The sequence below is a fragment of the Sorex araneus genome, chromosome 6 (assembly GCF_027595985.1).
Source record: "Sorex araneus isolate mSorAra2 chromosome 6, mSorAra2.pri, whole genome shotgun sequence".
In the NCBI taxonomy this organism is placed as follows: Eukaryota; Metazoa; Chordata; class Mammalia; order Eulipotyphla; family Soricidae; genus Sorex; species Sorex araneus.
In genome coordinates this window covers 139,173,275-139,317,453 of record NC_073307.1, presented here as the reverse complement: position 1 = coordinate 139,317,453, position 144,179 = coordinate 139,173,275, and the positions used below count along the sequence as shown (strand labels likewise).

The window sequence follows — 144,179 nt, the reverse complement described above, 5'->3', positions numbered from 1 at the left end:
GTATACAAAAAAATAGATAGTAGAAGAATAATATCCATGGCCAGGGTAAACAGGGGTAAGGACTGTTCAATGGTTGCTACTAACCACGAGTGTGTGTGGGGGTGAGGGTAAGATAGAGATAGAGAAGAAGAAGATATAGGAGATAGGTAAGATATAGAAAAGACTAGTATGGCCATAATAGCTGGGAATGATCACGCTGGACAAGATCTGAGGGTTAAAAGTAGGTAAGGGATATTCTTGATTACTTTTCAGTAGCAATATTGCAAATCACAATGTCCAGAAGGAGAGAGAGAGAGAGAGAGAGAGAGAGAGAGAGAGAGAGAGAGAGAAAGAGAGAGAGAGAGAGAGAGAGAGAGAGAGAAGAAAAGTACCTGCCATAGGGGCTGGAGTGATAGCAATAGCACAGCTGGTAGGACGTTTGCCTTGCACACGGCCTACCCAGGTTCGATTCCCAGCATCCCATATGGTCCCCCAAGCACCGCTGGGAGTAGTTCCTGAGTGCATGAGCCAGGAGTAACTCTTGTGCATCGCTGGGTGTGACCCCCCCCCCCCAAAAAAAAAGAAAAGCACCTTCCATAGAGGCAGGCAGGGGTTGGGTGATGGGAATGATGGGAGATAACTTGGGGACACTTGTGCTGGGAAATATACACTTATGGAGGCATGGGTGTTGGAATACTGTCTGATTCCAATCATAAAATCCAATCATAAACAGTTTTGAATGGTCTCTCTAACAGTGATTCAATTAAAAAGTTTTTAAAAATCAAATTAAATTAATAAATAAAAAAGAACAAATGGATAAAAGGGACAACAAAAAAAGTAATGTGGACACAAGGCAATGGAGTTAGATCCAACTAGTCAACATTAAATATTTTTTATAACAAGCTACAAAATAGGCAAGAAACTATAATACCCATTCTTGATGACTCTGTGTTGCCCAAAAGTTAGAATTCCAGCACCATAATAATAAAGAAAAATTATCCTGAGAAACAATTACCACTTGGTGTCATCTACTATAAGAGTAACAGCTACAAACATCTGGCCTAGACCCAGTGTATTTATTCTCTCATCTACATGGAGATTATACCTAGTGGTGTGTGGGTGATACTAGAGTCACACGCAGAAATTGCAAAAGGATAGACCAGTGATGTTCATGTTTGATTTGCTGCTGAAGATGAATTTGGGAGTCTTGTTCCACTTGATTACAGAGACACTTCCTTCAAATGTTAGCATTTGATAGTCCTCGCCTTATTGGAATGTGAATGAAATTGATGTGTGCAATTTCTAGACTTAAATCTTCAAGGCATGAGTGTTATTCTCTCTCAGTTTACATCTCAAAGGTGTTAACTAAAACTGACCTTTGAAAGCACCAATCTTTCTATGTAAACCAGGATAAGCATTTAAGGAACGGAAAGAATGTAATGAATTAAGACCCTATGAAACCATGCAGGAGAAAACAAAACCCACTTCTTGAAGTGAACTTCTTACCCAGAACTAGAGAGATATAATTCTAGTTTTTTCAATAGTTTAAAACATGTAAACCTGACTTAATTTAGTAATATATTTACTTTACAGGCATGCTTGCAGGGAATGAATGACATAATGTCTATGACATTTGGTTAATACTTGCCATAGTAACACATAAATTAATAAATATGAAATCAAGAAAACAAAATTAAACATATGATTAATTGTATCATTAATAATATATTTTATACAGGCTGGAGTGATAGCACAACATGTAGGGCGTTTGCCTTGCATGCGGCAAACCCAGGTCGATTCCTCCACTCCTCTCTGAGAGCCCGGCAAGCTACTGAGAGTATCTCACCTGCACAGCAGAGCCTGGCAAGCTACCCGTGGCATATTCAATATGTCAAAAACAGTAACGAGTCTTACAATGGAGACATTACTGGTGCCCGCTAGAGCAAATCGATGAGCAATGGGACGACAGTGATACTATGTGTATATTTAGCAATTATATGTTTATATATTATTACATGTGAATTTTTATGTATATTTACATAACTATATAAAGCCAGCTAGTTTTTTGGAGTATTATCGGGTCTTGATAAGTGATGTTCTATATCAAGCTTTATATATATACATGTATATATATATATGTATTTGTAATGTATAATCATAACAGTGTTACTTATTTATCCATAGGTACTGTACATATACTAACAATCTACTTCTTCCAGAAAACTATATTAATTCTTTCAGTTGAATCTCTCACATCTCTCTTTCTCTCCGTCTTCATTTTTATTTTAGAACTTTGCTGTTGAATCACTATGACCTATACAAAGTTGTTTATAAATAAGTTTCAATCATACAATGTTTCAACACCCATCCCTTCACCAGTGCACATTTCCAAGCATCAATCTGTCTTTAAATTAATTACAAGTGAACAGATTTTAACGTTTTGTTTTTTGGCTTTTGGGCCACACCTGGTAATACTCAGTGGTTCTTCCTGGCTTGACACTCAGCAATTACTCTGGGTAGTGTTCGGAGTATCATATGGTACAAGGGATTGAATATGGGTTGGCAGCAATGGGTGGCAAGCATCTTACCTGCTGAACTATCTCTCCAGCCCCAACTGAGCAGATTTTAAATTTCCAGTAATTAATTTATAAAAATAACCCAGCTTTCTATCACTGTGAGAAAAGTTAGGACTTCCTTTTTTTTTTTTTTTGGCTTTTGTGTCACACCCATGATGCTCAGGGGTTACTCCTGGCTCTGTATCCAGGTATTAATCCTGGCAGTGCACAGGGGAGACCAGGGTTAGGATGAAACAAAGAAGTTGATGCTGAAAGAGACGGGGAATGAGATAAAATGAAATGTGAAAATTTCATCTAAAAATTGAAATATTTTCACAAATGGGGAAACCCTTACCATGTGTACTAAGTCAAAAAAGATTCAAGTTGTCTTCAGTTTTGTTCAAGATTTTCAGTTTAGGTTTGTACTTTGACATGCCTTTATGTTACAATTCTCTAGTTGGTATCATTTTCTATTTTCGCATTACTGTTCATAGATTTTAAACCTTTTACTGCCTAAGAATACCCAGTCCAATCTTCTCAGAAGAATGCCATCCTATGTAATGCACAATAATCCAGGGTTTATGCATCACAAACACTAATCCATCCAGGACTGCCAATGTTGGATCTATTCCATGATTCCATTTTGCAGAGGCATCAATGTACTTAAATATGAAAAAGTAAAAAGGACTTTGATAAACTACAGTGATTATGGAACCAATCCTTATGTGAGAAACAGAAAGAGTCAAATAATTTAAAAAAAAAAACAACACTTTTTAGTTCTTATTTGAAAGTCAATCAGTCTACTCAGACTTTATGTTGGAGCCTTAGCCTTATGGTAAATTATCACTTCTCTGTCTTTTCTAGTTAACTCATAGTTATATTTTCTGCCATAACACAAATAGCTAGAAATAATTACCAGTTTTTAAACATATTTCTACATCAAGTATACTACTTTAAATATTTTAATATTAATCTAGCTGATTCACACTTTAAAAATTATTAAAAGTATTTGTATCTATGCTAATGAAAAACAGAGTCATACTTTTTCAGGCTGAAATCTTGAATTCTGTATGATTTATATAGTTGGGGAAGCATTCCAGTTCTGACATCAAACATAAGCAGATGCATCAGCAATGAGATCCATGAAGAAAACATAGCAAAACTTTTAAATCTAGCCAGTCGGAAGAATTTGTCCTAAATAAAGAATTGTGACATAAATGATACTGTTAAGGTTTTAGACATTAAGTGAAAATTTCTAGATTATATATATATGTGTATATATATGTGTGTGCATACATATGTGCATATCTATATTTTTATGTGCCCTCATATAACTTACTTGTCCTTAGACATGGATGAGAATATCTAATCTCATAAACTAAAAGTAATCATTCAATGGGGTGTTTAAGGGTCAGAGAAATAGTACAAATGAAGGTAGTGGAAGTGCATGTGGTGTGGCTGACACTGGTTCAATCTCTGGCACCACATGTTGTTCCTCAAGCACCACCAGGAGTGATCCCAGAGGACAGAACCAGGAGTCGGCCACTGCACGTTACCCAACCCCAATCACCCTCTGCCAAAACGTCTTCACTTTTAAACTTCATGTAATATTAATCACCAATGGAATACCATGATATTTATTCATTCCATACGTTTCTAGAATCATACCAACATCCTTTCACATTTCTTTTCCTATTTTTGGATTTGGGGCCACACCCAGCAGAGCTCAGAGCTTACTCTTGACTCTGCTCAGAGATCATTTGTAATGCTGCTCAGGGGAGCCATCTGAGGTGACTGGAATCAAACCACACTCAACAATTTTAAAACTGTAGGAAGGTTTTTTTTCAATAGAGAGGGAAGCTCTCTATGGAAATATAATTTAACTATGTTGAACCAGAAATTTTTTATGTCTATGGACTTAAAAAATGTTAAGACATACAGATGGCCAAAAGATATATTTAAAAATGTTTTATACTACTTATCAATAGAAAAATACAAATCAAAAAAAGGTCATATCATCTCACAACACAGGTTTCAAAGAACAGAAACAACCAGTGCTAGCATATATTTGGGACAAAAGGAACACTCATTCACTGCTGGTGAGAATTTCGTCTGGTTCTGCCTTTTTGAAAAAACAATATGAACACTCCTCAAAAAACTAGGAATTGGGCTTCCATATGACACAGAAGCACCACTCCTTGGAATATACCCCACGGGTCCAAACACACAAAGCAGGAAAGATATCTGCATTACTATGTTTATCACTAGTCAGAATAGTCGAAATCTAGAAAAAAAAAACAAATGTCCAAGAAGAGATGACTGCATAAAGAAATTATAGTACATATGCCCTGTGCCATCCCGCAGGACCAGTAATTCAGGAATTGGAGGAGGCACTACCTGGAAAAGTCATGGGCGAGAGAGAAGGAGACCAAGCAAGGAGCTGTTGTCAAGGTCTCGTTTATTGAGGGCGAGTATACAGAATATATAGGCTGTGAGATGAGGCTTTGCATGCAAGGGGTCAGGGGTGGGTCACGCGGGGTATTTGTGTAAGGGGGATCAGCAGGCTGAATCATGATTCATTTGTAGTCTTTGTGGGTCTTGTTCCTGGTACAGCATGTCTGTTTCAGATGATCTGAAACAGTTTAACTGCTTCTTGTGACATACATTCCTTTACAATATCCTGGTGGGCACTCCCTGTCTGGGGAATGGGCCAAGTTCTCCTTTTCTCAGGTTCTCGGTCCCCCATAATGCCCCATGAAATATAATATGGCCAAAAGAAAAAATGAAGTCATAGAATTTGCTGCAATGTGAGTGGATATAGAAAGCATCATGGTAAGTGAAGTTAGTCAGAGGGAGAGAGACAGACATAGAATGATCACTTTTGTATGTGAGATATTAAAAAAACAACACAATGGGACATAACAAATGTCCAAAAGCAAAATAGAAACTGAGAGCTGGTCTTCAGTAGGAACCTTACCAGGAGGGGAAGGTGTAGGATGGGCAGTGAGGATGGGGGTGGGGAAGGCATGTGACACTGGGGGACAGTGGGGAAGGGAAGTATACACTTTGGTGGAGGATGTGGTGCTGGGTTGATTTATGAAACAAATCCTACCATTAACAATATCACAACCATAGTAGCTAAAATAATTTTTTTAAGTGGCTGAGCTATAGAACCTAACACTGCTGCAAACATCTCTGTTCCCTTATTTCTCCCCAAATTCTGCTCTCTGGTCCACAGATCATCTCATTTCTATTATATATTTTGGCGACACCCTGTGGTGCCCAGGGCTTCCAGCTGCAGTCAGGGCTGATTCCTGGTGATGCTCAGGGGACCACATATGGTTCTGAGGACTGGACCTGGGATGACTATGAGCAAGGCAAGCCCCTATTTGCTGTAGCATCTCTCCAGTTTTCTACTGACTTACCTTTAATTTACTACAAAATAGTTCTTTTTTGAAGGTTTCTATTTCTTTGTTTTCTATTCAATTATGGGACATAACAAATGTTCATTTACCCATGATGTATTCGATATGCCAAAAACAGTAGCAATAGGTCTCATTCCCCTGATCCTGAAAGAGCCTCCAATCATTGGGAAAGATGAGTAAGGAGAGGCTGCTAAAATCTCAGGGCTGGAAGGAATAGAGACGGTACTGGTGCCTGCTTGAGTAGACTGTAGACAACGTGATGACAATGATACAGTGACAGTGATCATTGCTGATCAGTCATCACACCCACAGCAGCCACTTTTGTGTCTGCTGACCAAGCACTAGGTCGATAATCATCAAGGCACCCAGTCAATGTCCAACCTCTGCTCCTCTGAACAAATTCCTCCCATAAACATTCTTTCCATACGAATTCCAAAGTTGCATCCCCATCTTAGAACGCCTCATTTCAATATGAGCTATTTATTTTGATGGGGTGTAAGTAGTATCTACCATTTAAGGAAGTGCTGTCAAATACTAAGATATCTCTCGGATTCATCTTCTAAGGATCATTCTTTGTATTGACCGCATCCAATTCTTAAAGAAAAATATCCTTTGTGTGCTGTCCTGTGTACTGATGGCAAGGGAGTAAGTCTGGAACCAATTGTACCAAACCATAGGTAGAATTTAAGTTTCTACGGCATTGTGTTTAAAAGCTGGGGCTGGAGCAATAGCACAGCGGGTAGGGCTTTTCCTTGCACGCAGCCAACCAAGGTCTGATTCCCAGTATCCCATATGGTCCCCTGAGCACTGCCAGGAGTAATTCCTGAGTGTGGAGCCAGAAGTAATCCCTGTGCATTGCTGGATCTGACCCCCTCCCCCCAAAAAAAACAGTGTTACTAAAAGAAAAGCACTATCAACAACCCCCCAAAAAAGATACTTATGAATATGCAATTTCTTAAATTATTCTGCATGCTTATGTTTAAAGTCCGTTCTTTTTTTGAAAAGTATAACATGGACAGAGAGCTAATGCAACAGAAAACTGGTGTTTTGTATATGCGCGTATTTACACTGATGTGTGAAATATAGAAAGAAAACTAAAGGATGAACTCAAAACCTTGGGTATGCATTTTAAAGAGAATAGCTGGAAAAACAGTGAATGGGGATTGTGAGCTTTAATCTACATACCTCTGTGGCACATTTCCACAGTAAAATGCCATAATACATTTTATATAAGGGCAAATTTGGATGTATGCTTAGGAACTCCTGTCTATTCCTTTTAATTGTGTGAAACACCTGCTATCATTTCAGAATTTAAAGCATTTTTGGTAAAAAAAAATAACGTATAAAATGGACTCCTTCAGAAAAAAAATGATTATTTTTCCTGGCACTGATTTGCTACCTTTTAGTTTTGACACCCATCTGTAGAGCAGCCTCTTCTACCCTTTGTCTGCATTTAAGTGCATGTATGGGAAATGCTCTTTTCTTACTATTACTGGAAATGCAATGGGAGGGACCCTCCCTTTCCTGCAAAACTGACATGCCAATTTTAAGGAGGATTTGAGAAGCAAACACTTGACACGATTTATTTATTTTCAAAGTGTGAAACTCAGCTTCTCCCCTAGCTCAGGTCTGAATATTTGAAAACTACTTTTTATGTCTTTCAAATTCATGACAAGCCTGTGGAATTTGAGTATGTTAGTAACATGTCAAACCGTATCAGTCCTCATCTCTGGCATTGAGTGAGACTTCCTTTTAGGATCAATCCCAAAAGAGGGATTTACTTAAAATTAGCACATGCAAATAAGAATTATTTTGCCCAAATTAACAAATTCATGGTGATTGGAACTGGAAATTACTTTGCTCAAACAATTCTCTTTCTGTCTTCAACTTTCCCGTCATCACCATGATTCTCTACCAAAATCAGTCTGATAACTAACTAAAATTTCCTCTAATTAAACTGTTGGGAGTATTACAACCATTGGTAAATATATCAAGCATGTATGTGTATTTCAATTTAATTAAAATTAATATATTTTCTATAAATATATTCTCAAAATTAATTTCCAGAATAAATATTCAGAATTTCTGAAATCTGGAGAGACTGCCTTAAATCCTGCCTCTCTCAGTCATTGGTTATGTAAAATTGGTAAAGATTTTTGACTTCTTTAATTTTTTTATTTTTCTTATTAATGGGGATCATAATACATTGTAGGATTACTTGAGATATAATTCAGGTTTTAAATTGAGAGCAAGGGATCAGAGGTTATATATGGGGTGAGACATGTGCTTTGCATGTGGTCAACCCAGTTCAATCCCTAGCACTGCATAAGGACCCCTGAGCACTGTCGGGAGTGATCCCTAACCAGAGCCTATGTAATCCTTAAGCACATCAGAATGTGACTCAAACAACAACAAAAATCTAGGATATGGAATGTAGTCTCTATACACTAATTTTAATCACTCTCATCTGTATGGACATTTTTCTATCACCTCTTGAATGCCTAAATTGTTTTATCTTGTAAAGCAGCAATGTAAACCAGCAATAATTCTCTATGTATTGGTTTCATTTTTCTTCAAGGATTTTATCTTTTCTGAGAGTGCTTAATGAATAATAACTGCTCATCTTTGACACATAAATAATGCCTATAATGCCTAAATAATGAGCCCTAAATTTAAAGAAGGAACTCAATAAATTTTTATTTGCAACCACTCAAATTGATATGGATTTGTCACACAACCGCTTACCAATGCTTTATATGCCACAGGACAGTCCATCAAGCACACATTCAATGAATGATAACTTTAACAAAAATATTTGCCATCTCATCATTTCCATTATATTTATAAGGTATCTGAAGCTTGATTATAACTCTCGCTCTCTAGCTCCCACAACTATTCCCCCTACAACTGATTCAATTCATACAGATGTTGAGGTTTTACATCTTTGTAAAGCAACCTTCATTAGTAGCAGGTATTTTCATCTCTAATATCATTTTTCATAATACCATAAACTTCATCTGCCTATACCCATCCCACTATACTCCAGCTATCCATAGTTCAAGCAGCAGGATAATGAATCCCATAAAAAGCTCATCCTCTTCTAAATTTTACAATTTCTTTTGACTTGATATTTATTTTAAAATAACTACAGTCACTCTCACTGTCACTGTCATCCCGTTGCTCATCAATTTGCTTGAGCAGGCACCAGTAACGTCTCCATTGTGAGACTTGTTACTGTTTTTTAGCATATTGAATACATCACAGGTAGCTTGCCATGCTCTGCCATGTGGGCGGGAAACTCTCAGTAGCTTGCTGGGCTCTCTGAGAGGGGCAGAGAAATCGAACCCGAGTTGGCCTCGTGTGAAACAAATGCCCTACCCACTGTGCTATTGGTCTTTCACAAAATTTGAATTGAATCAAATTGAATTGAATTGAATCAAAATTGAATGTAGAGAACATTTGATGCATGAGAATATGGTTTCTTCTGGTCCACATAACCTTCTTCTAAATATACTGCACAGAGGCTTCAAGTGAGAAAAACTTGTCCAGGGACACCTGAGAGCGATATAATGCAGACTGAGGCAAGTGTATGTTACAGTGATTAGGAAAACGAGAACCTCGAAGCTAAAAAGGAGTATAAGAAGGAAGAAAAGTCCTGAGATAAGTCCAGAAAAAACATCAGAGGGCAGATTACAAAGGGAGGAGGAGGTCTATCCAGCATTCAAATTTTACTCTGAATGAGTTACAAAGACACAGAAGAGGGTCCCTATTGAGTGAGCATTATCTATTTTGTACTTTAGGAAGATATTTCTGGCTGCTGTGTACAAAGCAAGCTGAAGCAATCTGACAGGACAGTACAAAAAGGATTAGAAGGCAGGAGAAATAACTTTTGGATCCTCCTTGTTTTACAGTTCTTCACACCCATCAAATTTCCTGTTCTATAGTATTAAAATAGTTTTGAATTCAGAAAAATGTTACATGCTCCCCACCCCCCCCTTTTTTACTGATTGGAATGTTTAGCCTATTCTTTAATTCTCCAAATGTTTCTTGCCTTAATAATAACTATGAAAACACTTGGATTTTTGATATATTTTATAATACAACATTATCTTTTAAATTTATTTGTGGGTTTCTCGGCCACATCTGCGAGTGTTTAGGAATTACTTATTTCTCTGTGCTCAGAAGTGATACCTGGGGGCACTCAGGGGACCAGGATTTGCCTCACTGTATGGCAAGTGCCTTACCCACCGCACTCTGGTTCTGCCTTTAATGATATAATTTTAAAGTGTAGTTTTACTTGAATTATAACAATTTTTTACATTCCATTGGAATATTATTTTTCATTTTAGAGATACAGTGTAATCAAAGGAATTGACAAGGCAACATTGACTATCAGCAATTCATCACGGCAGTATAAAGGCGAATATTTATTTAGCAGTTACTTGAAAACATGGTTCTGTAGGAAAACACTCTTTTGGGGCCAGGGTCATATAACAGAGGTTATGGCACTTGCCTTGCCCACAATACACTAACCACATTGGATCGAAGGAAGCACACAAGGTTCCGAAAACTGCCAGGATGCACAGTTGGGAGTAAGCCTTGAGCACCGGCAGGTATAAAGCAAAAACCAACAAGAAAAGAAAATAGAACAATATTCATTTTTTATTTATGTTGGCAAATTGACACTGTATTTATACCAGACTAACAGTCACTTTTGATGCTTCCAGTGAGCTAAATTTCCATCATATATATATACATATATATGTGTGTATACATATATATATGCTTTGTAAACCCTGCATAGCATTTAAACCATTTCATAAATTTTCTCAGCAGGGATGAACATCAGGAAATTCAAGCAATTTCTTGGTGAGGGAAAAAAAAGGAGGAGGAAGAGGAAGGGAGGCTAGGCAGTAGAAGGAAAAATAGGTGATGATATCCAGCCTTAGCTATCAGTTTTCTCTATTGTTATGAGTATAATTCTAACTGATCTTATCTTTAGCTTATAAATGATAAGGGGACACAATACAAGACTAGTTTTTATTCAAAATATTGAGTAGCCAGAACCTACAAACCTCACAGTATCACAAAAGGGTGATTCACTGAAAATTTGATGAAATCAAAAGAATTCCTCTGGGAAACTGATATAATTTAGATTGTTCAAATAATGTAGCCATCTTTTACCCTCTTAAGTCTTAAAACAACACACATACTCACACATAATTATCTAGGAATGGTTGGCTAAAACAATAGTAGAGAAGGTAGGTTCTTTTCTTGCAGGCAGCTAACCCAAATTTCATCCCCAGCACCCCATATAGTCCCCTGAGTCCACGACAGTGATCCCTGAGTGTAGAATCAGGAGTAAGCACGCCCTCAGCACATCTGGGTGTGGCAAAAAAATTAAAAATACGTAAATAAAGTCTTTAAATGACAAGTTAACCAAATGTATTTTATAATGAATCATTCACTGATTTTCTCAGAACCTAGAACTTGGTTTTGTCTTTCAATAGCATAATAAAAGTAAATCACTTATTTCATAGCATATGATCAATTTTTTCTGATCACTTGTATCACTTGTCATCCTGTTGCTCATTGATTTGCTCAAGCAGGTGCCAATAACGTCTCCATTTGTCCTTGACGAATACTAGTGTAGCCCAATGGTGTCTGCTCATTCCAGGAACACGAAGAGCCTCAAACTGTTCGTTCACGGTCTTTTTTTATAAATGATTTTAATTAATTAATTAATTTATTTATTTATTATTAGTGAATCACAGTGAGGGTACAGTTACAGATTTACATATTTTCATGCTTGTATTTCAGTCATATACTGCTCGAGTACCCATCCCTCCACCAGTGCCCATTCTCCACCACCAATAATCCCAGTATCCCTCCCACACCCCCAGCCCCTTCCCCCCACCCCACTCTGCCTCTGTGGCAGAGCATTCCCTTTTGCTCTCTCTCTCCTTTTGGGTGTTGTTCAGGGTCTTGACGAAGAGTCTGACCATCTCGTGGGTGGGTGACCAGGCACTCTTTTGATGTCCCGGGGAATCCAGTTGGTAACAGCTCTAGTCCAGCGGTTGTCTTCAAATCACATTACAATTTTTTTCTGATGCAGAACAAATAGTAAAAGTATGAAAATTAACTAAATTTTTATGAAAAATGTCCAGAAAGTAGAGTGCTATTCAAATTGCTTCAAACAGCTAAATTCAAATAGATGTATTTTAATGTCAATGGTATTGCTTTCTTCAATAGTTCTAAGCTCACCTTAATTGTTACACAAAAGATCATGTTATTTATATTTTAAAATCACTTAACCTCATCAGTTGATATTCATTGTGTCACCGCATTTTATAAATGAAATCCCAGTTGTCATAAGATAGAAATTCCCATTTAAGTTTATGATGTACATACTCTACTTTAGAAATACAAAATTTGGAAGTTACACAAACTATGTCAGTTACTATTACAATAAAGCAAACGACCTCCAAATAATAACATAGTTTTTAAAAGCCCATGGATTTTGCACCTCTATGGTGTATAGTATATTCCACTACTTATATTTGTTCTATAACTGAAGGCTCAACCAGAAAGATGTAAAAGCTGACAAGCTAAGAATACAGGAGTATTTTAATTTCTAAGTGTCTGATGATCTAACCTGGCTGTTGTTTGGGCCCTCAGTTGCAGCAAGAGGTGGCACTCTGAAGGTGATCCTCATGTCATGTGATTCAGTGCTCCAAAGGTAAGCTTCATAGCTAACTGGTCAAATTATATTGTACTTTTATGACCTAGTCTTAAAAATATGTTGTATTACTTCTGTCAAATCCAATTGATAAAAACTAACTACAAGCTTGCTCCAATTCAAGGGTTGGACAATTAAGGACAACTTCTTTTTTTTTTACAGTTACAGATTTATACATTTTTGTGCTCATGTTTCCCCCATACAGAGTTTGATAACCCATCCCTTCACCAGTGCCCATTCCCCACCACCAGTAAACCCAGGGTCCCTCCCATCCTCCCCAGTCCCGTCTCCCCCCACCCCAAATTGCCACTATGGCAGGGTATTCCCTTTAGTTCTATCTCTCTGATTAGGTGTTGTGGTTTGTAATAAAGGTGTTGAGCGGCCATTGTGTTCAGTCTCTAGTCTACATTCGGCACGCGTCACTCCTCCCCCGCATGACCTCCGACCACATTTTACTTGGTGCTCCCTTCTCTGAGTTGCCCAGAATGAGAGATCAGCCTCCAAGCCATGGAATCAACCTCCTAGTACTTATTTCTACTATTCTTGGAAGGACAACTTCTTAGTGACAATGTGATAAGGTTCTACAGGAGAGGAAAATATTCTATGACCTCAGTTGGGAAATAAAATTTGCTGAATCTACTTTAATATTCATGTGTCAACTGAAAAGCATTTTCTAAAGTTTTCATGCAAGTAACAGCAGTTTATGGCTGATTACTAAAATAGGGGAACAAAGAAGACATCACACTTAATTATATATATTTTGCTTGTTTTTGTTTGAGGGCCACACCCGGTGGTGCTCAGGCTCATTTCTCACTCTGCACTGAGGGATCATTCCCAGTGGGCTCAGGGGAACATATGTGGAACTGGGGGTTGAACCTGGGCTGGCCACATGCCATGCAAGCACCTTCCCCACTGTTCTATCACTCCAGCCCCCTGGCTCCCGAAGTTATAAAGAGATGTGGGAGAGGCATTACAAAAGATTTGATAAGTCTGTTTTACTGCCTTTAGGTCATAATCCACTTCTAAAATATAAAATGAGGGTCTGGAGCTATAGCACAGCAGGTAGGGCATTTGCCTTGCCCGACGACGACCAGGTTCAATTCCAAGCATCCCATATGGTCCCCTGAGCACCACCAAGGGCAATTCCTGAGTACAAAACCAGGAGTAACCCCTGTGCATTGTCAGGTGTAACCCCTCCCAAAAAATTAAAATATAAAATTAGGACATAGACATGAAAAAAATAATAATGAAAATAATTTTGTAATCCACTGACATGAATGGACGCCAGAATACACGAAGTTATTAGAGTAGATGGAACTCAGAGAGTAGACATACAAGTTCTTACAATATGAAATAAGAACTCCACACAATTCTTTGTTTCTCAGACTAGTGAAGATGGACACCTTAATTATACCACCTTCCTACCAATTCCTACTGAGTCGAAGTAATTTACTTTCTCATTTCGTTCACTTATCCCTGTCCTAATAATCATCAAGCCCTATGGAAATTATTTATGCAAATGCCATAAATATAATAACTCTGTCATTCCTGACATCATTTAGTACTTACAATAGTTACATTACAAAATAATAACTGAACAAGTGATTTTAGAAGAATATATTTTAAAATAATTTTCAACTTCTCTTTCAATTTTTGACAGTGCATGGACACAATTTCCAACATACAATTTTATGACATTATATACTTTATATTGGCTTTCTCCTCTTTTACAGCTTAAATAGAAAAATTTAAAGGAAGAAAATTCTGATGCATGCAGAGTAATTCCACAAATATTTTCAATCACTGTCACTGTTATCCCATTGCTCATTAATTTGCTCAAGTGGGCACCAGTAACATCTCCATTGTGAGACTTTGTTACTGTTTTTGGCATATCAAATATGCCACGGGGTGTGTGCCAGGCTCTGCCTTGTGGGCTAGATACTCTCGGTAGCTTTCTGGGCTCTCTCAGAGGGACAGAGGAATTGAACCTGGGTCGGTCATGTGCAAGGCAAACGCCCTACCCACTGTGCTATCGCTCATCAAGATAAATGATGTCACTTGTTAAGAGGTATAATTGTCTTCTAAGGTATGTCCTATAGTCTTAGCCTTGTCTTGAAAATGCACCATCTCTGTTATACCTTTCTTGTTATAGCTCTCATCTGTTAATATCAAGCTGGAGAGCTAGCACAGAAGGTAGGACACATAACTTGCAAGCAGTTGACCTGAATTCAACTCTCAGTTTGACATGTATGTATATATATATACATATATATAGTTTCTCCCCTTTGTCTCTGTGTCTCTCTGCTATACATACTATTCCAACACTCTTTTTACTGAAAGTAGAGCTGAGTGTGAGTCAATTTTATAGCAGGGATGTACATTAAGCAGGATTAAATGATATTGTAAAAAAAGTAGATTTTTATTAACTTTGAAATAAATGAAAGCTATAATTTATGGTCCTCTCAGAGATCCCGGCAAGCTGCCGAGAGTATCAAGCCCGCGAGGCAGAGCCTGGCAAGCTACCCCTACCTATTGGATATGCCAAAAACAGTAACAATAAGTCTCAATGAGAGACGTTACTAGTGCCCGCTCGAACAAATTGATGAGAAACGGAATGACAGTGATGACAGTGTGATGATAATTTATGGTATAAGTGCTGTATCTTGCTCTGTGATATAAGGCAGTTATTCATAATGTGTAGCAAAAAAACTTTAGACTCTATGATGATGCCAAAGTTCATTGGCTCTGTGAATGGAACCTGCATATTTGGATACTCTAGCGGGAACTTCAATAATGGTATCTGAAAGTAAAAGAGCAATTGGGTCTTTGATCTGAGCAAAACAAACTAAAATCTAGAGGTAGTAAGTACATTCAGATTTGAAGATATGTGGAATAAATTGACCTTATGAAATTCTTACAAGGTTAATAATAGCATTTAAGATAGATTTAGAAAACAGAATTCTTTATTCAGATGTTCCCCCAGATTCAGAAGAAAAAAAAAACTGTAATAAGCTTTTAGAGTATTACTATTTGAAGTAACCAAAACAGTCTCAATTTACTAAAAATATTTCTGATTCTTAGTAACACAATTTTGTATCGTTAGGTAATTAGTTCCTTTGGGAAGAGGTGGTTGTTAATAAGCAAGATTCAACATTAAGCTATTTATTTATGAATTATGTGAGAAACTATGGTATATTTTCATTGATAGTTGTTGAGACCATAGATAATGTACAGTTGGTAAAATGGAATAAGGGAAATACATAAACAAGTCTTTCTCATGAGAAAAAAGATTAATACTTTAGGTATAAAAGTACTTCAATTCAACTTTTACATGATTCTAGTAACGCTTAAGCTATACAGCACAAATATATTTTTGGACCTTTTATATATTGAAAGGGAAAATAGCAAACTTTTAAGTCATAAATTTTTCAGTGCTTTGCAATTAATAGAATCATGTAAGTAATTTTGTTTTGTTTTATATGGGGCCACACCCAGTGGTGCTCAGACTCACTCCTGGCTCTATACTCAGGAATCAGCTTGGCAAGAATTGAACCCTTGCCAAGAAAGAAAAGCCTTGTGCAAGTAAATCTCTTTACCCACGGTACTATCTCACTAGCCCAAATGTTTTAATGTAAACATTCTTGAATAACTCCCCAAGATTCTGATCTAAGTATTCTACCTACAATCTGAGTTTTTAAAGTACCTATTGAGTGACTTCTGGATATTCTTAAGGGGGATAGTCGCTATTCTACTTAATGTTCTACTCTTTGATTCCAATAATTTTTAGGGCTACACCATCATCTCTGATGTATGATTATCACATCTACATTTTTAGTTTTTTTGTTTCCCAGCAGATATTCACATTACCACTCCTAACCTCTAGTTGGAATTATCTACAAGGGTGGTTTGTTGAACCTACTTTACTGTACAACAACAAATGTATAAGGACACATTAAATAAGGTAGCAAAATAAGCTTAAAATCTGTGGTCAAAGTATATTTTAATATTGTTTTGACTTTCATTTCACATTAGTATTTTGTTTAGTTTCTGTTTGTAGCATTTTTTTTTTGCTTTTTGGGTCACACCCAGCGATGCTCAGGGGTTACTCCTGGCTTTGCACTCAGGAATTACTCCTGGGGGTGCTTGGGGGACCATATGGGATGCCGGGGATCAAACCCGGGTCGACCGCGTGCAAGACAAACACCCTACCCGCTGTGCTATCGCTCCGGCCCCCTGTTTATAGCATTTTTAAAGAACCATATTCATCCTAATTTTCAGTTATAAGCCATATAAATGTATTTTATAGTCCAAATATGAGTTTTTATATTTCCACTTAATTTTGTGTATTTATGAGCTGAGTTTTTTCTTTCTCCATATTTTCCAGAAAATTTTTATATTTTGATATTTGGTTTTGTAAACTCTAAAACTGATCACTTATTGACAAAATATCAGAGTTTTCCAACAAGGAATAGAATGTTGTTTTTTTTTTTACTTGTAAACAAATGGTTTATTTTACACATGCAGATCCAGTAAGATTAGCAATGGTGGTCATTAGGGAAATTGACCACTAAATTGTGAACAAAAATTCAATTTCAGTCTCACAATCTTATAAAATTTATACCAGCTATTATGCTATCTAAATGAATTTGAGAAAAAGTTGTATAAAAACATATTATGTAGAAAATCTTTGCCAATAAAATTCCGAGAACAGATGAGATCGGGCATGTTCGGGGTGGCATGGCTGTAGACGGAATTCTTTATAAAAATTCAATCATTTGAACTTCACTCAAAATGTCATGTCACCTTGTATATATTTACGACAATGATACATGAGTTCAGAAAATTTCCTGATGCTCCTACAAGCCAGCTATTATAAATTGTAACAAAAGAAAGCTACAAAAACTAAAGAGCCCTTTATCACTGTTTTTTCAACTAAACAACATCAATCTTCAAGGTCCATTAAACCTGCATTTTAACACACCAATAATACTTCCCTTTTATGGCACTTATGGTGTTCCAAATATAATTCTACAACTTCTTTTTACCCTATCTGTGGTATGTACTTCAGTATTTCAAGCTCTGATTCATACATATAGTGATGAAGATACTCAAACTACTGGGCCAGTGGTACTACAGTGGCAACTTGATGGCACTAATGTTAGAGAGAAGGAAAAGGTCAGCAGAGTGGAGAATTCTTACCATCTTGGCTGAAAAACTACAGAGAGATGAAGCCGATATTTCATTGTTCCTTCTCCCTTAGTAATGTCTCCATTATTGTCATAGTTGAATACTGGCTGTTGTTGCCATTTCTAGTATGGTACTAAGTTCTCAGAAATGTGTTTTAGAGACCTGAAAGACAGTATAGCAGGCATAACATGTGCCTTACACATGGCTAGACCTAGATTCAGTACCTACTGTCCATATGTTCCCCCAAATGCCACTAATAGTGAATTCTGACTGCAAGCCAGGAGCAAACCCCAACAATCCCTGATGTGGCCAAAATAATAACAACCAAAAAATATCTGTTCCTTTGGGAATATCTGTCAGTCCTAACCAAAGTATAAGGAGAAAAGACAAGTCAGTCATATAGAAACATGTAGATCAATTGCTTATTCTAATAATGTGATTTTTCTTTCCTAATGTCCTTAGATACAAATACACACACACATACTCCAAATGGTTTCCTACTATGAATTATATCTAGACATCGATACTTTCTTGCACTTTAATTTTTTATGTTCTGTTATATAGTACTTTAGAGACATACTAGATTGATTTGAATTATAATTTATGATCTTGAGAATGTAATTAATAATGAAAATAGATCATGGAATCATACGATTTAACAACTTAGATTATGTATTAATAGATTTAATTCTTAAAATATGTCCATGTACTAGATAGTAATAATAAAATATACTTTTGATATTTTATAGATAAGGAAATAAAAGCATGGACTAGTTAAGAAAGTTAATGTTATAAAACAAAGGGAGGATCTAAGAAATAAATGGAAATTTTCTTGTTCTTTGATCATCAATGGTATTTTATGATATCACTATTAAAAGTTTTCCCAATGGAACTCCTTTATTTGTCATTTCTGAGAAATGTAAAAGGCATAGGACTGAGGAATGAAAGTACAAATTGGAATCTTAACTTCACATTTCTAGATGAAAACAAGATTTCTGTCTCAATGTCCTTGAAAAGGGAGTAAAATCACATAACACACTTTTCTAGATTTCCTCTATCATTAACTTAAAAAGTAAAGAAGAGTGTGCCACAGGGCAGTACAGGAGGGAGAGGGTCTGCCTTGCACATAACCAACCTGAGTTTCTTCCTTGACACCACATCTGGTCCCCCAGCCCCCTCCAGGAACGATTCCTGAATGCAAAGCCAGGAGTAAGTACTGAACACAGGCCAGTGTGACCCCAAAACAAAACAATCAGGAAAACAAACACTAAGCCCAGTAATGGATAAAAATATTGTAAAAGACTGAGTTTAATACTTTTATTTGAAAAAATGACATTGTTTTCTTTTAAGAAACATGGTTTTTAAATCTTAATACAAAAAATATAAATTTTCTAAGAGAATAAATGTAGAACCATTAGATATCTAGGACAATACAATCTGAAGTTCACAAATACTTAACTTTGATTTTAATAAGGAAGCAATTACATTTATGAAATTGAGAATAACTGTTGTTTATTAATCTATAATACTTTATTGGCACAAAGGACAGTTATTTATACATATGATATCATGTGTATCATTTGTCATCCTATTGCTCATCGATTTGCTCAAATGGGTGCCAGTAACATCTCCATTCGTCCCTGTCATGTGCTAGTGTAGACTAATGGCGTCTGCCCAATCCAGGAACACGAAGAACCTCAAACCGTTCATTCAGGGTCTTGATGAAGAAGTCTAACCATCTCATAGGTGGGCGGCCAGGCATTCTATTGACATCCCGTGGAATCCAGTTGGTAATAGCTCTAGTCTAGCGGTCATATTTAAATCGCATTACATGTCCAGTCCATTTGATTTTCGATGCCTTGGCAAATGAGACAGTGTCTCTGATTTTTGAGTCTATGGAAGTTGGAACTCAAAATTCCTTCTTTCACTTGGTGAAAAGTGATATTTCAAGCGTAGCTCTTTTGATTCCTCTTTGGGATACCTGAGTAGAGTTCTTATCATGTTTTTGTAGGGTCCAGATCTCTGAGGCATATGTTAGTGAAAGAAGAATGGTGGAGTCGAAAAGATGTGGCAGATGCAGAGGTTCTTTATCCTCTTAACAACTTCTTTGATGCTCTTGAAGGCATCCCACACTGCCCTCTTCCTCCTGCACAGCTCAGGTGCCAGGTCGTTGTCATGTTGAGTTCTCGACCTAGGTACACATGACTGTTTTATTCGGAGATGTTCATTCCATTGAGAGCAAACGGAAGGTCAGGAACTAATCTGTTTCTCATGAACACTGTCTATGTGAGATTCAGCTGCAATCTGACCTTACCACACTCTCGGTCAAAGTCGGCCAGCATTTGTGCTGTTTGGCTGATGTTTGGTGTTTTTAGGACAATGTCATCAACGAAGCAGAGGTGGTATAGTTATTGACCATCTATCTTCACTCCCATTCCTTCCCATTCCAGTCGTCGCATGACGTTCTCAAGAGTGGCACTGAAGAGTTTCAGTGAAATGGTATCACGCTGTTGAACCCCTCTCTTTACATCGATGATAACTTCCTTGTAGAATGGTGAGATCCTGGTGGTGAATCCGTAACACAGGTCATGGAGGATACTGATGTACTGAGTTTGAATGCCCAATTTGGTTAGGGCTTTGATAACCGCTTCAGTCTCAACAGAATCAAAGGCCTTTAAATTGACGAACGATATACAGACCAGAAACTTGAACTCTTGTGAAACCTCAGTGAACTTAGACACCATGTGGACATGTTCAATCATACTGAACCCTTTTCAGAACCTGGCTTGCTTGCATGTTTGTACTTCATCTAGTATTCTGCAAATCCTATTTAGGATGACTTGAATGAATAACTTGTAGACAATGGACAACAGGCAGATCTGGCTATAGTTGCTGATGTCCTGGATGTCTCCCTTCTTGTACAATAGAATGGTCCTGCTGGTTTTTCACTGGGATGGAACCGTGCGTTCAGACAGGTAGTGTGAAGAGCCGAGCCTTGTATTGACGAGTACTGGCAGCAGATTCTTCAGGTGTTCGGGTCTGACCTTGTCTGGACTGGGTGTTGTACATTTCTTTGTTAATGAAATGGAGTGTCAGATTTCAGAAGGGAGAAGGCTGAGAATGACATATTCATCCTGCGGAATTTAGTACGTGGGCAGGTGGACATGGCTATTGAAGAGATCCAAGTAGAAATCATGGACAACCTTTTCTATTGCCCTTCTGGAAGATGTGATAGTTCATCAGGACTTCGGAGGGCAGTCATCTTGGCCTTATCATTGGCCAAGGACAGTCAGGCATTGTGAATACTTTTCCAGCCTTCTGCCGCATCAGCCAACATTGCTGTTCTTCTCTTTGAGGTCTTCATTTATTGCTTCTCTGCACAGCTTTGCCAGCTCAGAAGTTAGCTTGTGATTGTCTGAGGCTTGCGCCAAACCACATTAGTGAATTTCCTCAAGAGTTTCTGAAGACAGGTGCCTTTTTGTGGCTTTCTTTCTCTCAGCTTTCCTTGCACAATCATGGAGGTGCTGAACCAGTTGATCCTACTCTTTATACATGTCAACGACAGCATGTTCCCATATTGCTGGAATAGTACCAAGGAGCTCCCATTTGGTGGTCGTTCTGAGAGTTAGCTCCTTAAACTTTGGACCACTTTCTCACCGCTCCGTGAAGTAAAATTTTGCATGAAAGAGATGGTAGTCTGATTCCATTTGAAATTTTGGGACAGCAGTGACATTGGGCAGGCAAAATCGTTGATTGAATATGATGTGGTCAATTTTGTTGTGGAACTTTCCACCAGGAGACTCCCAGGTCCAATGTTTAGATTCGGCCTTCTGGAACTGCAAGTTACTATGGATGGTCTTGGTCAACATGATGAACTCAGACAGTTTCTCACCCAGTTCATTCCATTCTAGGCCATGGGACCTGATGCAGAGTTCTTCGGGCAATCTTCTCCGTCCTACCTTGGCATTAAAATCACAGACACTGACCTTGTAGAAGGTGTGGTCTTCTTTTTAGAACTTCTCCAGCTCCATGTAGAACTTCTCAAATTCTTCTTCATTGTAGTTGGATGTTGGTGCGTAGATGAGGAAGATAGAAACTGCTGGCAATTAGCCACATCTATTCAAATGTAAGCGTCCAATTCGGGTTGTTAGGCATTTGAACTGTTCCTCCAAACATATGACAGTAGATACATCAGTGATGTTGGCGTCCTCGTCAACAGAAATTTGTCCATGAGCATTGATTCATTTGAATACATATGATAAACTTCTTAAATCTGGAAAAGACTGCATCTGTCTACCTAATAGAAATGGTCCAGTCATATAATTACATATAATTATATAAATATAATTTAATATAACTTCATATAATTAAAAGGATGACAGAAAAAGCTGAGAACACATGGACATCTGATTAACGTCAACACTATTTTTCCAATGAGCCACCCACTTTAATCCAATCCAATCAGTTACTGGAAAAGCAATTTGCTTAGTCACTCTATTAGCTTATGTCAAGGATAGTACTAGATCAAAGGATCTATTACTTCAGCATGCACAAACTGTGTTATATCGTCTTAAAAAACACCACAGCATAAATAAAGGTCCCTAAACCTAAGTGTGTTTGGAACATTTTTTATGAATTGTAAAAATTATATCTGAGAATGTAATGTTAAGTAATCTGTGATTCCTATTCTTTCTCTCTCATCCCATACCCCATACTGTCATGTCTTTTCAGTTTTTCAGAGAATTCTTCCTAGACCCAAGTTTTAAATTATAACAACATTCCTCCTCCAACCATGGGTGTTGTCCGTCATTGTTATTTTATTTCTAGAATGTATCATCACCTAAGAATATTCACAATCGACTTACATATCTGAATTGTGGGTTCCATGGACAATTTAGAAGGCTATTCTGTGTCCTCACAGTAAATAATCTCCAGGAACAATTTTATTATCAAAGTTTTTCTCTGATTTGGACAGTATTCTATATAACACTTCTACCAAGTAGATAATAAGTATTGACTGAATCAGTAAATTTGTTCTGTCATTAATTAAATAAGAAATAACTTTATATTTATCTCAAATATGTTTGGTTATAGCATTTTTTAAAAATAAGTTTAAAAATAATATCATGGGGCTGGAGCAATAGTACAGCTGGTAGGGTGTTTTCCTTGCACATGGTCAACCCAGATTTGATTCCCAGCATCCATTATGGTCCCCTGAGGACTGCCAGGAGTAATTCCTGAGTGCAAAGCCAGGAGTAACCCCTGTGCAATGCTGTGTGTGAGCCAAAAATCAAAATCAAAATAATAATAATAATAATAATAATAATAATAATAATAATATCATGTGCACCAGGAACTTTTTTCTCAGATCTTCACAAGATTCTTGTTTCTTCCTATTTAATGACAAAATAGCATTTTTTTATTTTGGAAAGAAGATAAAGATAAGTCTCAATATTAACCTCATTCTTTAACTGTGAAACAACCCCAACTTGTGGGATGAAGTTTAAACTTGCTGAAGTATCCAACATTCTGGCAGCATTTTTGCAACTGCAGATACCTAGGACACTTTAATTTTTGTAAAGTCTCTATTCATTTCCCAATTATACCATCACAGGAATGTATTCTTGAGACATAGGCTTGTTAAGATACCACAGGAGCTGTTTTCTATGGTGATGTCTGAGCACCAGGTTTAAATGCTTTTCTCTTTTTATCTTTAAAAATTACTCCTTTTTGTCATAGTTGTGCCAGAATATTGACATTTGGTCTAGTCTGTCTAGAGTCCCATCCTTTTCATAGAATATGTGTAATTTCTAAAGTGGTGCAGAGCTAACCAGAGAGAATGACAGCTAAAGAAGATGGAAATAACTGAACTGACTAGGCAAATTGCCTGTTATATCTAGGACAATGATGATTGAACAGAATTTTTATGAAGCAAAAGGGTTTTCTGTATTATATTGTGACCTGGTCAGTGCATGTTTCTTTTCAAACCAAAACTTTACAGATGAAACAGCCATCTGTAAAACACAGTGGTGAATAAGAAAATATTCACCACATTGCATATGCAGAACACAAACTGATAAATAGGAAAGTCTAAGAATAATCTTTGAGAAGAGACTTAAGGACAGAGTTGGAGGGTTATGGCAGGATTAGTGAGGTACACAAGTGCTAAAATATTATATCAATACTACTGTATATCATGATATTTTATTTTTAAAAAAAGTGCTCTTTTACTGATAGATTATAGCAAAGGACATACTTAAAGTTTAGATGAATAACACCATTGTGTATTATACAAGTTGTATCACTATATCACTGTCATTCCGTTGTTCATTGATTTGCTCAAGCGGGCACCAGTAACATCGTCTCCATTGTAAGACTTGTTACTGTTTTGGGCATATCAAATATGCCACAGGTAGCTTTCCAGGCTCCGCCATGCAGGCAAGATACTCTCAGTTAGCTTGCCAGGATCTCCAAGAGGGGCGGAGAAATTGAACCTGGGTCCGTTAAGTGCAAGACAAACACTACCTGCTGGAAAAGAGCGATAGCACAGCGGGGTAGGGTGTTTGCCTTGCATGCGGTCAACCTGGGTTTGAGTCCCAGCATCCCATATGGTCCCCTGAGCACCGTCAGGAGTAATTCCTGAGTGCAGAGTCAGAAATAAACCCTGTGCATTGCCGGGTGTGATCCAAAAAGAAAAAATTATTGTACAAGCTACATTCATTTATAATCTATTCACTTTAAATGATTAAGTTCATGAACATTATTATTTTTAATTATGTAAATAATTTCTTTTTCAAATTTATATATTTATATTTGTAGGGAATTCTCAAAAGAATGCATTTACCCAGGGCCTTAAAAATATCCAAATTTTGGAGCTGGAGGAATAGCACTACAAGTAGGGTAGGCTTTGATCCCTGGCATCCCAGATGGTACCCTGAGCACACCAGGAGTAATTCCTGAGTGTAGAGCCAGGAGTAAACACTAAGTACTGCCAAGTGAGCACCCCTCCAAAAAAACAGAGAGAAGAAAAGAGAAAAAAAATAAATTTTCCATCTTACCCTCGTATTTATATCATAGAAAAATAATTTTATAGAAAATGAAATTGGTTTTATATTTTAGACTTTAACTTATAATTTGTAATATGTTTGACATTATAATAGCATCATGCCCATGTGTTGTTTCTTTAAATTTTAAATTACACATGTAATTATCTCTCTTTTTATAAACTTTCTCTGAGGCTAGGGAGATTGTAAAGTGGGAGAAAGCTTTCCCTGCACATGATTGCACATCAACTCTAGCACAATAGGATACCTTGAGTCCCACCAAAAATGATCCTTAAGTGCAGAACGAGACAGAAGATCTAAGAAAAGTCGGGTATGACCCTCAAATAAAGCAAAATAAAAGCATACAAATCATCTAGTCATATAGACAGAGTTATTACCATTTTATTGTTGTTTTTTCTTTATAAAAGTTATTGAGTAAAATCAAAGCAAGCTATAGAGATGAAGATGAATCTTAGTTAATGTTAGCACGTGTGAAAAAGAATATCTGGGACAGAACAGCTTAAGTTTTTTTACCAAAATAAATTTTCTCTCTTCCATCTCTGAAAAGTCTGAAAAATTGACTAATTCTTAGGAACTAAACATTTTAAATTATCACAGTTACATTAATCTCTTTCTAAGGGATAATGTAAGATTTAAAAAGTAAGGGTCAGTATGAGTTTCTAAGAGCCATCAACATAGGGTAGGTTATTAAAAGTTACACATGATAATACATATGAAACATTTTATACTACATTTACGACAAAACAAGCATTCAATAAATAGTCATTGGTGCTATCACACTTTATATCTGTATCTACCGAAGGTATAAGCCATTCATTTTGGATTCCTTACTTCTTAAAGTCTATAATGCTAGTTTTCAGACAGCAACAAATTATGCAAAGAATATCTTCTCCAACAAAGTTATAGTAACTGAGGACAGAAATGCTTGTTTTTCCTCTTTTCCACTCAAAGTTAGTGTTAAACAAAGTCTTTAATCCTGAACTACTGTAACTTTCAAAGAATCAGAAACATTACAATTGAGCACACTTGTATATTTCAAGAAAATATAAAAGTTTAGAAGTCAAAAATAAGAAGAATGATGGACGAGAAAATACAAGTACTTTCCTTAAGGACAGTCAATCAGGTTAGAGCCCCAGTGCTGTGTATGATCCATTAAGCTATGCTAGGAATGAATTGAGCACTTCCAGGTATGGCCCGGAAATCAAAAAGGAAAATAAATAAATAAATAAATAAATAAACAAACAAACAAATAAATAAATAAATAAATAAATAAAAGAGGGAAAGGAACCACAGAAGATGATCGCTTAAAGTTGAGATCTTAAGTTTAATTAATTTCAATGAAAAATTATAAGGTTCAGTCATAAAACTCTACAAGTAAAACATTCTTAATCCACAACAACTTTTTCAATTTTATTTAATAGAACCGAACACTGCTATTTTCATGAGGATGGAAACACTCCCCTGTGGTAAATGAGCAAACAAAGATGATCAAAGTCATTCAAGAATCTAGAATCGCCATATGGCATCAATAAATTTACTTTCATGTATATTTTACAATTTCTAAAGCTTTCTTAACATTTGACAATATGTATGCCCTACACACATCACCATGGGATATCAGTTATAACAGGGATGTGAATTACTTTCAGAAAAGAAGTGTTATAATTAAAAATATACAATTTATTAACAGGCTCATAGCTAGTGTATTCCAAAACGTCTAAGAGACTTTAGGGATGCAAACACAAATTCTATAATTATTAAGCCAGTTTCCTCTTGCCTCTCATTCATTCATTACATAGTAATCCTTTCCACATCATTTTGTGTGTTTGATGGTTTTTATAAATTATCTTTCAATTTTAGATTACAATTTAAGTAGAGATGCAATCACATAGAGATTTAATGAAAAGTGATTCTAATTTTCTCATACACAGATTGAGTATAATATAATGAGAGCACTGGATCCTTTATCATCTCAGAAGTCTGTACAAGTCTTCTCAAAAGCATCTGAGAAGAGTACAGATCCAACTAATATTTCTAGACATTTTCGCTGGTAGCTAGATCACTGAGGTACTTAAAAGCACAGATTCTGGAGCCAGATCAAAGGAATTTATAGAGCAATTCTATCATTGTCCAGTTGCAGTTTTCCCCATGCTTTAATGAGGTATGACTGACAAATAGAGGTATATAGTTATGATGTATATTCGGTGGGATAATGATCACAATCAAGCTAGTTAATATATCCATCACCTTTCTTTAATTTAGTATGTGGAAAGACATTGAATATTTCCTCATCAAAATTCTCTTCAGAAATCAGAAAAGAAATGTCAACTTTTAGGTCCAGTGATAAAGTATAGCAGATAGAGTTCTTGATCCCTTGCACTTCATATGGTTCTCTGAGCACTGACATGAGTGATCACTGAGTGCAGAGCCAGGGGTAAGCCCTGAGCACCACTGCTCTCTCTATGTGACTTAGAAAGATCTGAAATTGTATATTTTTCAACAACCTTTCAGAAGTGAAAATATTGGGACCATGGATCTAGAAAGACACCTTAGTGCTCAGAGTCATACACTGTGAAAAATAATGGAAAAGACAGTTTATTTCCATTCAGCAGTAGAGAACAAAGGTCAGGAAGTCCCTTTCATGGAATAATAGGCATGTTGTCCTCAAAATGTTAGGGGTAGTATATACTTATAATAGTAGCCCAGCTAGATTTTATCATCTTTATGAAGCAGTACCTGAACTTTTTCACCCCATAATCAACTCTTTAAATGAAAGTCCTATTGCAGTTATTCTATCATTGTGTATTCAAAAAATAAATTACGAAGTGGCATTGGTGAGTCTCTTTCTCTTGCCGCCTGCGTTCGGGTGGTCTCACGCCACTTCCCCCACCCTGGGGAGGCCAATGGCAATGGGTGGACAAAGGAAGGAATGAGGGCCAGGCTGGTTGGTATCAATTGCAGTTTATTCCAATCTCATCTCCATTCTCCTGATTCTCCTTCTGCTTCTTCCTCTTGATCCTGCTTCCCCGATTCCCTTCATCCTCCTCTTGGATCCTGCTCCTTCATACTTCTCTTTCCTGCTTCTACCTCTCCTTCTATTTCATTCTCCTTCTGGATCCCCCAGCCCACTCTTACAGCCTTAGTATTTCCCAAAGTAAGAGGGGTTGGGGTAATAATTACACGTAGGTGTGGTCATACAGGTTATACAATTAACTGAGGTAAAGTCCTTCACTCAGGGGAAGCTTCATCTAGGAGAGATTCTCATTCAGCAGGATGACCAAGTCAAGAGCCGAATACCTTGGGTGCGTTTCTCCTCTCCTTGTCCAACAAACATATAAACATTCATACTATTAATCATTTTGTATGGAAACAGTAAGAGATATATTAAGCTTATAGGACTGCTCTCCTGGGACCATCTTGCTATAGCTGTCAGGCCAGATTAGTCTTTCCTAACCTAGCAGGGTCCCAATCTCATCGTTACTTTTTGGATCATGACTGGAGTGATAGCACAGTGGGTAGGGCATTAGCCTTGCACATGGCCAACCCAGGTTCGATTCCTCCATTCCTCTTGGAGAGCCCAGCAAGTTAACAAGAGTATCCTGCCCGCACAGCAGAGCCTGGCAAGCAACCTATGGAGTATTTGATATGCCAAAAACACTAACAACAAGTTTTACAATGGAGAAATTACTGGTGCCTGCTCGAGCAAATCGATGAACAATGGGATGAGAATGCTACAGTGACATAATTTGTCCACGACCATGCCATTAAATTATAGTTAAGTATTGTGGCGCTTTGGCCTGGCCAATTTGGATGCCAGGGTAGCTCACAGCTTTCCCTGGGTCCATTCTGTCCCTCGTCGGGACCCTGCTTTGGAGGTGCTAAAAACTAAGAGCAACTGATACTTAAGTCGAGAAGGCAGATACTTTTACCTATATTTATGCATTGTTCTATTAATTCTCATCACTGCATTACTGTATCACTGTATCACTGTCATCCCATTGTTCATCCATTTACTTGAGCGAGCGCCAGTCATGTCTCCATGAGATTTTAGCAGCCTCTCCTTACTCATCTTTCCCAACGATTGGAGGCTCTTTCAGGGTCAGGGGAATGACACCTATTATTGTTACTGTTTTTGGAATATCAAATATGCCACAGGGAGCTTGCCAGGCTCTGCCGTGGCTCTGCCGTGTGGGCGGTATGCTCTCGGTAGCTTGCCGGGCTGTCCGACTATATACATATATATATATATATATATATATATATATCATCGATTTCTCGAGCGGGATCAGTAACCTCTCCATTCGTCCTTTCCCTGAGATCTTAGAAGTCTCTCTTGATTTGGCCCTCCTAATGATGTTGCACTGGAGGCTCTTTCAGGGTCAACGGAATGGGATCCAGCTTGTTACTGGATGTAGCATATGAATACACCATGGGAAGCTTGCAAGGCTGTCCCATGTGGGCAGGAAACTCCTCAGAAGCTTGCCAGTTTCTCCCAGAGGGAGAAGTAGGCTACAAGATATCGCTGAGCACTTCTGGGAGCTTGCTTTTAAGTCTCTGGATGTTGGCCATTGATGGGATTACACACACCTGGGTTCCTCTGCCGGTACCTTCATGCCTGAGGCCCGTCCAAACGTGTGGAGAGGGGCCTCAAGCATGGCTGTAGCTAGGTTCCCGTGGTCTTCGGCCACTGGGAGCTTTGCTTGGGGTGGGGAGGGAAGCTGGAGCCCATCCTCTTAGAGGGGCCCCGGGGAAGACAGCCAGGCATGCAAGCAAGAGACTATATATATATATCCCTCTATGATTTGTTGCCTACTGTCTGAACCCCATCAAGTGTGGTAAATAATATGAAAAATGGGTAGGGAGTGTCGGTCATGAGTGTGGCGGCAGTTGGGTAGTGTGGAGATCAGCTGCCGGTGCTGGGTCTCTTGGGGTGGGGAGGGCTCTCATCCATCCCCCTCTGGGGTGCCCGGAGTGAAAATAGTCCAGCGTGAAGTTCGGTGGCATGGTTATGAATGCCTCATTTTATGCTCTTTCCAGGAGAAGCAGCTGTGAGTTCTCTAGGGTGACCTATGTGATTATCTGGTGCCAGCAGGAGGTGGCTTATGGGTGTCTCCTGGGTCACCTGAGGCTGGGGAAAGCAGGCAGAGGATCTCTGCTACTGGGTCCTGTTGAGACCAGAGTCCCAGATGACAAAGTTCCGCATTACCTGAGTTCCGTGGGACTTGGCTGATGCGTGAGGCTCGGCTGGAGCACGTGGAAAGCGGCCTGAAGCTTGGCGGCGCTCAGGAAATTCTCATACCTGAGGTATTGCTTTGATTTTTCTGTATCTTGTATTTGGCTTTCATTACCATAGATATATCTGGACACAATTACCTTTTATGCAATAGTCTATGCTCTTTAAAGAACAGAAATACCTTTAAACCATTATATCCTTTGCTGTTCTTATGTCTAAAATACCTGAAATATTGAATGAAAGTGAATTCAATTAAACAACCATATGTATCTCACTAGCTCTTTAATCTTTTTATAAACTTTTTAGGAGAAGCTATATATTGTGTAGGTTTTTTAAAAAAAACCACAGACTCAGTATTTAAATATTCTTTTAGTGTTTAGACTGGAAGAAGAACTCAATTTTTCTGTTTCAGTTTTTTAATTTTAAATAGATATTAACAACGCTGTGAAGCTCAAATACCAAAATATAATTTAAAACTAAGGAATTTTATATTATTATTATCAACTTGAATCAACATTAGATTTACAATATTTACTTTTTTAAAGAATATTAGGAAGCGCTTAAGCATTCTAATCATGATCAGCAATTATTAGTTCTCTTTTTAATTTCTGTACATGGAAGAGAACTACTTCATTATTTCTGCTAGAACACATTGAAAGGAGAAAAAAATTTCCAATATGTGGGCAGCAACATGTTATTACCCAATAATGTTTTGGATTTCAAAGTAGTTTCTTCTCACAGCAACCAGTTAAGATAAGATACTTAAGCTACAGATTCCATTTCTGTTATGAGATTATGTATCATTTTTAAAAAATGTACCTTTCATCTTTGCAGTGTCAGCTTCCCTTGTTGATCCAAGAAAGGCCAAATGAGTAAAGGATTTATGGGCACTAACTTTGAAAATCTCTTGAAACAAGCTCTATAATTTGCTTACAGGTGCAGTGTGCCACCAATCGCTGGGCTGGTTTGAATTCTGTCAGTGTAGCATCTGTTGACACCAGACCCTCCTCCAGCTGCAATTACTATAGCTCTTTTTGAATTTGCCATCTGATCATTCCAATGGATTGGTTGTTCAAAGTTGCTAAAGTAATTATGATTGGAATCTCTCAGTCATGGACTAGTTGTCTCAAGAATAAATTTAAAAATAATTGAGTGAGGCTATTCCTTCACTAAAAACCTGAGAGATGCATTAAACATAAAATAAGTATACAATATATATTACATAACACATTTAATTTTAAAGACAGACATATATTTAAATAATGGGTATATTTGTGTTAATTTAAAACCTTATTTGCAATGTTTCTGCACTACATCATCTTCTTCCTATTAAATGAGACTATCATCTTAAATACTATAAAATTTCAATCTCAAACCATTATTATAAGGACATATTACTCATACTTGTTTAGGTTATTTTGTTCCTTTGTTCATATTACAATGTTTATTTGAAATCAACTTATCTGCTTTATGTGTAGGTTAAAAGAGCAGTTATTTAAGCAAAAGATTTAATTTTGGAGAGTTCAGTCCAGTCACTTGCTTATTACACAGCTACAATGTGCTCTCAAACATAGAACTAAATTCCCACAATGTGTCCAAATGTACTTGTATCAATCATAATGACACTAATTATTGCTAATGAGAATGTGATAGCAGCGTCAATATGTTGAACTTTAAATAAACTTGTCACGCTTCAAAATTATTTTCTCATAATGATCATGAGTACCAGATTTATTAATGAGTAGCTACATGGGCAGAACTGTCTCATTAGAGGACCTCCAGTCTCATGTCAAATAGCAGGGGTGCAAGGTTTTGAGCTCAAATGAAATCAATCCAAAATGCTTTTCTAACCATTACCAACGTAACTCTGAAGCTTGGTTCTATCTTCTGTAATAGAGAAGTAATAAAATCCCTCTTGTAATATTATTTTAAGAAATAGAATTGAACATATTTTCTCTAGCAGAGAGTGGTCAGCAGAGAGGGGAGGTCTGAAGAAATAAAAATTTTTCAGGCGCTGAGTGGAAGCTTAGAAAACAGCACAAGAGTGGACAAAATTGTTCCGAATTTCTAGGAAAATATTAATACTCTTGAAAGAATTAGGATTGGTAAGAAGATTTAGAAGTTGGGTTACTGGCTTCATTCATAATATAGTTCAAGTTTGGATAACATTTGTTTTGTTTTATTCTGTTTTGGTTTTGTTTTTGTTTTTGCTTTCTGGGCCAAACCCAGCAGTGCTCAGGAGTAATTCTTGGCTCTGCACTCAGGAATTACTCCTGGAGGTGTGTGGGGGACCATATGGAATGCCGAGGATTGAATAAGAGTCGGCCACGTGCAAGGCAAATGCTCTACCAACTGTACTACCACTACAGCCAAAATTTGGATAACATTTTTAAAGACTCTTTAAAAGGGAAGGACACTTGCAGCTGACCAAGTTTCAATAAATGGCATCTCAAATGGTTCTCCCTGAGCCCTGCCAGGAATGATTCTGAGCACCAAACCAGGAGTAAGCCTGAGCACTTCTAAGTGTGGCCCTGAATCAAATAAACAAAATTTTGTTTAAAGCATATTTCAGCATATAAACTTGAAGATACCTTGTTTTGGTATTATAATTAACTGCTTTTCAGAAATTTCAATCATGCCCATATTCAATTGATTCATTAACGATACTTATACATCATTGAATGCTTGTTATGTGCTAAATGTATTGCATTAATTAGCTATGCTCTCATGTAAATATTGTGATCATTATTCTTTATTAATATAGTCATCTAAAAATTAATTATAGGGTAGAAAAGATAGTACAAAAATGAAGGTCCCAACTTTATATGTGGCTGACCCCAATTCAGTCCTTGGCACTGACTAATATTCCCTTAGCACCACAATGAGTGAGCTCTGAGCACACAATTAGGAATAACCGTATTGCCAGGTATGTCCCAAAACCCAAGTTAAATTAAAAAATAAAAATAACTTTTAGAGGGTCAGATAAGTTTCATAATTAGAATAAATTTTAATTTACGAAAATTATAATAATAATATCCAAAATAAAGATCTAAATATAGAAAAAATAAAGAGGTTTCATTAGAGACACCTAATTATGAAATGGACCAGATGTAAGTACTGTTTTCTAATTTTATACTCTGTTTAGAGACGAGTTTGCAATAGATTAAAAACTGGTTCTAGAAAGACTGTTCCAGAAATAGTGAATTTAATTTGTTTGGTGTTTAGGGATGCATAAGGAATGGTGGAAGATGAAACTGTGAAAATAGGTGGCATTTATAAATGGTAGGACCTTATGCTCAAGGAATATGAACTTTTTGCACAATCAAAATCGAGAGCATAGTACTTCTGTCATAATCTTCCTTGCTTCTGTGCCCTTTCTATTTGTTCTCATAATCATGTACTTAATGACTTGTCTGATGGTTGTGTCTAATATGGATAAAAATAGGTTTTCGCCCAGTGTGAACAAGACAGTTATATCATAATTCTCAAGCTCATGCATAATTATCATATAATGACGCATAACTAACTGGTGCATAAATAATGACTCAATGGACTTAAATGAGTTAATTATAGGGAAATAGGAGAGATTGGAAGGCCAGACCTGTGATCAAGTCACTGTTCTGGAGGAGAGAAGGAAACTGTATCCTCAGCCATAGCAACAAGTCCAACAAGGAGAACATAGCCCTGACTAACTGAGCAAATCCAAACTCTTATACTATAACAATTATCCTCTTTTCATGTCTTAGTTGACATCAGTTATTAATCATGACCCTTAATTTTCCTCCTGGGAACTTGAAAAGACTTTAATTCATTTAAAATACAGAGAACAGGCAGCCAATATATGAAGTATTTGTAGGAAATCAAATGTTTATCTATTTACTATTTAAATTAATATATTTTTACTAGCATGACCACTAATCTGCCACCCTTTTTTGTCTTCAAATTCACCCAGAAACTATGGCATTTTAAGAATAAGAGTTAATATTTTTGATAGTAACTTAGTGGATGAAAAGAACAGGTAAAAAGACTTTTTTCAAAAGTAAATTTTGTATTTTATTTTTTAAAAATATATATAAATAACTTTCACAATTAAATAATAACTGTTAAGGCCTAGAAAGATAGTTGGGATCTACCCTTACATGTGACTGACCTGGGTTCAATCCCTAGGACCTCACATAGCCCCTTTTGCCCATTCAGTTATAATCCCTGAGTAATAGAGCCAGGAGTAATAATTATAATTAGTGTAATAACTATAATAACTCTAATTACCCAGTAGTTACAGGAGTAATTGCTGGGTATGGACCAAAGACCAAACAAAATATAATTAACTATTAAAAATAAAATAAATCATAACAAATTTTTAAAAATTAGAAACAAAAAATTCAGGCATTTAAACAGGATTCTGTCTTAGTGAAAGGTCTAGGTACATATGTCCCAATTTCTCCCAATCATATGTGCAATATATTCCATTGATGAGAGAGAGAGAGAGAGAGAGAGAGAGAGAGAGAGAGAGAGAGAGAGAGAGAGTGATAGAGAGAGGGTGGGGGAAGGAAATCTTGATTAATTGTTGAAAGCAAGCAAGAATACCCAGCAGGATACAATACTCAAACACCCTTCCCTTCACCCGTGCTCATATTCCATCACCAACCACCCCATTATACCTCCTGCCCCCTCCCGCCACTCCAGTCCTCGCCCTTGTAAGTGATAAGTTTCACTTCGTTTACGCTTTATCTTGGTTACAGTCCATGTTTCAACACATAACTCACTATTGTTGCTAGGGTTTCCCCCAAAAAAGAAAAGACAGTCCCACTGTCAAGGAAGCATTTGATGGCTCTCCATTGCTGAGAATGTAGAGATATTAAGTCCCGCTGTTTGTTACATACTTTTCTATTTTTTTTCCCCCCTCATCCCGCGCCACCGAGATCACGCCTGTTTAGTAATCACCACGCTGCCTGACAAAGGGAAAACAAACCAAAAAAGATGGTTATTTCCCGTCATCAGCCGGCGTGGGGCTCTGGCTTAGTTGATAGTCTGGTAGAATGTCTGCAAACAGTTTCTGGAACCAAAAGTAATATGCTGGTATCGGCCCCGGCTCGAGATTCCACCAGCGTCCCGCTCTTCCAAGTACATAATAATTTATTCCCTTGTATCCCATTCCCACTCCACCAGGTCCATGTCAGCTTAATGGACATTATACTATGGCTAACGCCACACCGCGTTTCTTCCCGAGAAAGAAGGATATTTCTTCTCAGCCAGCGTGGGGATATGGCTTAGTTCAGTCTATAGAGATGACTACCACTTTGGTAGCCTTCAATATTTCAGCAAAAGACTTACTATTCTTGTTAGGACTTCCCATCAAAGTCCGACCTGTTAAAAAGGAACCATTTCATATTGGTGATGATTAAATGACAATAGGTTGCGCGGCCATGGCAGCAGCCTCGCGGCTTTGAATTTCTGTATAAAGTCCAGGGAAAGTACAGCCAGAAATTACACGTCGCTACAAACTTTAACCCTATTATGGTCCCCCCAAAGTCCAACCCATTACAAAGGAACCATTTCATATTGCTGATGATTAGATGACATTAGGCTGCCTCAGCCGCGCAGTTTTGGGTTTATATAAAGTCCAGGGAAAATTCTGCCTAAAATTCTATCGCTACAATCTTTTACCCTTCAACAAAAAGCTCAGTACTATTGTTTGGAGTTTCTCCCCACCATAAGCCCTGCCAAAAAGGAACATTTACACGTTGCTGACAATCAAGAGATATTAGGTCACACGGCTGCGATAGCAGCCGCGCGGTTTTGGATTTCTATATGAAGTCCAGGGAAAATTCTTTTGGTAATTGCATCACTTGCTGGCAGCGCCTGGGCCAGAAGCTCCGAGCACACAGTTTGGAGGCATTTTGGGGGCGCCGCTCGTGTCCAAAGTGGTTCAGTTGCCTCCGGGGTCGATCTCGCGCGGGGCCGGAAAGGAGCGTCCCCACATAGCTCTGTGCTTCAATCCAGAGGTAATTAAGACCAGTGTTCAATCATTTGTTAAACCAGGAATCAGGTGAAATATGGAGACTTATTCTAAGAAACAAGAAAAGCTAAAGTTATGAAGCTGATCCCAAGGTGAAAACTAGACCTACAGTTGTATTACTTTGATTTTTCAAGCATATGTTGTGTTAGAAAAGAAAACAGTTTTAAAAGTCATAGTCAAATTCTGTTTCTGCCAATTATTTCTATAATAAGAAAATTGCTGTTTCTCCAAACTTCAAAGTTATCAACTCTCAAGTACTACTGGCTTATTAAATTAGTTGGAAAAATGTGAATAAAAGAGAGGTGGAGAGATAGTACAGTAAATGTGGGGTTGAGAGAAGCACAGAAGCAGAATAAGAGAAAAGGAAGAAGAAATATTTAAATTGCGGTAATTTTAGGTTTATTTATCTATTTTTTATTTTTATTGAATCACTGTGAGATAGTGACAAGCTTTCATGTTTGGGTCATGAAATCACACAACGATCAAACACCCATCTACAACAGTACACATTCCCTACCCCCGATATCCTGGGTATACCCCTCCTTTCCCACCCTCTCCCTGCCTCCATTGCAGACAATATTACACATATTCTCTCTCTACTTTTGGGCATAATGGCTTGCAACATAGAGACCAAATGGTCATCATGTTTGGTCCATTATCTATTTTCAGCACGCATCTCCCATCCCGACTGATGCTTTAAGCCATCATTTTCTTAGTGATCCCTTCTCTATTCCATCTGCCTTTTCCCCTCCGCTCGTGAAGCAGTCTTCCAGCTATGGGGCCTTCCTCCTGTCCCTTGTATCTATTGTCCTTGGGTGTCAGCTTCATGTGATGTTATTCTATAATCCACAAATGAATGCAGTCCTTCTATGTCTGTCCCTCTATTTCTGACTCATTTCACTTAGCACGATACTCTCCATGTCTATCCATTTATAGGCAAATTGCATGACTTCATCTTTCCTAACAGCTGCATAGTATTCCATTGTATAAATGTACCAAAGTTTCTTTAACCAGTCATCTGTTTTAGGGCTCTCGGGTTGTTTCCATTTTTTGGCTATTGTGAACAGTGCTGCAATGAATATATAGGTGCAGGTATCATTTCTGCTGTGCTTTCTTGCATCCTCGTGATATATTCCCAGAAGTGGTATTGTAGGATCATATGGAAGCTCGATTTCTAGTTTTTGAAGGACTGTCTATATTGTTTTCCAGAAACGCTGGACCAGTGAGCATTTCCACCAACAGTGAAAGAGCGTCCCTCTTTCCCCACATCCACACCAGCACTGGTTGCTTTTGTTCTTTTGAGTGTGTGCCAGTCTCTGTGGTGTGAAATGATATCTCATTGTTGTTTTGACTTGCATCTCCCTGATGACTAGTGATGTGGAGCATTTTTTCACATGCTTTTTGGCCATTTGTATCTCTTTATTGAGGAAAGTTTTGTTCATTTATTCTCCCCATTTTTTAATGGGGTTAGAGGTTTTTTTCTTATACAATTCTACTAGTGTCTTGTATATCCTGGATATTAATCCCTTATCAGATGGGTATTGGGTAAATATTCTTTCCCATTCTGTGGGCTCTTTCTGTATTTTGGTCACTGTTTTTTTTTTCTTGAAGTGCAGAAGCTTCTTAGTTTGATGTAGTCTCATTTGTTTATGTTTGCTTCCACTTGCATGGTTAAATGCTGTTTCATCCTTAAAGATGCTTTTAGCTTCAATGTCATGGAGAGTTCTGCCTACATTTTCCTGTATGTACCTTATAGATTCATGTCCGATATTGAGGTCTTTAATCCACTTTCATCTGACTTTTGTGCCTGGCATTAGACAGAGATCAGAGTTCATCATGCACACAAAACGAAAACTAACTCAAACAACTGGAAATTAAACAACTCACTATTTTACAATGAGTGGCTTAGAAAGGAAATCAAAGAGAAAATCAAAAGATTTCTGGAAATGAACAAAAATGAGGATATGAGTTACCAAAACTTATGGGACACAGCAAAAGCTGTGTTAAGAGGAAATTTTATAGCTTTACAAGCATTTCTCAGGGAGGAGGAGTGAGCCCACATAAGTAACCTAACCTAACAGCTTAAAAGCTTGGAGAATGACCAACAAAATGATCCCAATCTGAACAGTAGGAAGGAAAAAATAAAACTCAGAGCAGAAATGAACGAGTTGGAAACCCAAAATACAATCCGAAAGATCAGTGAAACCAAGAGCTGGTTCTTTGAGAAAATAAACAAGATCGATAAACCTCTAGCAAGACTCACAAATAAAGGGAGAGAGAGAACTCTAACAAACTGAATCCAAAATGAAAAGGGGGACATTACAACATAAACTATGGAAACTCAAAGGATCCTCAGAGATTACTCTGAGAATCTTTATGCCACAAAACATAAAAACCCCAAGGAAATGGATAAATTTCTAGACTCCTATAGCTTCCCAAGGCTGAATCAAGAAGACCTAGAATACCTGAACAGACCTAACACCATCAAGGGAATTGAAACAGTAATAAAAAGTCTTCCCAAGCACAAAAGTCCTGGCCAATATGAATTCACTAGTGAATCTTCCAAACCTGTAAAGAGGACCTACTCCCAATCCTCTTTAGGAAATTAAAGTATCAAAAACACTTTCAAATAGTTTCTATGTAGCAAATATCACCCTGATACCAAAAGCAGACAAAGATACCACAAAGAAAGAGAATTACAGACCGATATCCCTGATGAACACAGACGCAAAGATCCTCAACAAAATATTAGCAAATAGAAACCAATGACTCATCAAAAAGATCATACATCATGACCAAGTAGGATTCATCCCTGGGACACAAGGGTGGTTTAACATTCGCAAGTCAATCAACATAATTCATCACATCAATAGAAAAAATAATAAAAAACATATGATTATATCAATAGATTCAGAGAAAGCATTTGACAATATCCAGCACCTGTTTATGATTAAAACTCTCAGCAAAATGGGCATCCAAGGAACTTTCCTCAACATAGTCAAAGCCATCTACCACAAGCCCACAACAATGGGCTTCTCAATGGGGAAAAACTAAAAGCCTTCCCTCTAAGATCGGGCACAAGACAAGGTTGCCCACTTTTGCCACTCCTATTCAATATAGTATTGTAAGTCCTGGCCATAGCTGTTAGACAAGAAAAATATATCAATGGCATACAGATAAGAAAGGAAGAGGTCAAGTTATCACTATTTGCAGACAATATGATACTATACTTAGAAAACCCTAAAGACTCTACAGAAAAGCTCCTAGAAACAATAGATTGATATAATAAAGTGGCAGGCTACTAAATCAACACCCAAAAGTCCATGGCTTTCTTATATACAAATAATGAAAGAAAGAAAGAGACATTAAAAAAATCCCTTTCACAATTGTACCTCAGAAAATCAAGTACGTTGGTATCAACTTAACCAAAGAGGTGAAGGACTTATACAAGGAAAATTACAAAACACTATTTCAAGAAATAGAAGAGGACACTATGAAATGGAGACACATCCCCTGCTCTTGGATAAGGAGAATTAACATGATCAAAATAGCAATACTGTGCAAAGCACTATACAAATTTAATGAGTTCCTTATCGGGATGCCCATGTCATTTTTCAAAGGAATAGACAAAACACTCATGAAATTCATATGAACAATAAACCCCCCATGAATAGCTAAAGCAATCCTTGGGAAAAAGAAGATGGATGGCATCACCTTCCCCAACTTCAAACTCTGGTACAAAGCAGTAGTAATTAAAACACCATGGTATTGGGCTAAAAACAGACCTCAGACCAATGGAACAGAGTTGAATATCCTGTCACAGACCCCTAAATATATGGCCACTTAACCTTTGACAAAGGAGCAAGAAATGTGAAGTGGAACAAAGAGAGACTGCTCAACAAGTGGTGCTACTGGTTGCATAGCCTGGCACATAAATTAAACTCTCTAAGTGCTCAAATTCACCCTGGAATTTTCCAAACTCCATCTATAACTGTTCTCAGGAACTTGACTAGAATATGATGTGGAATGTTGGATGGCTTATTCATTACTGGGACATTGTTTGAAATGTAAACTGTGGATATTAGATTCAGATACCAGTTTAGGGATGCTGGTTTCATTCTGGGTAAGTTCTCAACCTAATCGCAAAAATAACAGCAATAAAAGTATAAAAGCAAATTCAATCTTTTATAACTTTTTCAGAAGAAAGGCAGTATGGCAACTTGGGTTGCATTACTTCCATGATAATAAAATGCCTCAAATGAAAACATAAGAAAAGGTCATGACCATCATTTGTCCATAAAGGGACTCGTCTTTCAGGCAACTCCCTGCACGAAGTTGCCTCCATTGATCATATGTACCAAGGTGAAGCCCACTGAGGTGTGTGGAAAGTGCAGTCAGAGAAAAGGCTCCTGTATGTAGCCCCACCTTCTGAAGCCCACAGGAAACTTAGGAAGGTTCAAATTAATGATTTTTTTCTTTACTTTCAAGACACTGGAGCACAGCAGGTTGGGCATTTTCCTTGCATGCGGCCAGCCTGGGTTCGATTCCTCTGTCTCTCTTGGAGAGCCCAGCAAGCTACTGAGAGTATCCCGCCCACACAACAGGGCTTGGCAAACTACCTGTGGCATATTCAATATGCCAAAAACATTAACAACAAGCCGCACAATAGAGACATTACTGGTGCCCGCCAGAGAAAATGGATGAACAGGACGACAGTGCTATGACAGTGCTATGACAGTGCTACCTTAAGACAGTGCAAAACAGGAATGTACTGTCTTAAGGTAGCACTGTCAGTAGAAACCAGTGTAGCACTGTAGCACTGTTTTCCCATTTTTCACTGATTTGCTCAAGTGAGCACCAGTAACGTCTCCATTGTGAGACCTGTTGTTACTGTTTTTGGCATATCTAATATGCCACAGGTAGCTTGCAAGGCTCTGACTTTTGGGCAGGATACTCTTAGTAGCTAGCTGGGCTTTCCAGGAGGGACGGAGGAATCCAGCCTGGTTCAGCTGCATGCAAGCCAAATGCCCTACCCACTGTGCATTGGCTCCAGTCCAGTAGAATCCATACTTCAAAGTTTGAATTTTTTTTCCTGACTAGTTATAGGAGGTCTGTTAAGATTTATCTAGTGATATATTGGTAGCAGGTACAGCTCCCATTCCGGCAGGCCATCACAAATGATACCTCTACACGTGTCTTTTAAAAAGACTTTATTCCATTTGAGCAACCATGTTTTACAATCCTGATCATAATAGGGTTTCATGCACACAACATACCCACATTACACCCCCTACCAATGTACACTTCCCTCTACCATTGTCTGAGTGTGACTTTCAGCCCCTCCCCTCAGCTGCAATCCAGCCTTGCCCTGAGAAAACTTTTGTAAACCACTTCCCAAAATTTACGTTGCCTTTGCCATTCCCTTACTATGTTCCTTTATCATCATCATCACCATCATCATCATCATCATCATCATCATCATTGTCACTGTCACTGTCATCTCGTTGCTCATTGATTTGTTCAAGCGGGCACCAGAAAAGTCTCTCATTGAGAGACTTATTGTTACTGTTTTTGGCATATCCAATACGCACGGGTAGCTTGCCAGGCTCTGCTGTGTGGGCTCGATACTCTCGGTAGCTTGCTGGGCTCTCCAAGAGGGGCGGAGGAATCGAACTCGGGTGGGTGAAAAGCGAATGCCCAACCGCTGTAATATCGCTCCAGACCATCATTATCATCGCTATCATTATTATCATCATTATTATTAGTTTTGTGGCCACATTCAGCAGTACTAAGGGCTTACTTTTGACTCTGCACTCAGGGATCACTCCTGGTGGGCTCAGGGGCCATACAGAGAGCCAGGGATTAAAGCCAGGTAAGAGGGTGCAAGGTAAGAGCCTGCCCTACCCGCTGTAGTATCACTCAAACCTGTTTCCTGCATTTATTTACCAATACAAATGAGAGAGGTCAATCTGTATCTTACCTCTTCACTCTACAGTGTCTCTGATCAACTTTTCTCAAGTCACAGAGAGAGAGAGGACTTGAGTACCTTGTTGCTATCTCATCCTCATTCAGCAACTCATCTTATTTTCAAACTTCAACCATTATTTTCATTAGGATGTTTTGTAAAGGGTTGGGAGACCATACAACCATTCTGCTTTTTCATTTTTTATCATAGTATTCAGCACTTATAATTTTACACAATTTAGTCAAACATTTACTGCAAAACATCCTTTCTGTTAAAATTTGTAGGCCAGTTATATGCTAATTTATGTTAGAACACATTTAATATAGGCTAGGATAATATGAAGCTTTGTAGGTTGGCTATACTAAGTGCATTTTCAACTTAAAATATTTTCAAATTAAATTGGGCTTATCAGGCTGTAACTCCATCATAAGTGGGAGAAATTTATTCTTTCTTGCAACTATTCTCAGAAGATTTAATCTTGGAGACTTTTGTTTAGGAGTGATATAAATTAGAGAAATCCTAGCTTCTCAGCACTGAAAAAGTAGACGCAGTATAAGAAATGGGCTTCTGTGTCATATCATATAAATTTATTTTTCTTATTTGCTCCCGAGAACTGCCAATAAAACGCTTCCTAGGTGCCATAGAGAAGAATATTTGTTAAATTCCTCAATCTTTTGAGCTAGGAAACATTGTAAAACTAGTTGAAAATCTATGAAGGATAATTTTAAATGCATGACTCACTCTCTATTGAGAATTAGATAGAAAAATTACACATATAGAAAAAATAGCAGATACATACATGTAACATATACAAAATTAAATATTACATATTATTAAATAATGAAAGTATATATTTTATTTAATGTAGTTTTCCAATCGTCATATAATTTAGAAAGTTAATTTAATTTTTATATTAATTTTAAAAGCCACAAAAGAAGGATGATTTTACCAGATAGTCTTTCCTTAATGTCAATAAGCCTCTGCACCAACAGAATAACTCTCCATTTTCTAAAATATATCATATAAAGGAATCTAGAAATAAGAAAATTTCATCTTTTAGATGGTCAGGAAACGGGAAAACAATGCTTTCTTTTGCACTGGAGTAATCACTAACATAAATCCTAAAGTGATGGTTTCTCTCCAGATAAAAGCTCAAACATTGATAATTATGGGTATTACACTGGATTATCCCTAAATCATTATACAATGAACATGAAGCTCCTTTGTAAGTGTCTAATATATATTTTTCTGGGGATAACATCAAGATAACATGGCTTATATTAGATTCTTAGACATGTGGTCTTGAGGGAAGATCAAATAAACAGTCTTTGAGTATGTGTCACCTGAGTTGCACCTTAAACCCAGAATTTATATAAAAATGAGAATAAACAGAATCACAGTGGAGTTTGATATAACAATACAGATCCTTAATTTCCAAAGTATAGTATCACTAATAATGGTGAAAAAAATAATTGTGCTTAGTTGTGAAGACATACTTCCTGGGAATCCTAAATTAGACAAAAACTTCTAAAAAGCTATTTCACATACGTATCTTTTTCGAAAATCAAGATTGTCAATTGTTTAAGACAGTACCTTAGGTTGTTCAAAATCATATGGCCATCAGAGCTATCAACACCCAACATTACGGGATTTACTTTTAAAAATTAGCCATGTACCTTCCTTTAAGTCGTGTAATTTCAAACTCATTCTTATTTTTATCAATATTAATTTTTATGCCAGGTGTTCTCTAATTATAAATAAGAAGATTTAACACACAAAAGGAGAAAGAAAGCAAAGGGGAATGTCCTGCCACAAAGGCGGGGTGGGGTGTGGGGAGGACGGGGTGGGGCTGAGGGGAGGGATTCTGATACCATTGGTCGTGGAAAATGGGCACTGATAGAGGGATGGGCACACAACCACTGTATAACTGAAATGCAAGCACTAAAGTTGTAAGTCTGTAACTGTACTTCATGGTGATTCACTAATAAAAGGTTTTTTTTAAAAATGATTTAACACACACAACACTAATGCACACACATTTCTGGAAACTGTCAAGATATTTCCTCTGTCGCTATTGTGTAAAAGCATGCAGTGAAATGTAAAAAACTAAAGAACGCCGAGGGGGGGCGAGTGCACTCGCGGGCTCTCCGGGCGGCTCTGTCTCACCACCCGCGTTCGGTGCTCTGGAACCGCAGTGTGTGGACTGGATCGGGACGGCCGGTGGTCAAGGACAGGCGAAGGAAGAACGAGGACCAAGCTGGTTGCTGATTAGTTACCGTTTATTCAATCTTCAAGCTTTCTCATCTCCCGCACTCCCAAGCTCCAGCCTCTCTCTGGATCTCCTGCTCAACTCTGCTTCTCTCTGGCTTCTCTCTCTCCTCCCACTTGTCTCTCCCGGTGGATCTGCCCGGTGGATCTGCCCGGTGGATCTGCCCCGTGGATCTGCCCCGTGGATCCGGCCCCCGGAGAGAAGATACAAAACCAAAACTGAAGCCCTCTTTGGGCTGAAAGCACTCGGATTTACATCCCAAAGACCAGGCTGGGCTGCAGCAAGAAATCTACATGTCAATTACAAACTAGACAGCACCTGAAATTTACATCCCAAAGACTAGGCTGGGCCAGAGCCTGGAATCTACAATGTCAAGTCAAGCTGGCTATCACCTTAGATCTGCAGGTCAAAGATCAGCTAGGTTTCTGTGACAAATGGTTTCTGACAAAACTCCAGAAGGCAGCTGGAGAAGGGGAAATATTCCAACAGTGAAATAGTGACAAATCTTGAATCTTCTGTTTTCTTGACATTTCTTGACTGGAATAAAAATAGCTAATCTAATAGTTCCATCATATGCTCAAGCATATGGGTATGGGAGTCCCACATGCTACAACAATCATAATATGCACTAAAACTTTTGGCTGCTAATACCCCTCCAATCCATCTATACTGAGTCTATTCATATTCAGTTTCCAGTCATGTTGAACATCTATAGTTCCAGACAAGTTTATGTCACAGCTCTTCCAGAGATGCTCTTTGTAACTGATTAAATCAACGGCTGAAGGAATACCAAGAATTGGATTTAGGGAGAGAGATATTCATTGTTCCTATAGGTTCTGATCTTTGCAGTGTAGCTAGTATTCAAACTTTTGCTTTGCCCCATCTTACATAACATTCTTATCAGCCCACACTATGAAACAGATCAAGAAAAAAGAATTCAGACAAGACTTTCAGCAAACAAACAAATTTCCAGATGTTTACACTCTTCCTGAAAATTTAAAGAGACTAAAAGAAGGCAAATATAGAGCCCGAGAAACTCAGTTATTAAAACCCGAGGTATTAGTTCTGGAAATAAAACACAAGAATATTTTCTAAATATTTGCAAAAATAGGGGGGATTTTATTTGTTTGGGGTTTTTTGAGGGTCTCTTTTTTGGGGAGCAGGACATCAGGCTACAGCTCAGTGTTTACTCCTGGCTCTTACTCAGGAACTATTCTAGGCAACCCAGGGATTGATAAGGGGTGCCAGGGATCAAACCCCAGTGATCTACATGCAGGACAAGTGCCTAAACCACTCTACTGTTTCTCTGGCTGTGGAAAATACAGTTAGATTGACCAGTGCCAAAAATCTAACTACATCATTAACTTAAGGTCAGGGCATACAAAGCATATTCAGCAAACTGATGAGACAACACACTACCAACATTATTCATTAAATAGTGTAAAAAAGTTACTAAAATAATTTCTGGTCTTACATTTAACTGGCTATGCAGAACCTACTCACTAATGACAGCAAAATCTAAATTAGTTCTAATAGTCATGGCAAAGATACGAACCAAAAGTAATAGATTCGATTTCAAAGAAAACTATTTAGTCTAGTCTGTCCTGCCTGTGAGAGAATGAAAAAGAGGAGCTCTGGTTTTAAAAAATTTAATTAACTAATGAAAGATAAAACCTATAAACCGGGGGAAAGTCCTACCTCTTAAATGGAATATAGCTATAAAAACCACCTATTTTGAAGAAATTAATGATTAACTCCATAAGAGTTTATTAACTAACTGATGCATGTAAATGTTTTAGAGCTCAATCACCATCAACTATATTATGTGGTGTTTAACATGAAATATAAAATGATATGACTAACAAGAGTGCCACAAACTGGTGTACTGAAACACTTCAGTTGATTTTAAAAAATGAAATATTCTTATTAACATAAGCCATTATTACTTTCTCAGACTTTTTTTGACAGAATATGTTCACTTTGTTTACCACAAAATTAACAAAATTTTTTTAGGGAAAATAGCTTTAAATTTATAAGGAAAGAAGATAATATTTAAATAGTGTTGAATTTAAATGAACTGGGAATTACAGGAATTAATACATTGTATATGATAGTGTCTGATATGGGTTAATGACTATGGAAAAAGAAATAAAGATCCAGATAGTGAAATGGGCCCCTTCTCTCCCTTCTCTAGGTGCTGGCAAACTGAGATTGAAGGGAGAATTCCTAAAGAAAACGGATCAGCAAAAACCAACATTTCAGTATTACATAGTAGTTGTACATTGGCTATTACATTTAGCTTTGGATAACAATAAAAAATAAAATCAAGTGCATCGATTTGTTCACCTGTATCAACTGTTATCCCGTTCTTCATCAATTTGCTGGAGCCAGCGCCAGTAACATCTCCATTCATCCTTGTCACATGGTAGTGTAGCCCAATGGCAACTGCTCGCTCCAGGAATACGAAGAGCCTCAAACCATTCAGAGTATTGACAAAGAGTTTCAACCATCTCGTAGGTGGGTGGCCAGGTGATCTTTTGACATCCCGTGGAATCCAGTCGGTAACAGCTCTAGTCCAGTAGTCATCTGCAAATTGGAATACGTGTCCGACTCATCTGATTTCCGATACCTTGGCAAACGAGGCAGCATCCCTGATCCTCCATTGTTGATGGAGGTTGGAACTCCAGATTCTTTCTTTCACTTGAGTGAAACGTGATACTCCAAGCATAGCTCTTTCCATTCCTCTTTGGGAGATCAGAATAGTGTTCTCATACTATCTTGTAGGGCCCAGGTCTCTGAGGTGTATTTTAGTGCAGGAAGAAAGGTGGAATCAAAAAGATGTGCCTGGAGCTGGAGTTTCTTCATCCTCTTAACCACTTCTTCAATGCTCTTGATGGTGTTCCATGCTGATCTCTTCCTTCTGCGCAGTTCTAGTGTCAAGTCATTCATCACGTTGAGTTCTCGACCTAAGTACACATAACTGCTGCAATCGTAGATGTTGAGAGCAAATGGAATGTCAAGAACTAGTCCATTTCTCATGAACATTGTCTTTGGGAGATTCAGCTGCAGTCCGACCTTTCCACACTCATAGTCGAAGTTGGCCAGCATTTGTGCCGCTTGGCTAATGTTTGGTGTTAACGGAATGATGTCATCAGTGAAGCAGAGGTGATGTAGTTACCGTCTATCTTCTCTCCCATTCCTTCCCATTCCAGTCATCGCATCACGTTCTCAGAGTGGCACTGAAGAGTTTCGGTGAAATGGTATACCCTGCCAAACCCTTCTCTTTATGTCGATGATCACTTCCTTGTAGAATGGGGAGATCCTGTTGGTGAATCTTTAATACAGCTCGCAGAGGAATCTGATGTACTGAGTTTGAACACCCTGTTTAGCTAGGGCTTCTGTGACCTTTGGTGACCACTTCAATCTCAACAGATTCAAAGGCCTTCTTTGAATAGATAAACATGAGAGAGAGCGGCATCTTTTTCACGAAACCTCAATGACCTTGGTTGCCATGTGGATATGGTTGATCATGCTGAATTCTTTTCAGAACTTGGCTTGCTTGCATGGTTGTCTAGTCAATGGTTCACCGCCTCATAGTGGCCGGTGGGGGGGGGGGGTGGCAATGGTGCCAACCGGTGAAGACTAAACCGTTAGGTGCTTCCCAGAGACTCAGGCAGGTGCGTATTTGTCAGCATGCAGATCGTTGCTACATGCCAGTCGACCAAAAACGTGCATTCCATAGACTGGGAGCACCTGTTAGGGAGATTAGGGGCCGCCCCCAAAGCCTCTAATAGCCCGTCCAGTTACCAAGGTTATCCTGGCAACCATCCCCCTCAATGGTTCACCACCTCATTGTGGTGAGGGGGTGGTACCAACCAGTGAAGAGCGAACCAACATGCCACCCATAAGGGAGAGCCTGGCAAGGTACCCTTGGTGTATTTGTTTTGCCAAAAACAGTAACAAAAATGGGCCTCATTTGCCTGAAACTGAAAGAGCCCCCTATATGGCAGCAATTAGAAGGGTGAGCAAGGAGAGTCTGCTAAATTATCGGGGCCGAACTAGGCTGCCAAAATGAAGAAGGACTACAATGACTGTCTGCATTTTTAACGCACGTATGCTGGCATTGGAGGCATCCATTGAGGACCTGATGATGCAAGCGCAGAAGATCAAGTGTACGACATCACTGGATTGACTGAGACGAGAAGGCATCAATCACATCATACCGTTTTTGGCACTGGACAAGAACTGTTTCTCGGAACATGCAATAATAGAGGTGTTGGTGGTATCGGTGTCCTCATGAACATGAACTAAGCCATAAGTATTGATTCATTCACATGCCTAACAACCCGGATCAGTCACTTAGGTTTGAATAGATGTGGCTCATTGCCAACAGTTTCTATCTTCATCATCTACACACCAACATCCAACTACAATGAAAAAGAAATTGAGAATTTCTACATGGAGCTGGAGAAGTTAAAGAAGACCACACCTTCTACAAGGTCATTGTCAGTGATTTTAACTCCAAAAAGGACCGAGAAGGATGCCTGAGAAACTCCACATCAGGACCTATGGCCTAGAATTGAACGAACAGGGTGAGAAACTGTCTGAGTTCATCATGTCAACCAAGACCATCTATGGTTACTCGCAGGTCCAGAAGGTCAAATCTAAACGTTAGACATGGGAGTCTCCTGGTGGAGAGTTCCACAACAAAGTGGACCATGTCATATTCAATCGATGGTTTTACCTGACTGATGTTGCTGTTATCCCCAAAATCCAAATGGGATCAAACCACCATCTCCTTAGTGCAAAATTCTACTTCACAGAGCTGTAAGAAAGTGCTGCAAAGTTTAAGAAGAGAACTCCCAGAACGACCACCAACTGGGAGCTCTTTGGCACTACTTTAGGTGCAATATGGGAAGATGCCGTCATTGACAACATCGACGAGGAATACAATCTACTAGTTCAGCACCTCCATGACTTGGCGAGTGATGCCAAGAATCAGAAAGTTACAAAAAGACACTTGTCTTCGGAAACTCTTGAAGTCATTTGCCAATGTGGTTTGGAGTGAGCCTCAGGCAATCACAAGCTAATTTCCAAGCTCACAAAGCTGTGCAGAGAAGCGATAAAGGAAGACCTCAAAGAGAGAAGAGCAGCAGTGTTGACTGATGCAGCAGAAGCCGGGAAAAGTATTTGCAATACCCGCCTGTCCTTCGTCAACTACAAGACCAAGATGACTGCCCTCCGACATCCTGATGGATCTATCACATCTTCCAGAAGAGCAATGGAAAAAATTATCCATAACTTCCTCTTGGATCTCTTTGATAGCCACATCCACCTGCCCACATACCAAATTCTGTAGGACTGACATGTCATTCCCAGCATTCTCCCTTCCAAAATCCAACACGCCATTTTATCAGTAAAGAAGTGTAAAGCACCCGGTCCAGTCAAGGCCAGATCCAAACACGTGAAGAATCTGCTGCTAGTACTCATCAATACACTGGCTCGGCTCTTCACACCTACCTGTCTGAATGCAAGGTTCTGTTCCAATGGAAAGCAGGAAGGACCGTTCTGCTATACATGAAGGGAGACATCCATGACATCAGCAACTATTGCCCAATTTGCCTGTTGTCTGCTATCTATAAATTATTCACTCGAGTCATCCTGAATAAGATTGGGCAGAACACTAGACAAAGTACAACCATGCAAGCAAGCTGGGTTCCATAAAAATAGGATCCGATTTATTAAGTCAATTGTTTTATTGGCTTAACTGAAGTATAGAAAGCAGATCATTTGAGGTTATTGGTGGTGAAGGCAACCTCAATATCTGTTCAGATCAGTAAAGAGGAAAGTCGACTGTGTGGTAAGTCTATTATCGAATTCTATTTTTTATAATTGTACTTTTAAGTCACAGACCCCAAAATAGCAACTTCCAAAATCAAGCTAAAATTTTCCAGAGAAATTTTGTGACTCTATTCATTATCCCATTGACCTTCCAACTCTTTATCTTCTCTGGATTCCTGGTTTCTCTGTTGTCACTCTGAGTTTGATCAGAGCTACCACTCTTATCTCTACATCAGGGCTTCTCAAACATTTTTGACCTGCAACTCTTTTGTGCCTGAGAAATGTAATATGTTGAGTATTGCCCCAAACACCTCAGATTTACTGCGTGCTTGATTTTGAGGGGTTTTTTTGCCATTATGTATTCAGAAATATTTTACTGCTGCCTAATATTTCAGAACCTCCACATTCAATTATGCACAGTTAAAGCAGTTAAGCTCCAGATTTTGATCTCATTAGGTACTCTTCTCTCATTAGTTTGAATTGTGCCTTTTGAGTGACCTCTGCTATGCCTCTCACTCAGGTTTTCCTTTATTCTCGAGTTCAACTCTCAGGGGTGACTAAACAATGTCATCCGTATGATAACACCTCCTGTGTCCCTATTCTTTGGACTAGAGCAAAACTGCTTCTATGGCAGGTCTATTATCAGTGAAAGAGCCTTTATTTTCAATATTGTCTTTATGTGGAAGGCAATTATTTAATGGCCTAATATAATATAAGCTTCATATAAAGATCTAAACTCAATCTGTTGAAGGCTACCCATAAATTTCAAAGGCAAGTCAAGACTCAATAAAATTCAGAGCTGTAGTATTCATATTTAGTAAAAAGCATAATGCTTTAATGTTAGTTTATTATATACAGGGTGTATAATCTCCCTTTGTCTAAAAGTAAGGATCAACCTATTGTATATAGCGTATTTTCTTTTCAGCATCCTTTTTTCTTTTTTTTAAAATTTTAAATCTATTTATTTTTAAATTAGTGAATCACCGTGAGGGTACAGTTACAGATTTATACATTTTCGTGCTCGTGTCTCCCTCATACAATGTTCGAGAACCCATCCCTTCACCAGTGCCCATTCTCCACCACCAATAAACCCAGCATCCCTCCCACCCCCCAATCCTATCTCCCCCCATCCTGCCTTTGTGGCAAGGTATTCCCTTTTGTACTCTCTCTCCAATTGGGTGTTGCGGTTTGCAATAGGGGTGTTGAGTGGCCATCGTGTAAAGTCTCTAGTCTACTGTCAGCATGCATCATCCTTCCCCCGCGTGGCCTCCAACCACATTTTACTTGGTGTTCCCTTCTCTATCTGAGCTGCCCTCTCCCCAGAATGTGAGGCCAGTTTCCAAGCCATGGAGTCAACTGTCTGGTTCTTATTTCTACTATTCTTGGGTGTTAGTCTCCTACTCTGTTATTTTATATTCCACAGATGAGTGCAATCTTTCTATGTCTGTCTCTCTCTTTCTGACTCATTTCACTTAGCATGATACTTTCCATGTTGATCCACTTATATCAGCATCCCTTTTTTCTTAGAGAATTATCTCTCTCTCCTTAATTAGGATGATTCCTAAATAAATGAAATATCCCAAGATAATTTACTGAATTTGTCCTTTATTTACCTGAAATTCTCTATTACAGAGTCCTGCTTGATAGTCTATTCTCTCTAATTCTGCTTTTGTCCCTTTCTTTTTATAGCAGAATACATATGATTATAATAGATTTTTTTATAATTTATTTAAACTGTGCTATATTATGTTTAACAGCATTATGAGTTCTTTGAACTTATACTTGCGTACTATATGTTCTCCTCTGTACACCAATGCATAGATTAATTTCTGGCAGTACAGATATTCAAATATCAGGCAATCCATTTCATCTAAATGACCTTTAAAATTTCTTTCCACTATAATTTATACACAAAACATTGTTTCATCACAAGTTTTTGGAATGTTGTTTTTAATAAAGTATCAATGGCTCCCCACTCTTAACAGAGCTAGAAATCTTTAACACTAATCATCGAAAAGGTTATTTCATTTGTTGCATTTAAACAACATTTGATTCAACCCTCATCTCCAACCTTGAATTTCGTATCCTCAGGGTGCTCTTTTTCATTCAGTTTTCAGTTATGCTCAGTCTTTGGGTTCCTGTTCATTCTGCCAATCACTTCATAGCAATGGTTTGGCAGACAAAGCAATTTCTATGCACAGCCAGGTGTTCGCTTTGGCACCTACAACACTGGAAGGAGTTGACTCAGATGTTTCCCACACCTGTAAATTGGCTGCACAATCTTTGCCAGCTCCCATGAACTTAATTATCATGCTCTATTTCAAAATTTCAATAATAGTCAAGAGAACTTGCATCGAAATGTAGACGCCTTTGCTTTATCCCACCCCTGCCACATGTCCCACCACAGAGTACTACAGTAAGCAAATCAGTATTTCTTTATCATCATTTTATTTTGATTTGTGTCTGCAAAAATGGAATGCAACTCAGTATGTCTGAAAAACCAATTAATCCAGTAATGAAATATTCTCTGTGTCCATCCAGTAGATTAAGATGCCCAACCTATATCCCCTGGCCAAGTTACTGGCTCATGAAAAACTTTGACATTTGACACTATTTTGAAAGCATATTACACCTAACACATCAAAAGCTAGACTTTTATAATAGAATATTATTTTAAATATAATTATATTATCTGTATAGGGAATATAAAGAGAATATAATTATATTAAAAAATATAGTCTCTTGCCCACACACCTGGCTGTCTTCCCCGGGGCCCCTCGAAGGGGATGGGCTTCAGCTTCCCTCCCCACCCCAAGCAGAGCTCCCGGCAGCCAAAGACCACCAGAACCTAGCTGCAGCCATGCTGGAGGCTCCTCTCTACACGTTCGGACAGGCCTCATGCATGAGGGTACCGGCAGAGGAACCCAGGTGTGTGTAATCCCATCAACAGCCAACATTCAGAGATTTAAAAGCAAGCTCCCAGAAGCAATATCTTTAGCCTACTTCTCCCTCTAGGAGAAACTGGCAATCTTGTGAGAGTTTCCTGCCCCCATGGGACAGCCTTGCAAGCTCCTCATGGTGTATTCATATGCAACATCCAGTAACAAGCTGGATCTCATTGCCCTGACCCTGAAGAGCCCCCGCACCCCCCCACCGTGCAACATCATTAGGAGGGCCAAGTCGAAATAGACTTCTAAGATCTCAGGGAAAGGACGAAATGAGATGTTACTGAGCCTGCCTGAGAAATTGGTGATTAACGGGATATTGTGATTGTGATTGTGATAATTATATTCAGAATCCTTTTGCCTAAATCTCAAATATCTACTTTGTTTCTTCAAGAAGAATGGTTTTCTACACTTTGGAGAGTTATTTATTTGCTTGATACCTATACTAGTTTCATTTTTATCATCTGCTTTACCAATCATTTGGAAAAATCCCTTATTTATTTAATACTTTAAACACTAGGATACTAGCATGAAAATAGACACCTAAGTCAGTAAAATAGAACTGAGTCCAGAAATAAATACATTATTTAGGCTTAAATTATTTTTGACAAAAGCATAAGACAACTTATAGAGAAAAGTTTTTCAAGAAATGATAATACTGAGCCAGATAATCACAAACAAATGAACTAAACTGGATATGTCCCTTTAATATATTCAAAAAATTGAAAACCAAATATTTAAATACTGTTTAACTTTTAACCTGAAGAAAAGTGTTTTGGGCAATAATGGACATTATAATCTTAAAAACAGCACATGCCATAAGTAATAAGGGGAAAATGTGATCAATAAATTAAAGGTTTAAATATTGTTTAAAATTTGTTTCAAAGTTATGATCAAGATAGTAAAGGAACTCCCCACAAAATTATAAAAGTAGTTGGGAACTATATATCTCACAAAAGTAGCACTGTAGCACTGTCATCCCATTGTTCATCGATTTGCTCGATTGTTTAAAATTCTATATCAAGAACACATGAGTATCTCAAACCTAAAATTAATAACAATTCAATAAAAATGGAAAAGTATTTAAAATTACACTTTCCAAAAGAATACAGAAAGAGTGAAGAGATACTCAACATTATTAGTCATGAGGAATACACAAGTAAAAACAATTATCAGATTAACTTATGTAAGATTTGGAAATACTTTAAGGAAATTGGAACCTTCAAATACTGTATATTCCTTAAATACTGTCTTCCGAAATTTAGTGAGTATACTGAGTACTATGCATACCGTATACTGAGTATACTCAGTATATTGAGCATATCTCAAACATTGTGAGGGAATTGGAACCTTCACATTCCCATCACATTACTGATTAGAATATGAAGTGGTACAGCCACCTTAGAGAACAGTTTAACCATCTCTCGTAACTTAAATATAGTTAACATTTGTCCCAGCATGTCATTCCTAGGTATAGACCTAAGACCTAAAAATACTTTGCAAAAAGAAACTTGTTGAACATTGAAAGAAGTGCTCATATTAACAATATTGTATTGATAATAATTTCCAAGTTACAAAAAACCCAATTGGCCTTCAATTGCGAATCTATAAACAAAATGTAAGTATCCATACAATAGAATACTATCTAGTCATCCATGGGAACAAAGCATTGCTATATGTTACAAGGATAAACCTTGAAAACATTACACTAAGGGCCAGGGCAAATAGCTCAACAGCGAAAGTGCTGCATTCCTGGTACTACTCACATGTGTTCAGTTGTACTGACCAGGCTGTTACAAAGTGAGACAGTTCCTGTTTGTTTCTCCACAGGTGTTCTGCTCACAGAGGCCCTTTCATGTTGCAAAGATTAAGTGCAATATCTCTGCATTTTTAATTAGACCAATGAGGCTCTTTTGCCCAGGACAATTCCTTCCTTCCTTCCCTCCTTCCTTCCTTCCCTCCTTCCTTCCTTCCTTCCTTCCTTCCTTCCTTCCTTCCTTCCTTCCTTCCTTCCTTCCTTCCTTCCTTCCTTCCTTCCTTCCTTCCTTCCTTCCTTCCTTCCTTCCTTCCTTCCTTCCTTCCTTCCTTCCTTCCTTCCTTCCTTCCTTCCCACCCTCTCCACTCAGGAATTAGTCCTGGTGGTGCTTGGGGGACCATATGGGATGCTGGCATCAAACCCAGGTTGGCCCTGTGCAAGGCTCCCTACCTGCTATACTATCGCTCTGCGCCACCCTGCGCCCGCTTCCCCCCATTGTTATTTTCCAGGCTTCTGTGAGCTCTGCTGAGACCTGGGGCTTCTCTAAATCCATTTGTTCTAAGGTATGACCTTGGGGAGCTGGAGCCATAGCACAGCGGTAGGGTGTTCGCCTTTCATGCAGCGGACCCATGTTCGATTCCTCCGCCCCTCTCGGTGAGCCCAGCAAGCTACTGATAGTATCGTGCCCACATGGCAGAGCCTGGCAAGTACCCGTGTGGTATTCAATATGCCAAAAACAGTAACGATGAGACGTTACTGGTGCCTGCTCGAGCAAATTGATGAGCAACGGGATGACAGTGACAGTGACAGTGATGACCTTGGGAAACTATAGGCTCCCTCAGTTTCAGAAAGAGCCCTGGAAACTGCAGGAATGTTTAGAATGTAAAATGGAGGCGGCTAAAATGCAACCACTCTTGTCAACTTTCAATGGGAAAGTGAGACTTCCTCTTTCCTAACCCTTAGTCCTTAGTTCCACAAAAAAATGTGTGAACACTGTGGCTGCAAGTGCAATTCCCCATATGTGAGTACCACAGCAACCTACCAGAAACACCAGAATATACAGTGTTAGAATGTGTATGTGCACCACAAAAGTAAAGAATATGAGCCCTGGTAAGCACAGGTACAAGCATCACGAATCAGAATGTGCCACTTTGGTGAGCCCTGCTGTTAAATGAATGAGCACCACAGTTAAGTATGTGTGTGCAACACCCATAATCACAACAACCAGTGCCAGGGATGAGAAAAGGAAAGCGAGGAAAAGGGAGATATTATGTTCCATGAAAGAAACCACACACAAGAGTGAACATATAGTCTGTTTCACTTAAACAAAATTACTGAATAGAAAAATCCATAGAGAGAAAGTAAATTAATGACAGTCAGGAGCATGCAAAAATAAAATGGGAGTAACGGCTAATGGGTATCATATTTCTTTGGCGGGAGATGAAATTATTCTGGAATTAGTATTGCTAATTGCATAGTATTGTTAATTGCATAGTTAAAAATAATCATGGAATCATATGCTAAAAAGGGGTAAATTACTGGGTATGCAAATTATATACCAATAATAAAAATACATCGTCTTGAATTAAATTATAATAGTGTATCTAAGTTGATTATTTGAAAAAAATTATATATGCTATTTAATTTTTATATTCTAGAAAAAGAAAATTACCAAGTTAAAGGGAGATGTTAGATAAGCAGTTGTGTGAACAGAATTATGATATGGGAGAGATTACATAGTGGAACAAGGAGGGAAGATAGAACTCAACTTTATTATATTTAGTGACAAAATTATAAATATAGATACAAATTTTGACAATCCAATAATATAGTGAGTGGAATACTGGGTATTAGATCAAAACTATGAACTAGCTTTTATGTTACAAAAAAGGTCAGTGACATGGACATATTAATTGGTGTCAGATCATGAGCAATTACAATTACTGATCCAAAACAAAAAGTTACAGTAGAAAATAAGAGTATAACTGGACCTTTTAAAGCCACCTAAAATTTATATCCTAGATAGAACTCAATATGAACTCTTTGCCTAACCCCAATATCTAACCCCTAATACCTAATGAATGACACATTTAATAAATAACTCTATGTATATAAAGCCTCCAAAAAACTTTTGTCACTGGGTTCATAGTTACTTTAAAAAAAAGAGAATCTGACAAAGTATACTTTCACGTAGAGAGATATATATCACTTTATATATGGCTTAAATAGCTGAAGAATCACTTGTTTAGAGTCAAGAATTATCTTAAAGCTTTCCATTGAAAGGAAAGGACAAAAAAAAGAAGAGTAACTTTTCAGTATCTGTGTAGGAACAAAAAGTTGTTACAAGAAATCAAAGAAATTACTTGTGACAATAATTACAATCTCAAATTTAAAGGTGCTGTCAAAGGAGAAATTTTACAGTGTTCAGTATATACTGTCCAGTTTCAAAAATCTTTTCTTCAACTGTGTTTTCTTTATAAATCTGTAATGAACTTTTGTTATTGTTCTTTTTCGCTGAGTGGTTTATCTCAACTTTTAGCATAACAAAATTCTTAATAATTCTGTTGGGTAGAATCAGTGATACACATAGAACATATAGAGTATTCTCCATATATCTTTCTCAGCTGCTATTTTGTTTTTTTTCTAATTTGTGATTAGTCTGACACCATAGAATAAAATCTAAGCTCTTGAAGGGAAGATATTTATAGCTATCTTTATGTATTAAATGCTCAATACTTAAATCAAAAACTGTCACATTGTTAATATTTAATAAACATTTATGATTTATGAGTTCAGGTATAATAACAAGAATAAATTACAGCCTCCCAATTATATATCACTCTGCCTGGTTTTGTCTGCCTAAGTACAAACCATATCTGGAGCCTTACAGAGATCCTTTATTTCCATATTAACAAACTGACCATTTGATTCCATTATGCCATTTTAAGCAATTTTTGTAAATCCAGAATGATTTAATTTTTATTAGTTATTAAAGAAAGATGAAATAAGTCAAGTGCAATTTCAAGAATAAATTTTATTCTGTTGTTTTCCCTGTTTGGAGGAAAAAATAACATGGAAAGAAGATGAAACAAGAATCAAAAGACATCCTCTCCAGGTAGTCCTCCAAACATTAAACATGTTTAATGCAAAAAGATAATGTAAATGATCAAACTCAAATATGTAAAGAGTCTGTGAATTTCAATGGAGGGCAATCTCTGTGTGCCATTGCCATGGATAATTGAAAGTTTGCCAGATTGTAAGGTATAAAGTTATTTCCTACATACCTTCGCAGTCAGTAAATATTTTGCAAGAGAAGCAATCATAGCAATTGTCTCATCTCAGAAGTGTGGAAGGTGGATATAAACTAACTCAATGATACCTTTCATCCCTCAGCACACTAATGTGATTGGTTCTTCAATCTTGTTCAAAAACTCTCAAATATATATGTTCAGTTGCCATACCTAACAATCTGTGTGTGCAAAGAGGGATGTTTCAAAAAATTACTTAATTACTTTGTTCAATCCTTATATATGGGATCTCTCATAAGTATTCCCTCTCATTTCCCCCAACATGGGTCTATTGAGGAAGCAACATTCAAACTACTATTCAACAAATGTCTGAAGACAAAAATAAAACAAAATGAAACTCTGTGATAACAAAGGAGAAGATCCTGGAGTAATTCTGTTTGCCCTGCAGATATAGAAATATTCTGGTGAAGAGGATTTTTCAAATGCTGAGCACTTCTTTGTTTCAACTACCCATCCTAAATTGATATTTTGTCACTCTCTCAGGGTCAGTTTAGACATTCTAAAGCACAGAACTTGAAGCAATCATACTAAGTATGGATTGCCAAGGTCTTTTATATTCCTAAATTTCAAGCTAAGAGGCATCTAATAGCTATTGTGAGTCAGTCTTCTAGGAAGATAGCTGCACAACCTCTTGAATACTCCTACATCCTCATGGGCACAGGTGGAGCAAAGACCTTGTTGGTAAAAGGTACAAGCAAATCACTTTAGCCCTGGGTAAAGAAGAATCCATTTGGTGTTCTCAATAGATCAACCAAGTTTCTTAATATGTTAGCTGTTAAGAGTATCACAAAGTATGCTGAAAGAATCCTGCTTAAGATAGGCAGCATTCCCCCACCTCCCCATTGAGAGGCTACCTCTTTACCCCTTTTTCCCACCTCTTAAAATAACCACCGGAATTTAAATAAGTGTATATATATACATATATACATATATATGTACTGAATGCCTATATATATGTATACACACATATGCACATATTTATATATAAATATATACTTAACATTTGTATATACACAATATATGAACTTATATATTTAGTATCACTGTCACTGTCACTGTAATCCTGTTGTTCATCGATTTGCTTGAGTGGGCACAAGTAATATCTCCCTTGTGAGACTTGTTGTTACTGTTTTTGGCATATCGAATACACCACAGATAGCTTTCCAGGCTCTGCTGTGAGGGTGAGATACTCTCGGTAGCTTGCCGGGCTCTCCCAGAGGGGCGGAGGAATTGAACCCGGATCAGGATCAGCCACGTGCCAAGCAAATGCCCTACCCGCTGTGCTCTCGCTCCAGCCCATACTCAGTATATATTTATATATACTGAAGTCATAAACTTATAAATTCAGTATATATAAATATAATTTATGAGTTTATAAATGCAGTGTATATAACTATATTATAGACATGATTTATAAATTACTGTATATGATTTGCACATTATATGTGATGTATATGAATTATATGTTATATAATATATAAATTATTATATATAATACTGAATGCAGGTGTCTGATTCAGAATAATAGAACTCAAAATTGTGAAAAACTATTAGAATTTAATTCAAAACAGCATTATCTTCAGCTATGGTGTGCATGTGTAAGTGTGTGTGTTTGATTTTGTTTTCCTTTTTGGTAACCTTTTTTCTCTGGGCAATTGACTGCATTTTTCAGAATATAGTTCAGTTATTTTCAAATTACTTTCAAATGTATTTCAGTTACTTTCAGTAACAGCCTGTTACGATTTTTTTTAAGAAAGGGGAAAAACTTCTGACTTTAAAGTTTAAATTATGATATGGACAAGGTTGGGCTAGTTATAACTACAGATTTACATGCCATTTCCTGAACTCTTTAAAGGCTTTACTCATAGTGGCCTCAGTCTGGGAATGTGGACCTGATAGTTTGGGACTAGGGCCTTCGAGTGCTTGGAGCCCACCAGGCCTAGTACCAGTGATGATCAGGAGGTTGTGTAGAATTGGGGTTTAAACTCAAGGCTCTCACCTGTTACCCATGTAATCTCTCACTTATGCTATCTTATCTTCCTTGCTATGAATTCCTAATATTTTTTTCACAAGCACACAAAGCAGGCTGGTTATTATTAAAACATTTTTCCTCACCCTCATCAAAATGTACAGAGGTCTTCCACTCCACAAGGTAATTAGAGGGAATACCTGTATGGCTGGATAAAGCACTAGGAACACTGCTTCCCCAAGCCTATCAGGCCTGGACCTCCTGCTCTTCCTCAGTGCCCTGAAAATTCCTTCACAGAACTTGGGAAAATAGCAATGGACTATTTACAAGAGTTTTGCTGACAAGGCTTCACATGTGTGTCATTATGCTAAGTGCTCTGTGATGTTATGTAATGTAACCTTTGCGGGAACTCTAAGCTCTGGCCATTCATTAAGTCAGTATTAGAGAAATGAAAAATTGCCTGATGAAGCTCTTTCTCAAGGTCATATACTTTACAATTGGCAGTAACCCATTGGCCAAAGGTTATTTGCAATCAAAGGGCAAGCTCTTAACCACTATGCAAATCTGACATTCTATTTGTTAAGATAAAGCTGATGTTTAGTTTCTGGTCTATATCGACAGTGCCCAGTGACTACTTTTGTGCCTGGGGTGGGACTTGGGGAGAACATACAATGCAGAAGATGAAATTTGGACCTCATACATGCAAACCATGCCTCTGTGTCTTTAAATAATCTCCTCAACTCTAAGACTAGGGTTTAAGACTTTTTTCTAAAAAGGCATTTTCCAATATTCTTTCAAAGTACTTAATTAAAGCGTGCAAGATAGCTTACATCCTGCTATGGATCCCCAAGCCTGGTAAAGAAGAGGAAAATGCAGCTATATATGACATCAGTGTTCAAAACTCTGAAAGAGAAAGCTTTGGTTTCCTCTTGCCATTGAGGAAGACAGAGCTTCCTCTCTGCAGGTGTTCCATCTCTCGGCCATCAACCTGATTCATATTCCATCCCCGAGGTTCTACCTCAATGTTCCCAGGGTTTCTCAAACACATAGAACTTTACCCTAGAATCTAAACTGACAGGGAAACTAGGAGAATGGGCAGTTATGCCTGGAGATTTGTTTCAGCTTGCCAGTGAAGAGGGAAGCCAGTTTTCTCTTGGCACCTTTCCCCCATCAACCTGACACATATTTCACCCCCAAAGTCCTGACCCAGAATTCCTAGAGCTTTCCAGGACTATTAAACACTTTTCTGCAGCCTAGACCAACAGGGGGACTGAGATAAGAGGAAAGAATGCCCAGGTATATTTATACCAGCTGGCATCCCTATGACTTTATGTCATCTTTTGTGAAACACTTGCCAACCGATAAAGAATGCAAGAAACCTTTGGAAGGGGCACGCACAAAACTCCCTTTTAACTTAGTCGTATATTAAGTTTCTCCTCACTTGGGGAGCTTAATTTTTTCTTTTTGATTCTACTGTCCACATTTTTCTACTATACAATAACTTGAGTCTTAGCATCTTTATTACTCATTATATTCATTCTTAAAAAATATTTTAAAAACCTGGGAATTATGAATGAAAGCAGAGACCTGTGATCACCATTTCTATATCACCTACATAAAGACTCTAGTCACCTAAAACAGAAGTGGACTGTGAAAAGCAGATTGGAGAGAGAAGAGGACCGAGCTATGTGTAGACATGTAGACTTTTACATAATTTTATTCTTCCTAGATTTATAAATTCTAACACTCTTGTGTTTTTAATCAAAGGAATAAAAAGTTTCAAATTAACCCAAATCTAGTCACTTAGAAGTAACAGTTGCCAACATTTGACGCACATCATGAAGTTATAAAACTTAAAACAGACAGCTATTTTGAAACACACACATACATTAAAAAATGATTTCTATGTGTCTGAACGTATAAGGTGGTTCACAATGCTTTAATTTTAAAGATGTTATAAGAATGGGTTTGTATTCTCATAATTTTAAGGATACAACATCTGTACTACTCCAATTAAAATGAACATACAGGGCCTGAGAGAGAGAACAGAGCTTAAGGCAGTTTACCTTGTCTGAAGCCGACCCTGGTTCAATCCTAAGCACCATATATGGTCCCCAAGCACCTCCAGGAGTACCTGGTAATAAACAATGAAATGTCACTTGAGCATAGCACAGGTCCTAGGCCCCATACACCAAAATATTAAAAGCTCAATTAAATTAACATGTAAATTAAATTAATATTTTAAATTAAAATAACTGTAAATTTAGTGTTGCTTAGCAATAAAATATTCACTAAAGTATCCCAGTACAAAATTTAACAAAAACTCGTAAAAAATACTGGAATTGGAAAAATATGTTTTTTAAATACACTTTGTAAGTCTATTTAAGCTTTACTGTATCAGTAGACTCTGCTATTGAAGATAAGAAAGCAGGGCTCAATTAGCATCTCAGATTCCAACCTTTGTAGTTAAACCACTGCCTCATGGCCAAGATTCACAGTGGGGTACCATGACCTCCTGAACACTGCTTGGGAGCATCTCCCCAACTCCCTCAAATGGCAGTAGAATAGATGAAAAATGAAACCACTCTATTTTTTTTTCTTTTTGAGTCACACCCAGCGATGCAAAGCGGTTACTTCTGGCTCTGCACTCAGGAATTACTCCTGGCAGTGCTCAGGGGACCATATGGATTGCTGGGAATCAAACCTAGGTCAGCCTTGTGCAAGAAAAATGCTCTACCCACTGTGCTATTGCTCCAGCCCCAAACCATTCTTTTTCTGCTAGTTATCGATCATTCTAGAAATTCTGCTCTTATACCTTCGAACTCCCACTCTTAATTTCTCCCAGCCAAGCAATATCTTTTATTATAAAGCATGTTGAATTCAAGTAGAGCTGGAAACATAAAACCTAAGTTTAGAGAAACAAGAGTTACATAAATGCCAAACTACTTTCAAATAAAAATGCCTATTTCATATTAATTCTTGTATTAATCATTTTAAGTGAGCCATGTGCAACCTGAAGTCTGTATCATTTCTTTGCTTCAGAGGTTGACCAAAAGATTATGGTCTGTTAGTTTTCTTCCTTTGATATGTGAATAAAAGTAGAACAGATGGCCTATTGAATCTCTTACATGTCTAATATTTGTATGGTATATTACACTACAGCTGCACATTTATTCATTGGTATTTTATCTTCTGATTGATGTTAATTTTAAGACTTTTGAAATGGTGGATTCTCTTAGGTGCTTTATAAATCACTATTATTACATAATCTGAGTATGATTTTAGTTTAAAATATATATGAATACACTTTTTGTGTTTTTTGCAAGCTGCATCCTGCAATTCTTAGGATCATTCCTGATGGTGCTTGTAGGACCACATGTGGTACTGGGCACCAAACTCACATCAGCAGCATGCAAAATAAGTATCCAACCCACTGTACCCTGTCTCCATCCACACAATAAAGTCTTAACTAAGAATAGGTTGCAGTTTGTGCATAAGTATCTGAAAGAAAAATTAATAGAAATAATAGTCTCAGCGACTTTTAACAAAGAATCCAAAATTAGAAGGAAATTTTACTTAACTGTGAATATAATATATCCTCAAATAATGGCCTACTAAAACTTTCCAACACTCAATGCTGATATTAGATGCAATAGATAAGGTTTTATGTCTCAGATCAACAGAAATTGTTGTGTGAGAATTGGCATGTCAGTTAACCTCTCAAAGGTTGAGTTTCACGACCACACCTAAGCACCGTTGATTAAAACACAGAACCTTTAGTTTAGCTACTATAAATGCATATTAAACTGAAGAGGCACTGTAGCATAATAAATACAAGAGTATATGATACTCTACCATATAATACCACACAACATTATACCATGCCATCTATACCATGCCATCCATACTATACCATCTCATCCAGCCCAAATCACACCAAATCACACCCAAATCACACTCTACTAAAAGAAGAGTGAGGAAAAAATAATATTAGGTTAACAATAATATGAGGACAACCACAGAAAGCCATAAAAATTTATAATTACATAAAAATGAGATACAGATAGAAATATTTTAAAACTCAAACACCTTATTTATAGCACTTCCTTAGATCTCTTTTAAATTTTCATGCAGGAAGCAATATCTTGGATTTGGTTCCTATTTCACAACTTTTATACGCTGGTTGAAAGAAGATGCTCAGAAATATTTGGCAAAATATTTGAGGCAAGCAGAATTCTTGCAATCATTTCATTTAAGCAACTTATGAAACAATTAGTGACACAGGTGAAGGCATTTAAATGCCTGTTAGTTTTTATCCTGACCCATTAAAATAAAGAGGCATTTTGTTGAAGTAAGATGATTATCTCTAAGATACTGTTCCTTCATCAAATTTCCCAATTTAACCTATTTCTGAGTTCTCACAGGGCTTGAGTAACGAGTAGGATAATTGAATTGCTTTAGCTAATGATATCCCCTGATCGTGGTGGGGGGTGTCAGGAAAGCACAGCAAACTTTTATGTAGCTGAAGGTGCAATCGGGCTTGGCAAGAACTTCATTTCTTGTGAGAGATGGAAGGAAGAAAAGCAAAATAAAGCTCAAAACAGCAAATAATTTTTGAACGTTTTTTAAAGATGAAAAAAATTCTCTTAAATGGAAATATTTCTCAGAATCTACTCCTCCACAGCATGTGGCAAAACCTTTCCCCTCTTGGTATTTAGAAAAAGTTTTGCAGCATATTGGAACAAACAATTGAAGGAGAAGGCATCTTTTAACTTGAAACATCTAAATTGATAACCTTTCCACTTCACAAAACTATGTGTCATGTAATCTGAAAAACTATTTTTTCTTTGATCCACAGATACAACTCCTAATCCAGTTCTTCATCAGTCAAAATAAATTTGTTGCAATTGTCAAAACAAAACAAAAACAAAAACAAAGAGTGACAGGAGTTATGGTAGAGTTGATTTATAGGACGGACAAATATATCTTCCCAGAATCTACCATAAATCCAAACAAATAATTCAAGAAGCCAAAAAAAAAACGAAGAAGAAGAGGGGCTGGAGTGATAACACAGTGGGTGGGGCGTTTTTCTTGCACGCAGCCGACTGGGGTTCGATTCCCAGCATCCCATATGGGCCCCTGAGCATGGCCAGGGGTAATTCCTGAGTGTAGAGCCAGGAGTGACCCCTGAACATCACTGGGTGTGAACCAAAAAAAGAGAAAAAAAAGAAAAGAAGAAGAAGAAGAAAGAAAGAAAACCACTGAAGTGTTGTAAAAAGTGGCAAAAGGCAGAAAACTATCTGGAAAAGTATGATTTAAAATTTGTTGGTCATTAGTAAGAAAAGTATAGAGCTATGATCAATATGCTGGTTACAGAGCTTATGATGACTATGAGATTATCTGTAACAAGCAAAATGGTTTTACTTTTTCTATAGCTCAACACCACTATCGGTGGATATGATTTCTCAGAGCTAGGTAAATAAGGGAGGTCAGCAAATCAAGCTTTATACTGTATGATTGAAGGACAAATATATTTAAGATTGAGACCCATATATCCATAAAGGTCCAGAACAAACCAATGGTTCATACACTCCTTCTCACCTTTGAGCTAAAAGTTTTGTGAAGAGATTTGAAATGGCACAATGGACGTCAGATATGGACCCAGAGCCTTAATTGCACTCCCCTCCCCACTACTCACAAACCTATTGGCAAAGACTGAAAGATCACTAGCTTTTTGAGTAAATCACCCCTATCATTTGCTAACTACTGATGTCTTCTCAGACACAGGCTCAATAACTAAAACAAGAAATAGATTTTCAAATATAAACAAAATCTACATAAAAGGAGCAAAGCTATGAATGGCCACGCACCAGGTGGAATGGATACTAAGCAAAGAATCAAACTCACTGAAAACAAATAGCAGCAACAATGCACTGCCCTGTAGCACTGTCGTCCCATTGTTCATTGATTTGCTTAAGAGGACACCAGTAATGTCTCCACTGTGATACTTGTTGTTACTGGTTTTGGCATATCGAATACGTCACAGGTAGCTTGCCAAGCTCTGCTGTGAGGGCAGGATACTCTCAGTAGCTTGCTGGGCTCTGCCAGAGAGATGACGAAATTGAACCCCGAGTCAGCCATGTACAAGGCAAACATCCTACCCGCTGTGCTATCGCTCCAGTATTCATTGTAGCAGTTAGTACAATTGCTGAGATATGGAATCAACCTAAAATGTCAACAATATATCAGTGGGCCATGAAGATGAGATATATATACACAACGGGATACTACGTAGCTATGTGGAATGATGAAATTATGCATGTCACTGCAATGTGGAAACACTTGGTTGGAAAATACGCTAATTGAGATGTAAGCATTAAAATGGGCAATCACAGGATGATCTCACTTACAGGCAGAATATAGAGTAACAGGATAGGCAAATGTAATGTTTAAAGGGAAATTACCTTGATCACCTTGACCCCAGAGTATAGGTAGGAGAAGAACAGAGAGATAAAGAAACAGAAGTATGAAGTAAGAGGAGGCAGATGGGAATCAATTGGAGTAGAGACATCGGGGATTCAAATACAACAGTGGTGTAATGGAGTGTTATGGCTATACATTGAAACAACCGAGAAAACACACTGAATTCATGAGATCCAAATTTCAAGAATCAATCTTAAAATTGTGCCTGTCAAGGTACAAGCCTGAGAAGAGATAGACGGACAGGAAGGAACCTGATGACAATAGTGATGGGGGTTTGACTGTGGGGGATGGGATTGGTGCTGCATTTATTTCATGCCTAAAATTCAACTATGGATGACTTTGTAATTCACTGTTTTAATGAAATAGAAAAAAGTTACAAATGAAAAGCTATAACCGACCATATCAACAGTGTCACTAAAGGTAAACTTTGAGCACAGTAAACTCAAGCATCCTGTTTTCTCCCGCAAAAAAGACTGCAACACATGGACCAAGAAGGATTATTTCTAATCCAGCCTGCTGAAGTTATAGCCTTCAAGCATAGCACTGTGCTGTAGCACTGTCATCCTGTTGTACATTGATTTGCTCAAGCGAGCACCAGTCGCATCTCCATTGTGAGACTTATTGTTACTGTTTTTGACATGTTGAATATGCAACGGTAGCTTGCCAGGCTCTGCCGTGCTGGTAGGATACTCTAGGTAGTTTGCCGGGCTCTCTGGGAGGGGGGAGGAATTGAACCCAGGTCGGCTGCATGCAAGGCAAATGCCCTACCCACTGTGCTATTGCTCCAGTCCAGACTTCAAACATAAAAATAGTAATGTATTATTTTATTTAATTTTCTAGAAAAAAGTAGACTTTTTATAGACCAACATAAAATTAGTGGTTTTCAAGATTTAGAAGTGGTTGATGGAATGGTCAAATTAGGAATAAAATGAGAGAAACCAATTTTACTTTTAAAAGATGGCAGAAACATTTGCTAAGCTGGCACATTTGCATTACTAATCTCTGACTGAAATAATTCATTGGTGATTTCCTGTCTTTTGCTAGAACGTGACACTGCAGATGCAGTTAAGTTAAATAAGTCAGAATAAGAAGGGCAAATCTTGGATGATCTCACTCATAAGTGGTAAAGAAAGTATGTGAATGGATAGTATCTACTGTTTACAATATGTTTAAACTTTCACTACAGAAATGAAATTACCAAACTGTGCCGGGTCAGGTTTGTGGCATGGAGCAAAGGGGTGGACTAGATGTAACATAAGGACAGTAGTAGAGGTATTTTGGTCATAGTAGAGGTACAGTAAATTTGCACATCAAAAGCAGAAATGTTTAAATTACTGTAACTATGTCATCTCAACTATAATAATATGATCGTGATGATGATGATAAGAAAAAAATGAAAAACACTTTGTTTTTGTTATGATGGAGAGTTGAGGGCAGGAAGATACATACTTTTTTAAAAAAATCCTGCTCTATTCTCTTGCTCTCTAAGTTCAAGTACTCTTTCCTGCTCAACTTATTACTCAGAGGTGAAATTGAGAATCCATTTTCAACAGTGAACAACAATGCTCCAAATCAAAAATAAGTGAACATTTGTTACAGTTATGTCTTGACACGTGAGATAATTTTCTATGTTATTCTCTTCTTACCAGTCCACTTTCTAAATATTATTTTTAAAAGGCAATGCAATATACAAAATACAAAGTAGCAGAGACAGGTAAGTGAGGCTTAATCATAAGGCTAACATTTCAGTGCAGGAACACTGGTTTAGCTGATATCTTTCACCCACAGATTCCTCCTTTAGAACGATGGGTAATATTTATATCCTTATTTCTCAGAGTTAAATTTCTTAAATGAAAGATCACATGCAAATGAATTTAGCATAATGTTACACTACAAAAGATGTCTGAAGTATAGACACTTATTCACCCTTCCTGCTGTAACCCCCCTAGTTAATGACAGTATCGCTGTCTCCTGCACCTCTGGTTATGGTTAAAGTCCTCTCTCTGGCTCATTTGCTTCTTCCTCCTCTATTTCTAAGATACAAAAAGATACTGTCACTCTCTTCTCTTGTAGATTTTATGCTTCAATAGTCTCCTGTGGATCCCTCTGTGATCAAGTCACTTGTTACTGCTCTGACTTCATTACTACAATTGAGTACTTGAATTAAACTCAGAGAATATATCACATCTAAAAGTATTTATCTGTGCTGTTTGTTCTTCTAATATATCCTTCCACCAGATTAAATCCCTATTTTCTTCTCTCAACCCAAATGATACCTTGCAATAAAACCACCGCTGTACCTTCCAACATCACAACTTGTCACTGCTTGCCTTTAGCTTACTTTAGTCCTTGTACTGAGTAATAACTATTACTTTCTTCTTATAATTTTATTTTTTTTCTAGAATAGAATCAGCAATAGAAAAATCCATTTGTATCTTTATTGTGCTGCTGTTTTCTTGGGATTTATAACAGTGACAGGGACATACTAATACTCAGTTAATGAATATCTATTTAATGAATACATTAATAATAAATAATAAATTCCCTAAATACATTTAAATATCATTCCAATTGAACAAGACCTTAGGTGGTCTGACTCAACAGAGGCTAATAAAAATAATATTTTCATGAATTTCCTAATCATAATCAAGGTATTCAATTAAAACTCTCATATCTCTTAATGGCCATTTAACCATAAAAACAAATTGAAAATAAAACTATTTGAGCTTTTGAAAGGTTTTCTATTTAAACTAGATAAAATATTTATAAATCATATAGATAATTCTATAAAAATTAAATGGGAAAAATTTCAATATTTTTCTCTATAAATTCATTATTGATTTACTATCATTCTATTTCTGTATCAGTATTGAACTTAATGCAATTTATCTCTCTAGAGAATCTGGAAATCTTAAGACCTCTCCATATAATACAATTCTCATAAGAACAGAATTTACCTCTGTGTACAATTAATCATAGCTTCCTTGAAATACTTTAGAAACCCAGACTTTCCACCTCATCATTATTTATGTTCCTCTTTATAAATTGCTTTACTCAGTTTAACTGTTTGTAATCTATACACTCTATTATGTTTCATGTTTGCTTTGTAAGGATAACAAAATTGTTCTATAAAATAGTAGAAACCATGAAAAAATTCAATTTTATAAAATGCTCTGAGATCTTAACTGCAATAAAATGACCAGAGACAAGCTCCCAGTTTGTCAAGATCAGAGTTGGTTGGATACAAGGTTTAAATCATTGTAACATCCAATTGACATTGGAAGCCATTTAGTAAATGCTGATAATTTAAATATACATAGTTCTATAAGTCTCAATATCTTTCTATACACATGACCACTCTCTCTACCCCTCCATATCCCCATTAATCTCACTTTGTTTCTCTGATTTTCTAAAATGCTTTAAGGAAGCACTTAAAGCCTTATTTATATGTGTATATATAGATATGCATACATACATATAACTAGCTTTATATTTATATATAAATAAATGCTTGCTCATTGATTTGTTCGAGTAGGTGCCAGTAACGTCTCCATTCGTCCCTGTCATGTGCTAGTGTAGCTCAACAGCATCTGTTCACTCCAGGAACACGAAGAGCACCAAACCTTTCATCAGGGTCTTGATGAAGAAGTCTGACCATCTCATAGATGGGTTTTTTAAAGTCCTGTGGAATCCAGTCAGTAATGGCTCTAGTCCAGTGGCCATCTCCAAATCTCATTACATGTCCAGCCTATCTGATTTTCGACACCTTGGCAAACGGCAAACGAGGCAGTGTCCCTGATTCTCAATCATCCTTAGAGGTTGGAATTCCAGATTCCTTCCCTCACTTGAGTGAAACTTGATACTCCAAGCACAACTCTTTTGATTCCTCTTTAGGAGACCCAAATAGCATTCTCATATTGTTTTCTTAGGCCCAGGTCTCTGAGCCATAAGTTAGTGCAGGAAGAATGGTGAAGTAGAAAAGATGTGCCCAGAGCTAGAGGTTCTTCATCCTCTTAACAACTTTTTTGATGCTCTTGAAGGCGTTCCATGCCACTCTCTTCCTCCTGCATAGCTCTGGTGTAAGGTCTTTCATAATGTTGAGTCCTCAACCTAGGTATACAGAACTGCTGCATTGAGAGATGTTCGTTCCATTGACAGCAAATGGAACATCAGGAACTAGTCCGTTCTCGTGAACATTGTCTTCGTGAGATTCAGCTGTAGTTTGATCTTTCTATAAAATTAAAAAAATAAAAAATAAATAAAACAATTTATATTAATAAAAGAGTGCAGACAGTCATTTCAGTCCTTAATTTTGGCACCCCAGTTCGGTAATGAGTTTTTAGCAGCCTATCCTTGCTCATCCTTCACAATGCTGCCATATTGTGGGCTCTTCCAGGGTTAGGGGAATGAGACCCATTTTCGTTACTTTAAAAAAAATTATTGAATCACAGTGAGATAGTTACTAGCTTTCATGTTTGGATTAAAATCACACATTGATCAAACACCCATCCCTCCACCAGTGCACTTTTCCCACCACCAATATCCCTGGTATACCCCTCCCCCCCATTCCCAGCCTCCCCCTGCCTCCATGGCAGACAATATTCCCCATACTCTCTCTCTACTGTTGGGCATTATGGCTTGCAACACAGATGCCGAGAAGTCATCATGTTTGGTCCATTATCTACTTTCGGCACACATCCCCCATCCCGACTGATTCCTTCAGCCATCATTTTCTTAGTGATCCCTTCTCTATTCCATCTGCCGTCTCCCCTCCGCTCAAGAAGAAGTCTTCCAGCTATGGCACAATCCTCCTGGCTCTTGTATCTACTGTCCTTGGGTGTCAGCCTCATGTTATGCTACCCTACACTCCACAAATGAGTGCAGTCCTTCTATATCTGTCCCTCTCTTTCTGACTCATTTCACTTAGCATGATACTTTCCATGTCTATCCATTTATAGGCAAATTTCATGACTTCATCTCTCCTAACAGCTGCATAGTACCAAAGTTTCTTTAACCAGTTATCTGTTTTAGGGCACTTAGGTTGTTTCCAGATTTTGACTATTGTGAACAGTGCTGCAATGAACATACAGGTACAGATGTCATTTCTACTGTGCTTTTTTTGCATCCTCGGGATATATTCCCAGAAGTGGTATTGTGGGGTCATATGGAAGCTCAATTTCTAGTTTTAGAAGGACTGTCTATATTGTTTTCCAGAAAGGTTGAACCAGACAACATTTCCGCCAACAGTGAAAGAGCGTCCCTTTTCCCCCATATCCACACCAGCACTGGTTACTTTTGTTCTTTTGAATGTGTGCCAGTCTCTGCAGTGTGAGATAATATCTCATTGTTGTTTTGATTTGTATCTACCTGATGACTAGTGATGTGGAGCATTTTTCCATGTGCCTTTTGGCCATTTTTATTACTTTTTTGAGGAAACTTCTGTTCATTTCTTCTTCCCATTTTTTGATGAGGTTAGAGATATTTTTCGTATACAATTCTACTAGTGTCTTGTATATCCTGGATATTAATCCCTTATCAGATGGGTATCGTGTAAATATTCTTTCCCATTCTGTGGGCTCTTTCTGTATTTTGGTCACTGTTTCTTTAGAAGTGCAGCAGCTTCTTAGTTTGATGTAGTCCCATTTGTTTATGTTTGCTTCCACTTGCATGGTAAGTGCTGTTTCATCCTTAAAGATGCTTTTAGCTTCAATGTCATGAAGATTTCTGCCTACATTATCCTGTATGTACCTTACAGATTCATGTCTAATATTGAGGTCTTTAATCCACTTTCATCTGACTTTTGTGCCTGTTATTAGGCAGAGGTCATAGTTCATTTTTTTGCAGGTAGGTATCCAGTTTTCCCAGCACCACTTGTTGAAGAGGCTTTCGTTATTCCATTTCACATTTCTCTAACTTCAAACTCTACTACAAAGCAGTAGTAATTAATACAGCATGGTATTTGGGCTAGAAACAGACCTTCAGACCAGTGGAATATAGTTGAATATCTTGTCAGTCGCAACTATATGGCCCCGAATATATGGCCACTTAATCTTTGACAAAGGAGCAAGACATTTGTTATTGTTTTTGGCATATTGAATATGCCACAGGTTGCTTGTCAGGCTCTGCCATGCAGGTGGCATGTTGTGACTATCTGCACACTGACAAACAGGCCCCATATCTTGTGCAAGGACATGCTGCTCATGTACAGAAATTATTGGCCAGATTGACACAGTAGACACAAGGAGTCCAGTCCTGCATCTGCCTGCATCTCTGGGCAGCACCTGTTGGTTCGCTCTTTGCTGGTTGGCACCATTGCCACCCCCTTGCCACGATGAGGCTGTGAGCCATTTAGAGAGATATACATATATATGTGTTTTTATTGTTCTTGTTAATTGACACCATGAATTACAAAGTCACAAATTTATTCATGATTGAATTTCTGGAATACAATTCCCAACACCAATCAGAAGTTGTATTCTTATTACTCTTTTGGGCACTTTAGTTTTATTTTTGAAAGATAATCTATTCCAGGTCTTACAAATATACTTAAAATGTCCATTTAAAATTAAGTCTATAATCCTCTTAATTTTAACATTCTTTATTCATAAGTTCCTTTGAAACTTTGAGAACATCTATATGGCAACTGGGTTTTTCATAAAACATCTTAGGATTTGACAACAGTTGTTTTCTTTCTCAGACAGATCTTGTGTAATCAGCAACTAAATTTATATCTGGAATGTTCAAGTATCCTATATTATCCAAGTTTTTCAGGAAATACATATGAATACTGAATCATCATCATCATCATCATCATCATCATCATCATCATCCCATTGATTGTCGAATTTCTTGAGCGGTCTCAATAACATCTCCGTTCGTCCTAGCCCTGAGATTTTAGAATCCTCTCTTTACTAGACCTTCCCAATGATGCTGCATTGGAGGCTCTTTCAAGGTCAGGGGAATGAGACCCAGCATTGTTACTGGTTTTGGCATATGAATACACCATGGGGAGTTTTTGAGGCTCTCTCATGTGGGCAGGAAAGTCTCGGTAGCTTGCCAGTTTTTCCTAGAGGGAGAAATAGGCTATAAGATGTCACACAACTGCAAAGCGGCTGCGTGACTCCAGGAGCTTGGTTTTAAATCTGTGGATGTTGGCCATTGGTGGGATTACACGGTGCCGGGGGCAGTCCCTGGGTGTGACCGTCTAGCTACTGGAAAATGGGAAATCTGGGCGGAAGAGGCCCAGTCCCGATTGGAGTTGGTTTGGAGGTCTCTGCCCCAGGTCCCACACACCTGGGTTCCTCTGCCAGTACCTTCATGCATGGGGCTCATCCGAACGTGCTCAAGAGGGGCCTTGAGCATGGCTGTGGCTAGGCTCTGGAGGTCTTTGTCCCTGGGAGGTCTGTCTGCTCGGGGCAGGGAGAGAAGCTAGAGCCCACCCCTCCGAGGGTCCCTGGGGAAGACATCCAGGAGCGCTGGCAAGAGACTCTCTCTGTCGCTCTCTTCTAATACTCTGAATACTGAATAGTATAATTAATTCTGATTCCCTTTAAAATTTATTTAATCACAACAAGTAGGTCAGATGGATTTATATTCACAGATGGTCCAATAGATATGTTTTAGTTTGGGGTTTTGTTCTAGTTTAGTTTCAGTTTGGGTTTTTTTTTTTCTTTTTTAAAATTCATTTCACTAGGCTTTTTGGTAACCCCCAGTGGTGGTGCTTGGAGCTTCTTTCTGTCTTTGCTCAAGGCTCATTCCTGGTGCTTTTTGAGGGACTGTACTGGGATGTCAGGGATCAAACCCTAGTCAGACAAGCACAAGGCAAGTACCTTACTTGCTATTCTATCTCTCTGGCCTGATAATTATTATCCTAAGCTTATTTAAATTACATTTTTTAAATAAAATAATGCTAGTCTGGATATTATTTCTCAACCAGGGGCTCTATGTTCCCTACTATGTGTCAGGATATTATAAAATGGCTACAAATGAAAATTAAGTAAATGGTGTGGCGGGTATCACAAAATGAAATTGACCAAAGATCAAAGGAAGAAAACAAGGTTAGAAATGAGCAAAACAAAGTCTGAAATGAACACTAATAACACCCCCAGGAAAACTACCAAAAATTGTTAATAAATGTATATAATAGCACTTTTTAAAACAGTTTTAAATACTCAACCCGTTTGTTAGTATAACAATATACTAACAACAATAGCCTTTTAAAAACAGGTTTTAAATACCACTCCATTTATTAATTCATAATACATTGGTAACATTTAAAAAAATTAGCATAATACAATGAAATACTTTTAAAAAAACCTTTTATTATTAAAGTTTGATATCAATGTGGAACTTAAAAGTTAGAGAACTTATAATAGGATCAATGTTTATAATCTTATTCGTTAAGTTATTTTCATACTATTGAGTACTTTGAGAACACATGTTCAATATGTTTATAATATATCAGGGACATGATGGGGTTTGAGAAAGCAAAAAATGCACACTTTACCTTTGTTTTTTACCTTTAGATGTGTCCTCAGTTTTACTCATTCTACATATCACCATGTCATTTTATGAATTACATTCAGATGATATGAAATTAAATCAAGCCACATGAATTCCAAATGATCAGTTTATGAATGCTAGCCATAGAAATTCTAGTTCTTTTTTTGCGTGTTTTTTTAAATTTTATTTAAATAACAGCTCCCAAATCTGAAATTCAAAGATAGCTCCATAGCTCCCTTTTATATAAATGACTTTCTACAAACATTTCAATAAAACCCTATCTCCAAATCATTCCTTTGATAAATTACTGAACAAAACACAATTTTCAATGATATCAAAATGAAGTTATACATTACATATGTAGGTTTAGCCAATAATACATTTAATTAAAATTAGACATACCCATCACATAGAGTATGTCATGGGTACTGAGGTTAGGAGTATCACAAAGATAATTTGTTTTTCTTTTTTTTATTTTTTCTTTCGGGTTTGGGGACACACACAACAATACTTAGGACTTAGACATGGATCTGGCTCAGGGATCACCCCATGGTGGCACTTGGAAAATCCTATCCGGTAGCAGAGCTCAAACTTAAGATTGGCTGAATGCAAAGCAAACACCTTAATCCTTGTACTATGTCTCTGGCCCCTATAGCAGTAATTTTTATTGTAAATAAAGAGAAAAAAACATGCTAGCAAGAAACAACCAAATAATCTATAAATAACCTATAAATAGATAACTGTATATTAAATTTAAGATTATTTAATTTTTTTCTGAAAACTTATTATATTTTCCAGATAAATTCTGTAATTTTGAATGCATGAATACTATAATCTGTCAAAAGTTATATTATTATATAAAAATTCTGCACAAAAAATCATATACAAAAGTTATTTCCTATTATTACAAAAGGGGAATAAACACCTACAAAAATTAAGCAAAAATATGATGTACTTTAAATGATCTATAGTAGTTCCTTTCAAAAATATTTAATCGTATCATGGCAGGATAATTTGTTCTATAGTCTTCATGTCTTTTATAACAATTTAAAAAGCATTGACTCTTATTACTCATACTACTACAAGTATGAACCCACCTCTATCCTTATATTTAGTATATTTTATAAATATGAATATATTTTTTAGCTTAGCTTTTACCCTCATTTTGCATTTGAGAGTAAGTATATTTTTGAAGTCTAACAGAATGTGCTATCAACCCATAAAGTCTTATATGATGTATAGAGAGATATGGCCTAATTTTTTTTAACTAAAACCACTCGTTTAAGTTTAATCTATGTTGCTAATTATGTATCTAATTTATAGCTTTTTGTTTATATAGGTTGTCTGTTATATGCATCATGTATATACATCTATTGTATATGTATAGATCAACATATAGATATATAAATATATACTTACTCATGTCTATATGTGTATCATACATATTCATAGTCATGAGCATAAGGAACATTGAAAAACTAACAATAAATTAAACAAAAGATACTTTAAGATTTACAAAGGTGAAAAATTCTTAGAGACTGAATTAAAATAGAGGTACTAGTCTAGTTTTCATATCAATTTGTTTTGATGAAAGACTTGAATTATTATCTGATTTTATGAATGGAAGGAAACCCAAAGATGCTTTTCATTCTTTAAGGCAAAAGCAAAGAAGCACTCATACTTTGAGTAGACTTTGCACACCCCAAGCAGAATCTAGCACTACCAAACTCTTCCCTCAAGAACAACTCTTAAATATTATATATTGATTATATAATTTCCACTTTCTCTACATGTCGATATTTCTTTAGGTTTGTGTGTTATTATGAATTAGTGCTTGATTTTTGGTTTGGGGAAAACTCAAAAAATTTTCATAGAAAATATCACTGATTAATTCTTGGCTTTAGACCAAGAATTTCAGCTTAAGGAAAGATTCATAGGAACACTCTGAGATCAATTACAAATTAAAATATTTGTAATTTGCAATAAAATCTTAAACTGCTATAAATTTAAAAATTTCAAAGAGATCAAAATTACTGTGTCCTACAATCTGCTTTTAGAGAGAACAAAAAAGTGACTCCTGTATTGACAGACCTTGCATATTAGGTAAAAAGGGAATTAGAATAAAACCATTTCATTAACCATAAGAATGGAGATCAAAGAGGTTCTCCCATGTTTTAGATTCTCAAATAGTTATAACTTTCACTCTTAGGCTTTTGAATTAGCTTGATTCTATTTTTGTAAGTAATAGAGATGGCTAGGTACATTTTTCTAACATCATGTGCTATATACTTTAAATAAATAATATATTTTATACCATATATTCTTATATCAATATAGTGTATGCAATGGGAAAAGAAAATACTAAAAATTGCAATCATAGTATATAAAGTTTTGCTAAATAATGTCAAGCTGAGAGGCTCTTTTACTGTAACCTGAAAACTACTTTGGAAAAATGAATCACAGAATACTTCTGAGGTGACACCAAAATAAAATACATTTTGTTTGCCACTCTTTCACAATATAAATTAGAAATAAAAGTTGGAAAGAATAGGGGTCAGAGCAATAGTACAGCAGGTAGGACACTTGCCTTGCATGCAGAGGTACAGGGTTGAATCATTGGCAGAACATATGGTTTCTCGAGCTTTACCGGGAGTAATTCCTGAGTGCAGAGCTAGGAACTACCCTGGGCAATGTTGTTTATGACTCCTCCCCAAAAGAAATAAACAAAAAAGCTGAAAAAATAATTAGAAATATATACTAATATACTGTAATAGACTAGAGATTAAATTAACTTCATAAAGAACTTAACTATTAGCATTTCTATTTCACAAATAAGAAAAATGAAGATTATTAGTGCCTTTACAATTTCATATAATGAAGGTTCTAAGATATATGTATATATTTAGATCCATTACTTATGTTTATATTTGGACTTCATCCAATAAGCTACATGTTAGCAGACTTTTTCTCTGAACTGCTATCTGTGAAAATTCAAAATTCTGTAACCCATTATGTCTCTATTGCAACTATTCAATTTTGTAATTATAAGAAAGAAAGGACCATAGACAAAAAATACATTTTTAAAAATGGTAGTAGTCTAATAATATGGTGTGTGTACATACAAACTTGAACACAATTTAAATTTCATTAAAATTTAGTGTCATAAAATATCATCTTGCCCTCTATTTGCAACATAAAATATACTTTGTTCACCGCTAATTTTGGTCCATGCTCTATAATTTTTAAACTCTCCACTAAACTCTGTTAAACTCAGTCAGTGATAAAAGAATGGACTTTGCATTTCAGTGGTGACATGCCTCAACAAAATTTTACCTTAAAAAATGTAGAGTAAAGTGACTTAGAACAAAAAAAGAGATACCCAAGAGATAGGACAAAATATAAAACCAGAGTTCAGGTAATCATCAATAATAATAAATATTTATTGGAGAGTTATTCTCATTAGGTATAAATTTCATTTTAAAAACTTGCTGAAGGTGACTTTGAAAATAGAACTATGTAATAGAAGGGGAGAGGCAACAAGGGACTATGGAATGTATATGAAATTATCAGAGCAAAGAGGAGAATCAAGATGAACAATCACAGGGGAAACTAAGGACAAAGTCTCATAAAAGAGAAAGAAGAAAATAACAAATCCAATATAATCTAAATATACTGTTTTAGCATTTATGTAGATTGATAACGATTTTTTGAAGACAATTCAGAAATGATAGCACAGAAGGTAGATTACAGCTTAAACCAGAGCAGAAATAGGTCTGACTTTTCACTAGAGATGTTTTTCTTAACAAAAGAGATATCAGATTTATCTAAAAATTTTTGCTTAATACATTTTTATTAAACAGAAGTGTTTCTAGGGAACCACTGCCAGAAATAAATTATTAAAAGAGAGACAGTGATGTATATAGGGAGCCCTCTGATGTCTTTGAAGATTTTACAAATGCTTAGATTGACTGTCATATTCTGGGAATTTTCCAATAATTTTTTCCTCCTCATTAGAATTTTAATCATATAATAGCATCCTTTACTTCTCTGTGACTTAATATATGTGGAAGACATACAATTTATAACTAGTGGTCTATCTATCACTCCTCCAACTTAAGATGACCTATTGAATCAAATTATGCCTCTTCGGTGATTAGGGAATCAAATAAGATTTAAAAAAATAGTTACTACTAAATCACGTGCTTTAGTCAATTTTAATATATAAATTGAATCAATTTAAATACATTAGCTCCAATATTTATGACATTTTGTTGGGAAAAATAAAACTTGCTTAGAAATTTCTTTTATGGTGAAAATATGGTTTTTCATTTAACTACCTTGGATAAGATAATTTACAACTAAATCCTTATCTTTATCCTTATCCTTATGATACTTATAACTACCTTGCAGGAAATAAAGTCATCTACAAACAAATATACTACAGTTATCTACAAATATATAGTATTTTTCTCACATCATAGAGGATTATTATTAGAAAAGAACAGTTTTGTGCCACATGATACCTATAACCATTTTGGAGAAAATAAAATCATTTGCAAACAAATATATTGGATTCAGAAGAAAGTAAGATGGGAGGGAAACAAAGTGACAACTTTATAAGGATGCCATAACTGACCTCAGCATTTAAGAGTGGGAGAGGCAGAGTGATGAGAAATTTTCCAATTATAGAGAAGAAATGCTTCTTCCCTCCAACTGTGTGTTGAGTGACAATAAGCAGAAGTATAGCCAACACCATGGCAAATGGAAATAAAAAAGCAATGATGCAGTCCTTGGAGTGAACTGTTCTCCAGGGAACAACCAGATTCTCTAAAAATGGAAAAAGTGATAATATCAAACTTTTAATAACACTGAGTAGCAGTTTGCACTAATATGCTATTACTATAGAATTTATTGTAAATAGTCAAGCACCTTAAGTGGTCATTTCCCCCAATAAGTCCTTTCTAAATTATTGCATCTAGTTTGGCACAGCAGCGGTCAGGGGAGTGAGGCCCATTTTTGTGACTGAGGCCCATTTTGTTACTGGCCGCCCACCTACGGAATGATCAGATGTCTTTGTCAAGACCCTGAAATGAATGGTTTGAGGCTCTTTGTGTTCCTGGAGTGAGCAGATGCCATTGGGCTACTCTAGCACGTGACAGGAACAAATGGAGATGTCACTGGCGCCTGCTCGAGCAAATCAATGAGCAACAGGATGACAAGTGATACAAGTGATACAAGTTTGGCACCGCAATAGTAGATTTTATTCTTTGGGATCTTGAGAAAATAAAAACATTTTTTTAAAAAAAGGGAAATTTGAAAATTAGCTCATGCAAGGTATATATAGGGTTGAGAAGATACCTCAACAAGCTGAGTGCCTGGAAAGGAGTAGCTCTAGGTGTGCACCCTTCTCAGAGAAGAGAAAAAATATTTAAAGGAACCAGAGAAATATTACAGGGAAAAGGGGCTTGCTCTGCAAGCATATATGGAAGCATATATGATCCCTAGCCAGCAGTGCCATCCCTGAGCACATTAGAGGAGAGGAATTGAGGCTAGAGAATGATGGGGAGAGTGGGGGAGGGAAGGATGAGGAGGGAAAAAGTGGGAGAGGACAGAAGGAGCGGGGAGAAGAGGACAAAATTTAGATGTCACTAAGTTCTTAAATTACTAAAGGGAACATTGATGTCTGGAAGATGAAACAGAAGTGTGACAATGAAGTACATTGCAAACCGAACTAAATGCTATTTCTTCTTAGCCAAAGACAATGGAAGCAAAGAACATGAGAAATGATCTTCAGTAGGAAAGCTGTCACTGGGGGTGGGGTGAGGGCTTGAGGGGATAGGACAGGGAGGGGGCTACAATTATTGTGCAGAGAGATGTTCATCAAGGAGAAAAAGTGGGTACCGGGTACCAAAATGTGGTAAAGTGTTATGCATGAAACTATCAGTAACAGTACTGTAAATAGTTATGTAAAACTCTTTTTAATTCTTTTTTTAAAAGCGCCTTTCATAGAGGCAGACTGGGTGATGGGAGGCAAGTGGGGAGGCAGAGGAGTGTTGGGGAGGGAAGGAGACACTGGTGAAGGGACTGTTGTACGCCTTTGAATATGCACCGTATGCCTGAAACCCAATCACAAATCACTTTGTAATTGTACAGTGACTAAATAAAATAAAATAAATTGATGTCTATTCTTTAATAATCTACTTATTTTCTTACCAAGATGAAAAAAAATAGTTCTAAAAAAACTCAGTATTTGTTAGATAATCACAATCACAATCACAATATCCCGTTCGTTAATCACCAATTTCTCGGGCGGGCTCAGTAACATCTCATTTCGTCCTTTCCCTGAGATCTTAGAAGTCTATTTCGACTTGGCACTCCTAACGATGTTGCACTGGGGGCTCTTCAGGGTCAGGGGAATGAGATTCAGCTTGTTACTGGATTTTGCATACGAATACACCATGGGAAGCTTGCAAGGCTGTCCCAGGGGGCAGGAAACTCTCAGAAGATTACCAGTTTCTCCCAGAGGGAGAAATAGACTAAAGATATCAGTAGGATAAAGCTTCTGAGAGCTTGCGTTAGATCATATATCGACTATTTTAGTTTGCGTTTATATTTTGACATCACTAATGTGTGTCAACAATATTGAGCTAATTTTATATAATGACTATCACAGGCAAATTCTGAGTGTTTATTCCTGTAAAACTCAGGTCTCTGATCAAGTTATATCCTCTGTCAAATTACTTTGTTATCCAAAACTGATTCTTTACCTCTGTAGAACTTCTATTCTCAGCAACACTCAGCAACAACCCTCATGTATGCAGATTTTAGCATATCAGAGCACATGTCAAAATATCATAGAAAGCCCACCTAAGACAAAGAACAGATTTCTCCAAATTGATGAGCTGATTAATTCAATGAAATCCTAACAAAATCGAAATCAATATTTAACAAAACTGACAATTCCAACTTTAGGAGACAAATGATGGAGAACATATATATATGTATATACATATAATCTATATTATCATATGATGCATTATATTATATGATCTAATTATATATTAGATTATGTCATATAATCTAATATATAATAATATGTAATAAATAGCATTGAACGATAGTACTATACCCCTATTGTTAGATTTGCTCAAGCGAACACCAGTAACATCTCCATTGTGAGAATTGTTGTTACTCTTTTTGGCATATTGAATATGCTCTAACCCTAACCCTAACCCTAACTCTAACCCTAACTCTAATGAATAAATCTAATATATATAATCTATCATGGTATCAGGGTCATCACGTTGTTCATCTATTTGCTCGAGATTTGCTCGAGCAGGCACCAGTAACGTCTCCATGGTGAAACTTGTTACTGCTTTTAGCATATACTCCATGGGCTGGAGCAATAGCGCAGTGGGTAGGGCATACTCCTTGCATATGGCCAACCTGAGTTCGATTCCTTCTACCCTCTGGAAGAGCCCAGCAAGCTACGGAGAGTATCTCGCCCATACGGCAGAGCCTGCAAGCTCCCTGTGGCATATTCAATATGCCAAAACAGTAACGAGTCTACAATGGAGACCTTACTAGTGCCTGTTCAAGCAAATTGATGAGCAACGCAGTGACAGTGACAGTGTGAATACTCCACGGGTAGTTTGCCAGGCTCTGCTATGTGGGCTGGATACTCTCCGTAGCTTGCCAGGCTCTCCGAGAGGGATGGAGGAATAGAACCTGGATCAGCCACGTGCAAGGCAAAGGCCCTACCCACTGTGGTATCGCTCCAGAGATATGATCTCTACATGTTAAAAATCTACATATCAATTTGTGTGTGTGTGTTTGTGTGTGTGTGTCCTGGGGAAGTGGCCGAGAGTCAATGCCCTTTCTGCACCCCATGCTCACTTGCGTATGACTGCAGGGTCCTGGCACACACAGGATATTATTATAGAATATGTTATATTACCTATTACATAATCTAACTATATACATATAATCTAACATATGTATATATATTAGATTTTCTGGGTGTGACCGCCTAGCTACTGGAAAATGGGGAATCTGGGTGGAAGAGGCCCAGTCACGATCTGAGCAGATTTGGAGATCTCAGCCCCAGGTCCCACACCCCTGGGTTTCTCTGTCGGTTCTACTATGTGTGTGAAGCTCGTCTGAACATGTGGAGAGGGGCCTTGAGCATGGCTGTGACTGGGTTCCGGAGGCCTTTGACTTTGGGAGCTCTGCTCGGGGCAGGGAGGGAAACTCAACCCACCCCCTCCAAGGGGCCCTAGTGAAGACAGCCAGGAATGGGTACAAGAGAATCTTAGCCTGCCATAGCCCCATAGCCGAAGACCTCCGGACCATGTCATGTAGCAAGGTCATGTAGCAAGGTCATGTACATGGTCATGTAGCAAGGAATTGGAACCCTTACCAAAAAAAAAAACAAAACTGACAACTGGCAACTGCCAGCCTGTTCTGTGAGATGTCATCGAAATTTATTATCCAAATGCAATCAATCATTTAGCTAACTGAAGTCCTAGCTGACAGCTCTAATACAACTTTGGCTGGCAAAATTATCCACCTAAGACACTCCCAGATTTCTGATCCACAGAAATCATATAAGACTTATTGTTTGAAATGTCTAAGTTTGGGGACATTTTTCTATAGCAATAACAAATGTAGCTATAAAGAGGATCCCTTAGTCTAAGGCAGTTCAATGCCTAAACTTACATGAACAAGGTTGTGTATCTTTGAAAGAAAACCAGTGTTTAGTGAAACTGTGCAAGTAGTAAAGAAACAATCCTAGAATCTGTACTGATTTCAATGCAGAGGTTACTGATATTTCCCAAGAAATCAAACGACAATAGCCAAAAGCATGGTATGAAATTAGGTAACAAGTTTGTGTTTTTGTTTTTTTTGTTTGTTTGTTTTTTGAGTCACACTCGTTGATGCACAGGGCTTAGTCCTGGCTCTGCACTCAGGAATTACTCCTGGTGGTGCACAGGGGACCATATGGGATGCTGGGAATCGAACTCAGGTTGGCCACGTGCAAGGCTAACGCTCTACCCGCTGTGCTATTGCTCCAGCCCCACAAGTTTGTGTTGACAGCTGTTTGATACTCAGAGAAAGTAACATTGGATCCCATACTACAGGGCTTTTAATACAATATCTATTTCTGCCATGTTGGTTGCAACTTTCATGTACCCATTGTGCCAGGGAGCACAGAGGAAAACAATGAAATAAACTAGCTAAAGCCAATGGGTCAGATAATTTTTGCTTACTTGTGAATTTAGTCCTACTCTGAGGGGTAATGCATCATTTCTACCATTTTACTTTGGGAGACATGTCTTCCTATGCTCCCAAACACTATTCTCCTAAAATATTGACTGATATGTTGCAACCCTTGAATATTCATAGACTTTATCTTCCTTCCTGAGGGCAACACTGAGTTTGTCACAATATCTTCTTGCCACTTTCTGTTTCTGATAGACTGACTACACGTAAATATGACAGACTAGTGGAATGTTTGTGGAAATATTAGGTAGACCAGATACTACTGGCCTAGACTTACTGTGTGGCCAGTGCATGGTCCATACTGCTGCACAATGCATGCAAATTTATAATAAAACACAGATCTTGTAAACACAAGACTTAATGTTAGATCAATATATTGCAAGCAAGTAGTGTGATTTCATGTTTATTTCTTTCACATAACTCTCGTTTATCTGTTCTTAATTAACTACTAGTGGCAGGGATTTGAAAATATCTATTAAGATGAATTTATTTCCCCCAACTCTGTATGTTTTCCCAACATATTTTGGACTCCTGTTACTAGTTTCAGATATATATTTTTGGAGCATCAGCTATTTAATGGTTTTGAACATTTCCTGTTTTTCTTAAACTGTATACTTAATGTTTATTATTTAAAATATAAACTGATATTAGTATCATCAAACACATTTTTTGCTGAGTGTTTTCTTCGTATGTATCCCCATCTTTCAACTTGTAATCAGCCTAGTCTTTATATTTAATGCACTAATTTGCTAATCCATAAAATGAATGAAATTTTTCAATCTATTGCTACCATTGTTTAGTCTATTTATATTTACTATTGTCATCAATGTCATTTTCTTAATTGCAGTGTGTTCTCTGGCAGTATTATCTGGCTTTTATATATTTTTCTTATTTCCTGCCTACCTTAGAGCAGATCAAATACACCTTTATAGTATATGTTGGAGATGTTTTAGCCATAGTATTCCTACATGCAATAATACGTGCCTTAACTTACTTAGTTCGCCTCAAGTCAATATTGTACAGCTTTAAATAAATGTTAAAAATAGTGAACTTTTATTTATCTACCATTCTTCATGCTATTGTTTTATATATTTTATTTCAGCTAATAAAATGTATATACCTTAATACAATTTTAAAGATTGTTTTGCTTTAAATAATTATGTTTAGAATAGTTAAAATAAAACTTTATTTACATTTACCCACATACTTATGATTTCCTGCATTCTTCATTCCTTCTGGAAGATCTGAATTTCGTCTGATGTCATTCCCTCTTAAATCTCAGAAAGTCTCATAAATCTCATTTCCTGAAAAGCAGATGTTCTGGTGACAGGTTTCAACTGTCAATTGTCAGAAATGTCTTTATTTTGCTTCTATATTTAGATGCATTTTCATTGCTTATGGAACTGATGCTTTGTAGATCTTTTCACCATTACATTCAATACTAGGATGGTTCACTGTCACCTGCAACCCTTATTTGCATGAAATAAAAAATCCTGTGTAATATTGTTCCTCTGTATCCATCTTTGCACTTTCTCTGCTAACTTTTAAGACTTCTCAAATTTTTGAAATTTTATTTTAACAGTGTTGTTCACAGTAACTTATTACATTCCGTATTCCAAAACCAATCCTACCACCATAACACCTTCCCACCACCATTATTTCAAATTTTCCCACCACCACCCAAGCCTGCCCCCAAAGCAGGTCCTAAATCCAAAGCAGGTCCCACATTTTTGTATGGCTTGTTATGAATAATGAATTACAAATGATTTAAAAGTTTCCTTAGAAGAAAATGTGTGAAGATTGTTGTATCTCTCCTGATAACCATTAAGCCCTTGTATAAGAGATTACTAATATGGTGTTAAATGTTGAGCCTTATGGATTGAGATCCAATCCCTTCTACCTTAACTTATTAAATGTGGTGTGCTAATCTTGGTATATCAGTGGAGCAGTGTATGATTCTAAACATTTAAATTAGGTGATACACCTGGAAATGACTTTACAATTCAGAGGCATCTCTGTATCTCGTAGCTCTCTTCCAGGATTTATTTGTGATTCTCTGAATCATGGCCGTTAATGGGCTTAGACGGTGCCAGAGGCAGTTTGTGGGCATGGTCGCCAAGCTCCAGGAAAGACAGGGAATTTGGGAGAGGTTGCCCATTCCCAACTCCCAGAGAGCCTGGAGATTTCAGTCACAAAAGGTGCATACCTGGGTCTTTCAGCAGATTCATTCTCATATGTGAGGGCCTTGTCCCAATACTGTGGAGATCATGAGCATGGTAGTGATTGGGTTCTGGATGTTTTCAGCTGTTGGTACTATTAGCGCTAGTGCTGGGCTAACCAGCCCCACTCCAGGGACCTGAAAATGAAGTTCGTTCAGCCTGGAATGGAGTCTGGAGCTTGTGGTTCTCTTCCAAGATTTATTTGTGAATCCACTCTTAAGGTTTTTTGGTTTTGATTTTCAGTAGTTCTAATGCTGTTTGACATTTTCTTGGCAAGAAATAATTTTCTTCTTGGGATTAGAAATCAATCAATTTGGGTATATGGAAATGTTTTACTAATATAGAAAAATTGAAGCAATTATATTTGCAAATGTTTCTGTTGGTCATTTGTTCTGATGCTTTTATCTACCTCCATCTTTGGTTGGTTATCTATACATGACATATGGGTGAGTCTACCCAGTATTTGTTGTCCTCTTGACATACTTCCTTTAACACAATCCATTCAGTCTCTCCAAAGAGATATTTCAAAGCAATATTTCATTTTATTTAGGGATTGAATATTCAGATATATAACATTTTTATGTATTCATTGCATTTTTATACATTCATTTGGCGTTGGGAACTTGGGTTTCTTCCACATCTTGATTTCAGCAAATAATGCTACAGTGAATATATATACACGTGTATCTATTCCAATTAGTGTTTTTGTGTTCTTTGACTAAGTATACCTAGGAGTGGAAATGATGAATCATGTAGTAAATTATTTTTTAATAATTTGATTTGTCTTCTTAATGCTTTTTGTGGTGATAAAGAATTTTTATTAAAAATAAAAAAGACTAATATACTTTAATTATTTAAATTTTTATTTTTATTGAGATATCATGGCTTACAGTAGCATTAATATTGTTGTTTATAATGGTGCTGTACCACTTATATAATCAGAGTATCAATATTTCTCCACAACTATGCCAATGATTCTTCCCTGTTTTTCTCCTTATTAGCCTCAGTTCTCAGTTCTGTTGGCAATAATTCAGAGTTGATTTCTATTAGATAATGATTGTTTCTTACTTTTATTCTTTGTATTCCACATAAGTAAGATCAGTCTGTATTTGTCAGGTTTTTTTTTTTTTTTCTCAGTTCACTTGCACTTGCATCACACCTTTTGGTTATACCCAAGTCAAGAAAGAATGTGAATTATCTTTCTGATGTATGAGTAGTAGTATTTTGTGAATAAGTACTAAGTTTCTTAATCTTTGAATATTCATATTAACTCAAGATCTTGCCAAATGTAAACAATGCTGCAATGAACAAAATGTTTTCAGGTATCCTTACAAGTTAGAGTTTTGTGTTCTTGGATATACGTCCAAGGAGTAAAATCACTAGGTCATAGAAAATTTCTATTTTTAATTTATAAGATGTCTCATTACCATTATCCACAGGAGATTAATTATACAATGTTCTTACAACAGTGTATGAGTTTTCATTTTTTCACTACATCTCCACATACACGATTTGATTTTGGATTTATATGTATGACACTTGCTGGTTTGAGGTCATATATTCAACAACATATTGATGTATACGTCCTTCATAATTACTGATGATAAACTCCTTATATGCCTAGTGGCCAATATTTTTTGAGGGGAGGGGATTATCAATTCAGCTTCTCTCCACATTTTTTGATGGAGGGTTTTGTTGTAGTTAAACCTTCTAAGTGCTTCATTATCACTTGGAAAGCAACCATTTGTCAAGAGCACATTGCAAAATTCTCCCATTCAGTAGTGTCTTTGATTTTAGCAATCATTTCCTCATAGTAAAGATACTTTTTAGTTTGATGTGGTCCCTTTGGTTTATCATTGCTTTTGTTTTCTTTGCCATGCTGTCCCATTAAAGAATCTTTAATGACAAAACTGGGAAGTTTTGCCTATGTTTTTCTCGGTATATTTTATGGATTACTTCACTATCACAATTACTGTCATCCCATTGCTCATCGATTTGCTCGAGTGGGCACCAGAAATGTCTCCATTGTGAGACTTGTTGTTACTGTTTTTGGCATATTGAATATGCCATTGGTAGCTTGCCAGGCTCTGTCATGCGGGCGAGATACTCTCGATACTTGCTGGGCTCTCTGAGAGAGACAGAGGAATCAAACCCTGGTTGGCTGAGTGCAAGGCAAATGCCCTACCTGCTGTGCTATCACTCCAGCCCAGATTTAATGTCTATGTCTTGATTTATTTTTAATTAACTTTTGTATATGGTATTAGACAAGAGTCTACCTTCATTTTTTATGACGCTAACAAGTTTTCCCAGCAACAACTGTTGAAGAAGCTTTACTTGTTCTGCTTAATGCACGTAGTACCATTGTTTCAAACAAACCTAAAGAGAAAAATAGCAAGTTGGAAGCCTGCTTCATGAGCGGAGGGGAGAAGGCAGATGGAATAGGGAAGGGATCACTAAGAAAATGATGGCTGGAGGAATCAGTCAGGATAGGAGATGCGTGCCGAAAGTAGATAATGGACCAAACATGATGACCTCTCAGTGTCTGTGTTGCAAGCTATAATGCCCAACAGTAGAGAGAGAGTATGGGGAATATTGTCTGCCATGGAGGCAGGGGAAGGGTAGGAAAGGGGGGGTATACCGAAGATATTGGTGGTGGGGAATGTGCACTGGTAGAGGGATGGGTGTTTAATGATTGTGTGATTGTAACCCAAACATGAAAGCTTATAACTATCTCACAGTGATTCAATAAAATAAAAAAAAATATTAGCAAGTTCATACTGTCTTCCATAAAAACGGGACCAATTACATTCTTACCATAAACATAAAAGGTTTCTTCACACTCTCCTGAAGCATGTATTATTACTTGTACTTTATAGGCTAAGTGAACTTAGTATGAGATGGTGTCTTACTGACATTGTGATTTGCATTTATCTTATAATAACTAACAATAAACATTTTCTTGCAAGTGTTGCCATGTGAACATTTTATTTGGTAAAGGGTCTGTTCCATTCTTTTCCAATTTTTGATGGGGAGTTTTTGTTATTACTGAGCTTTGTGAGGCCTTTATTGGGGATATTAGGTGCTACCCCTTTCTCTCTCAAATGTTTTTCTAATTTTCTTCAATTTAGTAGATTTCCATTTGTTTTAGCGAGTTTCTTCTGCTGTGCAGAGATTTTTGACTATGGTCTTTGTTGCTATCTCCTTTGCCTTTAGAATTACATTGCCAGACACATCACAGAAGCCAAATGAAAAGGAGTACTTTGTCTAGTGTTCAGTATATTTTCTTGATATAAGATCTAATATATAAATTTAATAATCCATTTCTATGTAAAGTTTTGAATTTATGTCACCTTTAAAAAGGCATTTTGACATTTTTTTTTGGTCAGATCACCAAATTGTTGGTGGGTCTTTTTGGTTTTCTTGAGATTAAGCCCTTTGCTAGAGTAGACCTGTTGCTATTTATAAGTTACTTTAAGTAATTCCTAACCATGCCAAGATGGTTTTTTCACAGGTTGTTTTTTTCCTAGAGTAAATTTTAAAGGTATACACAAGGTTCTTACCAAGTGCTTTATACTTGGTTGGGTGGGAATATCAATATCTCTCAGAATTGTATATGATACCTTACAAAATTTATATCAAATATAAGATTAATATACTATATTAATAGAAGACCAACTATTCCTGCTCTACACCAAAAGTTGTCTTGACAATAAAGTGACATAATAGATGTAAATACAGTTTTAACCAAATAAGGATGGCATAAAATGTCTTTAATAGTAATATGGGTGGGTAGGTGGGTCAATCTCATCCTCATAATCATGATCATCCTTATGTCTTATAAGGTAAAAGTTTATGTACTTTTTAATGATGGTGATAAGATCTTTCCTTGGAATATTTAACAGTGAATATTTAACAGTCTACAAAATTCATGACATTGAAAAGTTATGGCTACTACTAAAATTCAACCGCTTTTTACACTTTAAGAAATAGAACCTTGAAGAAAAGAGAAAACTAAAATATTAAATAATTCGATTTCCTTGAACAAATAGGAATCAGAGATAACTAATAGAGCAGAAGCCCATGCTTATATATTGCATTCATGTATGACAGCAGTAAGTAAGAGAAAAAGTTTTGGACATGTCAGAGAACAATTACTTTTTTAAATATATTGCCTTCCTATACAATATTCTTGGGAGGGTTGAGTTTCCCTCCCAGCCCTAAGCAGAGCCTCGGCAGCCGAAGACCTCCCGAATCCAGCCACAGGCATGCTCAAGGCCACCATCCACATGCTTGGACAAGCCTCTCATATGAAGGAACCAGCAGAGGAACCCAGGTGTGAAGGACTCGAGGCTGATATCACCAGGCCTGCTCAGATGAGGACTGGGCCTCTTCCACCCAGATCCCCCCTTTTTCCAGTAGCTAGGCAGTCACATGCACAAACTGCCCCTGGTGTCATGTAATCCCATCAAGGACCAACATCCAGAGACTATAAAACCAAGCTCTCGAAAGCACAAGGAGATCTCCCTTTCAGAGAACCTGGAAAGCTACCAAGAGTTTCCTGCCTGCATCGGGGAGAGCCTGGCAAAGTCCCTGTGGCATGTTCATATGCCATGAACAGTAACAATGATGGGTCTCATTCCCCTGACCCTGAAAGAGCCTCTAATGGCACCATTGGGAAGGGCGAGTATACAGAGGATGCTAAAATCTCAGGATTAGGACAAATGGAGACTCTATTGGACCTACTCAAGCAAATTGATGAACAGTGGAATGATAGTGATATAATGATACAATCTTCTATGCATAATTAGATTCTTGATATTATGTTTATATTATGTGAAGGCTCACAGCAACATATTCCAATGAAAATGGCAAACTTTGTACTATCCAAGGTGGGGAAGGGAACAAAAGTTGAAGTTATCAGCAAATTTAATCATTTTTTAAATAGAAAATAATGGTACTTACTCAGTTTCTTAATAGAAAACTTTTTAGAGGATTTACTTCAGACAGGATATAAGATACTCTAAATGTTGTGGCTTGTGCTTTTTTATAGTATCTCTTAGAGTCATGCTTATACAAAGAATTTTTAGCATAAGAGTATAACAATTTAAGCAGTACTCCATTAGAAACAAAAACTGAACACAACTGAATGCTTTATGGCAAACATTTGATGAATGTATCAAAAAGAATGTTTAGTGAAATGAGTAAATATCCTAAATTTGCAAGGATAAAATCAGTGAACACTTTTGGTTTTCTACAATTTATGTAATATGTTCTGTGATCTCCGTTTTTTCTCTTGGCTACTTTCACAGATAGATTGCTTTTCTACTAACTTCTGGGAATTAGAGTAAATCACTCTTAAGAGTTTAACAGTCTAAAACTATGTAAATCAAAGCTAAGATTTCATATGACTTAAACCACCACTCCCACAGATTCATAATCAATCAAATACTTGAAAATAAAAATTTTGACGTTGTCTCTCTACCTAAAAGACATTGTGAGGTAAGAAGGAGTGAAAAAGATTTGCAAAAGGAATGATCAAAGTATTTGTATTTAGTTAAGACTTGTTATAGTCTTCTAGTAACAGATTGTCAGGAGTTCAAAGTTGAACTTCATGGATGTACTTTGGAGGCTTTTATATACACAGGGGCCTTCAGCTAGCACCATTCTTACATATGTGAGGCACTGCAAGACTGTCCTTCAAATGACTAGCCACTTCTTTCATGTTAATGCAATCTTCAATCTACTAAGTCTATAGGACACACACACACCCGCGCGCGCACGCACAAACACACACATGCAGATATGCAAGCACACACCTTTTCTTGTCAAATCTGAAAAAATACACCATTTCTATTGTTGCTTTCTTTCCTTCTCTCTACCATCAGGTCAGTCAGCTAAGTTGAATTAATGTAGGCCTTTTTCAGGCAAGAATAGGCATTCAACTATTCCCCTTAAGAATTTACCTGCACTCGGGTCACTGTGTTTTTTGCAGTGCAGAAGCTTCTTGGTTTAATATAGTTCCATTTGTTTATTTCTGTTTCTACTTGATTGTTTAGTTCCGTGTCATCTTTGAAGATACCTTTGGCTTCAATACAGTGGAGGGTTTTTCCGACCTTGTCTTCAATGTACCTTATGATTGTGGTCTGATGTTGAGGTCTTTATCCATTTAGATCTGACTTTTGTGCATGGTGTCAGGTTGAGGTCTAAGCCCATTCTTTTTCATGTGGTTGACCAGTTATGCCAGCACCATTTGTTAAAGAGGCTTTCCTTGCTCCACTTCACATTTCTTGATCCCTTATCAAAGATTAGGTGTTCATACAATTGGGCTGGTGTGTAGGGATATCCCACCCTGTTCCATTGGTCTGCAGATCTGCCTTTGTTCAGTATCATGCTGTTTTAATTGTTACCGCTTTGTAGTTGAGTTTAAGGTTGGGGAGGGTGATGCCTCCCATCGTCTTTTTCCCAAGAATTGTTTTAGCTATTCCTGGCCATTTGTTGTTCCTATGAATTTCAGGATTGCTTGGTCTATTTCTTTGAAGAATTTCATGGGTATCCTTATGGGGATCACATTGAATCTGTATAGTGCTTTAGGGAGTATTGATATTTTGACAATCTTAAGTCTTCCTATCCATGAGCAGGGAATATGTTTCCATTTCCTCATGTCTTCTTTTACTTCATGGAGTAGGGTTTTATAGTTTTCTTTGTAGAGATCCTTAACCTCTTTAGTTAGGCTGATTCCAAGATACTTGATTTTCTGTGGCACAATTGTGGATGGCATTTTTTTATGTCATTTTTCTCTATCTCACTGTTTGCGTATAAGAAGGCCATGGATTTTTGGGTATTGATTTTATAGCCTGCGACTTTACTGTATAAATCTATTGTTTCTAGGACTTTCTTAATGTAGGTTTTAGTATTCTCTAGGCATAGAATCATGTCATCTGCGAATAGTAAGAGCTTGATTTCTTCCTTTCCTATCTACATGTCCTTAATGTATTTTTCCTGTCTATTTCCTTTTAATAGTAATTGCGATTGCAAGTACTTCCAGTACTATGTTGAACAGAAGTGGTGAGAGTGGACATCCTTGTCTTGTCCCTGATCTTAGAAGAAAGGCCCTTAGTTTTTCTCCATTGAGGATAATGCTTGCCAGGGGTTTGTGATAGATGGCTTTGACTATCTTGAGGAAAGTTCCTCCAAAACCCATTTTTGTGAGAGTTTTCATCATAAATGGATGTTGGATCTTGTCAAATGCTTTTTATGTGTCTATTGAAATGATCATATGTTTTTATTTTTACTTTTGTTGATGTTATGGATTATGTTGATTTATTTCCCTATGTTAAACCATCCTTGCATCCCAGGGATGAATCCGACTTGGTCATGATGTATAATCTTTTTGATGAGTTGTTGAATTCTTTTTGCTAGTATTTTGTTGAGGATCTTCACATCTGTTTCATCAGGGATATTGTCCTGAAGTTTTCCTTGTTAGCAGTGTACAGAATGGGAAAGGATATTCACCCAATACCCATCTGATAAGGGATTGATATCAAGGGTATATAAGGCACTGGTTGAACTATACAATAAGAAAACATCCAGCCCCATCAGAAAGTGGGGCAAAGAAATGAACAGAAAATTTCTCAAGGAAGAAATATGAATGGCCAAAAGGCACATGAAAAAATGCTCATCATCATTAATCATTAGGGATATACAGATCAAAAAAACTATGAGATATCACCTCACACCACAAAGACTGGCACACATCCAAAAGAACAGAAGCAACCACTGTTGGCGTGAATGTGGGGAGAACTACCCTGCTGGTGGGAATGCCGACTGGTTCAACCCTTCTGGAAAACAATATGGTTGCTCCTCAAAAAATTAGAAATTGAGCTACCATTTGACCCAGCAATACCACTTCTGGGAATATATCCCGAAGAGGCAAAAAGATATAGTCAAAATGACATCTGCATATGTATGTTCATCTCAGCACTATTTACGATAGCCAAAATCTGGAAAAAGCCCAAATGCCTGAGAACAGATGACTGGCTAAAGAAACTTTGGTACATCTACACAATGGAATACTATGCAGCTGTCGGAAATGACAAAGTCATGAACTTTGCATACAAGTGGATCAACATGGCCAGTATCATGCTAAGTGAAATGAGTCAGAGAGAGACAGACATAGAAGAATTGCACTCATCTGGGGAATATGAAACAACATAATGGAGGACTAACACCCAAGAATAGCAGAAATAAGTGCCAGATTTGCTCTGTGGCTTGGAGGCTGGCCTTCCATGCTGGGGGAAAGGGCAGCTCAGATAGAGAAGGGAACACCAAGCAAAAATGTGGTGGGAGGATACGCTCGGGATGGGAGAGGCATGCTCAGAGCAGACTACAGACCGAACACATTGGCCACCCAAGACCTCCAATGCTAACCACAACGCCCAAAGGGAGAGAGGGAACAGAGGGGAATGCCCTGCCAAAGAGGTGGGATGAGGAGGGGGATGGGGTGGATGGGGTGGGAGTGGCTGGGAGGGATGATGGGGTCATCAGCGGAGCACGGGCAGTGGAGGAGGGTTAGATACTCAAGCTGTATATGACTGAAACACAAGCATGAAAATATGTAAACCTGTATCTGTAGACCCATGGTGATTCATTAATAAAGGGGAAAGAAAAGAATTTACCTGCACTTAGCTCTAATGGAATCAGTTTTTGTAATTCCAACAACCTGCTTTTAGAGTGAGTTATTATGATTTTCTAATGTAGAAGGCCCTCCTTCTAGGTATCACTTTACTTGTATCACTTGTGGTCCCATTGCTCATCGATTTGCAGGTGCCAGTAATGTCTCCGTTCATCCCTGCCACGTGCTAGTGTAGTCCAATGGCATCTGCTTGCTCCAGGAACACGAAGAGCATCAAACCATTTGTTCAGGGTCTTAATGAAGAAGTCTGACCATCTAGTAGGTGAGCAGACAGGTGTTCTTTTGACATCCTGTGTAATCCAGCAGGTAACAGCTCTCTCTAGTCCAGCAGTCATCTCAAATATGCATTAAATGTCCGGCCCATCTGATTTTTGATACCTTAGCAAATGAGGCAGTGTCCCTGATTCTCGATTGTTGACAGAGGTTGGAACTCCGGATTCTTTCTCTCTCTTGAGTGAAACATGATATTCCAAACATAGCTTTTTCGATTCCTCTTTGGGATACATGAATAGCATTCTCATCCTGTTTTCGTAGGGCCCAGGTCTCTAAGGCATATGTTAGTGCAGGAAGAACAGTGGAGTCGAAAAGATGTGCCCAGAGCTGGATGTTCTTCATCCTCTTAACAACTTCTTTGACGTCCTTGAAGACATTCCAGGCCACTCTCTTCCTCCCGCACAGTTCTGTTGCCAAGTCATTCGTTATGTTGAGTTCTCAACCTAGGTACATATAACTGCTGCATTCGGAGATGTTCGTTCCATTGAGAACAAATGGAATATTAGGGACTAGTCTATTTCTCATGAACATAGTCTTCTGTACAATTGTCTTGTACAATTCTGTACAAACATTTTATTCTGAACAGCTGTAGTCTGACCTTTCCACAGTCAGGGCCAAAGTCAGCCAGCATCTGTGCCACTTGGCTAATGGTTGGTGTTATTAGGATGATGTCATCAGCAAAGCAGAGGTGGTGTAGTTGCAGACTGTCTATCTTCACTCCCATTCCTTCCCATTCCAGTTATCACATGATGTCCTCGAGGGTGGCACTGAAGATTTTCAGTGAAATGGTGTCACCCTGCCAAACCCATCGCTTAACGTCGATGATCACTTCCTTGTAGAATGCTGAGATACTGGTGGTGAATCCGTAATACAGCTCATGGAGGATCCTGATGTACTGAGTTTGAACACCCTATTTGGCTAGGGCTTCAGTGACCACTTCAGTCTCAACAGAATCAAAGGCCTTCTTTAAATCAATGAACATTAGACAGAGCGGCATCTTGAACTCTTGCGAATCCTCAATGAGCTTGGTCACTATGTGGATATGGTCTATTGTGCTGAATCCTTTTCAAAACCCAGCTTGCTCACATGGTTGTACTTTGTCTAGTGGTCTGCCAATCCTATTCAGGATGACTCAAGTGAACAACTTGTAGATGACAGAAAACAGGCAGATTGGGCAATACTTGCCAATGTCATGGATGTCTCCCTTCTTGTACAACAGAGTGTTCCTGCTGGTTTTCCATTGGGATGTAAACTTGCATTCAGATAGGTAGCATATGAAGAGCCAAGCCAGTGTACTGTTTTGAGTATATCACTTGGCTGGAGACAATAAAAAATCATTACTGTTTACTAAAATGAAAGGAAGTACACAAAGTTCTTTTTTTCAAGTATCCTTTTCAAGGAACCATCTTAGTAATGCTTCCATATAAGATGGATATTTTCTGTGATAAATTTGGCTATTCTTCAATTATCAAAAAGGGTGTTTTATATTCCAATTATGAAAAGATAGAAATACTCAAAATTTCATTCTAGTTTTGGGGACAATAGTCAAACTCCAGCTATAGAGCTCCCACCTACCATGATATGAGAATGCATGTAGAAATAACTATTTTTGCTTTTAGTTTGCTAGAAGTCTCTTTATCTGTTTGGATTTCTAAGATATATTGTATTCCTTTTAAGTACCATAATGTGAATTTGTAACTTTCTTTCTATTCTCTTTGAGATAGTCTTTCTCCACCCAAGTTTTAGAAAAACAGGGTTCAAACACTGTGTTCTGATTTTTTCTAGAAGGATGTATTTTTAAATCAAGAAAAGTGCATAGAACAGTCTAAAAATCATTTTTGTGTTAATATCAACATCTCTTTTATCAGCTGCGCCATACAATCTCCCACCCATATGTGCACATTTAACCCTCACTCAACTCTCAGCGTGATCTAATGTAAATAATCAATTGTGGGAATCAATTTGAACACACATTCATTCCCTAAGATATAAATTTAGGTAGATATATATACCTAAGATCTCAGTGACCTAAAAGGTCATGTGAAGCACATAAATGGGAAGCTTTTGTCATGCATAACTTAGTGCAGAAATAAACTATTTAGTATTTTAATGAAAGGGTTTATGTGGCACACATTTGACTAACATCTCTAAAATAATAGGTAATTGATAACATTAACAAACTGAAACAACACATAGGAAAACCTTTTGAGAAGACAACCACAATGTCACAAAATAAGGGTATATTCACATTGGTTTAATGTATTTTAAATGCTTGGCAGTGAAGAAATTACGTCTGCGAAACAGCTGCTATCCAAGCTCAGCCATCCCCAACAGGTTCTGCCTTTCTCCAAATGCACTAAATCTCTGGGTCAAGTATAGCAAAGAAGTTTAACCATGTGAATATTTAGTAGTGACTGAATACACACTTGTGTCTAGATGGTATTTTGCTCTTCCCGTCCCAGCTCACTCTGGATTTAGTCTAAAGACATGCTATGGTCAATGAGTGATGCTGTCACAGGTACTGCAATAAAGTGATGACATTTATGCTATGTATCTGTCATTCATGGGAGAGGATAAGCAGATGCATTGCCTGGTAATTTTTCTCATCATTATATTGTCCTACATCAATGTATCGAGAGATACTCTACAGCCTATCATTCCATTTCATGAATACATTTTGTATAACAGTCTGAAAGGAAAAGAAAATCGCTCATTTTGTGTCTTCATTCTAAAACATATGCAACACTCGGCAGCACACTATAGTAAGCAAACAGTGATTGGAATGGAAATAACCGAATTGTTGTCCCCCACCCATTCCTCATTTCTAATTCCTCTGCCTCAGTGTATAAAATGCAACACAATGTATTATTTATCAACAGCAGTGCAGCAATACCTTGCAAATGTCACTCAATGAGATTACCATACATATAGGGCTGTATATCAAAATACTTTTATGTGGTTTGCGATTATCCCACATTATGGAAATGTGACTAACAAGAGTTAAAGCAAATAAGAAAACTCATTCTAATGGTGGAAAAGGAGATGTTTTTACCATAACAAATATGTTAAAAAGCACCCAGGTGGGGAGAAAAGCGTCTTTTTAGCTGCCAGGGTAGAGCTGACCATAGCAATCTGAGTTGGCAGACAGATAAATCACAGTCATTCTCCACAAACCCACAGCAGCTCTTACTCTGACCTCAGCCAGCTCACTGGGACAGTTGCTTTCATAACAGCTGTATTCATAACAGAGATTCGGAGATCTCTGATACCGGAAAGGGGTTGGTACCTTTCCTCTTGCAGCTAGCGGGGTTTTACTTTGCTTTCATTTAAATATTTTCTAAATAGTTTCTAAAGCAGAGAAATAAAAGACAAAAACGTTTTTTAAGATCTCATAAAAATATTCATTGAAGGACCAAAGGGATAGTTCTAGGGTTAAGGTTTTTGTCTTGAATGTGGCTGATCCTGGTTGGATCCCTGGAACTGCAGATGGTATCACAAGCCCTGCCAGGAATAATCCTGAGCACAGAGCCAGGAGTAAGATCTGAGCACCACTGGGTGTGGCCCCCAAAACAAAAATAAAAATAAGAAACTGCTCTTAAAGTAACTAGAAATAATAATATTTAAGGGGCTGGAGCATTAGCAACGTGGGTAGGGTGTTTGCCTTGCACACGACAGACCCAGGTTCAATTCCCAGAATCCCATATGGTATCCTGAGCACCATCAGGAGTAATTCCTGAGTGCAGAGAGAGTAACTCATGAACTTCGCTGAGTGTGACCCAAAAGGCCAAATAAAAATTAAAGACTATTTGCTTGATCAATCTAAGGCCTTATCCTTTGCATTTTAAATTACTGCAAAAGAAGAAAAGCTACAGGTGAGCCAAACCTCTCTGTCTCCAGGTGAGATCACTGGAGCCTTCTCCAGGTGAGACAGGCTGAGTCCCTCCCCTGTTGGAGGACTCAGAACTCCCACTCCCACACCTGCGCCCCCCAACTCACGTTTAAACTGCCCTGTCCCACAACTGATCTCAGAGAGAGGAGGCCCCAGGGGCGCTAAACCCAGCAGACCCCAGATGCCTTGGTACTGAATCACCCTAATGATGCATCTGCGGAGCTAGCTGCCACATATTCCAAAGTTCACAGTACTGATCGTCCAGTAAGGACACAGAAGATTAGATGGAATTCTTGCAGAAGCCCCACTAAGCTCAATTAACAGAATACTGTAGCACAGGGTCAACTAGCACCTCACAACTCAGCAAATCCTGGGACAATGACGAATAAAACCATTATGAAAAAATATTGTAACAAGCACTATAAAGTAAATTACTTTGTGTCTGCTAAAGGGACAGATAGGGCAGGTGGGTGGGTAACCCAGACATTGGTGGAGGAAGGTCACACTGGTGGTGGAATTGGTGGTGGAATTCTGAACACCTGAATTTGTATTATGAATAACTTTTTAAAACACATTGTTTAAAAGTTTCAAATGAGAAAAAAAAGTTTGCCTTAGAATTTTGCCCCTTCTATATTTCTTAAATGGGATTGAGCAGTGCTCAACGCAAATAAATTTATAAGGAATACCCAGAAAAATAAATATAAGAAATATATCCAAACACAGGGAGGTAGCTAGTCATTTTCTATGATTCCCTGAGGAATAATAACCCTACAAACCCGACTTGCCATAGCCAAAATTTTACCTCAATATCCACTTTTTTTGTGCAAGACATTGCTCTTTGAAAGATGTTCCACTGTTTGTTGCTTTCCACTGAGAGGGGCTAAACTACACACACTGGAGAATTTTGATCAAAATCTTTATCCTTAGAAATCTTTCTGAGCTTTACTTTCCCATCCTGCATAGTGAATCACTATTTTCCATATTGCTAAATCATGTCTTTTGACTTGAATATGGCACCAGATATGTATACAATTCCATGTTGAATGGAGGTGAGAAATGCATCGGCATAGCAAAAATTGCTTGAAACTAACCTAGTACTTACTTTATATCAGCTACTCTTTCAAGTGCCTTCTATGGATAGAATTGTTTAATGTTCAAAACGAAAGATTACCTGCATTTCACAATAGTCAAAGCTAACCAAGTAAGGTTGTTAACCTACACAAGGCTGCAACAGTTGCTCAAGCTCTTATGTAAGTTGCTCAAGCTCTGTGTAAGGAACACAGCCAGGATTTGCATCCAGTAATTCTAGCTATAAATTCTCTCTAGTTAGCATCACATCATAGAGCACATATTGCACAGCAACTACTTTATCTAAGTTCACTGTATCACTGTCATCCCATTGCTCATCAGTTTGTTCGAGCGGGCACCAGTAACGTCTCCATTGTGAGACTTGTAACTGTTTTTGGCATATCAAATACGCCATGGGTAGCTTGCCAGGCTTTGCTGTGCGGGCGGGAGACTCTCGGTAGCTTGCCGGGCTCTCCCAGAGGGACGGAGGAATGAAACCCAGGACGGCTTTGTGCAAGGCAAACACTCTACTCACTGTGCTATCGCTACAGCCCTTATCTAAGTTATCTAAGTTAGCAAAAATAAAACTCTGTCCTTGAAGTTTTGTACAATTATATTTCATCTGCATTAGGTAAAGAATCTGAAGGCCAGCTTTTCTCTAAGTTCACAGTTACTTTACTGTGCATCAGAGTGAAAATTTAGACTAGAACCTGCTTAATCCCTGGTCACATGCTCTCTACTGATCAGATGTCAGTCTGTGTTGTTCATTCTATTTAAAGCTTTCTTCCAGGGGATGAATTATATACTATAAAGGAAAATATTGGAGCTGGAGAGATTGTACAGAGGGCCAGGTGTGCTTGCCTTCCAGAAGGCAGATCTGGGTTCTACCTCTGACATCCCGTATGGTCCCCTGAGTCCACCAGGAGTGAACCCAGAGGAGAGGCAGGGGAATAAGCCTCGAGCACTGCCCACAAAGTGGCCAGAGACATAACACATTCTTCAGAGCATTTTCCTTCCATGCAGCCAACTTTGGTTTGAGCCCCAGCACTTTATATGGTCCTCGAAGCACCTCCAGGAGTGATCTTTGAGCGAAGACTCAGTACTGAGCCCTGAGCATTGCAAGGTACAACAACCTCCAATTATATTTTTGATAAAAAGGAAAATGTTACCTACCAGTAAGTACTGTTACTTATTCAATAATTCTGGAGTGCTAAACAACTTGTTTTAAAGATCTCTTCTAAGGGTTAGAATCACAGTATTACAGTAGGTAGAGCACTTGCCTTGCTCGTGGTTAATCCCAACATTTGATCCCTAACACCCAATATGGTTCCCCAGGATTGCCAGGATTGATCCCTGAGCAGAGTAAGAAGAAGTGAGCACCACTGGGTGTGATCCTGAAACCAAAAATAAATATGTCTTTTATTTTTTTTTTTATTTTTTTTTATAGTTTATTTTTAATTAGTGAGTCAACGTGAGGGTACAGTTACAGATTTATACATTTTTGTGCTCATGTTTCTCCCTTACAGAGTTTGATAACCCATCCCTTCACCAGTGCCCATTCTCCACCACCAGTAAACCCAACATCCCACCCCCCCTTCCCAGTCCCGTCTCCCCCCACCCCACCCTGCCACTATGGCAGGGAATTCCCTTTTGTTCTCTCTCTCTGGTTAGGTGTTGTGGTTTGCAATAAAGGTGTTGAGTGGCCATTGCGTTCAGTCTCTAGTCTATATTTGGCCCGCATCATCTTTCCCCCACATGACCAACAACCACATTTTACTTGCTGTTCCCTTCTCTGAGTTGCCCAGAATGAGAGAACAGCCTCCAAGCCATGGTGACAACCTCCTGGTACTTATTTCTACTATTCTTGGGTGTTCGTCTTATAGTCTATTATTCTATATTCCACAGATGAGTGCAATCTTTCTATGTCTGTCTCTCTCTTTCTGACTCATTTCACTTAGCATGATACTTTCCATGTAGATCCACTTATATGCAAACGTCATGACCTCATTTTTTCTAACAGCTGCATAGTATTCCATTGTATATATGTACCAGAGTTTCTTCAACCAGTCATCTGTTCTAGGGCACTCGGGTTTTTTCCAGATTCTGGCTATTGTAAACAGTGCTGCGGTGAACATATAAGTGCATATGTCACTTCGACTATACTTTTTGGCTTTTCTGGGATATATTCCCAGCAGTGGTATTGCTGGGTCAAATGGGAGCTCAACCTCAAGTTTTTTGAGAGTCGTCCATACTGTTTTCCAAAAGGGCTGAACTAGCCGGCATTCCCACCAGCAGTGTAGAAGGGTCCCTTTCTCCCCACATCCTCTCCAACAGCGGTTGCTTTTGTTCTTTTGGATGTGTGCTAGCCTCTGTGGTGTGAGGTGGTATCTCATGGTTGTTTTGATCTGCATCTCTCTGACGATTAGTGATGTAGAGCACTTTTTCATGTGTCTTTTGGCCATTCGTATCTCTTCCTTGGTAAAGTTTCTGTTCATTTCTTCGCCCCATTTTTTGATGGGGTTGGATGTTTTCTTCTTGTAGAGTTCAACCAGTGCTTTATATACCCTTGATATCAACCCCTTATCTGATGGGTATTGTGTAAATATCCTTTCCCATTCTGTAGATAGTCTTTGTATTCTGGTCGCTGTTTCTTTTGCGGTGCAGAAGCTTTTTAGTTTAATGTCTTTTAAATTCACACACGTGCACATATACACACACACACACACACAAACCAGTATAAAGAAAGTGATTTTTAACAAAAGAAAATTAATTAAATTTTAGTTCTCACATTCCTCGCAGGAAAACAAATCATTGCAAAATCTTTTGAGGAACTACAGAGATGAGTTTGTTTTCATACTAGAGCTCCAAAATGCCTATGTATTCTTCTTAATGGGTTTTATTTTCATTATATTTTTAATTAGAAGCATATAAAATAGACTTCATTGTTTATAAGATTCCTATTTTACAATTCTTAAATACATTGACTTTTTTTCTCTCTTAGCCCTTGTCCACAGGATCATGCTCATTTATATATTTTGTTGGAGGACTATAGGGTTGGGAACCATACCTGGTGGCACATAAGTCTTACTCCTCTCTCTGCTCTCAGGAATCACCACTGGTTGGGCTTAGGAAACCATATGGGCTGCGTGCAAGACCAAGTCCCTAACCACTGCACAATCTCTCTGGCCCCTATTCACTTCACTTTTGTTAAAAGGGTGAGCAGTGATCTGATGGGTGAAGGGTCATTTCAACAAAACAACAAACAACTGTCCAACAAAACAAGACAGTTCAATGCTTGACCCAGAATTGTACAGCTGCTAGCAAAGATGGGAGTAACCAGGGTACTTAGAAATCACTCAGAAGTGTTTGAGGCTATGTAGTTCTGGGACTAAAACTCTGGGCCTCATACGCACAAGGCTTATACTTCATCTCATTGTGTGATCTCCCTGGCCCCATAAACTACATGTTTTAATTCATCATGTATCTGGTACAAACATTTTTCCCTGTGTAATAAGGCAATGGTGAAAATAGGACAACATGTCTCAAAAGTTATATGTTTGTATCTTATACAGAAGTTTGCTCTTTAAGTAAGTTACAGGTTCTCAATCCCAATTGCCTTACCACCAAGATGTGCATAAGAATATTTCCATTTCATGGCTGTTTTAGGCTTAAATGAAGTGCTTAATAGATAATGCTTTCTTCTTCTTCCTATCGCAGTACCTTAGTCAAGGTGATTTTTGCATCACAGTACAGAAACTCACTTCAAACTAATTTAAGCATAAAATGAAAGCTATTGAAAGTACATTCTGCAAACTAAGACAATCCAAGGAGAAGAAAATCAACGAAGGTACAAGATTGGCAGGGAGAACAACCAGCAAGTTTTCAGAAACCTAAGCAGATATTTTAAGTGATAATTTTCTACTGCTAAAAGACTTCTCTATCTGCCTTTATTCTGTCATTTTTCTTTAACCTGAGATAAGAGATCTGCTACTGGCTCAAATTGATAATTAATGCCCACTTAGAATTCACGCAATTAAGTCTAATTCTAAATTTTAGGGGAGAAAAATCTGATTTTTCTCCAGATGGCTTACTGGCCTGGCTCAGATCCAATTGTCATCTGTGAGGAAATATTTATCAGAAAGTATAGGAGGTAGTTGAGGAGCCTCTCAATGTAAAATGATAAATTTACAGCAGGATTTGTGATTTACATTTCCTTTTACAAATAGGTACTTATCATTTTTTAAAAGATTCTCTCTCTCTTTTTTTTAACCAGCACAGAACTATGTGCATAATTAATGTTTTTCCCCTAGTTCTGCCAAGCAGGACTAGAAGCCCATCAATATGTATTTATTACCTACTGGGTAATTCACACATTGTCATCTAATGCATAGAAAATATTCATGGTGCAAATATTACCATCCTAATATTTTTTGCATATGTATGTGATAACTTACAGAAATGCTAAGTGACTTATTCCACAGTCACACTATGAGCGATACAAAGAGAAACTCCCAAACATGGCCCCCAAACCCCAGGCACTTATCTACTACTTTCAACCATTGGCAATGATGTCATGCCAATGATGAACCCACAAAAGACTTTTAGGAAAGGTGAGGTTCATTTAAAAATACCTTTGACTTTCTTTAGCTCCGTGTTTAGTATAGTGGCTGTGAACAGAATCTGTCATACTATTGACTATATAACAATGGTCATTGGTTTGTTAGCACACTTAATACAAAGAGACTGGAATGCCCATTTTATATCTGAGGAAACTGTGCAGCAGAAAGTTTTGCTCACTTTCAATTAGCTAGAAAGTTCCAGAGCCAGGATTCTTACTTAAACAATTCAGTTCTTCAACACCAGGGATCTAAATTGTGATGCTAGAGTGCCAACCAAAAAACAAATACTAAGATTTCAATAACATTCACTGTTCTTCTAATTTGTTTTATGGTGATTCATACAATGCAACCAATTCTTTTAATGGACTTCCAGAAAGTAATCACAGGACTTGGTGCTGTAATAGCACTGTAGCACTGTAGTCCCACTGTTCATCGATTTGTTCGAGTGGACACCAGTAATGTCTCCATCGTGAGACTTGTTGTAACTGTTTTTGACATACTGAATAATACGCACAGTTAGCTTGTCAGGCTCTGTCATGCAGGCGGGATACTCTTGGTAGCTTGCCGGGCTCTCCAAGAAGGACGGAGGAATTGAACCTGGGTCAGCCGCATGCAAGGCAAACGCCCTACCTGCTGTTCTATCGCTCCAGTCCAGTGCTGGAATATGGACTTGTAATCCATAACTATCATTTGGAATGGCCATATTTGAGTCATCTTTGCAATATTTTTAAACATAGATGCCTAACCCTACTGAGTCTTGTGATCTTCCAAGGGTGGAAGCAAACCCCACATAATTCTAGTCAGCTTCTTTGTTTGTAAGAATCAATAATTTGGTTTGGGTCATTTTTCACTACTACCCACTGGCTACCAGCATGAGACTGAATTTTAGTGCCTCTGAATCATAATGCCCATGGGGTAGACTTGAAAATTTTAGCAACCTTCCCTCCATCCATTTTTTTTTTTTAAGCAATAGCAGAAACTTGCTTTCTAAAAAGTCAGAAATACTCCTTTCCCAGTGAGGGAGCTGGAGAGTCACAGACAGAAGCTCACGTGTTATCTCCATCCACTAAGATACCTAGAACTACTGCGTTCATCTTACCTATACATAATTCTCTACTTTGGAATCCATCAGACTAGATAAAACCGCTGCTGGAGCATAATAAATTATCAAGCCTTTGGATCATCCCTGAGCATGACAGTCTCTTCAGCGTTTATTCAGACGACTAACAATGAGAAAACTCAGACTTGAAGGTATTAAAGTCAGCCAGAGGATTGCAGTTTTAATTTGAGGTGATTTATAAATTGCTGCTGTTATTGACTCTGCTGTTGTGGGCAAATCCTGCTGATCTATATGGCAGCTGCCCTCTGTTGGTGGTGTGCCTGCATCCATTAGTGGATGTCTTGGTCACAAAACACAATATTGAAACAGATGTCATTTACCTAGACTGACACTGTAGATGGAATTCCCTGCTGCTTCCCTTTCGCACACCAGCAAGAAGAAGCGGTTTCCTTGCTACACTCAAAGTTGTATTGTTGTCGGCTAATAATCCAGAACACAAAAGCTGCCTTTAAAAAAAATCCACCAGGAAACATTTCTCAGTATGACAATAATAACATCCTTTGCATCACAAATTCTTGGGAAGCAGACAAAGAAACTTGATATAATAATGTGGAGCAGAGTATTTCAATACAAGTAGTTATACATCAGAAGTCCATAGCCTGTACGTATTTACCATTCTCACACAAATCATTCTGTGAAAGTTCTCTCATTATATTTGATACAAAATTATTTGGGGTGAGGATTGAAGGCCGGTTTGGGCCACACCTGGCAGTGTTCAGGGCTTACTCCTCTGTTGTGTGAATGTTCTTGTGGTCGAAGGCGCTGAGATAAGGAACTTGGAAGAAATGTGTCTCATGGAGGGCCAAGGCTCTCTCTGGGTCTTGGCAAAGGCAGAGAGCCCGTGGATCTCCTTTTATTGATCATAGTACCTCTAAAGGTGCCATACAGTGACGTCACTAAAGGCATCAAAAGATGTTACAGGAAGAATATTGAGGCAGCATTATTTTCTTGTATCTGCAGGCCAGTAATCGAGGCCTCTGGAAAGAAGATACAAAACCAAAACCCAAAACCAAAACCTTCCTTGGACTAAAAGCACTTGGATTTACATCCCAAAGACAAGGCTGGGCTGCCACAGGAAATCTACACGTCAATTACATACTAGGCAGCACTTGAAATCTACATCCCAAAGACTAGGCTGGGCCAGAGCTTGGAATCTACAAGTCAAAAATCAGGCCTGGCTAGCACCTGAGATCTGCATGTCAAAGACCAGCCAGGCTTTTGTGAGAAAAGGAAAAACTGCCTCTTTCAATATACTGAAGGCAGCTTGAAGGGGGGAAATGTTCCTGTCTGTAGTACAGTCTACTTGGGCTCGCCCTGAAAGCTTGGTCCATCCCCAACACTCCTCATGCTGGGCTCAGAGTTCACTCCTAGCGGTCTTGTGGGGACCATATGGGGTGCTAGGGATCAAAGCCAGGTTGCCATTTGTGAGTCAAGTTCCCAACCCACTGTAATTTCTCTCCAACCCTAGTATTATACTATTCTTAACTCATTTCCCCCTTAATTCAAAAATGCAGAAATCATCAGGTATGACAATCCTTTGTTAGCAACTTTTCAGGTCCATAATTTGTTTAATGGAAAAGAGTACATTATCATTGCATAGCATTGATTATAAAGTACAGCGCACATTTTAATATTATGTTAAAACTAAAAGGTGCTCACATCGCCTTTGAAAAAACGTTGCCCTCAGTTGAGAAGAAGCAATTTACAATTGTGTTCATTTTCCTAAGGGTAATACTTCCAAACAGAAATTAAATTTTATCTGCCTGGTCTCCGATTTGACATGCTGTGTATAAAGTATTCCATTATATTTTTTCTCTTTTAGGAAAAAAAAGGGAGTTTAAAACAGGATTGCTTATAACTAGTATTAGTAGTCAGCACTTGCTATGTGTCTGGTACTTTCTATGCTTGACCTCACTAAATACGCTAATGAGATAGTTAACTGTCATTATTCCCTGGAGCAGTAATTTGTACTACCCACTAAGTGTTTCTTGTTATCGCCTGCTGAGCAATGGGTATGTTTCCCCTCCCTAAATTCTCCCATTTCTCTTGACACTGGGTATATGGTCACATGAATCCTGAGTGACTCTAATGCACAGAGAACCCTGCTCACTGACTCACTGTATCACTGTATCACTGTCATCCCATTACACATCGATTTTCCTTGAGCGGGCACCAGTAACGTCTCCATTGTGAGACTTGTTGATACTGTTTTTGGCATATTGAATACGCCACAGGTAGCTTGCCAGGCTCTGCCATTGGGGCGAGATATTCTCGGGAGTTTGCCGGCTCTCAGAGAGGGGTGGAGGAATCAAATCCGGGTCGGCAACCAGCCAACCCACTGTGATATCACTACAGCCCTTGCTCACTGATTATATATGAGAAAGAAACAAAAGTTTGTGTGGAAGACACTGATAAATGGGGATGATATGTTACCAGCCTTGAACTAATGTCTCATATATTCCCCCCCATCCATACATTTACTAAACTGAGATCTTGGGGAGTTGGAGACACAAAATTTAGACTGCTTTCTCCACTCATTCCATGCTTCTGTTGTTGGTCTTCCACTGAATATAGTTGCTAACTATTCTCTTTCTATAATTTGCTTAAATCCCTGTTTACCTTTCGAATTTCAAGGCATAATTGCCTCAGTTCTCCTAAATACCTCTTTTACAATTTTCTCAATTGAGTCTTTTATATTGAGTGGCAATCATCACCCTAAAAGAGAGCTGGGAGTAGGATGGGCTGAAGTTTTAAAGAAAATCTATTCCATTACCCACCTACTGGCCAAATTTCCAGGCCTGCCTTCAGAAAACTCCTCTTCAATTGACTACCTGGCTTGAAAAGTTTGAAAAAGCTTGTGGTTCTGCAAATGGTCAGTTTTTATTACATATTAGGATTTTAATTTTAAGTAGTTAAATGATACTAAGGGATATTTTAATCAACAAAGCTGCACGACATTCACTGAGGATTAAAATGAAATCAAGCAAACTGACCCTAATGCTAGGAAGCTTTCAAACACACAACTGGGGCCAGGTTGATATTAAACAGGGAGAGTGTTTTCCTTGCATTTGGCCAACCAGGTTTGATCCCCAGCATTCCATATGGTCCCCTGAGCAGCTCCAGAAATAATTCATGGGTGCAGAGCCAGAAGTAAACCCTGAGCATCACCAGGTATAATCCAAAAATCCAAAATAAATAAAAAATAAAACAGACAAAAATTTAAAATAATAACATTTGAAAATTTTCTTGTCTCTTGGTACTAGAAAATTTACATAATAGCTGTCTTAGTTTCTTCAGATGCATTAAATGATTTGGCACATTTAAAAACCTTATAATTTTTTTCTGAAACAATTAAATTCATGATGAAAGTTATTTTCTATCACTACCTCCACCATGTGTGGCAGACAATCAGAAATGCCTAAAATGAATAGAGCAGACTGATTTCTGAATACTTACAGGGAAGGGAAAAAAAGCAAAGATTGTTTCAATGCAGTGTACTAATTCTTACAAGGGTACCACATAGAAAGGTATGTGAGCACAGATGAAGAATAACTTTCTTTTGGCAAGGAGGGTCAGAGAAGGTTAAATTTATACAGACATCTATAAGTTCAATGAAGTGTGATAGATAGGTACACAAAGAGATTTACAGAAAGAGAAACAGATAAATCATGAAGTTCTCCACCATGGTCTTAAAGGATTAAAAAAAAAAGAGTATAACAAGAAGCTTGGTACCTAACCAAAAGGAATCTGAGAACTGTGTGTGTGTATATGTGTGTGTGTGTGCGTGTGTTTGTATGATATTTATATTTAATTGTTTCTATTTTCTCTAGGGTCAGTAAAAGGAAAGCTTCTGGTCACCTTTGAGATACTACTTTTCTAGATACTGATGTACTGTATTAGATCTACTGTATTTCACATGAGAATTGCCTTTCCTGTTATTCTATCACATTCATAGACAATGACTCTGGTCCATTACTTTGTCATAATCTTAGGGTTGAGAACTCTTATCTCTAGTGGCATTCAGTTGCAGATAGAGATTTGGTGTCCCTGTTAATGCATATAAGGAAAAGACAATATCTAAAACCCCAACCCACCCAGAGACATGAAGGCCTCTGAAATATAGAACCCATCTGAGGAGTTCAGAAATCTTGTTAGATGCAAAATTCCAGGTCCAGAGCAACCCCAGTATCCCCTGGGAGGAACAGCTTCACTAGAGCAGCAAAAGCCATGCTGAATCAAAGAAGAGTATCAAAAGTTTCAAACTTTCCCTTTCGACTAAATAAAAATGAAGTTAGCAGAGAAAAGGCACATGTTTCCCCATACCAGAAAGTTCTTTGCCTGAGATGTGTACTCTGCAAACAGTTTTTTAATCCAAGGCCCCCACATCTCTGCCTGAGATGTTCGATTCTTTCATTTTACCTCATGGTACACAGTCTCCACCTTTGGGATCCACCTACTGCCCTTCTTGGGACATGTTCTTGGTTCCCTCTACTTTGAAGAAGCCTATGTTCTCTCCTGAGTCAATAACCCTCTTCTATTTCCTCTTATTTTCCAAATACACCTACCATACTTCTTTATTTGTCTCCTTCCTTGAATTCTTTCCTGTAGGAATTTCGAAAGATCATAGAAAAACGAAGAGGGGAGGCAGCAGTTAGGACTGATGTTTCTTTTCCTACCAAAGGCAATGGCTCACTCCAATCTGAGCCCATGACTTCCTGGGAAATCTCTCAGTGCTGGGGAGTAATTCTCACACTAGATGCATCAGTTGGGACTCAGGAGCAGTTTGATCCCTGCCTGTTTGACAACTGTTATAAGACACAAGTTCTGTGTGATGCAGGTTTTCACAGCTGCTTTTATCTGTCCTAAACCTCTGAGACACTTCCTGGGTTACCAAAGTGGGTAAAAAAGAGAAGAAGGAGACTCCCCACTCAAGGCTGTCATCTCCCAACTTCACATGTCACCTGCAACGATTCTATTTACTCTTCATGATTCTACAGACTCAAAGTTAACTTTAAGTGCTACTTTAATAGATTTTAGATCTCTCTGCAATAGCCTCTTAGCCCCCTTTCCTTTGTGACTTCAGACTGCTGTGTTTAATTTGTCGGAATTTAAAGCTCCTGACACTTACACTTGGCCCCAGGCCTTACTTCTCTGTATTCAATCCATATTCTTCGATACTTCGCAATTATAAAACATATTATTTCTCATCTCAAATTTATTTCACATTGGGGAACTAACCCCTCTTCCTCATAGAAAGAATATGATACAAAATGGGGAACAACCCCTCTTCTTCAAAAATAGAATATGACACAAAACAAAAATATAAAGCCATCTAATGCCAGGATTATATAACTAAACACCTAGCCAGCTGCTAATGATGATAATGTTCCTAACTATTCTGAGGATTTCTTATGTGATTGTCCTATGAGACATTTCTATCCCTAAATTTTATTTTCTTTATGACTGAAAGCACCGTAAAAGATTATGTTCTGTTTTCAGTGTTAGACTTTTAATAATAAAAATCACAGAAGTATTAACAAAGCAATCATGTAACATCATCAGGACTGAAGAGATAGTAAAGCTGGTAGGGCATATGCCTTGAACACAGCTAACCTAGGTTCCATCCTTGAAATTCCATATGGTCTCTTGAACACCACTAGGAGTAATCCCTGAGTGCAGAGCCAGGAGCAATCCCTGAACATCGCTGGTGTAACCCAAAAAGCCAAAATAAAAATAACGTAATACATCAAAAGATTTCAGGGATCCTTCCTTCACTGAGCACACTATAGAACAGTGTGCACGCTGAGGTGGAATATAATCCTCTGTAGATATGAACATACAATTTTATTAAGTAGAGTATGTGGAGGAGATAAAGATGAGATTGCTTTGAGAACAAGAGACTGACAAGTTAGTTAACATATTATTTCTGTAATTATAAGGGCAACTTTGCTCAATTTGGAGAAATTACATAGTAAAAAATAGTCACCTGTGCTCATTCCAGGGATTATACAACTAACTAATTATCCACTTTAATATCTCTTTTACACATTGATCTGAGTTAGATGCTGGGCTAATTTTTGGCGTCTATACCTTCAGCTTTTGACCAATGAATGGGATAAGTTGATTGCTACCACTGTATTACTGTATCGCTGTCATCTCATTGATCATTAATTTGCTCAAGCGGGCACCAGTAACATCTCAATTGGTCCTAGCCCTGAGATGTTAGCAGCCTCTCTTTACTTGTTCTTCCCAGCAGTGTTGCATTGGAGGCTCTTTCAGGGTAAGGGAAATGAGACCCATCATTGTTACTGTATTTGGCATATCAAATATGCCACAGAGAGCTTGCCAGACTCTGCCACGTGGGCTGGATGCTCTCAGTACCTTGCTAGGTTCTCTGAGAGGGAAAACTAGGCTATAAGATATCTACTTCTGGGAGCTTTGTTTTATAGTCTCTGGATCTTGGCCATTGATGGGATTACACAACACCTGGGGCAGTTTCTGGGTGTGGCTTCCATGCTACTGGAAAATAGGGGATCTGGGTGGAGGAGGCCCAGTCCCGATCAAGCGGGCTTGGAGATCTCGTCCCCGGGTCCAGCACACCTGGGTTCCTCTGCCATTTCCTTCATGCATGAGGCTCGTGTGGAGAGGGACCTGGAGCATGGCTAAGGCTAGGTTCCGGAGGTCTTCGGCTGCTGGGGCTCTGCTCAAGATGGAGAGGGAAAATCAACCCACTCTGCTCTAAGGAGCCCCAGTGAAGACAGCCAGGTGTGGGGGCCTGCTACCAAAAGAAAGAAGAATTAATTTTCAAAAACCTATAAACATATGTTACTCATTAAAAGAAAATTAAATTTCAAATACTCCTTTTAGGGGTCAGAACAATAATACAATAGGTAGGGTACTTGCCTTGCATGAGGCTGACCTGGTTAATCCTCAGCCCCCCATGTGGTCTCCCAAGTCCCACCAGGAGTGATCTTTGAGCTCAGAGCCTGGAGTAAGCCCAGAGAACTTCCAGGTATGACCAAACAAACAAACAAACAAAAATAAAACAAAATAAAATACTCTTTCTGTTGGGGGGTGAAGAGGGTTTCTTAAGCACTACTCAGGACATAACTGGCTATTCCTGATCATTCTCACACATCCAGAGCAAGAGTTCAATGTGAGGCAGAAGGGATGTGGTGCTGCTTAAGCTTTCTCTTGCTAGGATCCATCAAGGCTATCCTAGCATTGCCTGTAGCCAGATCTAGGTGAGGACCTTCAGAGATACATGTGGTTCTGCTGAGGGCTCTCCAGGGCTAAATATATACCCAGCATCACTGAGACCCATGAAGACTTAGGATTGGGCACATGTTTTGCAACCCAACACTAATACCCCTCTCTCCTATGCCCACGCCCTACATATTACTTCTCAAGGAAACACCGTGAAAAATGTTGCCTTATATGGCACCAGGGGCAATTTGTGGGAGTGACTGTCAAGCTACCAGAAGCACAGGGTGATGTGAGGAGGTCACTCATTACGACTCCCTGCAAGTCTGAAGATTTTGGCACAAGATCTGCATACCTGGATTTTTTAGCATATTCACTCATGGATGAGGCTCATCTAAGCCTATGGAAATTGGGAATGAACATGAAAGCAATTGAGTTCTGGAGGTTTTAGGCTGCTGGGGAGTCACCTGGCCCCTCCAGATTGTACCAGATAAAAGACTGTGGCATGGGATCTGAAAGTTGAAAGCAACCAATCATGGTAAAAAATTATCACTGTATCACTATCATGCTGTTGTTCATCAATTTACTCAAGCAGGTGCCAGTAACATCTCCATTCATCCCAGCCCTGAGATTTTTAATATCATCCCCTTACTCATCTTTCCCAACAATTGGGGGATTTTTCAGGGTCAGGGGAATGAGATCTGTTATTGGCATACCGAATATGCCATGGGTAGTTTGCCAGGATCTGCTGTGTAGGTGGGATACTCTCAGTAGCTTGCCAGGATCTCCGAGAAGCATATATATATATATATGCTTATATATATACATATAAAACAAGCTGGGTCTCATTCTCCTGACCCTGAAAGAGCCTCCAATGCAGCATCGTTGGGAAGGATGAGTAAAGAGAGGCTTCTAAAATATCAGGGCTAGGACAAATGGAAACGTTACTGAGACCACTCGAGAAATTTGATGATCAATGGGATGATGATGATGATGATGATGATATTTATATATATATTTATATATAAATATTCATACATTTCCCTTGATGATTTTATGGAAAATGGGTAAGGAGTGTCTTATGATGTGTTCATAAGAATATGTTCTCTCGTGCGTAAAGCTGTGGAGTGTGGAAAGTGGCCTAGAGTATGGTGGCGGTGGGGTAGTGGAGGTTGGCTGTCGGGGCTGGGTCTCTTGGGGTGGGGAGGGCTCTTACTCGCTCCCCTTTGGGGCCCCCTAAGTGGAGACAGCCTGGCGTGGAGTCTAGTAGCATGGTTATGGGAGCCTCATTTTATGCTCCTTTCCGGGAGGAGCAGCCGTGAGTTCTGGAGGGTGGTCTATGAGGAGATTATCTGGCATTGGCAGGAGGTGGCTTATGGGTGTGACCCCTGGGTCGCTGGAGATTAGGGGAAGGAGGCAGAGGATCTCTGCTCCCGGTTCAGTTGAGCTCAGAGTCCAAGATCACAAAGTTCCGCATTACCTGGGTTCAGTGGGACGTCACACATGCATGAAAAAATTATACACACACATACACATAAATAAAAGCACACAAGGCTCAGCTTCTACAACATGTTAGGAATCACTTATATAAGGGCTTGATGACTCCAGGGTGAAATACAACGATCCTCACACACTTTCCTCTAATTATATTTGGATCATTTTTAGCGAATTACTCATAATAATCAATACAAAGTAATTTTTTTAAAATTTATTTTTAATTAGTGAATCACCGTGAGGGTACAGTTACAGATTTATACACTTTTGTGCTTATGCTTCCCTCATACAAAGTTCGGGAACCCATCCCTTCACCAGTGCCCATTCTCCACCACCAGTAAACCCAGCATCCCTCCCACCCTCCCCAATCCCATCTCCCCCCCACCCCACCCTGCCACAGTGGCAGGGCATCCCCTTCTGTTCTCTCTCTCTAATTAGCTGTTGTGGTTTGCAATAAAGGTGTTGAGTGGCCACTGTGCTCAGTCTCCAGCCCTCATTCAGCCCAAAACTCCCTTTCCCCGCATGGCCTTCAACTACATTATAGTTGGTGATCCCTTCTCTGAGTTGCCCTTTCCCCAGAATGTGAGGTCAGTCTCCAAGCCATGGAGTCAACCTCCTGGTACTTATTTCTGCGATTCTTGGGTGTTAGTCTCCCACTCTGTTATTCTATATGCCATAGATGAGTGCAATCTTTCTATGTCTGTCTCTCTCTTTCTGACTCATTTCACTTAGCATGAAACTTTTCATGCCGATCCACTTGAATACAAAATTCATGACCTCCTTTTTTCTAACAGCTGCATAGTATTCCATTGTATAGATGTACCAAAGTTTCCTCAACCAGTCATCCGTTCTAGGGCATTCGGGTTTACAAAGTAAGTTATTTAGGCCCTGCTTTGGGTGCAGTCTTTGGAGTTCCGGGTGGAAAGATTCAAATTATGGTTGTGGGAAGGTGTAATGGTGGTGGGACTGGTGTTTGATTATTAAATGTAATAAATTATTGTGAACAACTTTATAAAATTTTTAAAAGAAAAAGAAAAAAATAATTTCCTTATCTTTAAGAAAGAATGTGTTTATGATTGTTTCTTATTAACTGAAGAAAATATTCTACAAGATACTTCCCACAGATGACCCATAAGTCTCAACTTTTCAACTGTGTGTCTGTCGCTTTCAAGCACCCATAGCTAAACAGTTCTAGTTTTCCATTTTTTGCCCTTCCAGTGTTTATCTTGACAATTTTGATGAGGTTTTTGCTGCAGAAATGTTTTTGCACTATTGTTTTTTACAGCTTTTATAACTCAAACCATCTGCACTCCCCCCACCCGCCCTCTTCCCATTGTGTAAAGCATTTTTTGAAATACAGTGTAGAAAAGAAATGCAATCTTGAACTGCTGTCCTGTGCTATACCATGCATTAATTTTCAAGCTGCTTTGCTCTGCAGGATTCATTTCTCCAAATAAAATGGCAAAGTGTTGATGCCTTGAGGGCCTGACTTTGCTTTTTTCTTAATCATAAGTAATTAGAGAAACTGCCACATGTTGTTTTGGAGGGTGTTTAAGTTCAGAAATGCTTTGAAAGGAGGATATATAAAGCTAGATTAAAGATATCCGAAGGCAAATTAGTATCTTCAAAAGCTCAAATGGGTTGATTTGTTACTTCAACCCACTCTACAACACCTGGCTCTACATAAAATTGAAGATTCAGCCTAAGAGAAAAATATGTAATGAGGCACCAAAAGGAAATCATGGTTCAGTGTCATTCTCTGCTGTCTAATTAACCTAGACAAGAAGAGGGCTATGTGTGGGTTGAGGTGTGCCCTTAAGACCTCACCTCTGCAAAAATGACTTCCTCCCACTTTAACAGGATACAAAGTGTGCCCCTTTAGGAATTATCCCTTGGGGTCTTGAAAACATTTTAATTATAAATATTTTATTCAGGTAATTTTCATTTAATTGTCCAAACATGTTTGCTAGCCGGGAGGGAGAGTGGACTATAAAAATAGGCTTAAATAGATCTTTTAAGTTGGAGAATCAAGAGCTGCAAGACAGAACAGAAGAACTGAAGGCAATCAATGAATCACAGAAACATTTATGATGGACTCCTAAGATCTCAGATAGGAATAGAAATTAAAGATGATCTAACTATAACCTGTAATGTGTTGTAATCCTTACCTATTCAATAGGTAGCTGCATTGATAAATAGTTATGTATTTTCATAATATAATTAGTCAAAACAATTAGGTGAGCGTAATTTTTTTTCCTACTTAGCAGTAACAATTATTAAACTCAACATTTCGAACAAGAGAAGCCTCTAAGTGAAATTCCCAGTGGAATAAATAATACTTCTCTGACATGCTCATTAAATTACCTGAACACTCCCAGGATTTGTTTTCACACTCCCAGGATTTGTTTTCACAGTCTCATTTAGGCACCTAGTTAAAGGGAGCAGATCCAAAGAATAAATAAAAAATAGGTGGACTTAGGGACATGTTACTTCCCAACAGGTATCTGAGAATGACAAATATTTTAGGTTATAGAAGTTTGACAAAAATGATAAAAGCAAAGAGATCATCCTGATATCCTCTCCAACTTGCCTTCATTCCCTGAAACAGACCACAAAATCTACATGCAAAATACTCCTGCCCAAACCAAGAAAAAAGGAAAAGGAATATTAAAAAAAAAAATCCTAACAAACAGGTCTTCCTAAGTTTTCCCCAGTTTATTTTAATCATTCATATTCTTAACTTGGCTATCGTCATAACTATCCATTCTTCGTCAAAATTGGCATAAACCATACTCAGACTTAACAATTCTTTCTGTCTTCATTTCCTTAGGATTGCATAAAACTTATAAAACATACATTTGCATGATTTCATGTTTTTAATGTTTTTGCATTTTTAATTTTCAGACCTAGCCAAGGAGCCTAATCACTGTGTCACTGTCATCCCATCTTTCGTCGATTTACTCAAGCGGGCACCAGTAATGTTTTTATCCCTCCCTGCCCTGAGATTTTGGCAGCCTCTTCTTACTCATCTTTCCCAATGATTGAAGGCTCTTTCAGGGTCAGGGAAATGAGGCCTGTTATTATTACTGTTCTTGGTATATCGAATACACCACAGGTAGCTTGCCAGGCTCTGTCCATTCCATGTAGGCGGGATACTCTTGGTAGCTTGCTTGGCTCTCCAATATATATATAGGTATAGGTATATATATGTATATATAGGTATATACCTATATATACATATATATATATATATTTGTTGCCTACTGTCTTTTTTTTTCTTAAAGAAATATTTTATTGAACCACCGTGAAAACAAAAAAAATACAAAGCTTTCAGGTTTAAGTCACAGTCAAATACTGATTAAACCACCATCCCTTCACCAGTGCACCCATTCCACCACCAAGAACCCCAATACACCCCCTCCCACCCCACCCCCCATGTAAGTAGCTAATGATATTCCCATTATTCCCTATATATTGAGTACATTTCATATTTCCATACAGAACTCACTATTATTGATTGGAAATCTTCCCCAACAATCAGGCCTGCTGAATAGGCATCATCTAATAATTTCTCTTCCTTGGTAAAAGTGAAGACTTTGAGTCCGCGCGGCCACGATAGCAGCCGCGCGGTTTTGGGTTTCTAATATTTTAGCTCAGTTCACAGTCAAAATGGATGGCTGCACGAATCCGCTCTGGTGCCAAAATGGGTTAGGAGACCTCAGGATCACAGTCAATAGGCGCGGAGGCTCTGCTTCTCGAGCCGCGGCTCTCGGTTCATCTCTGGGCAGAAGGCGCGCCGGGAACACCTCGCCTCCCAGGATCACCTACAGGCTACGTCACTAAAGAGAGTCCTACCTCCTGCTGGAGGGGTCTTAGAGGGTGGCTCTCACCGCGTGGCTGCTGCCGCTGCCGCCATTTTCGCTCAGAAAAATGGGGTGGAGAGGGAAAAAAATCCCTCCCCGGGCTGCACGAGGTTGTAGCTCAGTTCACAGTCAAAATGCATGGCTGCAAGAATCTGCTCTGGTGCCAAAATGGGTTAGGAGACCTCAGGATCACAGTCAGTAGGCGGGAGGCTCTGCTTCTCGAGCCGCGGCTCTCGGTTCATCTCTGGGCGGAAGGCGCGCCGGGAATGCCCCCCCTCCCAGGACCACCTACAGGCTATGTCACTAAAGAGAGTCCTACCTCCTGCTGGAGGGGTCTTAGAGGGTGGCTCTCACCGCGTGGCTGCTGCCGCTGCCGCCATTTTCGCTCAGAAAAATGGGGTGGAGAGGGAAAAAAATCCCTCCCCGGGCTGCACGAGGTTGTAGCTCAGTTCACAGTCAAAATGCATGGCTCAAGCATCCGCTCTGGTGCCAAAATGGGTTAGGAGACCTCAGGATCACAGTCAGTAGGCGTGGAGGCTCTGCTTCTCGTGCCGCGGCTCCCGGTTCATCTCTGGGCGGAAGGCCTGTTGCCTACTGTCTTAACTCCATCAAATATAGTGCAGTAATTATGGAAAATGGACAGGAAATGTCTTATATTGTGTCCAGAAAGTGGCCTGGAGCGTGGGACGGTTGGGTCGTGGAGGTCAGCTGCCAGGGCTTGGTCCCTTGAGGGGGGGAGGGTTCTCACCCGACCCCCTCTTGGGCGTCCTGAGTGAAAACTGCCTAGCGAGTAGTCCCAAGAAGCCTTCTGCCCAGTGCTCTGAATGTCAAAGTGAAGGAGCCTAATAAGGTATAGGGAAAAAACAACTTCACCAACAAGACAGAAGCAATAAATCAGGAAAATCACAGATCATCTCATTATTTTAATCTTTGCCATATAGCCATATCTATAGTTGTAATAAAAAGGACAATAGAAATTTCCATTTCATGTATATTATTTAGGTTAGGTGTAGATGAATAAAATTATATTCTCAGCTTATTTTTAAGAAAATTTAAGATTATAAGATTACAAGCTTAGTATATTTTGGAATTAAGCTTTCATATAATAGCACATTAGTACCATTTATTTATAAGCATTAAACTTATAAACCATCAAATGTTAATGTAAATTATTTTAAAGTCCAACTGTCACTTCAGCAATGAAATCCAAATGTTTAACTTTAAGACAATGAAATATCTATACCTTTCATGATTCTAAAAAGAAAAATAATAATACTCACATAATCTCTATTCCCCACAATGAAAACACCAAAGATAATAAATATAACAAAAGTTGAGAAGGTTTATTATTAGCAGGGGGAAACATACCCAGCTGTGCATTGGGCTACTATGTCTACTAAATGATCCTGAGTCAAGGAGATAAATGGTCATTCCTATAATGTTACTAGGACCTTGCATGTGTAATGTATGTATCCTTCCATTTGAACTATGTCCTAGGACCCCCTAACCTTACATAGCAACAACCAGTGATCTGCCAAACATCTTGCCTATGAACTCTTATTTCCTTAAAGCACTAAAAAATTTGGATAAAACAGCATATCTCCAAGGAAAACACATCATTAAGTTGTTAAGTCAAGCAGGAAAAAACATCTTGAAGCAGTTTTTAGTCACCAATCTATAGCTGAGGGTTGGGGAGGAAAAAAGTTCAGACAAGAAATATTGCATAACATTGCTTAACTCTTACATGGACTCCAGTCTTCATTTTCTTCATTTATAAAATGTAAGATATGGAGTCAATAAAGGGTCCAAAAGTCTTGTATCTGAATTGTGTTAGTTTCTGTACAGTAAACTAAAAGGTTAGTTATTGTATAAATGTGAGGTTAGAGCAATTGGAAGATGTTGCACTCACACTATATTCTTTCTCTTCAGAAGCATGGAATAGTCTCTCTCAAGCACAGCTCCCATCATCGGTATCTCTTTTAAAATGCATCACACTGTCTTGAAAACTAAGTGAAATAGGTCTTTGGTATTGCAGTTCCATAGGGGATAGATAGAAATAGTTTTCACAAAACTTCTACAGTTATTGTGTGAAAATCATCTAGATATAATAATGTAAGTATTCTTTTTATGTCTTTTGTGGGGATGGGGTTTGGGGGTCACACCCAGAAGTCCTCAGGGTTTACTTCTAGCTTTTTGTCCAGTGACTAACCTTAGAGGAATTTGGGGGACCATATGGAATGCCAGAGATGGAACCCATGCTGGCCGTGCACAAGACAAATATCCTACCTCCTGTACTAGTGCTCAGGTCCCTTCTTTTAACTTCTTAGGCCATGGATTTGATGGAAATGTTAATTTCATATGAGCCTATATTTTTACGTGATGGCACCTATAGTGTAATACCAGAATGTGGTGTTGTTAGAAATACTTCCTAGCATGACACCTGTTGGTGATAAGGTTTTGGGTAAAATTAGAAACAGGAAATTAAGTTTTGTTTTTAAAATTGATTTCTACAGTGTCATATCACATGTCACCCAGATTTAGCTCTGAGCACATTTTTTTACCCAGGATGGCAGATTCTATAATCCTTTGCTCTCAAATATTTTCTTTCTTTTTTTTAAATTTTACTGAATCACTGTGAGATAGTTACAAGCTTTCATGTTTGGATTATAATCTCACAATGATCAGACACCCATCCCTCCACCAGTGCATATTCCCCACAACCAATATCCTGGGTATACCATGGCAGACAATATTCCCCATACTCTCTCTCTACTTTTGGGCATTATGGCTTGCAACACAGACACTGAGAGGTCATCATCTTTATTCCATTATCTATTTCGGCATGCATCTCCCATCCCAACTGGTTCCTCCAGCCATCATTTTCTTAGTGATTCTTTGAATTTCTTGTTATGATTCTACAGAATCAGCTCACCATAAACATGGCTTAAGATACCAATATTCTGCCTTTTTTGGTGCTTTCCAGGCTGTAGTATTTATGTTGCTTTCCTTTCATTTCTCACAAAGTTATTTATGAAAAAAATATTCTTTATTTTCTGACTCTAACCTTCTTGGAATTAATGAACAGTAACTCCTGCATCTAGATAAGGGGACCAATATATATTTTTCAACAGTTGGTCACAATGATGGCACACATAATTCCCTACCTCTCGTGAAAAATACCCTCCTATGGGAGGTGAAAGACTTATACAGTGAAAAACTATAAATTACTGTTAAGAGAAATAGAATACACCAGGGCGTAGAAAGACATTCCCTATTTATGGATTGGAAGAATCAACATTGTTAAAATGACTATCCTACAGAAAGTACTATACAGATTTTATTCAGTGCCCATTAAAATAACTATAACTTTTTCAAATAGATGTAACAAGCACTGCACTGTAGCACTGTCGTCCCATTGTTCATCGATTTGCTCAAGAGGATACCAGTAAAGTCTTCATTGTGAGACTTGTTGTTACTGGTTTTGTCATATCAAATATGCCACAGGGAGCTTGCCAGGCTCTGCCATGTGGGCGGGATACTCTCGGTAGCTTGCCAGGCTCTCCAAGAGGGACAGAGAGATCAAACCCAGGTTGGCTGGGTGCAAGGCAAATGCCCTATCCACTGTGCTAATGCTCCAGTCCATTAAAATTCAGTGCCCAAAAAAATTCAATGCCAATTAAAATTCCTATTCCTATAACTTTTTCAAATAGATGTAACAAACTTTAATAAAATTTGTATGGAGCCCTAAAACTTTCCAAACAGCCTTTTAAAAAAGTGGGGGGAGGCATTGCACTTATAAACTTTTAAGCTGTAATAATCAAAACTGCATGGTACCAGAATAAGGATAGAATGCAGACCAAAAGAACACAACTGAGAGTCCTGAATTAAGTTCCCAGATGTATGGGAAGCTAATCTGTGAGAAAGGATATGTGAAATGGAGCAATGAAAATATCTTCAAGTAATGGTACTGGGGAAAATGGATAGCCACATTGAAATTGAAATTGGAAACCATACCTTACACTATTCATGAAAAAAAGAACTCAAAATGCATTAAAAATCTCAATCTTAGATCAGAATCAACAATATGCTCTGAAGAAAATGTCAGCATAACTCTTCATGAAAGTGACTACAAAGGTGATTTCAATGAGACCGCTAAAGAGGCAGAGACAACAAAGATAAACAAAAAAGGACTCCATCAATTTAAAAAGCCTTTGCATAGTGAAAGAAACTCAAGCTCTAATAAAATTAAATCCAAGTGAATCAGAGAAAATATTTGTATTTAATACATCAGTTAAAGGGTTGATACTCAAGATCTATAAAGCACAAAACTCAACAACAACAAAAGTTTATCTAAAAATGGAGTAAGGAGATAAACACTTTCCTAAAGAAGACACAAAACATGACAATGTGCTCATCATCATTCATAATTAAGGGAAGGCAAATCAAAACAACAATGAAATATCGACTCACACCTGTGAGAATGGCACATATCACAAATCCTGGAAACAGTGTTGTCAAAGCTGTAGTGAGAAAGGTACATTTCTGAAGTGTCTATGGAAAAGTCACCTTGTTCAGCCTCTATGGGAAGCAATATGGACATCTACCCAAAAATAGGAATGGAGCACCCACACTACCCAGTGATACTACAGACATCTACTCCCCAAACACCAAAACATTCATTTGAAAGGATATATGCGCATTTATGTTTATTGCCATACTTAGAACACTAGTCAAGATATGGAAACAATTCAAATGTCCAACTATGGATGAATTAATCTAAAAGTTCCTATGGCATATATGCACAATGGGATACAATGCAGGTTTTAGAAAAAGCAAAATCATGCAATTTGCAGCAGAATGAATAGAACTAGAAGATACCATACTGAGTAAAGTTAGAAAAAAAAGGGATAGATAAAATTGATCTCTCTCAGGGCTGGAGAGATAGTACATGGTTGGGGTGCTTGCTTTGCATACAGCCAACCAGGGTTCCATTCCTGGCACTCCATATGGTGTCCTAAACCCAGCCAAAAGTGATTCCTGAATGCAGAGACTAAAGTTAACCCTGAGCATTGTTGGGTGTAGCACAAAAACAAAAAACAAACAAAATATTGTTCATATGTGAGGCTTAAAGAAAATACAGCAAGGTATCAACAAAGGGACAAAGGCACTATAATCGTAGAACTGATCTACCATTTAGTTGAGGGATCAGAGTTCAGGTAGGTGAGGGTTGAAAGGCAGGGAAAGATCATGGGGTCCTGAGGGAGAGAGGTGGGCACACCAGTGATGGGTGTGATGTCAGAATTATGTGCATGGGACACCATTATTAAAAGTACTGTAAATCACAGAATATGATTCCTTTCAAATATCCTCCCTTGATTAAAAAAATAAATCCACTTAGCCAGTAGATATCCCAAACACAGCTATTTTCCCTCAACTTCAGTAGGAAAATTTATGAATTCCAGGCTTGATTTAGGAAAAATTCCTATGATCAAAACTTCAGATATCAACAGGAAATTATTTTGCAAATGTCCTCAAGCTTTTTGTCTGGGTCATTCATGTTAATGTTAATATGTTCTATACTCCATATATATTTTTTTATTCATCCATTCCATATTTATTTATTGGTATCAGTGAGGGTCAGACCCAGAAGTGCATTGGAGATCCACTACAAGAAAGGTGCTGCTTTAGGGTGGTGCAAGTTCATCCAGGCATCAAATCCAGGATCTCGAAAACATAAGGTATATGCACACCATTTGAGCCACGTTCCTAAATCGCATATACATTACATTTAATATCTAAAATTACACTGAAGTTGGCATTATTATACATGATTATAATTTCTCAAACAAACTTAGTAACTCTACATTGATTTTGCCTATTTGGATTGCAGACAAGAAGTATGTATCTGAATTTTACCGCCACATAAATACATTCCATATGTTTTTTATGATATCTTCACCATGCTCTAACCTCCAAAGGCAAATGAGAAGAATAAAAACATACATTTTTAGTTTTTATGCAACTGCTTATATCACTAAAATTGACCTGACTTTGGCTTTGGCAGGAGGGGGAAATGACATTACTTTTTACGTGTGGTGAATAATGTAAGTAACATGAACAGAATTAGAAATCGAGTGACTAATTAAACTATTGATTACTTCCACTGTTTAAACTAACATGACAGCTTAAACTACAGAAACCACAGTCAGATAATTAGGTAGAAAATGTGATCTATTCCAAAAGGAATACAAAATAAAAAGTGAATGCTAGGATTCACTGCAGTCACCTGAATAGGGAAGGTTAGTTAATTTGGTAAAATTCTCCTAGGACTTAGCCAAAGAACGAGGACACAAACAAGGCCAAGCATATTCATATTATGAGAATGCTCTCTTCCAAATTAATTCCTGAATTGGTAACAGTATATTTTATTAGAATAAATTATGGAGATGGGACAGTTCTATTAAAAACACTGCCAGAAAGTAGAGTCACCAAATCTAGGCCAGAGAGGAGATGATTAAAAAAAATTTAAAAAAAGCTGATTTCATGTCTCAGGAGCAATAATAAAGAATCTACTGAAGACTGAAGTAGCTGGAATGAAAAGTGAAATGGTCTTTGCTGTGGAATAGAGGTTAAAATGGGAAAGTGATTATGTTAGGAGAGATTTGAGTAGATCCTACTGACTGGGGTGTATGTCTGCCAAGTTAGAATTTTTCTCTATACACATGAAGAGGGCTGGAGTGATAGCACAGTGGTTAGGAGTTCACCTTTCACGTTACCGACCCAAGTTCGATTCCTCCGCCCCTCTCGGAGAGCCCAGCAACCTACCGAGAGTATCGAGCCTGTGCGGCAGAGCCTGGCAAGCTACCTGTGCATATTGGATATGCCAAAAACAGTAACAATAAGTCTCTCAATGAGAGACGTTACTGGTACCTGCTCAAACACATGAAGAGAAGATAACTCACTATTTTACACTCATTGTGCCCTAACAACAATGCTGGCCAGTTTCTGTTCCAATTTCCCCTGAGTTTATCACAGTATCAATTAGTTTATATCTTTAAAAACAACTATTTTTATTATTTTCTGCATTCCTCCAAGTCACCAAGTTACCTAACCTTTTTTTTTCATGCCTCTGGTGATTTCTCTGTTGGTAAATTCCCACTCCAAAGTTAAATGTCATATCAAAGAGTTTCTAAGTTCTCTTTGCCTTTTCTTAGTTCTATTAAATACATATCTGACCCATTTCAGTCATACATCTTGAAATTCAAATAAAATCTACTTCTTATATATCAACAAGCAGAGCATTGCTCCTTCCATTGACTGATCAAATTTATTCAGATATCTCTAGCTTCACTTGTATCATTTGTCATCCCGTTATTCATCGATTTGCTTGAGCAGGTTCTAGTAATGTCTCCATTCATCTGTGTTGCATGCTAGTGTAGCCCAATAGTGTCTGCTCACTCCAGGAACATGAAGAGCCTCAAACCGTTCATTCAGGGTTTTGATGAAGAAGCTTGATCATCTCGTTGGTGGATGACCGTTCGGTCTTTTGACATACCATGGAATCCAGTAGGTAATAGCTCTAGTCCAGCGGTCGTCTCTGAATCGCATTATGTGTCTGGCCCATCTGATTTTTGATGCCTTGGCAAACGAGACAACGTCCCTGATTCTTGACCGTTGATGGAGGTTGGAACTCCGGATTCCTTCTCTCACTTGGGTGGAATGTGATATTCCAAGCATAGCTCTTTCGATTCCTCTTTGGGATACCCGAATAGCATTCTTATCATGTTTTTGTAGGACCCAGTTCTCTGAGGCATATGTTAGAGCAGGGAGAATGGTGGAGTAGAAAAGATGTTCCTGGAGCCGGAGGTTCTTAGCCTCTTAATCACTTCTTCGACGCTCCTGAAGACACTGCTCTCTTCCTCATGCTCAGTACTGGCGCCAAGTCGTTCCTCATGTTGAGTTCTTGACCCAGGTACACATAGCTGCTGCATTCGGAGATGTTCGTCCTGTTGAGAACAAATGGAATGTCAGGGACTAGTTTGTTTTTCATAAACATTGTTTTGGTGAGATTCAGCTGCAGTTTGACCTTTCCACACTTGCCGTCAAAGTTGGCCAGCATTTATGCCGCTTGGCTAATGTTTGGTGTTATTAGAATGATGTCATCAGCAAAGCAGAGGTGGTGTAGTTGCCGACCGTCTATCTTCATCCCCATTCCTTCCCATTCCTATCTCTAGTTTAAATATATGAATTAAAGCACAACTGGACATTCTAATTTCTCATCCATTTTTTTACAATTTATCCTTACATTAATGCAATTTACGGCACAATATAGAAATGTAAAAAAACCCTCATTATTCAAAAATATGTACTTGAATGCATCTTAAATAAAACAACAGCTTCTAAAAGTCCCTTCCTGTTAAATTCACTTACGGAACACAAATTTCAACAGAAATATGCCAAACTACAGAAACATCATATGAAGATAGAATTTCACTAATACATGTAACAAATATTCATCAAGCATCCATGAAATGGCAGGTGACATTCTGCTATTGGTGTCTCTACAGTGCCCTAAATTAATGTTAAAGTACTAAAATTCTTCCATGACCCACAACTGAGATTAAAAAAGACTGAGGTTCATCGAAGTAGGTGACCTTGCCATAGCCTGATATAAAATTGCAAATAACTTTGACATTCTGAAAGCAACAACACAATGTTTTGATAATGCATTGAGGTGAAGAGTTTGCAGCTTTAATTTTTCATTTGATTATTTTCTCCCCAGTGTTATTTTCAAGAAAAGCTGAGCAATATAAGCATTTGATGCGGAGTTGCTGCCTTTGCTTACATACCTACAACAAGTTAGGTATCTACGGGAAAAATTATAGTCCCATTAGTAGTGGTTGCCACGATAGCAATGCCACTTAGTCTATCTTTATTATTCCAGCAATGCAGAGACAATTATTTACTAGATAATGAGGGTAAATTGAATCAAGCAACTACTAAGGCATTTATCATCCTAGATTGTGTTTTTTAGACACAACCTACTGTGAAAAGTGCTTTTTCAGGTAATTACTGACAATATGAGCCACAAAACTCTATGATACTGAATATGATGCACTGTTACTTAGTCAACACATTCTTCTGCCATCTAACATCATCTATAAAAATCACGCCTGCCACTTGGGATACAGCAAACAGGCAAATGTGTATGCACACCTGTTTTTTATTGCTGCACTTAGAGGGATAGTCAAGAAATGGAAACAACCCAATTGCCCAAGTATGGTTCAAGATGTTTTTAAATATAGGTATAATGGAATACTATGCAGCTTTAATAAAAAAAAACTCAATCTACAGAAACATGATAGAACTAGAGGACATCATGCTGAATGAAGGTAGTCAGAATTAAAGGGACAGATACAGGATGATCTCTCTCCTATGTGGGGCTTACTGATATACAGTGAGGTAGCAAAATAGATCCAAAGGCTACAGAATGGGGAAACTGATCTGCATATTTGACTTGGGGGGAGGATGAGGGGAGAGGAGGGTTGGGGAGGGTGTTGGCTAGACTGATGATGAGTGTGGCGTTGTCCATGAGAAACCATTATTAATATTATTGTAAATAATTTTGTCCACGGGAAACCATTATTAATATTATTGTAAATAAAAATATTAAAGAGACAAAAGCACGTAATTCTAACATACTCTGCCACCACACTTACTTCACTAATAGTGACATAAAGTGTATTTCCTTATATTGTATCAAATGGATATATAATACTTTAGATCCCTCTAACATATTACGACTTCCTTCTTCTACCCTGAGACATATCTTAAGAAAGATTTTTTTCTCATGGTTCTAAAAGGTCCTGAATCTTACAGGTTCTAGAACCAAAAGGAACTTGAATTTATTTCTTCATACATGATTCAAGTTGTCCTGTTTTATTTTTCTACACATTAATACAAATGTCTATCAAACAGTGTCTCACCACATACTGATTTATTATCTATCATGGAGCTAGAATGGTTTTATAAAAATTACAAATCTATATTTGCTATTTTCACTGCCTAACATCCATGAACTCTATGTGATTTAGACTGAATACCTCACCAGAATGTACACAACTGACAAATATTTAATTCTAGCCTACATTTCATGTCAAAAATACTTACAACTTCTTAAAATTACCACTCTATTTTTTGTCTTCAGATATTTTCAGATTCGCACTCTCTCTGGAATTCTAGCTCCTTTTTTGCACCTGCCTTAGGTTTACACAGCAGAGGTTTACACATCAAATCACATCTAAATTGTAAATCTATCTCTAGTTTTTTGTATCAGTTCTAACTTAGGCAAGTGTTACCATAGCAACAATGACCCCAAATCTCAAATCATAGATACTTATATCTAAAATATTATTTTGTGCTCACATTTGTGTCCATCACGGGAAGTGATGGGTGAACTATGAATCAGTTTCAGTGTCTAAGATCAACACTGATAAAACACCTTTTATATGGTTCATGCCAGTCTCAGAGAAGCAATAAGATAGAAAGTACAGTTCTTCAGGCTCTTCTGTGGAGTGAAACATATTATTTCTGCTCAAGATTCTCTGTACAAGCAAGTCCTATAGCCAAACAAAATAATATCAATGGCAAAGTAATAATTTTTAAATAGGTTTTGACAGGGAAGAAACTAGTAATAATAAAGAGCAAATATTTTATAAATGTATCTACCTATTAAATACTACTTTTTCCCTAATCATGTTTTATCATAGAATATCATATATGCCTTAATACAATGGCAATCATCTCACTATAGATATTTCTCCTTAAGCACTAGAAATATGTCTGCATGTATGTGCACAAATGTGCATATATGTGCATGTGAATATCATATCTGAATATCTGTTGTATACCTGAAAGAATACAGAGAAAAGATAAGAATCATCACTTTATAGAGTGCATGTTAACTTATTATTTCTTCAGTTGATCTAAAATTAAAAACCTGAGGCATAGAAATAAACGATTTATCAAAGTTTATAGATCTCAGTAAATTAAGGATTTAGAATTAAAATTTATCACATTCGAGACCATATAGACCCTCCAAGTGAGATGCAAAAAAAATATAATTTTGGGCCAAAGCAGAGGGAACTTGCCTTGCACATAGCCAACCTGGGCTCAATCGCCCTCATCCCAAACGGTCCCCTGAGCCCCGCCAGGTGTGAGACCTGAGCGCAGAGACAGGAGTAAACCCTGATCATAGCCAGGTGTCCTTCCCAACCCTGCAAAACAGTAAATTTTAGAAGCTCTCAAAAATCTATCAAATCATAGGCTGATACTTGCATATTAGCATGTAAAAGGCAATCATAGATTTGCTTATTATTTAAAATAGTAATATAGCAATAAAAATTGGAAATTTACTACCTGTACATAACAGCAAAATACATTTCACAATATTTGAGAAGTAACTTTTTAAAACATTTTAAAATATGAACATATTGTTTTGCTTTGGGGTCTTAGTAGTATAATGTAAACTATAATCTCCATAAGAACAGGGATTTCACTGGCTGTTGTCAGTGCCTAGAAAAATGTCTCTTACAGGCTTAAATACTGCTCCCACATTTCATTAATAAAAGCAGTATCTGAGAACAACTAGCCTGCCTTACTTTCAGAAAAGAGTAAAATATAATTCTCGTATCTCAGAATACATTCGATGAAATTTCAGACTTTTAAAAAATGTTCTATGTGTTTAAACAAGTGTGAATAACAATATATAAATTATTTTTCTTATAGGACATACACAGAAAGTCTCTTGCTCAGCACATAGAGAAATAAAGTATGAATAGCATTTGCCTTGCATGTGGTCAAATGGGGTTTAATCTCCAGCATGGAATAAGCTCCCAAGAGCTTAGCACCAGGAGTGATCCCTGAGCACAGAACCAAGAGTAAACTCTGAGAATGGCAAAATTTAGCTCCCAAAATAAACAGACAAAAAAACAACTTATGGCTCAAAGAAGGACTTCTTATTCTTGTTTCTTTTGATATTTTTTCTACTGTTAAAGTTATTAAAACATAGCTGCTTGTGACTATGATTTTTCATATAGATGTTCATTTTCCACTCTGGGTAACATTATTACCAAAAGAGACAATTTCACTTCTCTGTGCTTCTTTGTACTCCCACCTGTACTAGGGGTTGATAAGTACAAGGATTCTAAGCTAATATGGATCTCTGTAGTGTATTACATGCATTTACTGAACATTTACCAACCATGTGTTATATATCAGGCAATGTTTTAGACACTGAGGACATAACAATTTAACAATAAATAAAAAGTAATTTGACTCATAAGATGAATTATAATAAAAAAGACCATTAAAATTTTAACACATAAGATTTGCCAAACAATGAGCTGGTAAAATGTAATAAAGACAATTAAAACAGAAAGAGGGCTGAGACCAATATGGCAAAGGACAGCAACTTTAAACTTGTTATTGAGGAAATGTTTCACATAAGATATTCGCATAGAAACCTAAAAGACATAATGAGTAAAAGACTATATGGAGAGAGAACTTTAATCCATGAGAATGTCAGGTGGAAATATCCCCAGATACAAACATCTGTGCTCTTTCAGAGAGCACCAAGAATTTTCCAGTGGGTGGGGCCTGTGTGGGCTCATTGAGAAGCAGTGTGGAATAAGGAGAACTCAGAGATGCTTAAAAGACAATGTCATGTAGGGTTCAGTAGACCACAAAAGGATTTAGTTTGTTTAGAGAATGCTCAAGGAAACCAGAATAGGAGATGAAATGAACTGATTATATTTTGAAGACATCATCTCACTGTGCTGAGTTGAAAAAGATACCAGAATAATTAGGAAAGCAAGTCAGCAAGAAAATTAGAGGTACAGAAAGTAATAAATATATGAATATTGATGAAAGGCCCAAAAGGAGCTTTCTCTTAGGGTAAATATGGGCCCTTAGAGATTACAAATGAGACTGAAGATTTTGACATGAGTAAGTAGAGAGTTGGCAATACTATTTACTGAGCTGGGTGAGTGATCAGAAATTGGTTTAAAACATATTAAGTTAAAGATGGCAATTAGAAGTCATTAATGGAAAATACAATTAGTCAAATTTAAAGCTAAATTTATGTTTATATTAAAAAGAATGATCTCAAAATGAAAAAAATAATGTATAGCTCTAGAGCTATAGGAGGTGGGACAAGTCAATATGGATAGCACAGAATTATAAAGAGAATCTGGATCTGAGAATAGAAGCATGGTTTGTGAAGGGGTAAAATAAGCTGGGGATTTGGCTATAGAAAGCTAAGTATAAAGGGTTTGTCAAAATGTAGGGCATGATCAACCATATCAAATGATGCTTGAGAACGTATCATTGTGTTTAGTAAGCAAAAATTGACCAGCTATATGATAAGAGTGATCTCAATGGAATAGTGGTGGCCCAAAATAAAAAGATGCATAGTCAGTTTATTTCACAAATAAAAGGAGGATTGAAGTAAAGTTTACTCAATTTGGGGCCACAGAGATAGCACAGTGGGTAGGGCACTTGCTTTGCATGTGACTGACATGGGTTCAATCCCTAGCATGGTCCCCCATGTACCACCAGGAGTAAGTCCTGAGCCCCACTAGTTGTGGAACAAGCAAATGAAAAACCAGAAATAAAAAGGCAAGAAAATGGGCTGGAGTGATAGCACAGTGGGTAGGGCATTTGCCTTGCACGCTCCGACCAGGGTTCGAATCCCAGCATCCCATATGGTCTCCTGAGCACCGCCTGAGCACAGAGCCAGGAGTAACCTCTATGCATCACCGGGTGTGACCCAAAAAGCAAAAAAAAAAAAAAAAAAGAAAAAAAGAAATCATTTTCAATTCTATACTGAAATCTAGTACATACTGTTTTCTACTATATAAGAGGAGTAAGATGTAACGATGTAACTAAAATACACATATAGTCAAAACATTTTGAGTTTCTATAGGATTTTACAAAACATTTTGGCAATAAAATTCATATATTGTTTATAAACTAAATTATCACTTTACAGCTGAAAAAGAAAATTGATTACATGAGGAACATTTTTGGGATTAGAAAAATAGTCAGTAGGTAAGATGCTTGCCTTGCACACATCTGACTTGGATTCAATCCTCAGCACTCTATATGGTCCCTGAGACCACCAGGAGTGATCCCTGAGCACAGAGACATGAGTAAGCTCTGAGCACTGCCAGTGTGTCTCTAAAACAAAACCAAACGAAAAATCCCCACAAGGAACATATTATTATTTATATGTACTTGAATAATTGAAAAAAAGTGTTTAAGAGGCTGCCTTAGAAGTACAAAAATCCATTCCCAGTAACCAGGAGCGATAGCACAGCAGTTGGGCGTTCACCTTTCACGTGGCCGACCTGAGTTCAATTCCTCGGCCCCTTTCAGAGAGCCTGTCAAGCTACCGAGAGTATAGAGCCAGCGTGGCAAAGCCTGGCAAGCTACCCATGCGTATTGGACATGCCAAAAACAGTAACAATAAGTCTCTCAATGAGAGACGTTACTGGTGCCCACTCGAACAAATCGATGAGCAACGGGATGACAGTGACAGTGACAGTAACCAGAAAACATAGACAAGGAGGGAAGCAGATACCTGTAGACAATACTGGTAGAAGGATTCTTTATAATTCTTTTAGTAAAATATACGTGTTGCGTGAACATTCGTGGGGTCGGAGGCTCTGAGGCAAGGAACTCGGAAGAAATGTATGTCACGGAAGGTCTAGTTTCTCTCTGACTCTTAGACAAAGGTAGAGAGCCTTGTAATCTTTTATTGATCATGGAAACTCTTAAGGGCGCAATACAGTCACCAATTAAGGGTGCAATACAGTCACCAAAGGAGTTACAGAAGATCATGCAAAGTTCTTCTGCATTCGGGAAAACAAACAATGTAGGATATACTTACTGACAACAAACAGGCTTAGTACCTAGGGTCTGCATACTGACAAACAGGCTAAGTGCCTAGGATCTGCATACTGACAACAAACAGGCTTAAGCAGAACCTGGGATCTGTGAGAAAAGGAAGACTGACAATTGTTTTAATTTAGGAAATTATTTACTAAAGTAGCCAAAAGAATGTGTTCAACCTCATCTAAACCACCGGGCTCATCCTGGTAGCTCAAGCCAGCCCCAGCATACACGGAAAATAATAAATTGAGAAAGTATAGTATGTGAAAAAGTCTTGAGAATTGTGAACATATAAAATAACTGTTTAAGTAATGAGAGTGAATAAAATCAAAGACATAACATAATTATGTCATCACAATAAGAGACAAATTCTGTTAAGTATAAAAAATTTTAAATGCAGCCTCATACATTTATGACTAACACCTACTTGAATACATAGTCGAGACTTTCCTTGGGTATGGAATTGGTTTTCTCTTTTCTCTTTGACATCCTCTTTCTTCCTTCTCTTCTTCCACCTCATTCTTTCTTCTCCTTTATCCTTCTCTGTGTTCCCCTCCTCCTTTTTCTTCTGTTTCTCTTCCTCCTCATCCTTCTCCTACTCCTCCTCTTCCTCATACTCCGTTTTTCCTCCTTCTACTCCACCTCCTTTTGTCTGCTCCTTCTTTTTCTCATTGATTGTGGTTTTTATTTTATTGAATCGCCACAAGATACACAGTTACAAAGTTGTTCATGATTGGGTTTCAGTCGTACAATGTTCCATCCCTGGTCCTTTACCAGTGTACATTTCCCATCACCAATGTCCCCAGTTTCCCTCTCACCGCCCTCCCCCCCAGCCTGACCCCTAAGGCAGGCACCTTTCTTCTTTCCCTCTCTCTTGCTCTCTTTCCTTCCTGCAATTATGCTTTGCAATACAGGTACTGAAAGGTTATCATGTTTGTTCCATTATCTATTTTCAGCAGTCAGTTCTTGTTCAGAGTGATCATTTCCAACTATCTTTGTCAAACCAAACCTTTCTCTGTCCTAGCTGCCCTCCCATAACTACCACTTGTGGCAGTTTTTCCAATTGTGTTTGATTCTTGCAGACCCTTGTTTTTACTGTTATTGGGTATTACTTTCATGTATATATATATATATATATATATACACATATATATGTATATTGGCTGGGGCCATAGCACAGTGGGTAGGGTGTTTGCCTTGCACACAGCTTACCTGGGTTTGGTTACTCCATCCCTCTTGGAGAGCTTGGCAAGCTACCGAGAGTATCCCATATATACATATATATATGTATATATATGTATGTATATATATGTTTTATATATATATATATACCCACAAATGAGTGTAATCATTCCATCTATTCATCTCCTTCTGACTTGTTTCACTCATCATGCCACTCTCCATTTCCATTTATTTGTATGTGAATTTCATGACTTCATTTTTCCTGGTGGCTACATAGTATTCTACTGTGTAGATGTACCTTAGATTCTTTATACAATTCTGAAGCACTCTAGTTGCTTGCAGATTCTGGCTACTGTGAATAGTGCTGCAATGAACACAAAAATGCACATGACTTTTCTGTAGTGTGTTTTTGGGCCCCTAGTATATTTTTCCAGAAGTAGTATTGCTGGGTCATACAGAAGCTCAACTTCTAGCTTTTTGAGGAATGTCCATATTGTTTTCCAAAAAAGGCTAGAGCAGTCAGAAATCACACCAAAAATGAAGGAGAGTCCTGTTTTCCCTGCATCCACCACAGCACAGATTGTTCTTGTTTTTCGATGTGTGCCCGTCTCTGTGATCTCATTGTTTTGATTTGCATCCCCTAAAGATTAGAGATGGACATGATTGCTTAGATTTTTTTTCTCTGCTTTTTGAAAGCCACACCCATAGTGCTCAGGGCTAATCCTGGGTCTGTGTTCAAGGATTGCCTAACAACAATGCTTGTGGGACAAATTGGTGCCAGGAGGGCAAATCCAGGCATCCAACATGCAAAGCACTCAATCTATTAAACTCTCTCTTCAGTCCTGGGTTTAGAGGTTTTAAATTAAGTAGGATTAAGGATGGAATGACAATTATGAAAATGGTTATGAAGTCTAGAACCAAACTGATTTAAAAATAAATAGAAATTAAAGCTTTTCTAGGAATAAAAGATTAGAAATATACTTCAGTTAAAGAAATATTGGTTTGAGATACTTGAGAAAGTTGAGAGAAAGGAAGTGGGGATCTAATGTTCAAAATTGGAAATTAAGGGTATAGTGCGATAATACAGCAGGACTTTATATGAGCCCCATGAGCCTCATCAAAAGTGCTGAGCCAGGAGTGAACCCTGAGCACTGATGAGTGTGGCCCCAAAACATAATAAATAATAAACCAGAAATTAAAATTGTGAAAAAATTAAAGTTTTATCAATCATAAATTTATCTTATATCCATGAGCATGGATGGCAGAGCTGGAGGTAGCACACGATAATCAAAGGAGAGAAATTTAAATACCTGGAAAGCCATGAGATCCAATGATTCATGGTTTCTCTTTTCCAATTTTCTCTTTTGTAAAATGTATATTCCTACTTGATGTTTTACTTTCAATATTTTGATATTTGATACTAGAATATTTTCCTTTCATACTCATGTATCAGTTTCTAACACGGTCTTATAAAAATGGATTTTTCCATACCAGGACCTGCTTTTGGAATACAATGATACACAATAATTGCTTTAATAACAGTTGCAGGATATTTTGCCTTACAACAATGTTTTCCACATTTTAGGAACTGGGGAGATGGCTCAAAGTGCTGAAGTACAAGCTTTGCATGCAGGAGCCTCCAGTTGAACCCTTGGCACCACGTGGCTCTCCCGAGCACCACCTGGAATGACTGCTAGTATGAGTTCAAAATAACTACTGAGCACTGCTGCATATAGTTCCTGCCCAATTTTTTAAAATTTAAACATTGTGAAATAATGCTTAAAATAAATAGTATATGCTGAGAATAAAGAAGCTTAGATCTGAATCCAGGCAGGTGGATGCATCATCTCTGTGACCTTGGATATATTATACAACTGCTTTGTACTTCTGTTCTCTGATTTGTATAACAGAGACTTCATGAATTTTAAATGAGGTCATGACTATAAAGCACTGAGACAGTGCCTGGTACATATTTACCAAAATAATTGTATAATGATGCAAAATTATAGGATTTCTTTTATCATGAATACTAACCATTATTAAAAATGTATAATAGTTTGAATATGGATGAACTAATAGCTTTTCCCTAAAATTTGAGGTGCTGCACGGGCTAATAATTTAGATGGAGATACAATTGTATGAAGTGTATATTTTCAAAAAAAATCAAGATTACAAAAAAATCAAGATTATAAATTAACACAGAATTGAGAATTTAGTTCTGTTTTAGCACCAACCAAACCACAAAATTTAGTGTATAAAATTATAAATTTAGCCCCCAGAATAGGATTTTCCCTTAGTAGCACAAGAAATACATTTTGTAAATTACTGAAATATATTATTATTTCAATATTACAACCTTAAAAGCAGGTAGAAAGCAGCACTTTTTGCAATTTCTGGAATCATGTAGAAGATAAACTAGGGTGACTTGTGAAAATAAATTTAAAGTAAGACATATTATTATGATAATCAATGAAAACACTGACCTACTATTTATAGGTATACATTTCCTATAAATTATAATTTAAAACATTTTTTAGTTTGCATATTTCCCCTTTCATTTAGAGTGCCAGAGCTTCTTATAGATCTCTATTCTTTCTTAGCTTTCAGTCACATACCCAGTTGGGTCACCACCCTCTTTTCTGTTCTTTCATACATCATGCTGTTGTTCCGAGACATATTTCTATTAAGTGACAATACTTTGGTCCTCTGTAAAAATGATAGCAATTAGCTGAGCCTCTACATCTGAGCTCCAAAAGCAGGTAGAAAGTTTCCACATGAAAATGATCCTCACCTCATTAAATATGCTTTTTAATTAATGTTCCATTAACTGGCTGACAATAACTCGTAAGCTAAGTGAATAGATCTGAATGTTATTAAACATTTATTAAGTGCCCTGCATCTCCGTTATAACAATGTCCTATCTCCCCTTCACATAGGTCAGGGTAGAAAAGGGAGAGAGGAGAAAAACATAGAGCTACAGTTACCTCCATCATCCACCTTTCATTTCCCACAAATGGAGCTTACTTTAATTAACAGACTGTTAAAAAGAGTGCAGTCAAAGTCATCTCACTGGGTTTTTAAAGCACTGGGTCCATAGACTGCTTGTTCATTATAATGGAACTTATCAAACTGTCTTAACTACTTTCACTTTCAGTAGCAAGGGCTCAGCAGAAGACTGACATCAGGCAGTGCTCTCTTGAACCAACTGGAAACTCTTCATACCAAGGATTAAAATAAGGTTCCTAATGAGCCTATGATGATGCATTTATGATTAGGATGCTTCTGATTTTTTTATAGATTGTTTTAAAACAAGAGAAAGTCTCTTATGTATTCTCTTTACTTACTAAGGTTTATGCATAAAGAAGTATTTCTGTTGGTGATACAGATTAGAGGAATTTTGGGTTTGAAACACTGCACATTGGCCTGTGCTGTCCCTTCTAATATTTTTCAACCTGAAATCTATATTGTCAGAGACTAGTATCACTAATAAATAAAAATTATGGGAACAATACGTGGTGTTTGTACTTTATTGTATAAACCAATTGGCTAACAGATAACAGCATGTTTTCTAATAGGGAGATGAAAGATAACATTAAAAAAAATAAACACTGCAAATACCACTGCAGAGTATTTCAATAGTTATAATAAAATATCACTGTATCACTGTTATCCCATTGATCATTTATTTGCTCGAGCGGGCCCAGTAACGTCTCCATTCAACTTAGCCCTGAGATTTTAGCAGCCTTTCTTTATTCATCCTTCCCAATGGTGCCACATTAGAGGCTCTTCAGGGTCAGGGGAATGAGATCCATCATTGTTACTGTATTGGGCATATGAATACGCCACAGGGAGCTTGCCAGGCTCTCCTCATGTCCCCCCTCGGTGGACCACCCCCCCCGCCCGTGCAGGCAGGAAATTCTTGGTAGCTTGCCAGATTCTCCAAGAGGGAGAACTAGGCTATCGGATGAACTAGGCTATCTTGCATGGGACAAGAGTCTCTTTCCCCTTGAGCCTGGGTTTTTCACTGGGGCCCCTCGGAGGGGGCGGGTTGAATCTCTCTCCCTGCCCTGAGCAGAGCCCTGGCAGCTGAAGACCTCCGGAACCCAGCCACAGCCATGATCAAGGCCTCTCTCCACACATTCGAAGGAGCCTCACACATGAAGGAACCAGCAGAGGAACCCAGGTGTGCAGGACCCGGGACCAAGATCTCCAAGGCTGCTCAGATCGGGACTGGGCCTCTTTCACCCAGATTCCCCATTTTCCAGTACCTAGGTGGCCACATATAATAAAATAAATGATATTAAGCTGCATGGATAGCATAACACTTTTCTCCCCTCCAATATTTATGTTTCTACTCTGGGATACAGCTTCATATTTAGCTCTTCATTATTTCTTTTTTTAAGAAAAGGCTGCTGATAAGTGCCAAATTTATATTTGCATGGACTCATAGAAATTCACATTATTTTGCCTTATACACGAAGAGTCTAATTGCAGTTGAAATGATAGAACTTAAAATTGTGTGTTTTAAATTGTGTCTTTTACTAAAGTTACACACACACTTTTTCTGAATCTTGCAATGAAAATTGACCCACCATCTTATTAGATGAATTTTGACAATGTTCACTGGTGGAAATTTTAATAGAGATGCATATTGATGTCTTCAGAATCAGTAAATGCAGCTCTGATTTAGTTATCAGTTGCATTCTTGAGAGTGACTTTTTACTTATGTCAGGTCTCTTAAATATTTTGAAATTATTAATATCATTATTATTATCATTATTTAGTGGCGTTCAGGGCTTACTTCTGGCTCTCTGTCCTCTACAGTCATTCTTGGCGGTGCTATGAAAACTGTATGTGGTACCGAGGATCAAGCCCAGATAGTTGCATACAAGGGAAGTACCCTGTCTGCTGTACTATCTCTCTGGTACCAAAAGCTTGAAATCATTCAAAGTTAACTTAAGTAAACTTTGGCTTTCAACTTAATACAAAAAAAGCGTATCAAGGGATAATGAAAAGCTACAGAAAAACTAACATACCAGGTGACTGTTCCAGCTTAAATCTATAAGAATGACCACTCTATTCTGTCCCATATCCATATATTCCTGATAAGTCAATCCATATTGAGATTCTTTTATAAATCACTGCTGTTTCCTTCTCATTTAAATGTTACACTGATAATGGGTGCAGCATTGGAATTATGTGTGTGACAAACCATTATTAATAGCATTATAATAAATCTTTTCGTGTTCCTGGAGCGAGCAGATGCCATTGGGCTACACTAGCACGTGACAGGAATGAATGGAGGAGATGCTACTCGTGCCCGATCAAGCAAATCAGTGAGCAATGGGATGACAAGTGATACAAGGGATAACAAATCTCAATAAAAATAATGGGACATTTAATAAATGTTAAGATAAACTAAGAGTAAACTCAAAAAATCATGTAAAATGGAGAAGGCAGAAGCAAGCAATATACAAGGAAGGCAGGAATTTCAGTTTGCAATGTCACAATTAGTAAAAACATCTGACTGAAGTAAAACAAAGCCTGAGAGACTAGAGCAAAAAGAATCAACGAGGAGAATGACTTTCAAATCGATTATGGGCTGGCAACTCTCAATTTTGTCTCAAATCTAGGCTTTTCTACTGTGTTTCTCAGTAGAACTCACTTCTACTAAGTTTGGATACATTCAAAAACTTGCAGGATACATCTATGGTGTCTCACACACACTTTTATCCCCATGTATTTTAGAATAAGCTCTGATTTACATGTCCCTCAACAGCAAAGATTTTTCCCACTATATCAGACACTACATTCAAACCAGAAAACAAGTATTTCTGCATTCAGAGGGACCTATATCTAAATTCAAACAATATTTCATAAAATTTGAAGCCAGATATGTATAATAAAACAAGAAAATTTTCTCTACTTTTACCATTGTATTATTTTTTTTTATTTATCAAATCACCATGAGATACAGTTACAAGCTTTCATGTTTGGGTTACAATCTCACAATGATCAAACACCCATCCCTCTACCAGTGCACCAATCTCCCCAGTTACCACTGAATTTTAGCCATCGCTCTACCTAAGGATCACTCCTTCAAATTCCCTAACAGTCAGAAATGTGTAAGTAATATCAGTTATATAGGAATTGCAATTGTATGATGTGAGACACTTTTTAAAACACATATCATAAATATTAAAAAATAGAAATAAAATGACATAAACAGGAACATTTACAATTTGTAAATGCAGTCATCAAAAGATAGAAAATACCACTAATGTGAGAGACTAATTCTCATACATACTAGCTTCTGTGTTTAGGATTAGGTAGAGGTAACTGAGAATTCACATCCTTAGGACAAGAGAAAATATTCAATCAGAGGCAAACTCCGTATTTAAAACCAGTGGTTAGCAGGATTTTCATTCACAGCAAAGGAGACCCCCAAAACCTGAAGTAGACCATTTCCTAGAACCACAGAAGTATTAAAGCAGTATGCTGAAATTCCACAATATCTGATAGATGCATTTTTTAAAAGAAGAGTCCACAGTAAAGCAAGAAATAAGAAAAACAAATGAAAATCAGGTCAAGTGAAAAATCACAAATTAATTTGAGATAAGATCAAAAGTCATATATTTTATATACACATACATATCATAAGTCATATGTATATATAGCTAAAGCACAACACTTCTGACAGAGTAAAGAATTGAGTGCTGAAAGGAGATAAAGTGATATTCATGATATCTTTTCAGTAACAGTACTACAAACCACATTGCCTAAAAGTGAAAAAGGTGAAGGAACAAATAGAGAGAGAAAAGGAGATTGAGAGAGAGAGAGAGAGAGAGTGTGTGTGTGTGTGTGTGTGTGTGTGTGTGTGAGAGAGAGAGAGAGAGAGAGAGAGAGAGAGAGAGAGTGAGAGGGGTGTCTACCATAGAGGCATAGAGGCAGGCTGTGGGGGCAGGGTGGGAGGGAAACTGGGGACACTGGTGGTAGAAAATCTATATTAGTGAAGAAATCAGTATTGCAATATTGTATGACTGAAACTCAATCATGAACAACTTTGTAACTGTGTTTATCTGGCAGTGATTCAATCAAAAAATAAAACATAAGTAAACATAACATTTATAAGATAAATTAATTTTTAAATAAGTGGAATAGCATCAGCCAACGAGCATCAAGCATTGCTAGTCAGCACCTAACCAATCCCTGCAAGTCCCTCCTAAAAATCAGGTGGAATACATTGTTGCTGAGTTTTACAAGTTCTTCAGAAATTTTTAGAAATTAAGTCCCTATCAGATTTATGAATTGCAAAACTTTATCCCATGCAATGGGATGACTTTTGGTTTTTACAATAGTTGATGTGAAGAAGTTTTAAAGAAAAATAACATTTAGAAACATAGTAGCTTAAATATTATGATACAACATAATGTAAGGATCTTACTAAACATGATTTTAATTATCATATGTATATATGTGAATTACTTAGTAATCAGGGAATGTATATTTCTCAGCAAAATGTGGAAGAGATTTTGATAAAAACTGCTAGATACAATGAGAAAAGTACTAACAATTGAGTTTATTCTTTCACTGTATCATTGTCATCCCATTTCTCATGGAATTGCTCGAGCGGGCACCAGTAACATCTCCATGTGAGACTTATTGTTACTGTTTTTGGCATATCAACTACACCACGGGTAGTTTGCCAGGCTCTGTGGTGTGGGCGGGATACTCTCGGTACTTGCCAGGCTCTCTGAGAGGGGCAGAGTAATTGAACCCGGGTTGGCCGCATCCAAGGCAAACACGCTACCTGCTGTGCTATTGATCCAGCCCAAGTTTATTCTTTACCACTAACTAATTTTGATTCATTTTGTAATGAACAGAAACTATAAGCCATTCATATAATATGAAACAAATTCCATAAGAGACTTCTGTATTATTCTCATTTTAATTATTTTTGTAAATGTGTTAAGGTATGGAGATAAATGAAATCAAGAGGAAGCAGGGAACTCAGAAAATGTATGCTTATTAATAACTATTCTTTTTATAATTAAGCTTGACAACTTTGAAAGCCATATGGATGGGAGGTGACAATTTTGTAGCATGAGAACATGGGCAAGAATCTCAAGCATGATATATTTCTGGTGATTAATTAAAAAAAGAAAAAGAGGCACGCATACTTAAAAATAATTAGTTCACAAATTACAAAAAATTATCACTTCCCACATAAATTTTGGGCTAAAGGTTCAATGAGTTTTAAAACATTCTTCCTCAAATTTAATTCTGGAAATGAATTACAAAAAATAGAATCAACAGCAACTCATTTTACTGGCAATGATGAGCTTTGGTGTTACATGATGGCTTGTGAAATTACACACCGAGTAAAATCTAGCTACTACTTTTGGTAACCTTAAATCTTAACAGTATCTGGAAGGAAACTAAGCAGAAAATGAAGTTTTTCTTACCTGCATGAATGGCAAATTTAACCAGTGAGTTCTTTTCTTGCAAGCTCAGCTGACTTTACTTCTAAACCAAAAGAGACTCACTCTTCTCGACTTATATAGTTTGTGTTATGCTCTCTAACAGAACATGAGGATGTATCCAAATATGACACAGTCACATTGTAGAGACCATTAGGAAGCAGGAGAGAAGTCTTCCATAGCTTCCCTTATAGCAATCATCAAAACAGGGGTCATGGGAGAATTAGAACTTTTAGTGTGGATCAGAGTTTTTGTAACAAAATACTTTTTTTTTTTTTTTTTTTTTTGCTTTTTGAGTCACACCCGGAGATGCTCAGGAATCACTCCTGGTAGTGCTCAGGGGACCACATGGGAAGCTGGGAATCGAACCCGGGTGGGCTGCATGCCAGGCAAATGACATAGAGGGGCTATCACTCCAGCCCCTTTAACTAAATACTTTCATCTCCTTAATTTTGGAAGTCTGGGGACCACACCTTGCAGTGCTGAGGAGTTATTCCTGATTCTGCATTCAGGAATCACTACTGGCAGTTCTCCAGGGATCATATGTGATGCCTGGGGTCAAACCCAGGTCAGTTATATGCAAGGCAAGTGCCTTACCTGCTGT

At 37.7% G+C, this 144,179-nt stretch overlaps 1 pseudogene; it reads left to right on the top strand.

Moving 5' to 3' along the window:
- Nucleotides 1-48,522: 48,522 nt before the first annotated feature.
- LOC129405963 (craniofacial development protein 2-like) lies at nt 48,523-111,267 on the top strand (annotated as a pseudogene).
- The last annotated feature ends 32,912 nt before the right edge of the window (nt 111,268-144,179 follow it).